General features: G+C 47.1%; 1 protein-coding gene across 1 annotated transcript; it reads left to right on the forward strand.

The window, feature by feature from the left end:
* Window positions 1-17,122: 17,122 nt before the first annotated feature.
* Window positions 17,123-74,508, forward strand: LOC147115036 (uncharacterized). Its single transcript, XM_085993973.1, has 6 exons — window positions 17,123-17,141; window positions 18,180-18,308; window positions 39,144-39,248; window positions 47,050-47,194; window positions 73,425-73,542; window positions 74,299-74,508. Exons 1-6 carry the CDS (start codon window positions 17,123-17,125, stop codon window positions 74,437-74,439), a joined length of 657 nt encoding a protein of 218 aa, XP_085850099.1. The 3' UTR covers window positions 74,440-74,508.
* Window positions 74,509-144,179: the final 69,671 nt, after the last annotated feature.

Consider the following 144,179-nt stretch of genomic DNA (forward strand, 5'->3'; position numbering starts at 1 on the left):
GCCATTCAGTTGTACCAATTCAATTCAATTCAATTCAATTTTATTTGTCATATATGCAGCAGATGTGTGTACTGCACAATGAAATGTTGATTTTTACGAGTCCTCCCAACATTGGAATAAATATGGCATAACAATGATAAAAATACTAATAGAAATACTAATAGAAAGACAGTAATAATAAATAAAACAACAGTAATAAATAATAATAAATTAATCGTTCATGAGTCTTATGGCCTGGGGGTAGAAGCTGTTTCGAAACCTGTTGGTACAAGACCGTATGCTTCGGTATCTCTTACCGGACGGGAGCAGGGCGAAGAGGTTGTGACTGGGGTGACTCACGTCTTTAATGATTCTCAGGGCCTTCCCCGGCACCTCTCGGGGTAGATATCCTGCACAGCACGTAGTTTCATTCCTATAGTGTGTTGTGCAGCTTTCACTACCATCTGTAGAGCCTTGCGGTCTGTGGCGGTGCAGTTGCCATACCAGGTAGTGATGCAGCTGGACAGGATACTCTCGATGGTGCACCGGTAGAAGTTGGTGAGAATCTGGGGGGCCATTTCCAAATCCATACCAAACTGCTACAAAAAACAATCCCCACCTGGGATGAGAGGGCTGTCCTATGATGAGAGATTGTGTAGAATGGGCCTATACTCTCTGGAGTTTAGAAGAATGAGAGGTGATCTCATTGAAACATACAAGATTCTGAAGGGGATTGACAGGGTAGATGCTGAGAGGTTGTTTCCCCTGGCTGGAGTGTCTAGAACTAGGGCGCATAGTCTCAGGATAAGGGGTCGGCCATTTAAGACTGAGATGAGGAGGAATTTCTTTACTCAGAGGGTTGTAGATCTTTGGAATTCTCTGCCCCAGAGGGCTGTGCATGCTGAGTCTTTGAGTATATTCAAGGCTGATATAAATAGATTTTTGAACTCTAGAGGAATCAAGGGATATGGAGATCAGGCGGGAAAGTGGAGTTGAGGTCGATGATCAGCCATGATCTTATTGAATGGTGGAGTAGGCTCGAGGGACCGCATGGCCTACTCCTGCTCTTATTTCTTTTGTTCTTAAACCGGATCCTGGACTACCTGGCATCGACCTAGGCTTCAGACACGACAATGGCTCACTAACATCTGCCAAAATTAGGAGAACAGACTAGTCAAGCAACAGTCTGACATAGTCATACTCACAGAATCATACCTTTCAGCCAATTACCCAGGCTCCCACCAGCAGGACAAACCCACCAGAGGCAGCGGCATACTGGTATACAGTCGGGAGGGTGTGTCAACATTGACACTACTTGGAAGAAGCACTGAGGGAAGCAAGGGCACAGAATGTACTCTGGGTGGGGGACTTCAATGTCCATCACCAAGAGTGGCCCAGTAACACCACTACAGACCAAGCTGGCGGGTGGGAGGATTCAGGAAAGAGTAAATTTCAAAGCAGCAAGAGAAATGTCAAGGCTCTAGAGCAGAGTAGAGTTTTGTGTAAAAATAAGCAGAGTGGGACAGGAAGGGACAGAGAGAATAATAAAGATAATAAGTGACTAAGGTGACATCAGGGAAAAATTGAAATAAGTCAAAGCTATAGGCACTATATCTGAATGCGCAAAGCATTCGCAACAAAATAGATGAATTAATAGTGCAGATAGAAATTAACAGGTTTGATCTAATAGCCATAACGGAAACATGGTTGCAAAGTGGCCATGGTTGGGAACTAAATACTCCAGGATACTTAACGCTTAGAAGAGATAGGCAAAATGGAAAAGGAGGAGGTGTAGCCCTGATAATAAATGATGGAATAAAGATAGTAGAGAGAAAGGATCTTAGCTCCGAAAATCAAGAAGTAGAATCAGTTTGGTTGGAGCTAAGAAACAGCAAGGGGCAGAAAACATTGGTGGGAGTTGTTTATATGCCCCCAAACTGTAGTTGTAATGTAGGGCAGAGTATAAATCAGGAAATTAGAGGCGCATGTAACAAGGGTAATACAGTAATCATAAAGAAAGAAATACTTGCATTTATATAGCGCCTTTCATGACCACCGGACATCTCAAAGTGCTTTACAGCCAATGAACTCCTTTTGAAGTGGAGTCACTGTTGTAATGTTGTAACTATGGGGGACCTTAATCTACATACAGACTGGAAAAACCAAATTTGCAGTAATAGTGTGGAGGACAAATTCATGGAATGTATACAAGATAGTTTTCTAGATCAGTATATTGAGGAACCAACTAGGGAACAGGCTATTTTAGATCTAGTATTGTGCGATGAGAAAGGGTTAATTAATAACCTTGTAGTAAAGGGGCCTTTAGGGAAGAGTGACCATAATATGATAGAATTTTATAATGAGTTTGAAAGTGATTTAGTTAAATCTGAGACTTATAATGTTGCCAGAAAGAGTAGTAAGCCTGAGGATTGGGAGGATTTTAGAATTAATCAAAGAAGGACTAAGACATTGATAAAGAAAGGGAAAATAGAATATGAGAGTAAACTAGCGAGAGACATAAAAAACAGATTGTAAAAGCTTCCATAGGTATGTAAAAAGGAAAAGGTTAGCGAAAGTAAATGTGGGTCCCTTACAGGCTGAGACACTATTTAAGAAAGGAGGGAGAGAGAAAACGGGGAACTACAGACCAGTTAGCCTGACATCAGTACTCGGGAAAATGCTAGAATATTATTAAGGACGTGGTAACAGGGCACTTAGAAAATAATAATAGGTTTGGGCAGAGTCAACATGGATTTATGAAAGGGAAATCATGCTTGACAAATCTGTAAGAATCTTTTGAGGTTGTAACTAGAAAAATAGATAAGGGGGAACCAGTGGATGTGGTGTATTTTGATTTTCAGAAGGCATTCGATAAGGTGTCACACAAGAGGTTATTAAAAAAAATTAGGGCTCAGGAATTGGGGGTAATATTCTAGCATGGATTGAGGATTGGTTAACGGACAGAAAATAGAGAGTAGGAATAAATGGGTCATTTTCGGGTTGGCAGGCTGTAAATAGTCGGGTACCGCAAAGATCAGTGTTTGGGCCTCAGCTATTCACAATCGACACCAATGATTTGGATGAGGGGACCAAATGTAATATATCCAAGTTTGCTGATGATATAAAGCTGGGTGGGAATGTAAGTTGTGAGGATGATGCAAGAAGGCTTCAAGGGGATATAGACAGGCTAAATGAGTGGGCAAGAACATGGCAAATGGAACATAATGTGGAGAAATGTGAAGTTATCCACTTTGGTAGGAAAAATAGAAAAGCAGAGTATTTTTTAAATGGTGAGAGATTGGGAAATGTTCAGAGGGACCTGGGTGTCCTTGTACACATATCACTGATAGTTAACATGCAGGTACAGCAAACAATTAGGAAAGCAAATGGTATGTTGGCCTTTATTACAAGAGGATTTGAGTATAAGAGTAAAGATGTCTTACTGCAATTATATAGGGCCCCGGTGAGACCACACCTGGAGTATTGTGTACAGTTTTGGTCTCCTTTACCTAAGGAAGTGTAAGATTCGAAATTTTCAGGAATTCAATCACGCAACAAAACAGGGTTGATAAGACAGTTTATTGACCAAGAGAAAGCTTGTACAGAAAAACCTTTGATAAAAAGGGGCATACAAAATGGCCGCCGGACCTCGTGATCAGCTTCTGGGACCATTTGATTTCTGTTACTGCAAGCCAGACAGGCTTGTGGATTGAGGACAGTAAGCCTGCGAAAGCCAGTATCAGGAGACCGAGGCTCAGGGAGCTGAGCATACATGTTGATTGGATTCTAAGTACAAGACAGTTTCAGGTAACAGGATGGGGCCCATCAAGAAATGGGCGGACAATTGAATGAACACTTAAACCCATTTACTGTACAAAGGAAAGACCGTTTAACAGCCATCAAGGGCAATCTCCAGACCGATCAATATGCGAACCGAGTTACGGTGACAAAGTAAAAGACATTATCGGCCAGGAAGGCCAGTTAAGCTATCACCGGCTCCCATTACAAGACAAAGCGCCCCTGCAGAGATTTCTGCCCGCCAAAAATATTACAAAGACTGGACTATGATTTGGCGGGAGATAAGACTGTCCCAAAAGGGTATAACTATGGATTGAAAAGTCCATCAGGACGCTTCGCTTCATGATCCAGGCTTCACGCTTGGGGAACACGATTCAGCAATTGCGATTCAAAAATTCGGGATGGACTCTCCGGTTAAGCACTTCGGTTTCGGAACGTGGCCAGTGTTCGGCCAGGCAAGGCTCGGCTACGCCGGGAAGACGCAGGAGGGTGGCCCGGGTGCTTTTGTCGGGAGATCATCGACAACCCAGGCCGAAGAAGAAGACACCCTCAGGAAAACCGACGATCCAGGCCGGAGAAAAAGGACATTCCGGGCCTAGCCCTCCAGGGCCTCAACATACCATTCGACCAGGGATCGGTGACTGAGTCCCCCATGGACATCCGGTTCTTCAACAACTTTTTAACGGATTCAGTCATGACGAGCGCTCATCGAGGCTGTGTCCGCTGCCTCATCGCCTGAGAGAGAGAAAAACAAGCTGCGCCAGAAGTTTCCAAATCCACGTGACGACGGAAAGCTGTGCCAAAGGGGCTGCGAACCCTCTCTTTTGCGAATCTGAAAGTGGTGAGCATGATTCCGAGTTCCTCAAGTCGAAACTTAGTCTAGGTCTAGGGGAGGGGGTAAGGGTAATCGTAATGTGTTTCCCCTTTTACGATGTGCCGTGCGTTCCCCATTTCCATAGAGTTAAGTTTATAGATATGTGTATGCTTGTAGTTACATTAATCTGTGCTTATGACATGTATTTTTTAATGCTGCAAACTGTTTAATAATAAAAGCATCCATTTCGTGCTATTCAACCTGGTCTATTGAGTTTTTCTCTGCACTACAGTTCCCTGCACCTAAGTCCAAGGTCTAGAACCGTAGGGGAGAGTGGGTCAAACCACTCAAGGGTAATTATTGCACGAAGCCTGGTAGGAGACCAGAACGAGCAAGAGAAACCCCCTACAGAAGGATATACTTGCCATAGAGGGAGTGCAACGAAGGTTCACCAGACTGGTTCCTGGAATGGGGGGATTGTCCTATGAGGAGAGATTGAGTAGACTAGGCCTATATTCTCTAGAGTTTTGAAGAATGAGAGGTGATCTCATTGAAAAATACAAAATTCTTATAGGGCTTGACAGGGTAGATGCAGGGAGGATGTTTCCCCTGGCTGGGGGATCATAGTCTCAGCATAAGGTGTCGGCCGTTTAGGACTGAGATGAGGAGAAATGTCTTCACTCAGAGGGTGGTGAAGCTTTGGAATTCTCCCCCAGAGGGCTGTGGCGGGTCAGTCGTTGAGTATATTCAAGACAGAGATCAATAGATTTTTGAATATTAAGGGAATCAAGGGATATGGGGATAGTGCAGGAAAGTGGAGATGAGGTAGAAGATCAGCCATGAGCTTATTTAATGGCAGAGCAGGCTCGAAGGGCCAAACGGCCTGTTCCTGCTCCTAATTCTTATGTTCTTATGTTGTGTTCTTATGAGTACTGAAGGACATAGCTGCCAGACTGGGCCTGCGGCAGGTCGTGAGAGAACCAACATAAGGGAAAAAGCTACTTGACCTCGTCCTCACCAATCTACCTGTCGCAGATGCATCTGTCCATGACAGCATTGGTAGCAGTGACCACCGCACAGTCCTTGTGGAGACGATGTCCCATCTTCACACTGAGGACACCCTCCAACATGTTGTGTGGCACTACTACCGTACTACATGGGATAGATTCAGAACAGATCTAGCAGCTCAAAACTGGGCATCCATGAGGTATAGTGGGCCATCAGCAGCAGCAGAATTGTATTCCACCACAATCTGTAACCTCATGACCCAGCATATTCCTCATTCTACCATTAACATCAAGCCCGGAGACCAAACTTGGTTCAATGAGGGGTGCAGAGGAGCATGCCAGGAGCAGCACCAGGCATATCTAAAAATAAGGTGCCAACCAGGGGAAGCTGCAACACAGGACTACATGCATGCCGAACAGCAGAAGCAGCATGCTATAGACAGAGCTAAGCGATCCCACAATCAACAGATCAGATCAAAGCACTGCATTCCTGCCACATCCAGTCGTGAATGGTGTTGGGCAATTAAACAACAAATGGGAGGAGGAGGCTCCATGAATATCCTCAATGATGTGCAAAAGAAAAGGCTGAAGCGTTTGCAACCATCTTCAGCCAGAAGTGCCAAGTGGATGATCCATATCGGCTTCCTCCTGCGGCCAGTCTTTAGCCAATTCGATTCACTCCACGTGATATCAAGGAATGGCTGAGCGCACAGGATACAGCAAAGGCTATGGGCCCCGACAACATCCTGGCAGTCGTGCTGAAGGCTTGTGCTCCAGAACTAGCCGCATCTGTAGCCAAGCTGTTCCAGTACAGCTACAACACTGGCATCTACCTGACAATGTGAAAAATTGCCCAGGTATGTCCTGTCCACAAAAAACAGGACAAATCCAATCCGGCCAATTACCACCCCATCAGTCTACTCTCAATCATCAGCAAAGTGATGGAAGGTGTCGTTGACAGTGCTATCAAGTGGCACTTACTCACCAATTTTTTTATTCATTGATGGGATGTGGGCGTCGCTGGCTGGCTAGGCCTGCATTTAGTGCCCATCCCTAATTGCCCTCGAGAAGATGGTGGTGAGCCGCCTTCTTGAACTGCTGCAGTCCATATGGTGTAGGTACACCCACAATGCTGTTAGGAAGGGAGTTCCAGGATTTTGGCCCAGCGACAGTGAAGGAACGGCGATACAGGTCCAAGTCAGGATGGTGTGTGGCTTGGAGGGGAACTTGTAGGTGGTGATGTTCCCATGTGTCTGCTGCCCTTGTCCTTCTAAGTTGTAGAGGTCGCGGGTTTGGAAGGTGCTGTTGAAGGAGCTTTGGCGAGTTGCTGCAGTGCATCTTGTAGATGGTACACACTGCAGCCACTGTGTGCCGGTGGTGGAGGGAGTGAAGTTGAAGGTGGATGGAGTGCCAATCAAGCGGGCTGCTTTATCCTGAATGGTGTCGAGCTTCTTGAGTGTTGTTGGAGCTGCACTCATCCAATAACCTGCTCACCGATGCTCCGTTTGGGTTCCGCCAAGACCACTCAGCTCCAGACCTCTGAGAGTGACTGCCCTTGACATCAAGGTAGCATTTGACTGAGTTTGGCATCAAGGAGTCCTAGTAAAATTGAAGTCAATGGGAATCAGGGGGAGAACACTCCATTGGCTGGAGTCATACCTCACACAAAGGAAGATGGTTGTTGGAGGTCAATCATCTCAGCCCCAGGACATCGCTGCAGGAGTTCCTCAGGGCAGTGTCCTAGGCCCAACCATCTTCAGCTGCTTCATCAATGACTTTCCTCCATCATAAGGTCAGAAATGGGGATGTTCGCTAATGATTGCACAGTGTTCAGTTCCATTCACAACTCCTCAGATAATGAAGCAGTCCATGCCCACATGCAGCAAGACCTGGACAACATTCAGGCTTGGGCAGATAAGTGGCAAGTAACATTTGCGCCACACAAGTGCCAGGCAATGACTATCTCCAACAAGCAAGAGTCTGACCACCGCCCCTTGACATTCAACGGCATTACCATCGCCGAATCCCCCAACATCAACATCCTGGGGGTCACCATTGACCAAAAATTTAACTGGACCAGCTACATAAATACTGTGACAACAAGAGCAGGTCAGAGGCTGGGTATTCTGCGGTGAGTGTCTCGCCTCCTTACTCCCCAAAGCCTTTCCACCATCTACAAGGCATAAATCAGAAGTGTGATGGAATACTCTCCACTTGCCTGGATGAGTGCAGCTCCAACAACACTCGAGAAGCTCGACACCATCCAGGACAAAGCAGCCTGCTTGATTGTCACCCCATCCACCACCTTAAACATTCACTCCCTCCACCACTGGCTGCAGTGTGTACCATCTACCAGACGCATTGCAGCAACTCGCCAAGGCTTCTTCGGCAGCACATCCCAAACCCACAAACTCTACCACCTAGAAGGACAAGAGCAGCAGGTGCATGGGAACATCATCACCTGCAAGTTCCCCTCCAAGTTACGCACCATCCTGACTTGGAAATATATTGCCGTTCCTTCATCGTTGCTGAGTCAAAATCCTGGAACTCCCTTCCTAACACACTATGGGAGTACCTTCACTACATGGACTGCAGCAGTTCAAGAAAGCAGCTCACCGCCACCTTCTCAAGGGCAATTAGGGATAGGCAACAAATACTGGTCTTGCCAGCAATGCCCACATCCCATGAACGGAAGGAAAAATATCTCCATTCAGTCATAATGAACAGAACTGGACACAGTACTTAAGTGGTCTGTACAGTTTAAGCGTGACTTCCTTCAATGTGTTTTTGCTATATATTTCAGCATTATATTTGGTTTATTGATTGCTGTTCTAGTGTTTGGACATGTTGGGCTATAAATTTGTTTTGGGCAGTTGTGAAAAATGGGCGATAGCGAATCGGCAGCCCATTTTGCACGCAGCCTGATTTTTTCCGTTGACTTCAATGCTGTGTAATGGAGTGTAAAACGAGCTGCCGATTCACTATCACTTGCTTTGCACTACAGCCCAAAACAAATTTATATCCCGTTAAGTGCCGAGTCTACTAATAGCCCTAGATTTCATCCAACTTCACTTTTAGCTATTTATACTAACTGCTTTTTTAAAATTTCCATACCCTCTAGAACAGAGGTTCTCAACCTTTTTGCTTCTGAGGCTTCCCTCCCATGTTATAAAAATTCCACGGACCTCCTGTGACACACACATATTTTCCGTCTAAAAATTCTCTCAGCACCGCTTCCACTCACCATGTTACTGCTGCTGCTGCTGCTATCCCGGCACTGCAGACAACACTGATCCCCACGTCCATTCCACTCCCTCTCTCCCTCCACACAAGCCCCAGTCACCTGATCCCCAGTCTCCCTCTTTCCCCCGCAACCCCGACTCCCTCACCGACTGTTCCCGGCACATCAGCCGTTCCCGGTTCTCTGCTTGATTGTCAGTCAAACAGCCTTTTCTCCCCAATCGCCAATACAGTATTTTTATAACTAAAACAAAAGTGTACAATGAAAATGAAAAAACACAATTTTTTAAAGTCCCGAATGAATTTTCTCCCAAATTGCTCACAGCAGTGTTCAGATTAATCTTTTATTCCTGGCAACTCCAGGACAATCCTGGAAGATAGATTATGAAAGTAAACTAGCAAAAAATATAAAAACAGATAGCAAGAGTTTCTACAGTTATATAAAAAGAAAAAGGGTGGCTAAAGTGAATGTTGGTCCCTTAGAAGACGAGACCGGGAAATTAGTAGTGGGGAACATGGAGATGGCAAAAACGCTGAACAAATATTTTGTATCAGTCTTTACAGTAGAGGACACTAAAAATATCCCAACACTGGACAAACAGGGGGCTATAGGGGGGGAGGAGCTAAACACGATTAAAATCACTAAGGAGACGGTACTCAGTAAGATAATGGGACTTAAGGCGGATAAATCCCCTGGACCTGATGGCTTACATCCTAGGGTCTTGAGAGAAGTAGCGGTAGGGATTATGGATGCATTGAAGGTAATTTTCCAAAACTCCCTGGATTCAGGAAAGGTCCCAGCAGATTGGAAAACTGCTAATGTAACGCCCTTATTTAAAAAGGGAGGTAGACAAAAGGCTGGAAACTATAGACCAGTTAGCCTAACATCTGTGGTTGGTAAAATGTTGCAGTCAATTATTAAGGAAGCAGTAACAGGACATTTGGATAGCATAATTTAATCGGACAGAGTCAGCATGGTTTTATGAAGGGGAAGTCATGTTTGACAAATTTGCTCGAATTCTTTGAGGATGTAACAAACAGGGTGGATAAAGGGGAACCAGTGTATGTGGTGTATTTGGACTTCCAAAAGGCATTTGACAAGGTGCCACACAAAATATTACTGCACAAGATAAAAAATCATGGGATTGGGGGTAATATACTGGCATGGGTGGAAGATTGGCTATCTAACAGAAAATAGAGAGTTGGGATAAATAGTTCATTCTCGGGTTGGCAATCAGTAACTAGTGGTGTTCCGCAGGGGTCAGTGCTGGGACCCCAACTCTTTACAATCTATGTTAACGATTTGGAGGAGGGGACCAAGTGCAACATATCCAAGTTTGCCGATGATACAAAGATGGGAGGGAAAGGAGGACATAAAAAACCTGCAAAAGGACATAGACAGGCTAAGTGAGTGGGCAGAAATTTGGCAGATGGAATATAATGTTGGAAAGTGTGAGGTTATGCACTTTGGCAGAAAAAATCAAAGAGCAAGTTATTATCTAAATGGAGAGAAACTGCAAAGTGCTACAGTACAAAGGGATCTGGGGGTCCTGGTGCATGAAACACAGAAGGTTAGTATGCAGGTACAGCAGGTGATCAGGAAGGCCAATGGAATCTTGGCTTTTATTGCAAGGGGGATGGAGTATAAAAGCAGGGAAGTCTTGCTTCAGTTATACAGGGTACTGGTGAGGCCACACCTGGAATATTGCGTACAGTTTTGGTTTCCATATTTAAGAAAAGATATACTTGCTTTCGAGGCAGTTCAGAGAAGGTTCACTCGGTTGATTCCGGAGATGAGGGGGTTGACTTATGAGGAAAGGTTGAGTAGTTTGGGCCTCTACTCATTGGAATTCAGAAGAATGAGAGGCGATCTTATCGAAACATATAAGATTGTGAGGGGGCTTGATTGGGTGGATGCGGGGAGGATGTTTCCACTGATGGGTGAGACTAGAACTAGGGGGCATAATCTTAGAATAAGGGGTTGCCGTTTCAAAACTGAGATGAGGAGAAACTTCTTCACTCAGAGGGTAGTAAATCTATGGAATTTGCTACTCAGAGAGCTGTGGAAGCTGCAACATTCAATAAATTTAAAACGGAGATAGACAGTTTCCTAGCTGATAAGGGAATTAGGGGTTACGGGGAGCGGGCAGGGAAGTGGACATGAGTCTAGGTTCGGATCAGCCATGATCCTATTGAATGGCGGAGCAGGCCCGAGGGGGCCGTATGGCCTACTCCTGCTCCTACTTCTTATGTTCTTATTATCCTGGAAGGTTGAAATCCGAGCTGGAGGCCAACATTGGGTGCGAACAATCTGGTCTGCCTGTGATGTTGTCCTTCATAGAGCAAGACAGCTAACACTTAAGGTATAGGCTCACAGGTAAAGAATGAATGAGGTTAGGCCCCAAAGGGCAGTCAGCACCTTTGTAACTACAGTGTGAGTCAACACGTTGAAGACAGGAAGAGAGTAAAGTTGTGTGGGGGGTGGGGGGTGGTGGAAATTAGACAGTGCAGAATATTTACATGAGTTTCCAAACTGCTTCAGTTTTGCTGGTAATAAGTGTCCTAATATTGACATATTCCGCTCTTCTTTCTGCACGAAGACAGCATTAACTGGTCCAGGCAGTGGGTGTTTGAGGGGGTCGCTCGGCCTGACTGCCTGCCTCTCTTCCGTGGCCATGTTCGTGCCCGGGTGGCCCTGGAGATGGAGCACGCGGTGTCCGCCGGCTCACTTGAGGCCTTCCGCGACCGGTGGGCGCTGCGGGGACTGGAGTGCATCATCACCCCGGCCAACAATATTTTAATTTAAATTGTTAAGTTTTATTTAATGTTTAATTAGTTACAGTTTATTTGGTTTAGGGTGCATCCAGAAGAGTACACGAAGACAGTGACTCAATGTTTGACCCCGGCAGTTCCTTTCCTCCTTGCAGCTGCCACCTATTTCCTTGCCCCTTCTCCATGTGATTGACAACCGCGACCGCGCGAATAACAAAAATAGGACAAAAAAAAAATCAAATCTGAAATGGAACCGACGAACGTGCACCTGGTGAGAGGAGAGTGGAGGATGGAGAGCTCGAGCCGGGGGGATCTGTGCTCAGTGACCAGTGACGCCGTCCTCACACAGACGTTCAGGAGGGGGGAAACAGAGCTTCAAGTCGGGGCCGGAGCTGCCAGTTTGCTCAGCTCAATCCCACCTTTACACGATGGTGTATTTTTCTTGTTTCTTTTTTTAAATCCCAGACCCCTTGAAATCTTTTCAGGGACCCCTAGGGGACCGCAGACCTCTGGTTGAGAACCCCTGTTCTAGAATATTCCCCTCAAAGAATAACAAAAGTAATAGAAGAGAACACCTTAGAGTGTAATTGTTACAATGTGCATACTCCTATTAGGGGGCCTTCTAAAGTTCAAATAATATATGGAAGTATCAAATGCATCAGTCCCGGCCTATTTATTGCCCTTCTGCCACAATCCTAATGGAGCTACGGTGCTGGAAGGACTGAGGATTTTTAGCTCTGTTAGGATATATGCATTTGTTACAGAATAGGATAATATAATTGACTGGAACTTACTTTAATTACAGTAAGCAAAGCAGCACAGAACAGGAACCGATACATATAAAATAGAAATGAAAACTGCAAATGCTTGAAATCCAAAGTTTAAAAGTACTGGAAATACATAGTAGGCCAGCCAGCATCTATGAGATTTAATTTGTTTGTTTGCTTTACAGGAAATGGAGCATGTTTCATTACAAAACAACAAACTTTTAGAAATGAAAATGATGCCTGACAGTACACTGCTACAGTGTGGTCGGGAGTGGATAGGGAGTAGTCTCTAATGTTCCATTAAGTGCAAAGGATTGGCATAAGCATTTTGGCTTGCAAAATATACAATTAGCTGAGCACAATAGATGGAGCAGATTGACTCTCTAGTCAGCCTATTCACCACAATGGATGTGAAATTGGCAGTCCTCCTCTGCAAAATTCTGGGACATGTGTCTCGAAGACCTTTCAGCAGCATTTTTGGAGCCAGCAACCAATTCTTCTGTGGCTGAGATGGTCCCTCGTCTGGAGTATCGTCTTGTCGAGGATCCATCAGTAATGCATCCTCCCGAAGCATCGAAGCTTTAGTAAATCTAAGAAGAGATCAAACTTACCTACTTTTAGAACCCAGGTTATGTTAAGTAACCATGCATTGGTTAAGTAACACTCTTGTTAACTAATTCTTTTACTGTTGAGTATATTGGTCCAGAAATCTCTTGGGGCCGTGATCCTCTAGCTGGAGTATGTGAGCTCAGTGGGAGTCACCTCATTTAAATATCAATGGCAGCCCCCATGCCACTACGGATGCATCGCAAGCACTCGCTTGCCCCAGATGCAGCCTTGATGCCCACGCCAGTTCCCCGGAAACATTTAGATTCGCCCCGAGCTGTCCCCTTTGTAAGTTTCTCCATCTTCAGAAAAAAAAGTTACCTAACCATAAATCTTCAAGCTCCTCGTCTACTACCCAGCCACAATGGTTTATAGTTCTTCCACCCCGTTTCTTTTGAGGACTCCATTCCTTGATGCTGCCACCTTCGACACCAGTGATTCTGAATTGTCCTCCTTTTAGCTCAGCCAAGAATTGCCCTACGCCATGGTGGACAGGACCATCGATTAGATCCATCCCATTTCCTGTGCTTCAGCTATCACCCCTTTTGCCCCCTCCTCAAAATTGTGATAAGGTTCCCTTTGTCCTCACATCCCATCCCACCAGCCTCCACATTCAGCAAATCAACCTCCACTATTTCCACCACCTTCAACATGATTTCAACATCAAATCATCTTCCCCTCTCCCCTCTGTTCACCCTTTCTCTATCTGTTGTCCTTCCCCTAGCACCTTCCTATGCAGGCACAGGAGATTCAACAGCTATCCATCCATTCATCACCTTGCATGGTGGATGCTCCACTGAGTAGGCCATAAAAATGACCTTGAGAACCTATCTACAGAATAGGATCTTGATCAGCATAAATTCATGAAGCTCTTGCCTGAGTCAGGCAGGCACCTCAGCTGCTCGGCTTTAAGATAGTCACGGCACGAAAAAAGAGTGCTTAAGTGGGCTGCTTTAAAGGAATAGGAGTAGGCCACTCAGTCCCTCAAGCCTGTTCCGCCATTCAATTAGGCTGATCTGTACCTCAACTCCATTTGCCTGCCTTTGCTCCATATCCCTTGATATTCTTATCTTACAAAATCTCAGTCTTGAAAATTTCAATTGACCCAACATCCACAGACTTTTGGGGGAGAGAGTTCCAGATTTCCACCACCCTTTGTGTGAAAAAATGCTTTCTGATTTCACTCCTAAATGGTCTAGCTCTAATTTTGAGATTACGCCCTCTTTTCTGGATTCTCCCTACATTGGAAAATGCATATTAACATTTAAACTGTCTTAGTCTTAAGAACTGAGCTGTAATTTTTCAAATAAAGAAAATTCAACATTAAAAAATCTGACAGTTTGAAAAGATATTTTTACTCCACTCTGATCCCGTGGAGACGGGCTGGAATTTACATGACTACACTTAATAGTGCATCAGGTGTACAATTAGAATGAAACTGAATCATAACACATTTAATCATAAACCGGGTGATAGTTTTCAGAGATGTTTACAAAAGTAAATTGGAACAAAGAGTTATGCCATGAGCATAGTACATGTTGGTATTCAATATATATTACAATGGGGGAAATAAAACTAACTTTATATATTTCATTTTAAAAAGAGGCGCTAATTCAGCTATTAAAGGGATAAGCTCTGAGGTTTGTTGATGTATAATTTGTATAGAATGGCTATGGGTATGATTTATTTCAGTACTCATTAGGTAAAGGTGCTGGTGCAAATTTGCAATACAAAATATATTGACCTAGAAATTGCATTGCACAGCACCCGTTTCTTGGGCGTTGCGTGAACGCCTAAGGTCTCAAAATGGCGGTCAGGAAGCACGTGCACACTTCCAGTTGGAAGTGTGCCTGCCGCCCACCATATTAGGTAAGGACAAACAAGAGGTGCGCCTGAATTTCTAGGCCATTATGTCTCATAAAGACACAGGGTTAGAGTTTTCGCTTTGGCCGCAATTGCCGATTCCTGTGCAAACTGCGCCCAAAATTGCGCCCATTTTGAAGTGTTTTTCCCCCAGAGCTTCTGCTGAAACTCATTTGAATATTGCCAAACACAAACTCAGCCATGAACCAGCATAATCTAAAAATGTAATTTAAAAAAAAAATTTGTTTTGAAAAATTTTCCTTCCTACATTTAAAAGTGGAAACTTAGTGTATTTTGATTAAAACAGCTGAAAATGGGTTTATCACAAAAAATAAGCATTTTTAATCACATTGTCAATCCACCACCTCTGACTAACCTGATTTTAAATTACTGAAATTCACTTTAAAAAAATGTAAGACTATTTTTGAGTTATATTGGGGTACATTAGTCAGTTTTTTTTAGTAAATTAAAACAAAAATCACATTTAAAAGCTTTTAAAACATACCTTTTAGTTTCCTTGCAGCCAAAAGAACCAGCTTAATTTTTAAAGCCTCCTTGAAGGCCTTCAAACGAATGCAATTAGCAGAAACTCCCAATGGGGATTAATACACCTTGGGGACGTGGCCAATTTTGTGGGTGGGGTTGGCTTCTAGCGCGATGTTTTTAAAACTAGTGCAAAAGATCGCGGAAACTCGAGTTGTGCTGAAAGCAAATTCCGCTTAAAATTCTGCGATCTTTTGCACCGTTTACACCAATTTTGGCTGAATTGCACTGACAAAAACAGCTGTAAAATATCATGATCCATCACATAAGCTACCGTTAAACAATACCAGTGTATTTTTTAATAAATACAATATTTTACTTAAAATCTTGTCCACAGATTTTATGAGGTCCTAGCAGGTAAAGACACCACCCACAGTTCTTGGTCATACAGTCCAGAAGACCCTAGGTTAAACCTTGGACCATGCTCAGCATCCCTGGTTAGTGCAGCGATTAATCAGTCAGGTCCTGCTTCTGATCACCAATATGACCCTGTCCAAACTTACTTCATGCAAGATTTTTACAGTTGAAAGAGCGCAAACTTTCACCCCAGGTCCCAGGTCACTGCCTATAGGATCCTGCTTTTACTTTATAGGGAATATCCTTGCGCCAGAAATTGCATTTTTTTTATCCGTTTATAGGATTCGCAAAATTTCCACATTTCCCCAAGGTTGTTAATAAAAGGGACCCTATGGACAATTTAAAAAGGGTACCCAAAGATGGCGTCTGCACCTCGTGACCAAAAGCCTGTAAGATTTTACAAGCTTGGACTCTGCAGCACAGAACAAGCAGCTTTGGGAAATCGAAACTTAAAATGCATTTCTGTGAAAAGGACTTTTGTGTTTGAAGGGCCAGACAGCTAAGCAAACATTGAATATGCATTTCGTCAAATTGGAACAGATCAACCCAGTTAGGCCTAAGCATGAGACCATTAGTTTGCCCGTATAAATAATCAGAAACAACTTAAGGAAGCCATCAAGGCTGGACAGGCCGATTAAAATGCATTAATGACAATACAACTCGGACATCAGGCCATTAGGTGCGATAAACGGCCATCTAAAGCTAGTTAGTTTAGATTGGTACAATCATTTAACACAGCACGCCAAAAGTTAAACAATGGACTGACCTGATTTGGCGCGCAGGTAGGCGATGAAGGAACGGGTATAATTATAGGCCCTCAGTAGCAATCTCTCTCTCTTGCCCCTTACTCATGCTCTGCTCTCGTGGCTCCGGCCTCTTGGGCTGCTGCCGCTCGTATTCGTGCCCTGGCCTCGTGGCAGGTTTTCTTCTCGCTCCCGCATTAAGTTGCAACCAAGGACATCCACACCAAGCGCGGAGAGGGGAACGAGACCTGAGTCCAAAGTTATACAGGACACACGGGCCACCAAAAGGGGCAGACGAAATGAGACGAGATAAGGCAAGACGAAGAAGAAGGTAAATACCCGACAAGAGCAGAGAAGGGCAGCAGAAATCGCATTAATTAAGACCGAGCGCCTAGTTATAAGCTGGCACTTGGGGGAAGAAAATATATGGACAGTGAGACTAAGTTGGCTAGTTGAACACTGCAAATAAGCTGGCGTTAAACGCAGGTGTCCACGCCATAACGAATATACCGGCGTTCCAAGAATGGGTAGGAAAATCTAAGCAGTGAAAACTGCCAACCGTCTCGCTGATGCAACATTACCGCCGACGACCGCCCGAGGGAGAAGAAGAGAACCCATCACGACGAGCCAATGATGGTAGCTGAGAAGAAAGGTGTGTCGCAGCAACAGCTCCAGCACCGCGCCCTGAGACCACGTGGTGACGGAGTATCCCAAAGAACAGGAGACCAGACCTCAAAACTCATAATTGTTAAAACAACACGCTTTGCTTGGGATTGGTAAGCATGAATTCCTGCCCCTCATAGCTTAATCTAGTTAGGCATAGGGGTGGGATAAGGATAAGGGGATTGTTAAAGTAGTTGTTTTTCCCTCGATGTGCCGTGTGTTCCCCATTCCCTGTATAAGTGTAATTATTGTTATATGCCTGTAATTTTTTTCTACCAGTAATTTCTCATAAGACTGTGTTTTCGTTTCTGTTTTAATAAAGTCTTGGTTTTCTTACACCAAACCACTTGTCTACTCAAGTTTTCTGTATCACCGCCTGTACCTAAGTCCGGTGTCTAGAACCCAGGGGTGTGGGAGCGATTCGAACCGCTCACAGGCAGTCAGGGGCATAGCTGACCGGGCGCACGCGCCGCACGCCACCCCCTACACCGTTTCATGATTACATTGTATTTACAGCACAGAAACAGGCCACACGGCCCAAAGGTCCATGCCAGTGTCTATGCTCCACATGAGCTTCCTTCCACCCTTCTTCATTTAACCCCATCAGCATTCCCTTCCATTCCGTTCTCCCTCATGTGTTTATATAGCTTCCCCTTAAATGCATCCATGCTATTCGCCTCAAATACTCCTTCTGGTCGTGAGTTCCACATTATCTGGGTGAAGAAGTTTCTCCTGAATTCCTTGTTGGATTTATTAGTGACTATCATATATTTATGCCCCCTAATGATGTTAGCCAAAGGAAGCATATTACAGCATTACAAATTCCAATCTAGTTATGAATAGTTTTTAGATGCACAAACTAGAACTTATAATGCCATTTTCCTAGTAACTGCATTGTTAACTAACTAATAATCATAACTGACACTTTTTGTAGACTTTTTCCTCATCACTTTTTAGATGAAAAAATAAGTTTGAGGTATTAAGTTATTATTCGGTTTAATAAATACTGTATGTTTTTATTTTTTAGCAGATATGAGTGTGTCTGAAATGCATTTGAAAGTGTCGCACCAGAAATTGGAAGTGAACATTGGTGTCTCCGTCAAGTCATATAACTACAAGAGCCATGACAACTATGACAACTTGCATTTATATAGAGGCAAGCCAATTGAAAGAAGCACAGACTAGGAGGGGTGGCTAAAGCTTTATCAAAGCTATGGGTTTTAAGGAAGATCTTAAAGGAGAAGAGGGAGGAGGTGAAGACAGTGGAGTTTAGGGAGGGAATTCCAGAGCATGGGGGCTAGGTAGCTGAAGGGACAGTGCCAAGACCACTACATGTATTGTGAGATGGTGCTTTGGTCATGTAGTTGATGCTGCTTGTAGGTGTTTCTGTAGTAACGGTAAGAGGTTTTTAATAGGTTTTTTTTAGTGAATGATGGAAAGGGAATAAGATTCGGAAAGCTGTCTTCTTTCGTATGGTAGTAGCAAATCAAATGTCAATATCTAAGTCAGATATTCAGGCCAAAGCTTCTGGTGTAACAGTGTGGATATCTGGTAGGCTGCCTGCAAATTTCCTCTGAGGGCCGTGCTCAATGATGTGCTCCAGGGTCTGATTAGGAGCTCCATAGTCGCATGATGGGGATGCTTTAATCTTCCATCTATGGAGAAGGTGGCAGCATCTACCATGACCGGTTCTGAGGCAGTTGATGGTTGTCCACTGTTTGAGGAAGGTTTGATCCTTCAGGCTGTGATTTGTGCTTGTGGTCATGAGCTGACAGCTGTATGCATCAGCTAATGTGTCACAAAGTTCCACTGTTTCAAATGTGGTAAGTTAAATAAAATATCATCAGTTATAAACCACTGGCTTATGTTTCATATATAAATTAACCAAACACATCTTTCTGCACTATTCTGTTTCTTATCTTTTCTAACTCAAGAGAAATACATACAGGTGATTCACCAACCATAGAATATTGTTTAAAGAGTTTAGTAAAATGATATTGGTTAGACTGGATTTGAATTACCCAAATTTCTGGAGCAGTTAATTTTTTTGGCAATCTCAACAGGCTTTTAGAATTTGTATTCAAAAAATATTATTGATAGATTTATTTTCCCCTATTTTTAATTTCTTTATTTTATTTTATTGGTAGTTATTTTCCACCATATTCATGACATATCTTGATTGGTTTGTTGGTGTATTACAAATGATTCAAGAGCATTATGTACTCAAAAAGATTCTGCTGACAGCCTTCTATAATACTTCCTGGTAGATTGTTTATTATACACTTCTTCAGCTCAATGAAAATTAGCTTAACTCCACCCATGACCTGTGGTATAAGGGGCATAGCTCTATAAAATGTGGGATATACTAGATACATAGAACTGGGAGATCAGTATCACAGAACAAGAGATCCAGGATTTATGATAACAACATGAGTTTCTTCTCAGGTAAAATTATGATTTACATTTCCCTTCTTTATAGTGATTAGCAGACATTGAAAATGAGAAAATGTTCAAATGAATCTTCAGTCTGATGTTTGAAAGCTGAATGTTGCATTTTTTTGCTTCACTATGTGCAGTTTATGTGTGTCTATGAAGGTTATGAGAAGATGTAATCCACAGTATAACACTGAACCAAAATAAATTGGTATTTTTGTTGTTTTTGCTAAGAGTACCTAAAGTGAGATAGATTACCATGTTGCTTAAAAGTTTCAAGATTAATACCTGAGGTTCATTCATGTAGAGACAATGTTAAAGTTAATTATGCAGAAGATATCAGTGAAGTCTATCTATTAAATATAGGCTTTTATACAAGGGAGTATAGAGAAACACCGGCTGAAAGATTCTGCAGCAATTTTGTAGGTGTGTAATGTGTTTACATATTTGTTTTATACAAGCAGTAGGCCAGGCTTGCACATGTTCTGTGCCCAAAGGGGTCAATCTGATTGTGAAGATTCTCTGGAAAATTCATAGGCATTTATTTTGCCATTGTTTTTAATAAAGCGGGTGCTTACCCCAGGTAGACCATATTTTATAAATAAGATGAATAAAGCTTGGTCATCTGATCAACATAACATTGCAATGTTTGGCTCCTAAATTGGCAACCTGAGTTTGAATCCCAGCCTTGATGACATTCATCATAATGCTCCCCCACAATGTTTTGCCAGGCATTTTGAGTGACGAGAAGGTCATTTTAACTTTTGGCAATAGTATTAAATGGCCAATATTGGTTCCGATCAGTCGTCCTTTACATATGCATAGCACCCATTATACATAGCTCCCGATTTCCAATTCCCTTGGCCATTTTACATTAAAAGTTAAAATGACGCCCTTTTTCCATACTGATCAAGCAAGTGTTGGCTGGTCAACCAACATGACAGCAGCAACATTGAAGAAACCAGCTGGCTGGCTGATCCTGCTCTTACATCCAACTAGGATAGCATGGATATGGGGAAGGGATAGGATGGATATAGGCAAAAACAAAAAATAAAGAACATTGGTAATGACTTCATTATGGTGAATTTACTGCTACAGTTCTTTAAACACTATTGCCATCTCACGACCCGTGTTTCCACAATCTTTCACACAAACTAGGCTGTTGACAGTCATGACTGTAGCTGGGAATTTCCTCGGAACTGCATCCACTCCACCGCTGTAACTACATCGGAAGTGCAGCGGAAACCCCGTTTAAGTGAGTAAGGAGATTCCTGGCCCTTATCCCCCATATGCACAGCCCTAAGAAAGTAAAAGCCTGACCAGCAACCTGTTCTTTTTGTAATAAAGTCAAGTTTTTTGTACAATTAATTACTCCACTGAAGGACAAAATATAAGTTTTAATCATGCTGATCTGTATCAAAGAGCAGAATTCTGGGTGTCACAGATTTAATGTACATAGTAATGGGAAAGTTAAACATAACAACTTGCATTTATATAGTGCCTTCTATAGAAAAATTCCCGATACACAGGGAAAATCCTGAGCAATTGCAACAGAAGCATCTGCTTAAATAATCATTAGCACACTTGCCTGTGAGTCAGAAGGCTGTTCATTCAAGTTCCACACCAGGGCGCCTCACATAGCGAAGCTGATATTTCAGTCCAGTACGAAGGGAGTGCTACATTGTTAGATGCATCATCGTTTTGATGAACTGTTAAACCAAGGCCCCACCTGTGGATATTGCTGATTCCACGGCATTATATGAAGAATAGCAGGGAGTTCCCCAGTGTTCCTCAGACTAACATTGCTCCCTTAACCAAGATCACCAAAATAAATTAATGGGCTGTTCACCTCATCACTGTTTGTGGAGTCTTACATTTGTAAAAAATGGCTGTTGCATTTGCTGACAAAACAGATGTTTTATAGATACATAAAGAGCAAGAGGATAACTAAAGAAAGAGTAGGGCCTATTGGAGACCAAAAAGGAAGCTTGTGTGTGGAGGCAGAAGGTGTGGGTATGGTTCTTAATGAATACTTTGCATCTGTCTTCACAAAAGAGAGGGACATTGCAGACATTGTAGTTAATGAGGAGGAGTGTGAAATATTAGATAAGATAAACATAGTGAGAGAGGTAGTATTAAGGGGTTTAGCATCTTTGAAAGTAGATAAATTGCCAGGCCCGGATAAAATATATCCCAGGCTGTTAATGGTCTGGTCAGGTGTGCAGAAAAGTGGCAAATGGAATTCTATCCGAAGAAGTGTGAGGTAATGCATTTGGGGAGGGCTAACAAGGCAAGGGAATACACAATAAATGGTAGGATACTGAGAAGTGTAGAGGAACAGAGGGACATTGGAGTGCATGTCCGCAGATCCCTGAAGGTAGCAGGACAGGTAGATAAGGCGGTTAAGAAAGCATACGGGATACTTTCCTTTATTAGCTGAGGCATAGAGCATAAGAGCAGGGAGGTTATGCTTGAACTGTATAAAACATTAGTTAGGCCACAGCTAGAGTACTGTGTACAGCTCTGGTCACCACATTACAGGAAAGTTGTGATTGCACTAGAGAGGGTACAGAGGAGATGTTGCCAGGACTGGAGAATTTTAGCTCCGAGGAAAGATTGGATAGGCTGGGGTTGTTTTCTTTGGAACGGAGGAGGCTGAGGGGAGACTTGATTGTGGTGTATAAAATTATGAGGGGCCTAGATAGAGTGGATAGGAAGGACTTATTTCCCCTAACAAAGAGGTCAATAACCAGCGGCATAGTTTTAAAGTAATTGGTAGAAGTATCAGAGGGGAGTTGAGGAGAACTTTTTCACCCAGAGGGTGGTGAGGGTCTGGAACTCACTGCCTGAAAGGGTGGTAGAGGCAGAAACCCTCATCGCATTTAAAAAGTACTTGGATATGCACTTGAAGTGCCGTAACCTACAACACTACGGATCAAGAGCCGGAAAGTGGGATTAGGCTGGATAGCTCTTCTTTGGCTGGCACAGACACGATGGGCCGAATTACCTCTTTCTGTGCTGTAAATTTCTATGATTCTATGAACAATCAGCATTTCAAAGTAATTTATTTGGGCAATATAATAAGTTGATATATAAATGCATTCACCTTTTAAATTAAAAAATCCAGTAATCTTTAAACTATAAAGTCAGAGAGGAAATCCACATGAGCCAGAACTGTAATCCACAACATTGGAGAGAAAGTTGGGGTTATATATGAATAACACAGTATTTAAAAAAAAAAAAATATTCTGGGCTCAATCACAGGTCCCTGTCAGAAGTTGGGCTCAGTAAGCCTGATGGAGGCAAAAATTCTGGTGGGACCTGGAAACAGCTCTTCACCACAAGTCTATTGGTCAGTCAATTCTAAGTGAGGCCTAGGGCAAGCAAGACCTCTGTCTGCTTCAAACATGTCCCATGGATGCTAGAGGGGATGGGGGCCAAGGGGAAAGATTTCCCACACTAGACATTTCCTTGGCCTCTGCTTCCTTGACCTGGACTTTGGGATAAACTCAGTGTACAGTTGCCCAGGATGTGTCCATAGTGGCCCGGGCACTGGCCAGTGACATTTAAATTAGGTGATCTCCCCCTACCTCAGATAGTTCAGCGGGGTCATAGACATAGGCCTACGATGGGTGCTCCATGGCACTTATGCCTGTTGAGCGGTCCTGTGGATTTTTGGGGTTAGTTTCTTTAGCCCCAATTTCAACTCGGGGCAGGAGGTGAGACAGGTGGAAAATTGTCCTGAACTCAGCAGTATGAGGCCCAGAAGATTTTAACTCCTGGGAGTTTTTAACTCCCGGGCATCAACTTCATAGGCTCAGTTAGTCTCCTGCCCAAAACTGGTGGGGAGCAGCAGCTAATTAGAGGCTGCGATCACAATGTGTGATGGCAGGGTGGAGTCCCCTGAACTCAGGTAAGTCATGAGGAAGGGGTTCAGGATGGCATCGCGCTCGAAGGTGGGGAGGGGAGCCTGGGGCAGGGGAGGCCTATACTTTCCTTGTGCAGCCCAGAGGAGCACTCCTGTTAATCCTAACCCCACAATTTAAGTCAAAAAATGTAAAAGGACTTCCCTTTTTGGGCCTCTTCTGACCACGGCTCCTCTTCCCATGCAGGCTTCTTGTTAAAATAGCAGTTGAACCCTGATGACATAATCGGAGCCCAATCTGCATATTTAAAGAAGAAACCTGACAGTTTTCAGGCAGGCAGCCCTCTCGGCTGTTCAGAAGAGCAGGTTAAAATCAGAACCTGCAGGATTGGTGTGGGAAGTCATCGAGTTCATCCCACAGGCAATTTGAACTGCCTGCTTGCCCGGTTTTCACCAAGTGGGCAGGGTTAAAATCACCCCTTTTATGTCTTTTGCAAGCCTAACCAATAGTTAGCACCTGTTACCTTTGATGGCTCCACTCTTCCCTCTTCATTTAACATTTTTGGCTTCACTATCGACTCTTTTGCGCTAATTTTAGTGCCCCGAAAAAGTTAGCGCCCCTCTGCCGTAATTCAGTAGTAGCGCCCCAAGCAGGAGGTGGGGTGCTACTGGAAAGCGCTCCACCTCCTGCTGGAGGCGCTACTACTCAATGTCACCTTGCTATGTGCAGCAGCGCCACGCAAGGCGACATGTAGTGCCACGTCATTGCAGGCCTCCTCCCCTGATTAAAGGGGAGGGGCCTAGCACCATGCCGAACCTGCGGGGAGCGGGGTGCTGTGAAAACTCCTCACGAGGAGGGCTGGGCTGAGGGATCGCGGCCAGCACCGTGCATACAAAAGTGAAATGGGGCAGGTGCTGGCAGTCAGCCAAAATAAAGATGGCCGCACAACACCTGCTCCTTTAACTTGCGCGCTGCCGCTGCAAAAGCACCCCCTGATCCTGTCGGACATAATGTCTGGCGATAGGTCAAGGGGCGCAAGGGTAGTTTGCGGCCGGGGCGCAAGCGGGGCGCTGCGCACGGCTATGACATCATCGGCGGCGGCAAAGTGCCACAGGGCGCTACCGGCTACCTCCGCCGTTAACCTCCCACTGAATTTCGCGGGAGGTGTTAGCGGCGCCACCCCCAGGCACTAGGGGATTTGCCCAATTTTTCCCCCAAAACTCTTATTCCTCCTGTACTGTGCTATGTGCTTTCCCTGCTCCCCGCATCCTTATTGCTTTGAAATTCAGACTTAATGTACTGTCTTTAACTTTACCGCATTCTTTAAAGGACCTCAAAACTTACCTCCCTCAGTCTTACCTTCTAGCTAAAATCTGCAGGTTTCTAAAACCTAAGCTACGCATCACTGGTTCCTGATTTACCGCGTCTCTTATTCATGTAAACCTGGGCTGTGACCCACATATGTGCTTTAGTCCTTCACCTTGGTCACTTCATTTATAAAGCTGGAGAGAAACATCAAAGTAATCATGGAAAAAGTAGCTTCATGTGATTTTGGCACATTAAAGAGACTTTGCTCAAAGAAGTGACAGTAAAAGAAAAACGTCAAGCTCCCGGCTCACAGCTTCAGGTGCTGGCTAATGAATATTGGGGTTTTGGACAGATAGATGAAAGATCCAGGATGGGAATACTGACTTCCCTGCCTCAATTTCTGATGTATGCTCCCAGCACATGAAGCTCCATGCCAGGGGTGCAAATTCCTAAAATTGAGCCTTAAAAGTTCACCTAAAAGGTAGGAAGGAGAAACATTGCATGGAAGGAGTGAGTGGAGGAGGCGGTAGTGCAAGCTCAGCAATCCTTTTAAAGAAAAAAAAATTATGGGGGTAAATTTGACTTTTGGGCGACTGACTAGCGGAGTGCGCTGCTCAGCCTCCTGTTCCACCAGTGAAGAGGTCCCCATAATTTTGAGGCCCTGGCCTCATTTAAATTTGGCAGGTGAGCTGTGGAGCGCCAAGCAGGTGTCCCGATGAAGCTCGCTGAATTGAGGCTTCCAAGATGGTGCCGGAGCAGACGCCCACAAGGAACGTTGCAGGGAGGGAGTCATGATTGTGGAGTGTGGGGGTCCTGGGCGGCAGCGGCCCAGGGTATTTTTGTGGTCTCCGGAGGTGTGCTCTTGTTCCTGTGGGGCCCACAAACATAATTCGACACTTACCTTGGGAGGACCTCTTCGGTTGCATCGCCCATGGAACTGGTTGGTATGTGCACGGCGCAGGCTGCGACCAATTCCGACCTAAAGTTGCAAACGGGGGTCCTACTTACGCCATAGGATTCCGATTTCCTTATTAAAAGGAGCCTATCGCCTGAAACAGACGGGCGCTTTAGACACCCACACTAGGCAATGCAAATTAGATACATTTCAGAAAGTAACATTTTGGGATACAGTATATGAGTAATTTGAGACATGACATGTGGTAAGTGTAGCATGCTTGGGAGGAAAAGGTGAACCTGGCCCTATGGTTCTCAAACCTCTCCAACACTGGGGTTTTTCTCATGTCATGTCTGGGTCTGTTGTAGACTAATTGAAAAAGATTGGTTGGTCACGATTAGTCAACAACTCCATTATCACTGTACCATGCAACTCCCAGGATGGTAGAAGGTGAACTAGATGGACCATGGTCTTTTTTCATCTAGCAATTCCTATGTTCCTATGTAGACCCCTTCCAAAATGGAGCCGGTCGCATCACCACTATTAATGGGGCGGTAAGGCTACCGACCCCATTTGGAGATTGTTAACGGCAGGCGAAGGTAGTGAAAATCGACCCTTTGTAGTGCTTGATCCAGTTAAATAAAGAGAAGGAATGATCAGTAACTTTCAGCCATATCTGATGTGGGAATAAACAAATTCTTCAAAAGGAAAGTGTCAAAAAGAACATCATACCTTTACTCCAGCAGGGAATCTGCAGTAACCACAGATTAGCACTAGGCATACTTGAGTGAGGGAAGTATGCCAGGAGATGAACACTGACATGAGTGCAACCACCGACATAATTATGATAGGGATACTTAATGACCATCCACATACATGGCCCTCCCACATTCCTGGATGGTGTACCCACCCCTTTAACTTTTCATTAACCTCATTATTGCCCAGACAATCAAATGACGGTCTGCGTTGCAGACTCTTTCAACAGAATTGTGTTTGTAACAGTCTGTACTGTAGAGTTTGAAACAAAAATAGAAAATGCTGGAAATATACAGCAGGTCCATCAGCATTTGTAAAGAAAAAAGGCAGGTTAATGTTTTGAGCATAACCTTCTGTCAGAGCTAATTAAATTCATGTTTTCTTGGTGGCCAGTCTTAACAAATCAGGAGCTATTGGCTTGGATTTTACGGTCAGCGGCGAACGAACGGTGCTAGCCGTTCATTGCACTTACACTTGCCCACAGACTTTCGATGGGCTTTTACGCTGCGTCTTGCTCTGATTGGAAAGCCATTTCAGCGCGGCGCCCTCTACAGGGGATCTGGGACCTATGTGAACAGGGAAAGCAACGGTATGCTTCCTCAACCAATCAGATTGAAGAATCCTTACTGAGGCATGCAGGAAGTGTAAGTTAGAATATTTAATTCAATGTCAAATCATGTACAGAAAGTAAAATAAAGGGGGAAATTTTAACCCCAAAAAATGGATGGGTTGGGGTAGGGTGGGAAGTTAAAGTGTTAAAAATCTGAATCCCAACCAGAACCCGCCTCCAACCCACCCACTTCCGGTTTTAACGGGGGCGGGACGGGGGGCGGGCAGCCAACCTGCTTCCAGGAGGCGGGTCACATATTTAAATATTATAATGAGGCTGGCTTGCCTCAGATTTTATGACCATTTTAAATTTAACAGTGGCTGGTCGGGTTTTGCAGGCCGCATGAAACCCACCAGCTACTGGAAGACGAAGACTGCTGGATCCAGGAGGTAAATGCCCTGCCTAACCCACTGCCACAATCGGAGACCCCCACACGAGAACTCTGATCCCCCCAGGCCTACGATCCCCCCCGCACAAGGCCTCCCCCTCCATGCTCCTCTGGCCCCCACGCGATGAGTCACAGGTCCCCAATCAGCCACTCCTGGCCCCTCCGATGATCTCCCTGCCCACCTCCCCTGCTCCTCCGGCCCCCCTTGATAATCTCCCGCACCAATCCTCCCTGCTCCTCCGGCCCCCCTTGATAATCTCCCGCACCAATCCTCCCTGCTCCTCCAGCCCCCCTTGATGATCTCCCGCACCAATCCTCCCTGCTCCTCCAGCCCCCCTTGATGATCTCCCGCACCAATCCTCCCTGCTCCTCCGGCCCCCCTTGATAATCTCCCGCACCAATCCTCCCTGCTCCTCCAGCCCCCCTTGATGATCTCCCGCACCAATCCTCCCTGCTCCTCTGGCCCCCCTTGATGATCTCCCGCACCAATCCTCCCTGCTCCTCTGGCCCCCCTTGATGATCTCCCGCACCAATCCTCCCTGCTCCTCTGGCCCCCCTTGATGATCTCCCGCACCAATCCTCCCTGCTCCTCTGGCCCCCCTTGATAATCTCCCGCACCAATCCTCCCTGCTCCTCTGGCCCCCCTTGATGATCTCCCGCACCAATCCTCCCTGCTCCTCTGGCCCCCCTTGATGATCTCCCGCACCAATCCTCCCTGCTCCTTCGGCCCTCCGATGTTCTCCCGCACCATGCCTCCCTGCTCCTCCAGCCCTCCGATGTTCTCCCGCACCATGCCTCCCTGCTCCTCCAGCCCTCCGATGTTCTCCCGCACCATGCCTCCCTGCTCCTCCAGCCCTCCAATGATCTCCCGCACCATGCCTCCCTGCTCCTCCAGCCCTCCGATGTTCTCCCGCACCATGCCTCCCTGCTCCTCCAGCCCTCCAATGATCTCCCGCACCATGCCTCCCTGCTCCTCCAGCCCTCCGATGTTCTCCCGCACCATGCCTCCCTGCTCCTCCAGCCCTCCAATGATCTCCCGCACCATGCCTCCCTGCTCCTTCAGCCCTCCGAAGTTCTCCTGCACCATGCCTCCCTGCTCCTTCGGCCCTCCGATGATCTCCTGGCCCCGCTCCCCTCCCCCCACTCCTCTGGCCTCTGGTCCTCCAGCCGCCCCCCCCACCCCACCCCCAATCGCTCTCCTGGCCCTCCGATGTGCTGCTCCGGCTCCCCTGACCACCCCCCGGCTCCCACCTGATCCCTCCCTCCCTCCTCTCTGCGGCCTGGTGCTGCAGCCCTACCCGCCCGCAGCCAGTCGGCCTCTTCATCTGGGTGGCTGCAGGTGGGAAACAGAGGTTTCCCATGCAAATCAGGCCCTGCTGTTAAATTCGGCAGGGCCTGCGGGAAACCTGATCTCCTCTGCTGCCAAAGTCTTAGAATTCAGGCCAAAGATGGGATTAAGAGATAGATAAAAGAGACAGAAAGAAAAAGTTTTTAAAAAATTATTTTAATTTTAATTTAAAAAAAAATCTCCAACAATAATTAAAATCTGAATTGAATTTCCCGACCAGTTTTAAAATTGCCTTTCACTAGTTTGAACCTGTACCCCTGGTTCTATTCCCACAGTTTAATTTAAAGTAATATTTGAGGTTAACTTTTTCTACACACATAAGAATCTGATATTATTTATATCTCTCTATAAGAGCACCTCTAGATGCTTCCTTTCTAGGCTGAAAACCCCACGACCAAGAAAAACCCGACAGAAATTCTACCCCGATATCTTATCCAATTCATTCTATAACTTCTGAGCAGCTTCTTCTAATTTTGCTGCCCCTCCTAGTTTGGTATCATCTGCAAATTTGACCTCATTGCATTGAATTTCTGAGCCCAGGTCATTTCTGGATGTACACGGCAGGTCCATTGGCATCTATGAAGAGAAAAGACAGGTTAATACTTAGGATGTATAGTCTTCACTAAAAATGGAAAGTAGAAAGTATGTGAGCCTCTTTATACGACTGATCAAAAGGTTATTGATCACAAAACATTAACCTGTCTTTTCTCTTTATGTGTGCTGATGGATCTGCTGTGTTTTCAAGCATTTTCTGTTTTTGCTGCAAAGAAGCAATTAATGGGTTTAATACCTTATGAATCAGTCTACCCCAATTCCTAGCACTGTGAATTTCCATCATTTCGCCACATCTCTTTCTCGAATTTAGCCCCTGCTTCTCTCTCCCTGTAATTCACTGTCTCCTTCACACTTTACCTCAGTAGCTAACCATAGAATGAACAAGAAAAGCCCCCCTCCTCTTCCCCCCAACCCCCGGCTCCCTAGCTATCTGTCAGCTAGTTGTGCCAACAGTCACTGTGAGCTGTACTTCCCTTGGTGGAGTACACTGTTTGTTTCATTCAAAACACAGATTATTAAAAAAGTAGGTGAGTTACATTAAAAACATAGCTAAACTTTGCAGTTAATTACAGTGTTCATTTTGACAGACAGAAACAATACTTCGTCCTTATGGAGACTGATTACTGCACAGATGAACCTTCACCCGAAGTAAACACAAATCTGGAAGAAAATTGCATGCACTTGGTCTCTGTGATGCTTTTTTTTAATGAATTCTGTACCCACTTGTTCTGAACTATTTTTATGATTACACGTGTGAATTGCTGTGTTTGTGTTTTCTCTCCTCATTAAATTGGTTCTGTTTGCAAACTGTTGGAAGATACACGCACTTGTCTCCCGTTAGGAAAACCTCCAGCATTCAGTTTCAGAGCCTGATGACTTTCTGATGAATTGCTTTCTTTCAAGGAGAAACTCCCCTAAATTATACAGGATCCTGACTGCAGATTAGCATTCTCTGTGCCTGCCCCACAGTCTTTTGGTGTTAGTCCAGAGGGTTCATGCTGTCGCAGTCAGAGTCCCTGTGTGTCTGAAAAAGAGAGGAGCAGTGTTACAACATCATCATTTGCAGACTGTCTGTTCTGGCTGTAAAGAAGTTAAATCTAGACCTGTGTTTTTAAAGCTATTCTTTATTCCTAAAATACACGCTGCTATGATGTGGCTTTTGGGTGTTGGTAAAAATGCACTCAGTCCCCCCCATAATTGGGCCTTTGTCCCGTCTCTGGAAGGCAATTTACAGCAGTTCTAACCCCACCTTAGTCGGGACAGAGCACCAATTAATTTATTCCCCATGATGATATTAAAAACAGGTAGTGAGCCCAGAGCTGCGAGCTACCACCTGGAACAGCTCCCAGTGTAATCCTATTAGTGGCACTGTGGTCTCTATTCCAAGTAAGGTGTCAGCCATGGCTCAGTTGGTAGAACTCTCATCTCTGAGTCAGAAGGTTGTGGCTTCATAGTCCCACTCCAGAGACTTGAGCACAAAATCCAGGCTGACACTCCAGTGCAGTACTGAGGGAATACTGAGGGAGTGCTGTACTGTCGGAGGTGCTGTCCTTCAGATGAGATGTTAAACTGAGGCCCCATCTCCGGCGGATGTAAAAAGATCCCATGGCACTATTTTGAAGAAGAGCAGGGGAGTTCTCCCAGGTGTTCCTGGCCAATATTTATCGCCCTTACAACATCACTAAAAAAAGAGATTACCTGGGCATTATCCCATTGCTGTTTGTGGAAGCTTACTGTGCGCACATTGGCTGCCATGTTTCTGACATTATAACAGTGATTACACTTCAAAAGTATTTTATTGGCTATGAAGTGACTTGGGACATCCTGAGGTTGTAAAAGACACAATATAAATACAAGTCTTTCTTTTTATCTTTTTTACATTTGGAATTTCTTCCCATTTCTTCCTCTTCAAGGATGAATATGTATTGTGGGTTTGTTTACCACCTTGGTTTGTGGCTCCTTCAGCTCAGAGCAAATAACTCTCTGTCACTAAACATTCTGGCCAATCAGATCTGTCATAATGACCCAATCACACCGTTTGGAAGGCACGCTCTTTTCTATTGGACATCTGTGATCGATTGGTACAGGGAAATTGACTTTGAAAGAAATGTTGGGTCTCACCTCTACCAGAATTTAGTTCTAGCAGCGGGCAGGATTTAGGACACATGGCAGCATTGCTCCAGTCCTGCCTCTTCCAGTGTTGCCATCATAGAATGGGACAGGGGGGGATGTCCTGCAGAACTTTTGGCAGATGTAAAAAGTGGCAGAAGCCCAATTGATCTGGGTCCCACTCTATTTTGCTCACCCCACTTCCCTACCCAAATTGTGTGAAAATTGCATTAAAAATTCAAAGGAATTTAAGAGCCATCTAAGCCAGAATCATGTACCATACCTATCCCAATACAATGTTGCAAGACTTGTCAGTTTCAGGCTACAGAGAGGAATAATTCAAACTCAGACAATGCTATATGATTAATTCAATTTGTGTATGACTGACAGCTCCTTTTTAAACTTGCGTGGTGAGATAATCAAAATCCAGGAAGTTCCAGTAACTCTCTGTTATAAGAACATAAGAAATAGGAGCAGGTGTAAGCCATATGGCCCCTTGAGCCTGCTCTGCTATGGCTGATCTTTGACCTCAACACCACTTTCCTGCCCTATCCCCATATCCCTTGATTCCCATAGTATCCATAAATCTATCGACCTCAGTCTTGAATATACTCAACAACTGAGCATCCAAAGCCTTCTGGGGTAGAGAAGTCCAAAGATTCACAACCCTGGCAATTTAAATATTTTAATGAGGCAGGCAGCCTCTGATTTACCCTGCTTTGCAGGTTTAACAGGGTCTGGCTGGGTTTCCCAGGCCTCGGGAAACCCGGCAGCTGAAGGGAGGTGAGGACAGCTTCAAGGAGGAAGTAAGTGCCTTTACAGTACTACTTGTGGACCAGGAGGAGCAGGAGTGCTTCCCCCGGCCTCCCAAGCTCCTCTTCCATCAGACCCCACCCTCCATACAAAGACCTCTGGGGTTGGGGATCAAACCCTCCCCCCCCCCCCCCGGGGTCAGTGGTTGGACGTACCTACTCTTGCGGCCTGTTCTAGAATCCTCCCCACCTAACTGGAAGCCAGCATGTGGGGTAACCAAACTTCCGGGTTTCCCATCCGAAACTCTGCACCTTCACCTACGCAACCCGCCTCTGTTAATAGCCCCTAGTTCTAGACTCTCCAGCCAGAGGAAACATCCTCTCAGCATCTACCCTGTCAAATCCTCTAAGAATTTTGTACGTTTTAATGAGATCATCTCTCATTCTTCTAAACTCCAGAGAATATAGGCCCATTCTACTCAATCTTCCCTCATAGGACAACCCTCTGATATAAAAGGCCCATTCTGTTTTATATCACAGAGGCTGTTTAATTAGATGCACACAAAGCTGTTGAAAGAAGTTAGAGAGAAGATAGCAGAGGCTTTGGCCACAATTTTTTAATTCTTCTTAAAATTGCAAATTTTGCAATCAGACTGGAGAATGGCCAATGTAACACCATTGATCAAGAAAGGACAGAAGAGTGGTAGGGATCTGGAACTCACTGCCTGAAAGGGTGGGAGAGGCAGAAATCCTCATCGTATTTAAAAAGTACTTGGACGTTGACTTGAAGTGCTGTAACTTACAGGGCTCCGGACCAAGAGCTGGAAAGTGGGATTAGGCTGGATAGTTCTTTTCCGGCCGGCACAGATATGATGGGCCAAATGGCCTCCTTCTGTGCCGTAAACTTCTATGATTCTATGAAAACTGGGTAACTGTAGATAGTTAATTTAATATCATTTGCAGGCAAACTCTTAGGGGGTCATTTTAACCCCCAAGAACGGGTGGGTTCGGGTTTGGAAATTTTAAACCCGATCCCAACCTAAGCCCAACCCGCCCACTTCTGGTTTTAATAGGCGACCAATCCACTCTCAGGAAGTGGGTCAGTCGGTAAAAGCTTTTAAGGAGACTGCATGCCTTCACTTTTACATGCTTTTCATATTTAACCCATTTCGGCCGGGGTTTCCAGGCCTTGGGAAACCCGGCAGTTAAAAAGGAGGTGAGAAGGGCCGTATCCATGAGGTAAGTGCATTTACAGCACTGCTTGTGGGCCAGGAGGAGCAGGGGGATGGGGGATCTTAGCTACAAGGACAGGTTGGAGAAGCTGGATTTGTTTTCATTAGAGCAAAGGAGGTTGAGGGGTGATTTGATAGAGGTGTACAAGATTATGACGAGTGTGGATAGGCTAGATGGGGAAAAGCTGTTCCCACAGTTGATGGTACAAGGACTAGGGGACACAGATTTAAGGTTTTGGGCCAGCCATATAAATACTGTGGCTACAAGAGCAGGCCAGAGGCTGGGAATTCTGCGGCGAGTGTCTCACCTCCTGACTCCCCAAAGCCTTTCCACCATCTACAAGGCACAAGTCAGGAGTGTGATGGAATACTCTCCACTTGCCTGGATGAGTGCAGCTCCAACAACACTCAAGAAGCTCGACACCATTCAGGATAAAGCAGCCCACTTGATTGGCACTCCATCCACCTTCAACATTCACTCCCTCCACCACCGGCGCACTGTGGCTGCAGTGTGTACCATCTACAAGATGCACTGCAGCAACTCGCCAAAGCTCCTTCAACAGCACCTTCCAAACCCGCGACCTCTACCACTTAGAAGGACAAGGGCAGCAGACGCATGGGAACATTACCACCTACAAGTTCCTCTCCAAGCCACACACCATCCTGACTTGGACCTGTATCACCGTTCCTTCACTGTCGCTGGGCCAAAATCCTGGAACTCCCTTCCGAACAGCATTGTGGGTGTACCTACACCATATGGACTGCAGCGGTTCAAGAAGGCGGCTCCCCACCATCTTCTCAAGGGCAACTAGGGATGGGCACTAAATGCAGGCCTGGCCAGCCAGCGACGCCCACATCCCATCAATGAATACATTTTTTTTTTTTAAATACAGGGTGGACGTGAGGAAAAACCTTTTTAAGCAGTGAGTGGTGAGGACCTGGAACTCGCTGCCGACGGAAGTGGTGGAAGCGGAGACCATCAAGGGGAGACTGGATAGGCACTTGAGGGAAATAAATTTGCAGGGCTACGGGGATAGAGCGGGGAAATGGGACTGACTGGATCGCTCCACAGAGAGCTGGCACAGACTCGATGGGCTGAATGGCCTCCTTCTGTGCCATTATGACGCTATGACTCTATATGACTATGGCTGATTCCTCCAGGCCGAATAAGTTTACCTACTTCCCTCCCCCCGCTCTTCCCCCCCCCCCCGCGATCTCCCCCACCCCCATCACGATCTCTTCCTCACCATGAGCTGCCCCCCGACCACAATCTATCCCACCTGCCCACGAGCCCCCCCGTCCCCGACCACGATCTGCCACCCGATCACGATCACCCCCTCCCTGTGATCTCTCCCTCCCTCCCTACGTGCTCTCTCCTCCTCAGCTGCGGCCTTGTACAGACAGCTTGTCAATCACGCTGGCTGTCGGATGGGAAACCTGAGGAAAGAATGTAAAATCCAGGAAATCCATACTTCTGGGTTTCCTGTCCAAACTCGTCCTCATCTCCCACACCCAACCTCCCACCCCCACGGCCCCCCCTCTCCCCGTTCCCTCCCCGCAAATATTGAGGCCTTATAATCCATAATTAGAGATAAAATTAGTGACCATTTTGAAATATATGTGCTAATTAAGGGCAGCCAGCATGGATTTTTATAGCAGCAAGTTGTGTTTTACAAATTTTATAGAGCTTTAGGAAGAGATGACTGATTGGATAGATAAAAGGGATGCAGTATATGTAATGTATATTGATTTTCAGAACATGTTTGATAAGGCATCTCACAAGAGGTTTATTAGAAAAACCCAGGTGTATAGTATAAGAGGAAATGCAGTCCTATGGATAGAAAATTGGTTAACAGACAGGAAACAGAGTTAGGATGAATGGGATTTGCTCAATTAGAGAAAAGTTGGTGAGTGCTTTTGTTCTCAGTATACTTACATGATTTGGATTTGTAGATGGGGGCACAGTCTCAAACTTTGCTGATGACACAAAAATAGGGGGCTTGTAAACAGTGCGGACTTCAGGAAGACATAGTCAGGTTATGGAATGGGCAGGCAGGTGGGAAATGCAATTTATGTGGATAAATGTGAGGTTATACAGGATGGAAGAAAAACAAAGAATGGGGGTAAACACTCAATGAAAAGATGCTGATGGGTGTGAATGAATAGAGAAACCTTAGGATTCAATTACATAATTCCCTAAAAGCATGAATGTAGGTAGATAAAGCCATATAAAAGATCAACAGCATTTTCATTTTATGAATATGTGCATAGATTACAAGAGTAGAGATGTAATGATAAATTTGTACAAAAATTGGTTAGGCCACAGTTAGAGTACTGTGCACGCTTATAGGGACCCCGTTACAGAAAGAACATTAAAGCCATAAAGAGTGTGCAGCATAGAATCACCAGGTTGACGGCAGAGATGGGAATCAGTATAGTATTGAGGAGGGACTTGAGATACTGGGACTATTTCCATTGGAGCAGAGAAGGCTCAGAGGAGACTTTTACTTACTGATTTTTAAAATTATGAACATTTTTGATTGAGTGACTAGGGAAGGACTATTTCCTTTGGTTGAGGAGTCAGTCATGCTGGCTCATCAATTTCAAATTGCCATTAAAAGAGTGAGGAGAGAGGTTAAGACATTTCTTTACACCATAGGTTGATGAGACATGGAATGCTTTGCCACAAGGAGTGATTGAGGCAGAGACTGTTGCATCTATTAAGGGGAAAAATGGATAAATATTGAAAGAAAAGGAGAATGCAAGGCTATGGGGAGAAAGCAGGGCCATGGGATTAGTTTTGAAATGCTCCAGCAAAGAGTTCGCACAGACATGATGGGTTGAATGATCTCTTCCTGTACTGTAAAGTTCTATAGTTCAAAGAAACTCATCAATTTGAAACACTTGAAATCATAAAATCAAATTGAATTTCCAAGAAACAGTTTAGAATAATTAGGCTCCCATGATTATAAGAACTTTTAGGAAAATAAATACTGTGTATTATTTAAAAGTTATTTACAAAGGCTTAGCTTAGTTCTTTTTATTATTTTGTTCACTTGAGGAGTTAACTGGAAGTATGCCTACCACAAATATATAACTAAGACTGTTACTTATCTGCTTGTTTATTTTTTTTGTAAAATTAATTTACTTGATACTTTTAATTTAAAACAAGGTCTGATGTGATGCTCTACTACTTTCAAAGACTGGTGTGAGATCCTATGGAGACAGGATAAGTCATATACTGTAGCTAAAAGCAATTACCAGACTGGTTTACCCGTTCATATCCTGGGCACATTGTCAAAAGCTTACCTAGATCTCAAGGCAAGGATAGACAGAGTTGGAGGTATGGGGAGTTGGGATTTGCTCATGAGAGTGATTTAAAATATGAGATTGAAATAGTCAACAGTAAGAATGTTACAAAATACACAAAAAGATAACAACCACCTTATATCTTTCAGAAACATCTCAAAGCACTTCAAATAGTATGAAATGCAGTGACTTTTGTTATATACACAAAGTTGGCAGCCAATTAATACACAGCAAGGTCCCAAAACACAATTGAAACGAATGCCCAGTGAACAACTTGCATTTATATAGCACCTTTAATGTAAAGAATTTCCTGAGGCACGAGTCATATCTCAAATTGCTAGAATGAAAACAGACGACTAGCTAGGAAGAGATTAGGAAGGGTGACCAATAGCTAGGTTGAAGAGATGAATATTATGGAGGTTTTTAGAGGTGCAGAGGCAGAGAGTTTTAGGAAGGGAGTTCCAAAGAGTACGACTGAGGCAACTCAAGGGGCTCCAACCAGTGGTGGGGCAACGTGAGGTCTGATACACAGAGCAGTACAATGATATTGTAGGTCTGTCTGGTTTCTTTTCTTTCCAAAACTGAGAAATGGACAAATTGTTGCATTACTGAGGTTTTTCTTCAACTAAGCTACAAGTGAACATTTTAGAATCATGGAATCATAGAAATGTACAGCACAGAAAGAGGCCATTAATTTTAGCATGCTTTTTAGTAATAGCAAAGCTCTACATTATAACACTCAAACTCATAGGTTACATTTTGTGAAATCCTACTCATATAAAAGTTGTATCATACTGAGACCTATTAAAATATGGAATAAAAGTAAAACATACCTTGTATATGTATGGTGACTTACATGTGGATATCAAAGCTGCAGCAGGTGAATTTACTTTCCGATGCAAGCCCATTCTTGAAACTATCATGCAGTATGTGTGTGTTTTTTTTTGTATTGCTAATGGCCAAATCAACCTATAGTTTCAAACAATTTACTCTCAATATTCTGAAAAAATGGAACATGTTTGCATTATGGAATGTTTTATGATTTTAATAGTTTTCTCCACCCATGTTTATTAAAATAATTTAAATATTATCCATTATAGAGGGATTCTTCCATAGTGAAGTTTTAATTACATAGTACTATCATTAGCTTATGATTAGGGCAAGTGATTTGTTTCGTTGTCACTCAGATCTGCTCACAAAGCAGCATTTTCACTGTCTCCAAGATGGAAAAATTGAGTTGCGCCCCCTTTGGGGCGCTAACTTCGCCGGGGCACTACTTTTAGCGGCCTGAAAAAATTAGCACCCCCGTAGCCGAAACTCATCAGTAGCGCCCCAAGAGGGAAGCTACTGGGGCGCCTCTCTCTTGGGGCGCTGCGAGGGAATATCGTGGTGCTATGTCGCGCCGCGGTACTGCCGGCTTTCCTCCCCTTCTTAAAGGGGAGGGGCCTAGTGCAGCGCGACCTGGGGCCCAGCTGGGCCACTGGGATCAGAGTGCCGGCAAAAGAGCCCGGCACTCAAGAGAAGTGCCGGGCTCACGGAGCGCAGTGGGGGGGCAGGTCAGGAGGCCGGGGACAGCAACGGGGGCAGGTGCTGGCAGGCGGCCAGCAACAAAAATGGCCGTCCGGCACCTCGCCTTTAATTAGCGCCGCCCCAGATGCAGGTAGGTCCCCCTGACCCCGTCGGACATAGCGTCCGGTGGTAAGTCAGGGGGCAATATCAAGGATCGCGGCCAGGGCGCGAGTGAGGTGCTGTGCATGGCGATGATGTCATCGCTGGCGGCGCACCGCCGCGGGGCACTAACGGATACTGCCGCCGCTAACCTCCTGCTGAATTTCACGGGAGGCGTTGGTGGCGCCGCGCCCGGGCGCTAGTTGCTTTGCTCTTAGGGCGCTAACGGGAGGCGCAAAGCAACCAAATTTCCCCCCCCAAGACTTTTAATGCAAAATTGTGCTACTCAGGAAGCAAATCACGCTACACACGGTAAGTGTGGAATTTGCTGTAGGATTGCAACAAATCCGTAAACCTAGTCCAGAGACACTGGTGGTGTTACATTGCCCAAGAGAGCACAGCCATTATATGAATGGAACTATGTAACAGGTATTTTCAATAAAACAGAAATCTTAAGAGTGGAGGGTGGGAAGTCTACACATGTAGGAGCGTATTTATCATAAAACAGCATTCAGCAGATTGAGAGGAAATTTGTGCACCTGTACCTCTTGTGGAAGATTTTGTGTTACATCTGAAAGTGCTTCAAATCTCCTCAATGAGGAGCATCTACCTATGTCCAAATAATTACATTACAAATACTGATAACATGTTACATTTTTATTTTTAAAAGGAAAATTCTTTATGACCATTAGCATTGGATAACAGCAACTCATTATAATCTTAATTCTTTATAATCTTTTGCTTCGTTTTGTTTCTTACCAGGTTTTTGCAGCTCCATGCTCCTTGTGTTCCTGGTTGTGTTTTTTTCCGATGGTGTCATTACTCGTAGCATCCGGAAGCACCGACGTGGTAATAGAGAAGTAAATAGTGAGTATTGAAGCAGTTATGCACTTACTTGAACTAGTCAGAAGCTTTTAGTACGGTTATATCCAACTAACATGACCATTTAAAATGATCTTTTCAATGCATTCACTATTTAACAAGTAAAAATTACTAAGTTGGTTAAAATAATAAACCAAATATGTGAATCAGCAATAAAACTAGTTAATTGAAGTAAAGCACTTTAAAGAAACTAGATGAACTTGGAGTAAATTGCAACGGTTCTACTTTAATTAGCTAGACAACTGCACGCTGATGTGGTGGGAATGCTTGCGGCTCCTCTGACTCTGAGAGCTATGCTGGTGGGAGTATAACTCCTGGTGGGGTCACACAGTAGGAGCCAGACTAAAGTCAGTCCACTGGTCTTCCTGGTCAGGCTAACAACCTGTCCACATAAAAGTGCCTTTTGTTACGCAATCAACCAGAAACAAGACCATCTGTTACAGACCTGCACATATGAACATCAACTGTGGATACCACAATCTGCTAGATGTAAGGCAAGATGATATGCTGACAGAGTCAAGTACCTTTCTCTGGACAGACAGCAGTAGAAGACTATGGGGGAGAAATTCAGTTGTTTGCGCCACCCGTTAGCGCCTTAAGAGGGCGATAAGTGGGCGCGAGGCGGCTAGCGCCCGGGCGCGGCGAGACCTGCGCCTCTCGCGAAATTGAGCAGACATTTAACGGCGGCGCTAAACCGCAACACCCGCTCAGCTGCGCGTGCAGATCCTGACGTCATTTCATGGTGCAACGCTCTTGGGGCGCCCCGAACCGGAAATTCAGTGGCGCCCCCCTCCTTTCTGCCTGTCGCTCCCAGCGGCTGGTTGACTGGAACGGTCCCCAGTCGCTGGGGGGGGGGGGGCGCTATTTAAAGGAGGCTCTTCCTGGCTTCTTTGTGGTAGCCATTTTTGGACCACTCCTTCTGTGAGAGAGAGAGAGATTTGCAGAGAGACAAAGGGAGAGAGCTTTCTGCATTGAGTCAGCGCTCGCAGAGGTACTTTTGGCTTCTGACCAGGACTTTGTAGTTGGTTTGCTTTTTCACTGGCATAACCTTGAGTGGCCACATACTATGGGGGCTGCAATGGGTGGGAACATTGGGCTTCTCCATTACATTGAGAGGGCACAGAGACACCGAGAGAGAGTGCCAATCATGGCCAGACGGAGGAGGGCCAACAGACGTCGGCACACGAGACCTTACCCTCCCAGGGTTTTCCGCCAACAGTTCTCATGCCTCAACATGTCTGAGGAGCAGTGTTTTCGGAGGCTGCGATTCAGCAGGGAAGTGGTCACTGAGCTCTGCCACCTGCTTCAGCCAGATCTGTAGCCTCAACTGAGGAGCAGGACGTCTCTGTCGGTGGCAGTGAAGGTCACAGTGGCTCTCAACTTCTATGCCACCAGCTCCTTTCAATCCGCTACTGGGGACATTGCCAATATCTCCCAGTTGGCGGTGCATTGCTGCATCCGTCAAGTCACGAATGCCCTCTTTAAAAGGAGATGTCAGTACATTTCCTTCCCCATGACCCCGGACAAGCAGCAAGAGCACGCAATGGGATTTGCAAGAATAGCGGGCTTCCCCATGGTCCAGGGCACCATTGACTGCACACATGTGGCTTTGCGGACACCGCAAGAGAATGCCGAGGATTACGGCAACCGGAAGGGGTTCCATTCGTTGAACGTCCAGTTGGTATGTGACCACAGACAGCTGATAGTCGCTGTCAATGCCCGTTTTCCAGGCAGCAGCCAAGACGCCTTCATCCTGCGCCAGACTTCTGTGGCAGACCTTTTCGAGGCCCCGGCTCACCTAGGAGGCTGGCTCTCGGGGACAAGGGCTATCCTCTGTGCACCTGGCTGATGACCCCGCTCCATTCGTCCAGCATCCCTGCTGAAGAACGATGCAATGAGAGCCATCAAGCGACCAGGAACATCATTGAGCACACAATCGGCGTGCTCAAGCAACGGTTCCGCTGTCTGGACCATTCCGGAGGAGCCCTTCAGTACTCACCTGAGTGAGTCTCCCATTTTGTTGTTGTGTGCTGCATGCTGCATAACCTGGCAATCCTCAGGACTCAGCCACTGCCACCAGACATTGGAGCACCAGCAGAGGAGGAGGAGGAAGAGGAGGAGGAGCAGCACCAAGACGTGAGGGAGACACAAAGTGCAAGGGCCGTCCATCAGCGGCTTATAGCAAGTTGCTTCTAGACGCCCTCTGAGGGAATGCCTTCTGCCATTCAAAGAACATGAATGGAACCGTGCCGCAACCCCTAAGCCAGTCAAGGCAACAAATACTTCAAAGAGCAAACATGCACATTCTGAATAAAGACACTTCTTTATTTAACAAACTGTGTGTCCTTCCCGCATGACAAAGTAATAGAAAGAAACCCCCAAAAAAGCAACCAGTCACATAACTGGCTCTCACAACCTGGAGACAATGAACAAAACAGTAACCAAAAATTGACCACGATCCTCGGCCTTCAATAAAACATTTAACAGCATTTTGCCACACCTCCTACTTTTTGCCCTTTGAGGGTGATCTGCTTCGCTTGCGAGATTCGCCCCTTCCCACCCTGCAGCTCCTCCGCAATGGGACCCCAGTGGCTGCAGCAAGGCTGGGGGAAGGCTGCTGAGTGTCAGAAACTGAGACTGCAGATGCCCCTGAGGGATGGCCTGGAGCAGCTCTGGGCCTGGAGGGCCCGGCTGCTGACTGCTCCAACTCTACATGGGTGACAGCAGTCTGCCCTACAGGTGGTGGCAGCTGCAGTGGAGAAGTGACAGTGTTGGCAGCAGGAATGCTGTCATCCTGACAGAGGACAGCAACTCCCTGGTCGGACGACACACTGGTACTCCCAGGGGGCTGCACTGCAGCATGCGGAGCAATCTGCTGAAGCACAGACTGCTGGCCTGCTGCGGTGCGGCGAGGGCCCCGGCGATTCGTGCCCGATCCAGCGAGGGTGGCAGCAGTCAGTGCTCGTGTGGCCTCAATCTGCGTCTGCATGAGACCAGCCACTGACTGCATTGCAGCACTAAGCACTTGTGTGGCAGCTGCCTGTGCTGCGCCGAAGTCCTGGAGACTCCTTGCCTGTGCTGCGCCGACGTCCTGGACACTCCTTGCCTGTGCTGCGCCGAAGTCCTGGACACTCCTTGCTAGTGACTCAATGGATTCGGGCATCCTTGCCATTGCAGCCATGAGCTCAGTGTGCCTGTGCTCCGCCTGGGCGCTTATTTCAGCGAGGAGCCGCACCTCTTCTGCGCTCACTGTAGCAGGACTCGAGGCCAGGCTCTCCCTCTGGGGAGAAGGCCGCCAAGCTTCCCTATCCCCCCTGCATTGCTGCAGCCCACCCCGGAGCTTCACCCTCCTCAGACCATTCCCCCCTGCTCCCCTCCAGGGAAGGCATGTCCCCATTATGGCCATGGGCTGCCTCGGCTGAGGGTGGCACTGATGATCCGGCTTCCTCCTCGTCGTCGCCTGCAGAGTCACTCACAGTGGCAGCTTGAGGGCCCGCCTCCTCACCTGGCGAATCAGCATCTGAAAGCAGGGAGGTACAAGAGTGGCTTTAGCGTGAGGACAGGGTGGCAGCGAGGGAGGCATGAGTGCTGCAATGTACTGTATTGGTTCGATAGTGGCAAAGGATGCTGGTGTGAGGCACAAGTAGAAGGAGAGAGGTCAAAAAGGTGATGGCCTTACCATTGCTGTCCAGAACGGGGTCGGCATCTCCAGTGGCGACGGGGCCAATCATCCGACCTGCCATAATCCGCTGGACTCGCTGCTCCCGATCGGTGAGGGCTTGAAGGTGAGGCCGGCCTCCCCCGGTCCATTGCTGCTGCCTCCTGTTATGGGCCAGCTTGCCCTGCAAGAGAAAGGACGGGCTCTGAGTGCAGTGTGAAGCCCTGATCTTGGCTGCACTGCCTCCCATGGTGGAATAGCCCTTACAGTGTGAAGCCCTGTTCTTGGCTGCACTGCCACCCATGGTGGAATAGCCCTTACAGTGTGAAGCCCTGATCTTGGCTGCACTGCCTCCCATGGTGGAATAGCTCTTACAGTCTGAAGCCCTGATCTTGGCTGCACTGCCTCCCATGGTGGAATAGCCCTTACAGTGTGAAGCCCTGATCTTGGCTGCACTGCCTCCCATGGTGGAATAGCCCTTACAGTGTGAAGCCCTGATCTTGGCTGCACTGCCTCCCATGGTCGATTAGCCCTTAGTGTGTAAAGTGCTGAATGTGCATGTGAGTTTCATGAAAGGCCCATAGGTGTTGGACGAGGGCTGGGCATTGGGGCTTTCAGGACCCTTTGGCCATAAAGTGAGGTCGACATGCAGGGATGAAGAGGATTCTGAAAAGGTTACTCACCCTGACGACCCGAGTGAGGTCGTTGAACTTCTTCCTGCATTGCACAGGGGTCCTAGGCACCATACTGCTGGAGGTCACTCGGTGAGCCACCTCTCTCCAAGCTTTGCGATAGTCATTGGGCAGCGGCCTCCTGCCACTGTCTGGGAACAGGATAGATCGCCTGCGCTCCACCGTGCCAACCAGAACTTGCAAGGCCCCCTCGCTGAACCGCTGCGCTCACTCCCTGGCCCTCTCCATGGTCCTAGGCGTAAGAATGTGGCAGCAGGTCTGTCCAGGCCGAGAATCAGGGCTCCGATGCGCAGGGTGTGGCTGCAATCCAAGATCGAACCTCCCCTTTAAGAGCTGACCAGCGCCAGCGTGTCTGCGTTCAATCGCTAACTGGCCGCACCTGCGCTGCGCCCGCCCTCGGTGGTAGCGCCTCGCTTCTCGAGCTTAGCGCCTTAAGACAGTCGTGCAGCGCCTGTTTTAGCGCTCCAAGCACCTCCTGGGGCGAAGCAGGTCAATTTACCAGTAGGTGGCGATAATTTGCGCCAGGCGCAAAATTTCACGCCCGGTCGATACTTACGCCCCAAACGGGGCGATACTGAATTTCTCCCCCTATATCTTCTGTTTGGGGAGTCAGTGAAAAGGAGTTAATTTTAAATTGCCACTAAGAAAATGATGAGAGCTTAAGAAAAAAATATGGAGGCAGTGATCAATACATCTTTTAAGAGCTAAATGGATAAATATTTGAGGAAGAGAAAGATAAAGGTCGATGGGGAGAGTGCATGGCCATAGGATTAGTTTTGGATTGATGTAGCAACGTGTAGCAAAGACAAGATGGGCTGAATGGCCTCATTTTGTGCTGTAAACTTCTATGGTTCTATGATGCTCGGTGGATCAGTGAGTCTTAAAGCTTTATCCATCCTAGTGTTTTATGCCTTTTTACAGGATATAGTGCAAAAGGTAGCAGAATTGCCTTGTTTGATGGGCTGGCAATATCCCATAGGCAAAACTTGGAATTAAATATCTTCAAAGTACTTTTACAGAACTACTTTGTAAAGTGAGGGTGTTGTTTTGGTTACAATTTACTATTATCTGCTGGTGATCCTATATTTACAGAATTTGCTCTACCTCTAGTCATACCATTCTCCTGATTAGCTACTTCAGTTATCGTATTGGGGAAACTTTTTGAGGTTCCAGTCACAACACAGAGTATTGTTTGCAAAGGACAACATATTCATGGAAATGAGGCACCACCTCGATAGGGTACAGACCCTTTCCCAAATGGTAGTGTTCCCAATAATGCAGGCCATTGTAGATGCTAACCATGCACTTTACAGAACATTAAGCCTGGCCACATCCTCCTGATAGACATGGTGCTTGTTATCCTCTGGGGAGGGTACCCTAGAATGCAAATTGGGTAGCACTCTTGCACCTCCTTATTTAGCAACATGTCCACTTTACCAGTCATCAAATAGGGGACCAGGTGAAGTGCTTTTCCATCATTTGTCCACAGACTCTATTTAGTTCCTCCACATTGGGTTTCTTTTCATATCATTTTTGCCTAGCATATCTTTTCCCCTGCCTTAGTAAAGGCTGGAAAATATCTAAAATCCATATTGAACCTTCATAATGGCTGAAATAATATTCTCCCCCATACATGGCCACTTACCTTTAAGTGGGCAAATCTCGTTCAATTTGAGCTGCTGGCCAGATTTCAGCTCCTGTCACAAGGCCAAAGCTGTGCTGGGAGCCCATGCTCATTATTCAAATAAGCTGACTCAAGTAAATTACGGCAGTGTGGTTTTGGACAACTTTGCGTTAGCAGCTACTCAGTCTTATAGTCCACTCAACCAAAATCGCAAAATTGGCCTGCTTCAATTGGGTACATTGTCACCTCTAAGTCAGAAAGTATGAGTTTAAGGCTGACATTCCAGTACAGTGAATCTGACAGTGGTGCCATCTTTTAGATTTGTCATTAAATCGATCCCCCCCCCACACCTTTGTCTATTCAGGTGGCTTTTAAAGATTCCATGGGATTATTACAAAGAAGAAGAAGTTCTCAGGATATATTGGCCAACATTCCTCCCTCACCTAACATCACCAAAAGAACATATTAACCAATCATTCATCTTGCTGCTGTCTGTATGATCTTACTGTGTGAAAAATAACAACAACAATGTCTGCACTTTATAGTAACTCATGTGAAGCATTTCTCAGAACCACGATAAGGTGCCACATAAATGCAAGTTTTTCTTTTTTTTAAGCAAGTTAGTGAGGAAGCAAAAAACAGATTCTTGCAGTGCTGCACTCTGTGGTTGCTGATAGCTTCTTCTAATTGGTTCACTTTTCAACTATAATTAATTCCTATTTAGATCTAGCACTGCCAAAACCCCTGAACACACATACTCTTAGCACTAGGGGTTTACTGGAAGAACTGAAAAAAATCCTGCTTTTATAATGGAAATCTATTTTGTTGATAATATCATGGGTCCGCTAATGGAAGTACAGCACAGTGGGACTACCGTTCATCTGCTGTCTAAACCCGTAGTCCCCAAAGAGCAGAGATGGGGTAATTTCCAGAATCGAGGCAGGCAGTGCACACCTGTATAGGTGGAACAGAGGTCCCTGTTCCGACAGACCTAGGGAAATGATAACAGAACCAGAGGACATTAAAGGGCTGAAGGAAAATTGCCAACATTTTTATTTCATTCCTGAATGTCAAAAATTGTGAATCATTTAAAGTAATCGACTCTTTCTGAGATCAACTACCGTTGCCGGTGGTCCTTTTGCGGCCTTTTCGAAGGCTCTCAGCTGGTGTAGGTCCCACTAAGCTTACACTAAGAGTAAGGGGCTGACGCACAGACATGCCCCAAAGTTGTCAGCGGATTTAGGAAGGGTGGATGGCAGACTCGCTGACCAGAATTTGGGCCAGAAGACGCATGGGGTGGAAAGCCAGCTGATCCACGTTCTGCTCCGAATGGCAGTCCCTCACCCCCTCTCCACGGGTGATCACTACCTTTCCTGCTCTTCCTCTCTACCAGAATTTTGGTCATCATAAAGTTCGTATCACTCCCAATGAACACTATTTAATTTGATGACCAGGTCAAGTCCCTGTAATAAATTAACTTTGTTAATTTGGCTGATCAGCATTTCTGGAAATTTGTCTCAAAAATCATATTGTGTTAAAAGTAATCCTAGAATTTTACAGGATTGCAACCAGTCATTATATTGTTAAATTGCTGCGCTTTTTTTTAAAGAATATTACATTTCTGACTCTTTTCATCTCAGCCAATTAAGATTTAATTTAAGCCACACAGTGTAATCTGATAAAACATAATTCCAGTGAATAAAGCTTTCCAGAACTGGCAATTCTGTTGTTTTATTGCTGCATGATTTACTGTTTCTGCCACTTTAGAAAGACAATGAATATGTTCTAATAATTATATTTGTAATTGTATAGGTCGCCACCTCCCCACTTATTTTCAATCAGTACCTCAATGCAGTACAATGTACAATCAGTATGTGATAAAAGCAGAAAAAGTTGTGAGGCCTTTGAAGTATCTTCCTTGGATAATGATGGGACCTTTGAAACACTCAGGAGTAAGGTAAACTAAATATTTATAATTTTCATTCACTAATTTCCTCCACTGTGACTCGATTTGGAAAGAGGCTGTGAGAATATGTTGGGTCTTACCCACATTTGGGAGATCCTGCCTGCCCTTGTTAGTGGTGGAGCCTTTGCCCGCCTCTTACCAGGCCTCCCATGTAAGACAGGGTGGGGACTCCCTACACTGGTTGTTCCTGATTCCTTGGCCCATAAGGGACCCAGTGTAAGGCTGGAGGCCAGTACACTGAGTCAGATAATGCATACCAGCTTCCAGAAGGGTGCAAGTGGGTCCCCTCAGGGTGGGAGAGGTGGGTCTGGCCAGGGAAGTGGCCTGAACTCCCAAAGATGGTTAAAGTTTTAAAAATAAGTTTTGAATATTGGCCTGATAACACACTGGGCCAAAGGGGCCAGAGAATGGACCTCCGGTAGACAGGGTCTGAGCATCCCGCCCCCCTATAAACTGGAGTGCAAGTTCCTGACAGCATGTGGCAGGCAGGTGGTCAAGATACACCCATAATGCCGTGTGCACCCACTGGCTCAGCAAACTCCAGTGGGGTCAGTGCTGTAGGGGCACTGACAAATGTGATGTCAATGTCAAATTGCTGTCCACAGATCTTTCGCCCCATCAACGCTACATAAATTGCCATGTGATTTAGGCAAACAATACTATAAATTTCTAAAGAAAGCAGCTATTTCCCTTGCATTCTGGATGTGGTATATATTTCAGTCTTCAACAATGCAACTGTTGTTAAATATTTTATAGGGCTTTTAAAGTAAATGAAAATAACCTACAAGATCTTACTTTGAATAATTATACCATTCATTTATTTGAATAACTATGGAATAAATGTATTTATATTTGTTGAATTCCCATAGAATAACATTAAGGTCAGTGCAACTTTGATCTCTTCCTATAGCTGTCTTGTTGCCATGTTTTAAAACCTTTGTGCTTTGCAGTAGAGAATGTGAACTAAAAATTACTGTTGATGATATTAGCGGACAAACACTTACCAGGTCCATAAGCCAATACTCTGCTACTTTAATGGAGGTGTTAACCGATTTAAATTGGTTAACAATCCCATTAAAATAGTGAACAGAGCAATATCAGAGGGATGTGTTCAGCATTCATTGGAAGCAGCCATTTTTAGCCTTATTTTTTATATAAGTGGTTTGAGCTAATTAATGTTTTTCAGCTCTAGTAGCTCTAATATTCTGCAATGTCCTGATTTTTATAAAGTACAGTTACATTTAGGGTTCAACATGTCACAGTTCAGAGATTTTTAATATAGTGGCCAACCCCTGCACAGGGAAAAAAGCTTTAAAATGTGCTAAATTTTCCAGCCTGTTATTGTAGGCTCAATGCACTGTGAACTTTGCACTTTCACATATTCGGAACAGCTATCCTTGTTGGACCTTCTGGGTTTGGCCTAATTATATATTCAATGCAAACCCTTGGCCTGGGATTGGGCCTCCCACTGGTAGTTCACTCACTGGTAGGGCGAGTGTAACATCTGGTGCAGCTGCAACTCTTAAAGGACTGCAGTTGCAAATTAAAGGTGAGTTGATTTCTTTCTGCAGGAAGAAGATATAGGGCAGAAGATTGTTCCAGTAGCTGAAAAATGGTTCAGCAGCTACAAAAAACCCTCCATCCACTGATGCAGCAGGGAAGCTGCTTCTTCAGGAAGTGGGTGAAAGGAGGATTGCCCTACTTGTCACTAAAAGGCACCCTCCTCACGAGAAAGTGAAGCAGACCACATGGAAAGAGATGGCAGGAAAGGTGAATGCTGTGACGAACACCCAGAGAACCTAAGTGCAGATAAGAAAGTTTGCCAATATCAGAAAATCCGCTAAAGCAAGCATCCTCAGCATTTTCTTATAGTAGATGGGCAAAGTATGCATGCTACAAAGTATTTCTTCTCATCCTGTTGTGCCTAGACGACGACCATGTGAAAAACATTCTAAACAACCTTACAATTGTTTCACAGCTTAGCATGTATGTTTTGATTTCTTTTTGGGTTCAATAAAGACTCATTTCTGAAAGAGAATGTTGTTTAATCTAAAGTCTTGTTCAAGACTTTCTACAGCTTTTTACAGAACACACTATGCTGTGATGCATCTAGAATGAAACTGAAAGTAAAACTCCTCTGGACTGCTTGTCTCTCACATGACCTCTGCTGGTCAGGCACAAGTAATCAAAAACACAGACAAATATGCTGTAAGGCATAAGTAATCAATCACAGACAAATATCATCACTATTTGCTGATATCATTACATCTCCCTTTCTTAAAACAAAAGTATTTTACTTTTAACTAACAACATTTAATGAACTTACATTATCATTATCATGATCAAGGTTTTTTACCCTTGCTTTGTGTGTTCACATGAAATATGTCAATACACTAGAACTTGAAGAAAGAATAAGATAACATTACTTCCTTCTTTAACAATAGTCCTTAAATTTGCTCAATGAGTCTCTCAGGAGGCTTCACGTGTCTTGAGGATTTTCTGATTGATTGTCCTTGAATCTGAGTTGTTGTCTCAGATGATTGGTTCTCAGCTGTGTGATCAGGTTGTTCACCAGTATCAGTCTCTTGACCTGCTGTGGCTGGTCCCATGAGAAGATCTCGACGATTTCTTCTCAGAACAGCACCCTCATCTGTCTGAATGGTGTATGATCTTGGTTGAACTTCACTCAGGACAGTTCCCTTCTGAGTCCATGTGTTTGTTTTGTCTTTCAACCTTACTTGGTCACCAGTGTGGAGTTCAGGTAGGTTTTGTGTTCTTCTGTCATAGTAGTACTTTTGCTTTTCTTTCTGTTGCTCTTTGAACTTCCTCCCCCTCTTTTGTTTTCAGGAGGTTTTCCGGGATGGGTAGGTTTGACCTTAGCCGACGTCCCATCAGGAGTTGGGCTGGTGACATACCACACTCGAGCGGCGTTGTGCGGTATACAAGCATGCTTTGGTAGAAGTCAGTTCCACTGTCTTTTGCCTTGTACATCAATCTTTTCACTGTCTGGACCGATTTTTCCACTAGTCCATTGGACTGTGGATAGTGAGGACTTGACGCTGTGTGGACAAAGTCCCACTCTTTGGCAAAGTGTCGGAAATTTGCATTGTTAAACTGGGGTCCGTTGTCTGTGAAGACCTCGCTTGCCACGCCATGTCTGGAGAATATGGCTTTCATACTTCTTATCACAGCTTCTGCAGTGGTGGTGTACAGTCTACAAACCTCTGGATACAGGGAGTAATAGTCTGTGACGACAAGATAGTCCTTCCCTTGACATACGAATAGGTCAGCGCCTACCTTCTGGTAAGGTCTGTCTGGTGCTGGGTGTGGCTTTAGTGGTTCTACCGGATTGCTTGCTCGATATTTCAGGCATATTGTGCAGTTTGACACCTCATTTGTCACATCTTGGTTGATTCGTGGCCAGTACATCACCTCTCGTGCTCTTTTCTTACACTTTTCGATTCCCAGATGTCCTCCATGGATCTTTTTTAGCATCTCTCTTCTCAGACTCTTTGGGATAACTATTTTACTTCCTTTGTAGATGATGTCTTCGACCACTGATAGTTCCGCCCTGCAGTTCCAGTACTCTGCTATATCAGGTGAGCAGTCTTGCTTCATGTTGGGCCATCCATCCAAGATGCTTTTTCTCAGTCGTCTCATTGTTTCATCTTTGTTTGTCTCAGTCTTTATGAGCTCCATTTTTGCATCTGCTATGGGCAGTGCACTTGTGATCATGTCCACGTAGGCGTTCACTTTTTCATCCATTGTGGTGTTTGCGGGCTCACTTGGGTCAACAGCTCTGGACAACGTGTCTGCTGTATACATCAGCTTACCCGGTGTGTACGCAACATTCAGTTCATCATAGACTGTCTCTCTTTCACTTTCCACAACGAGGACTCTCTTTACCAGGTTCAGTCTCTCACAGGCTTTTAAACCTAGTATGGCTTGCACATCCTTTGGCACCACGATTAATGCTAGCGTGTGCTCTCTGTCCTTCTGTGTTACTTTGACAATGCATTTTCCTTTCACTAGTATATCAGTACCTGAGTATCCGGTCACTTTCACTTGTATTCCATGTAACTTTGGTCTGGGTCTAATTCTCTTAAAATCGGTCTCTGATATCACATTAACTTGTGCTCCAGTATCCAATTTAAATGGAATGTGTATGTCGTTCACTTTTAGTGTCAACATCCAGTCTCTTCTCTTTTGTTTTCAGACACAACATCTACATAGAATTCCTCTATGTCGTTTTCATCTACTGCATGGACCTTGCTTTGTTGCACTTGGTTCTTGCAGCAACGGGCATAATGGTTGTTCTTGTTGCATCTATTGCATGTTTTACCATATGCTGGACACTTTCTTGGTGGATGCTGTATACCGCATCGAATACATGACTTCCGATTGTCTCTTTCATTTTTGTTTGCTGGCCACGTCTCTTTTTTCACATTGGCGCTCTCTTTGTTAAACGGTTTGTATCCGTTCTTTCTCACTGCATCCACGTTGCAGCTACTGGCACTGAACAGCTCCTTTGCCTGCAACTTCACAGTCTCTGTAGCCCTACACAGTGCTATGGCTTTTCCCAGGTCTAGATCTTGCTCTCTTAGCAGTCTTTCCCTTAGACCATTATCTCGAATACCACACACCAGTCTGTCTTTTATCAGTGAGTCTGTGAGTCCCCCAAATTCACACGATTTGCTCCGGTTTCTCAGTTCAGTCACATACTGATCAATAGTCTCGCCGATTTTCTGTACACATGTGAAAAATTTGTGCCTCTCAAAGGTCACGTTGCATTTAGGTATGCAGTAGGCCTCAAACTGTTCCATTATTTTATCTAGCTTCATCTTGTCTCCATCAACAGCAAATATGAAATTATTATATACCTCCAGCGCTGCATCACCCACGACATGTAAGAACACGGACGATTTTTGTTTATCACTTTTCTCGTCAGCTCCGATTGCTGCTAAATACAACTCTAAACGTTGTTTGAACCTTCTCCAATTTTCAGCCACATTACCTGTCAATTGAAGCGTCGCCGGTGGGAGTAAACCTTCCATTTTTTCACTTCGTTAGCTATTCTCTAATGGTAAGCAACGATGTTCTCTTCTGGCTTGCTAATATGTGGAGAGCTGATTTCGCTTACTTGCCACAACTGCTTTCACTGTCCCATCAAGTTGCTAACTTCAGATTTTTTCTCTTTCAGCCACTTCTGACATCATGTTTTGATTTCTTTTTGGGTTCAATAAAGACTCATTTCTGAAAGAGAATGTTGTTTAATCTAAAGTCTTGTTCAAGACTTTCTGCAGCTTTTTACAGAACACACTATGCTGTGATGCATCTAGAATGAAACTGAAAGTAAAACTCCTCTGGACTGCTTGTCTCTCACATGACCTCTGCTGGTCAGGCACAAGTAATCAAAAACACAGACAAATATGCTGTAAGGCATAAGTAATCAATCACAGACAAATATCATCACTATTTGCTGATATCATTACAATGTATACCCCTACAGTAGGGGGAATTATGTCCACTCCAGTTTTAAGTGCCATCTAGAAAATAACAGGAGCAAACTTTCTAGATGGCACTTAAAACTGGAGAGGATATAATTTCCTGCTGGGTAGGAGCAGCACACCGGAGGGCAGCCAGTCCTAGCACAGGCCAACTACCTCTCCATCCTGTTTCTGTGTGTTGGGCCTCCAAGATCAAGTCTTTCTGGCTGTTGATGGAGATCAGTAGCCAGAAAGCTACAATTACATCCAAAAATTCTGTAGGGGTGGGGCTAATAGTAAAAAAGTGATTCCCAAATTTCTTTGGCCTGCCTCTGGGACCTGCACAAACCAGAGGGACAATAAGGGTTCCCAGGACAGCGTTAAGTCTCATGCAGGCCCAGTTCTACACTCGTTCCCCCGCCCCCGCCACCCCGCATCACCAGGAAGGTCCAAAAATCCCAGGGCAACGTTAAGAAGTGTGGAGACCTGGAAAACCAGGTCTGTACCTCTTTTTTCTGACCTTAGCACTTGACGAAATGTGTGTTACCTTGGTGTAAGAATCAGGAAAATCAGTCCTGAGGTATTGTCATATTTGCATTTGTAAAGATGAGCCCACAAAGCAATCTTGCCACAAAAACTAGCTGCATTGTTTACGATCATTTACTCACACATATGCTGGAATGCAGGGTGGGCACTTGGGTGTCACTGTATTTGCTCTTCAAACTTTCATTATCTCGTAATACTTTCTGTTTGCAGCACGAAGTGGCACATAACAGGATGTGGAAACGGCATAGGCATGGGTCCCTATAAATAAATGCTTCTGAAGAGGCCATCTTTGCAAATCCTGGGCTGGAGAAGGAGTGGAGGAGGGTGAAACAGGAACCCTCTGCCAAGCTCAGGGCTAGTACCATCCTTTTCCTGTTATTCCTTCTTCACTCAGTGCTTCACTAACTCACTCACATGCATACAAAACAGCACACCACCATGATATACATAGCCATGAAAGCACTATTTGAAGGGATGTCATGCAGCCAGCATTTTAACAGCATTCTTCTGTCTTTATAGAAAGAAACAGCCTGATTTGCTATAAGAACAAGTTAGCACCTCACAGCACCCAGCATCAATCACTCCATCCACTGCAAGCACCGGCACAGGTACACTTACCAGAGGTGGGTGTACCTTTAGTTAGTTCACTTGAGGATGATGCACTAGGTAATCAAATAGCATAAGTAACAGCTTTTGATGCTGACAAAGGAGGAGCAGCAACCCGTTGGCTGGAGGGTCCACTCATGTCCTTCTTAGTTGCATAGCCCTGAAATTTAGATTGCATTGGGCCTTAGATTGCACCAACCCTTTATTTAAAAGAAAGCTGCTATCTAAGCACAAAATATTTTATATAGTCATCCGAGTGTGTGCAAAACACTCTAGAAGGTCTGGCAGCAACTGAAGAGAAGTCCTTTACCCACATCTGTGTGGTTGTGAATGACTAGGCTAGGCTCTAGGAGACATAAATCATACACAGCTACCAAGTAGAAGCATGAGGTTAAACACTTTGGTTGATACACTCATCACTCTAAGTATATTACATTTATTTGAATGTAATTTTAGCCGCGTCCAGGGAGTTTTGCTCTGAAAATGCAGAATACGGTATCCGCAGAGCAAAGGATGGGCTTCCATGCTAGTTAAGGTAATGCAGAGAACAATGTTGGGCCACAGCATTGTGCACATGTGGATGGGATCTTTACTGCATTAGACAGATCAACAACAACAAATTTCAATGGGAATCAGGGGGAAAACTCGCCATTGGCTGGAGTCATACCAAGCACAACGGAAGATGGTTGTGGTTGTTGGAGGCCAATCATCTCAGTCCCAAGACATTGCTGTAGGAGTTCCTCAGGGCAGTGTCCTAGGCACAACCATCTTCAGCTGCTTCATCAATGACCATCCCTCTATCATAAGGTCAGAAGTGGGGTTGTTCGCTGATGATTGCACAATGTTCAGTTCCATTCGCAACTCCTCAGATTATGAAGCAATCAGTGCCCTCATGCAACAAGATCTGGACAACATTCAGGATTGGGCTGATAAGTGGCAAGTAACATTCATGCCACACAAGTGCCAGGCAATGACCATCTCCAATGAGACAGAGTCTAACCACCGCCCCTTGACATTCAACATGATTACCATCGCCGAATCCCCCACCATCAATATCCTGGGAGGGTCACCATTGACCAGAAACTTAACTGGACCAGCCACATAAATACTGGGGCTACAAGAGCAGGTAAGAGGCTAAGTATTCTGTGGTGAGTGATTCACCTCCTGACTCCCCAAAACCTTTCCACCATCTACAAAGCTCCAACACCACTCAAGAAGCTCGACATCATCCAGGACAAAGCAGCCCGCTTGATTGGCATCCCATCCAACACTATAAAAATTTCCTCCCTCCACCACCGGTGCACCGTGGCTGCAGTTTGTACCATCTAAAAGATGCACTGCAGCAACTCGCCAAGGTTTTTTCAACAACACCTCCCAAACCCACAGAAGGACAAGGGCAGTAGGTGCAGGGGAACACCACCACCTGCAAGTTTCCCTCCAAGTCACACACCATCCTGACTTGGAAATATATCGTTAACCCTTCATCATCGCTGGGTTAAAATCCTGGAACTCCCTCCCTAACAGCCCTATGGGAGTATCTTCACCTCACGGACTGCAGCAGTTCAAGAAGGTGGCTCACCACCACCTTCTCATGGACAATTAGGGATGGGCAATAAATGCTGGCCTTGCCAGCGCCACCCACATCCCATGAATGAATAAAAAACCTTGCATTTATATAGCACATTTAACATAGATAATCTGTTTCAGTGATGTTGATTGAGGGATAAATATTGGATCTCTAGTCTCTCATTGGATGTAAAAGATCCCATGGCACTATTTCAAAGAAGAGCAGGGGAACTATCCCTGGTGTCCTGGCCAATATTTATCCCTCAATAAACATCACTAAAACAGATTATCTGGTCATTATCACATTGCTTTTGGTGTGAGCTGCTGTGCGCAAATTGGCTGCCACGTTTCCTACATTACAACAGCGACTACACTTCAAAAGCACTTCATTGGCTGTAAAGTGCTTTGGGATGTCCAGTGTTCCTGAAAGGCGCTATATAAATGCAAGTTTTTCTTTTCTTTAAAAAAATGTTCCCTCATATCGCCTCTGGTTCTTTTACCAATCACCTTAAATCTGTGTCCTCTGGTTACCGACTCTTCTGCCACTGGAAACAGTTTCTCCTTATTTACTCTATCAAAACCTCCCATGATTTTGAACACCTCTATCAAATCTCTTAACCTTCTCTGCTCTAAGGAGAACAACATCAGCTTCTCCAGTCTCTCCACATAACTGAAGTCCCTCATCCCTGGTACTATTCTAGTATATTTCTTCTGCACACTCTCTAAGGCCTTGACATCCTTCCTAAAGTGTGATGCCCAGAATTGAATGCAGTATTCCAGCTGAGGCCTAATCATGCTTAGCATAACGTCCTTGCTTTTGTACACTATGGGCTCAATTTTGCCAGGCCCGAGGAGGCGGGATTGGAGGCGTGTGAGGTGTTAAAATCGCAAAAACTGACGGGCAGGCCCGATCCTTCCTCCATCCCATCTCCGAGCAATTTTCCCACATGCGGGTTTTCTGACCCCGTCTCCATCCCGCCTCCAAGAGGCGGGATAGGTCCTTAAGGCCCTTAACAACCAGTTAAGTGCCTCTATAATCCCATTTTGAGAGGCCTTTCTGATTTTAACAGTTTTCCCACGTGCTGCACGTCTCCTCTGGAACACGCCAGTGAAACCTGGTGGCAGCACAAGTGGATTGCTTACTAACAGCTGCAGCTCCACCATTAAAAAGGAGTTTTCACCAATCATCATTTGCAGGTGGCAGAACTTTGTTGTCTCAGGTCTGGGGGAACTTTTAACAGGCCTACTCATTGTTGTGGAAGTTTGGAGCCTGACACCCATCTCCAATGTGACCTCCTGGGAGCCCCTCTCCCCACCTTGAATGAGCGCTTCCTCTGTAGTGTCCGAGGATCAATAATACTCAGACTGCAGGAGAACAATAAAACAGGTATTTACTGAACAGAGAGTAATTCAAGACTGAAATACAGAAGCCTGCTATGGCTTTATATACAGGGGTGGTCACTGCCGGTACTGCAGTATAGAATCAGTTCTTCTCTTAAAGGTACATACACAACAATTCCTCCCCTTTTAGATAAAAAGTACATAACATTCATTTAACAACTAAATAATAACTAATTACAATTACAATTTTCTCTGTACTATATACATCAACTGAAATAATCATTTATAAGTTCAGTCTTTGAGGAGGCTTCCTGATCCTGACTGGATAGCGCCTTTCTTGAGTATCCTGTTCTTGCGGCGGAGTTGATTCTGGCTCATTGTCATTGGTTGGTTCGTCAGCTTCCAATACCACTGCTTCTGAGGTAGACACAATCTGTACTTCGGGTTGATTACCAGGTGCACCTGCTCGTGGTATGGGTTTGGCTTGTTCCTGTGACTCTAGAATCTGGTCAGCATGGCATCTCACGATGCTCTCTCTAACGTCCACTGTGTACATTAGTGGTCCCTGCTGTGTGCATATCGTTCCTGGCTGCCATTTTTCTGTTCGGTAGTCGCGGGCCAAGACTGGTTGCCCTATCTTGAAGCTCCTGGTTGGCTTCTCATTTATGTGCTGGAATTGCTTATCCTCAACATCTCGTCTTATGTTTCGTTTGAGCAAATCCAGGCGACATCTTAGCCTTCGGTTGAAGAACATTATGGCTGGAGCTTGGTTGGTGACTGCATGTGTCGCATGTAAGCAAACAAGAAATTATCCACCTTGTGTTGTAGTGGTATGTCGTCATTATGCATTGCCTTTATGGCCTTTTTAAAGGTCTGAACAAACCTCTCAGCCAATCCATTTGTAGCTGGATGATATGGGGCAGATGTGTAATGCTTCACCCCATTATTCCTCAGAAACCTCCGGAAATCCTCTGACACAAACTGTGGGCCATTGTCGGAGCAAATCTGTTCTGGCAAGCCATTCCTGGCGAAGATGGTCCGTAGGACTGCACTAGTTTTCTCCGTGGTGTTGGAGGACATTTTGATGACCTCTGGCCATTTCGAATGGGCGTCCACAGCGATTAGGAACATTGAGTCCATAAATGGACCAGCAAAATCAATGTGTACCCGTTGCCATGGAGATGAGGGCCACTCCCATGGATGTAGCGGGGCCTGTGGTGGAGCGTTTTGGACCTTCTGGCATCCTGTGCATCTCTTGGTCATATCCTCGATTTCTTTATCGATTCCCGGCCACCACACAAACGCCCTGGCTAGGCTCTTCATTTTTACCCCTCCCAGATGACCCTCATGAAGCTCATTGAGCACTCTATCTCTCAACTTGGGTGGAATTACCACTCGGGATCCACACATCAAGGTCCCCCGGCACACTGACAGCTGTTCTCTCCTTGGCGAGAATGCTGGCAACAGTGAGTCGCCATGTGCTGGCCATCCCTTCACCGTCAAATCATAGACCCGAGAGAGTGTCGGATCATTTCGGGTTTCCTTCTCTATACTTGAGTTTGTAACAGGTAGACATTCGACTATGGTCGCATGGAATATCTCAACAGGGTCCACTGCAGGTGCTTCCTCTGTAGGCGTGACAGCCCATCAGCGTTTCCATGCTGTTTCGTATCCTTGTACTCTATGTCGTACTGATGTGCCCCTAGAAAAAGTGACCATCTTTGCAGCCGTTGCGCCATCATCACCGGAATGCCCTTCTTTGGGTTAAAAATGGAGACCAGGGGCTGATGATCAGTCAGTAGGGTGAATTTCTGCCCGTGCAGATAGTGATTGAACTTCTTCACCCCCCACACCAGGCTGAGGGCCTCCCTGTCAATCTGGGCGTAGTTACGCTCGGCTGAGGTTAACGAGCGCGACGCAAAGGCTATTGGCCTCTCTGAACCGTCAGGGAATTTGTGTGACAGCACCGCTCCGATGCCGTAGGGAGACGCATCACATGCTAACCGAATCGGTAGTGTTGGATTGTAGTGGGCCAATACTTCTTTTGAAGTGATTAGGCATTTACATTTCTGAAAGGCACGCTTACACTCATCACTCCATTTCCATGTTACTCCAGTTTGCAGTAGGGCGTTCAGTGGGTGCAGAATTGTAGATAATTCGGCAAGAACTTATGGTAGTAGTTCACCGACCCGAGGAACGACCTCAGTTGCGACACATTTTCCGGTGCTGGAGCCTTGACTACAGCCTCAATCTTGTCCGGCAACTTATGCAACCCTTCCTCATCAATCATGTGGCCACAATACGAGATTTGTCTCCTGAAGAACTCGCATTTGGGGCGGTTGGCTTGTAGCCCATATTTCTGTAATCTCGTGAGCACCTGCTCCAGGTTGGCAAGGTGTTCACTGTCATTTTCGCCCGTCACCAGGATGTCGTCCAAATAACACTGGGTCCCCGGGATCCCTTGCAGGACTTGTTCCATCACCCTCTGCCAAATAGCCGAGGCTGATGCTACCCCGAATACCAGTCGATTGTACTGGTAAAGGACTTTGTGAGTGTTTATCGTGAGGTATTTCCTAGACGCTTCTTCCACCTCCATTGGTAGATACGCTTGGGCCAGATCAATCTTTGTAAAGCGTTTCCCTCCAGATAGTGAGGCGAAAATATCTTCTATCCGTGGAACTGGATATTGTACTGTGTGCAGGACTGGGTTCACAGTTACCTTGAAGTCCCCACAGATGCGAACCTTCTTCGGTTCCCCAGGCGTGCTGCTCAATGATTTCTTCATTACAGGAACGATGGGTGTGGCCCACTCGCTCCAGTCCACCTTGGACAGCACACCTGAATGCTCCAGCCTCTCCAGCTCTGCTTCAATGGCTGGGCGGATCGCGTAAGGTACCGGTCTGGCCTTAAAAAATTTTGGGTTTGCGTTATCTTCGATTTTTATCATTGCCGTTACTCCTTTTAGAGTCCCAAGTCCTTGTTGGAGCACCTCTTTCGCGTCAGTTGGAATTTTTGACAGTCGTCCAGGTGTGATGTCATCATCCTTTTTATCAGTCACAGTTAGCGCCTGAATGGAATGCCAATCCAATTGTATTTTTCGGATCCATTCACGTCCCAATAATGGTGGTCCTCCATCTGGTAGTATATATAGATACAGTTTCTGTGTTTCCTTGCCATTGTATTCAACTGGCACCCTTATTTTTCCTCTGGGGTAGACTTTTTGCCCCGTGTATGTCTTCAATACAATGGACGTGTCCTTCAAGGGTATGTGTGAGAATAGCCGCTCATAGTCTCATCGATTCATGACAGTTAGGGCTGATCCAGTGTCCAATTTCATCTTTACTGGGGACCCTGCTATCATGAGGGTGACCCAAATGGTTCGGTGATCCTCCTTTGCGATCACGTTGTGTAACTTTAGACAACTTAGTCTCCTACTCCCAGAGTCCTTATCACTCTCCTGATCTTCCGAACTACTGTCTGTCAATTTCTTTACTTTCTTGTACTTTTCCTTAGTAGTTCTTGTAGTGTTGGTTTTCTTTCCCGACCTGCAGACTCTTGCTATGTGTCCCATTTTCCCACATTGCTTGCATACTTTGTCCCAGTCCTTCTGATCATGGGTTGTTCTGCCGCAGCGATAGCACTTTTCTGCTCCATATGCCATTTCGTTAGCGCTGTATTCCTGTGGTTTCTGTTGTATTTCCGCAGCTCCCCGTGCTGCTGCTTCATAGGATACTGCCACGCTGAAAGCCTGTTCTAGCGTCAGGTCCTTTTCCGAAACTCTGTGGGGGAGTAAAGGAAAGAGTCAGAGATGTGAGGCCAAGGTTACATGCACATTGAATATTGCAGATGATCAAAAGTCAATCTGTTAGAGCATCAGAATCATTATCAGTGACTCATGCAATGTCAATGAGAGAGATGATAAACTATTCTGTCACCAGCTTGCTCTGATGCACCCCTCTGTCCGTCCCCCACTTGCGCATCCTCCTCCACTCCCACGATCTCCAGGGCTGCCTCCTCCCAGGGGTTGAGCTGGGCTACTGAGGGTGGCCCTCCTGTCCTCGCTCTTTCCCTCTTATTGTGAGCTCTCTTTTCCTGCAATGAGGGAGACAAGTGGAGTTTGAGTGAGAATGAAGGAGTGAGTGTAGAGAATCCATATCATTGATGGTTAGAAGGAGACAAAGATGGAGTGAGGTGGCAAGACCAAGGGCCCTCCCTGTGTGTTGTAAGTTGTTTTCATAGCATCACAGCAATAGGGAGTGTGAGGGCTGCATAGTTGAATAGCTAGGTGAATGTGACCATAGAGAGAAAGGGAATGGTTAAGGGTGCAGGGATGTCAGTGTCAAGTGGGATGTGGAGGAAGAGGTTGTCAAAGCTGAGTGCTGATGAGGAGAGGCAATGGGGATCAGATTGAGGGTGATGGGAAAGTCATACTCACTTTTCCAGTGCGCAGAAGGTCATGAAACCTCTTCCTGCACTGCAGCCAGGTTCTGTGACACATAGACAAAGAGTTGACCTCCTGGGCCACTTGCATCCACACAGCTTTCTGTTGCGTTTGCAAAGATAATCCAGAGGCCGTAAGCAGAGTTTAGTTCATGTTGCTTTTTTAATGGCCGCTCCACACACACACTCCCAGGCAAAAGCAATCGAATACCTATACACAATACAATGATAACAGCACTATCAAACTCCATGTGCTCAGGCCAAGGCAATCGAGTACCTATCACCAATATCAGACATAACATTTCCTCCCCCCTCACAGAATTTCAAACATGAAATGTAGTGTCAAAGTCCTGTAGGTGGCCAGGGCGAGAACGTGTACGAACAGGCCGAGGTGCGGACTGGTGAAGAGCAGGCCGAAGTGGGGACTGGTGAGGAGCAGGCTGAGGCACAATATCTGCTTGAGGGTTGGCTGGCTGAGCCACATGTGCATCCCGCCACTCTGGGGGCAAGGCTTGGGGATTAGGTCCGTATAATCCCGCATCAGGGGGTGCTGGCACCTTCCGAAGGCGGCTGGCATGCCACCGAGAGCCGTCAGTGAGGCAGAATGTGGCTGGTCCAAGTTGGTGGCTGATTTGGAGAGGGGAGGACCAGAATGACGCCATCTCATTGTTGCGGTGAGGCCTGCGGACTCTGACCCAATCGGAGACTGAGATGTTGGGCGCCTTGGCCCTCTTCGACTGGTCAAAACGGAGTTTCATCTTCTCCTGCTGTCTAGCGACTGTGGCTTGAGCCGGTGGAGCAGGGCTCTGAGCTAGTGAGGGGCGGAGCCTGCCAAGGGGCAGCATGAGCTCACGGCCTAGCATGAGGGATGTGGGTGAGACCCCTGTAGTGGAATGCTGGGAGGCTCTGAAGTGCAGCAGTGTGTGGAGGAGGGCCTTGTCAAATGCACACCCCTGGGATAGGTGTGCTCTGAGGCCATTTTTCAGTGTCTGGTTAAAACGCTCCACCCCCCCATTTGACTCGGGGTGGTAGTACGCTGTGACGGATGCCCTTGCTCTCAAGGTAAGAGGAGAGTTCCGAAGAGACCATTTGGGGGCCATTGTCTGTGGTGATGGCCTTTGGATGCCCCAGCGGGAGAAGAGGGACTCAAGGATATCAATGATGACCCGAGAGGTGACGGAGCCCACGGCAGTGACCTCTGGCCATTTTGAGTTCAGGTCATAGGTCACCACTAGGAACCGTTGATGGTGGGGGACACCATGGATCTCCCCGCAGACGTCCAGCTGCAGGTGCTCCCAGGGCTGAGAGGGCCAGGCAAGGGGTTGCAGGGGTGGAGGAGCTGGGTGGCCAGTCTTGCCACTTACAAGACAGGCTGCACAGTCCTTGACCAGGGCCTCGATTTCCCTGTCGATACCCGGCCACCACACTAGGTCTCGGCATCGTTGTTTGAGCTTCACTATGCCCAAGTGGCCCTCATGCGCCATGGATAAAACACGCGCATGAAGGGCACTTGGGACCACAGTGCAGAGCCCACGTGCAACACAGGAGTCATTCCAGCAGGAGAGCTCCTCTTTAACTCTGGAGTAGGCAGGCAGTTCCTCAGGCACCTTGCGAGGCCAGCCATCTCTGATGAAGGTGCACAGCTGGGAGAGGGCCGGATCCTGTTCAGAGGCCTCTTTGAGCTCCTGGAGAGAGACTGTGGTTTGGAGAGGCATGTGCAGCATCTGGACGATATCCTGTTCCACTTGTTCAGACCCGACGAGTGGGGCTGGGGCAGAGACAGTGCGGGAGAGCAGATCTGCAACAACATTGTCACGTCCTGGTGTGAACTGGAGATTGAAATTGTATTGGCGGAGGCGGTCAGACCAGCGGTGTAGACGCAGTGGTCTGTGGCCCGTGCCGGATGTCGACAGCAGGGCAGTGAGAGCCTGGTGATCGGTTCGCAGGGTGAAGGCACGGCCATACGTGTACAGGTGCCACCGCTCACATGCCCAGACGCACGCCAGCGCCTCACGCTCGCCTACTGAGTACTTCTGTTCGGTGGGGCTAAGGGCTCGTGAGGCAAAGGCGATTGGTTTCTCCACTCCATTCTGTATCTGCGATAGCACCGCCCCCACAGCTGCAGCGGACGCGTCGCAGGTGACGAGGGTGGGGCTGGCGACGTCAAAGTGAGCCAACACTGGAGGCGACGTGAGCTGCGATTTGAGGAGGTGAACAGCTTCCGTACAGGCTTGTGACCACACCCAGGGCTCATCCTTTCACAGGAGCTGGTGCAGTGGGGCTGTGGTGGCTGAGTACTGGGGCAAAAACTTCAGGTAGTACCCAGTCATGCCAAGGAAGGAGGCAACCTGTGCTGCACAGCTGGGTTCTGGGATGCTGTGAATGGCATCCACGTTTGACTGGAGTGGGAGTATACCATCAGCCGACAACTGAAACCCCACAAATTCGATTTCTGAAACAGCAAAGACACACTTTTCGCCATTCAGTGTGAGCTTGTGTTTTGCTAGAGCTGTGAAAACTCTGTGAAGGCGTTCGTCGTGAGTGGAGGTCGAGGGTCCATGCACGACGATGTCATCCAGGTAGATGGCCACCCCAGGAATGCCCGCGAGCATAGAGGCCATCACCTTTTGGAAGCAGCTGGGTGCAGAGCTAAGTCCAAATGGCATCCTGGTGTACCGAAAGACGCTAGCATGTGTCACAAAAGCAGTGAGGTCCCTGCTGCTGGGGTGGAGGGGAAGCTGTAGATAGCCCTGTCGAAGGTCCAGTTTCGAGAACAGGATGGAACCATAGAACTGCGCTGTGAGTTCCTCTGACATGGGCAGTGGATATTTGTCAGGGATTACGGCCTTATTCACTGCTCGAAGATCGACACAGACGCGTAGACCACCTGACTTTTTCGTTGTGACCACCAGGTTGGAGACCCATGGGGAGGCATCAACTGGTTCGATGATGCCGGCTTCCAGTAGCTGCTTTAGTTCAGCTGTGACCCCGTCATGGAGAGCAAGTGGGATGTGGCGCAGTGGCTGAATGATGGGGGTAACGGTGGAGTCAACCATGGGCTGGTGGGTGAAGGCAGTCAGGCAGCCCAGACCCTCGAAGAGTGCTGGCCATGTTTGGCGCCACGGTGAGGCAACGTGCAGAATCGCAGACCCGCCGGTGTCCAAGAGAGAAAAACCCAGGTCAGTGAAAAGATCCAGTCCCATCAGGTTAGCTCCTTGGCGTGCCACATGAAAACAAAAATCTGGCAAAACTTTTGTTCCATAGCGTACAGTGAGGTTGACTGAGCCCACTAGTCCAATTTTCGAATTACCATACCCGCAAAGGGCAGTGGAGGGCACAGAGAGTGGCAGGTGTAAAGTCTGTAAGTTGTGCAGTAAATAACTTCAGAGACTTTAGGAGTACAAACAAAACAGGTCTTTACTATTCAGAGGTCTGGGCGATTTCTGCCCTAGTTAACGTATTCCAACCCTTATATACTGGTGTGGTCACTATCGGTATTACAGTATACATGAGCCAATAAATAGTGCCACCCTGAGTCGTGCTCTTAAAGGCGAACGGTTACATTCTATAGTTCCCTTAAAGGTAAACGGTTACATACACAACACTCCTCCCTTTCTAGCTTATTACTTACAGAATCCCATTAAACATACAATCTTCAACTTATATAGACAGTTTGCAGATATACTCTCGATGGAGTCAACGTCATATAACTTCATGTTTAACATAACATAATAACATATATAACTTCATGTCAAAACAGATCACAGATTCAGTCTCCGTAGGAACAGTTGCAACATACTCTTAGTGGAAACAGTTTACAGGTTCAGTCTCTTTGGAGGTTTCCGGATTCTGTCCGGATAACGCCGCAGTGGTGTCGTCATTCCCAGCGGTCCAGTAGGTGTCTCTGGTAAAGTCGATTCAGCTGGAACAACAGTGTCAGGTTTATCTGATTCTAGTATTACTAGATCAGAAGTAGGTGTTCTGGGTACTTCAGTTTCAACATTACTCGGGTAAGGTGGTGAAGTCGACTGTTCATTTGTGGCGGACCCTATGATCTGGTCAACGTGGCGCCTTATTACCTTGTCCCCAATGTCCACCGTGTACATCAACGGTCCTAGCCTTTTTTTAATAGTTCCAGGCTGCCATTTCTCCGTACGGTAGTCCCGGGCCAAAACTTGTTGCCCCATCTGGAAAGATCTGGTGGCCCTTTCATTCATGCCCTGGAATTGCCGGTTCTCTACGTCCCTTCTTACGTTTGGTTTGAGCAAATCCAGCCGGCATCTTAGGCGTCTATTGTAAAACATCATTGCGGGAGTTTGATTCGTGACCGCATGTGTTGCATTTCGATAGGCCAACAAAAAGCTATCCACCTTATGCTGTAAACTTATGTCTTCATTACTCATGGCCTTTATGGCCTTCTTGAAGGTCTGGACAAATCTTTCAGCCAGTCCATTGGAGGCGGGATGGTATGGGGCTGATGTGTAATGTTTAACCCCATTGCTTTTTAGAAATTTCTTAAATTCCTCAGACACAAATTGCGGCCCATTATCGGAACAGACCTGTTCTGGCAGACCATTCCGCGCAAACATTGTCCTTAGCACCGTAATGGTTTTTTCCGTCGTGGTGGTGGTCATCTTAATTACTTCCGGCCACTTGGAGTGGGCATCTACCGCTATTAAGAACATCGAGTCCATGAAAGGCCCCGCAAAGTCGATGTGTACTCTTTGCCAGGGAGATGAGGGCCACTCCCATGGGTGCAGAGGAGCCTGTGGTGGCGCGTTCTGAACCCTCTGACATCCTAGGCAATTCTTCGTTATCTCCTCTATGTCCCCATCGATGCCTGGCCACCACACAAATGCCCTAGCTAGGTTCTTCATCTTTACGCCCCCCAGGTGTCCTTCGTGCAGCTCCTTGAGTATTTTCTTTTGGAGTTTGGGTGGAATCACCACTCTAGACCCACACATCAGGGTTCCTCGACACACAGACAGTTGTGCTTTCCTCTGTGCGAATGCTTGCAGTGTTGGTTCGCACTGCGCTGGCCATCCCTCCACCGTTAAGTCATAGACTCGTGAAAGAGTCGGGTCATTCCTTGTCTCATTTTCGATCATTGAGTTCGTGATCGGCAAACACTCCACTATTGATGAGTGGAACAACTCTACTGGGTCTACTGTCCTCGCTTCTTCTACCATTGGCAATGGTAAGCGTGATAGCCCATCAGCGTTTCCATGTTGCTTGGACCGTTTGTATTCAATATCATACTGGTGTGCCCCAAGTAAGACTGACCATCTTTGTAGCCTTTGTGCTGTCATGTTGGACACGGCCTTGTTCGGGTTAAATATGGACACCAACGGCTGGTGGTCTGTCAGCAATGTGAACCTCTTACGTTGCAAGTAATGGTTGAATTTCTTCACGCCCCACACAAGACTGAGGGCCTCCCTGTCTATCTGGGCGTAATTTCGCTCCGCGGGTGTCAAAGATCGGGACGCAAAAGCCACTGGCCTTTCCGAGCCATTTGGTAGCCTGTGCGAAAGTACTGCTCCAATTCCGTATGGTGAAGCATCACACGCCAGCCGAAGGGGTAATGCTGGGTTGAAATGAGCCAACACTTCTTCAGAGGTAATCAACTCCTTGCTTCTGCGAAAAGCCTTTTTGCACTCCTCACTCCACTTCCATGGTGTCTCCTTTCGCAACAGCTCATTCAGTGGATGCAGCACCGTGGACAAATTTGGTAGGAACTTGTGGTAGTAATTGATTAACCCCAAGAATGATCGTAACTGTGACACGTTCCCTGGAGCGGGAGCCTTCACGACTGCTTCTATCTTCTCCGGTGATTTATGTAGTCCCTCGCGGTCAATGATATGACCGCAGTATGAGATTCGTTTTTGGAAAAACTCACACTTATTGCGGTTAACCCTAAGGCCATACTCCTTTAACCTGGTGAGTACCAGTTTCAAATTCGTGAGGTGTTCCTCTTCATCCATTCCCGTGATTAGGATATCATCCAAATAGCACTGCGTGCTTGGAATTCCTTGTAACACCTGTTCCATGGCCCTCTGCCAAATTGCTGGTGCCGAAGCCACTCCAAAGACCAGTCTGTTATAACGGTACAACCCTCTGTGGGTATTGATAGTTAGGTATTGGCGTGACTCTTCCTCAACCTCCATCTGTAAATATGCCTGAGCTAGGTCTATCTTCGTGAAGTGTTTTCCTCCAGCCAACGAAGCGAAAATATCTTCAATCCTTGGCAGCGGGTATTGTACCGACTGAAGCACCGGGTTCACTGTGATCTTGAAATCCCCGCAGATACGGACCTTCCCCGGTCCCCCTGGCTTACTACTTGGTGAGGATTTCATGACGGGTACAATGGCCGTGGCCCACTCACTGTGGTCTACTTTTGACAGAACCCCTGATCGTTCAAGTTCTTCTAGTTCTGCCTCCACTGCTGGTCGTATTGCATACGGTACCGACCTGGCCTTACAAAACTTTGGGCTTGCATGTTCTGCAATCTTGACCTTTGCTTTAATACCTCGTAGCTTTCCCAGTCCTTGCTGGAATACCTCTTTAGCTTCGTCTAATATTCTGGCCAACCGTTCAGGTTTGACGTCCTCTTTTTCGGGCTCCACCGTCATGGTGTTTAGTGCATGCCAATCCATCTTTATTTTCCGGATCCACTCCCGTCCCAGAAGTGGTGGGCCTCCCTCAGACAACACATACAGCTCCAACCGGTGGTGAACTTTATCTTTGTATTTCACCTTGACCTCTATCTTCCCGATGGGGAATACTTTTTGCCCCGTGTATGTCTTCAGTATCAGATCTGCATCCCGTAGTGGAATATGCTTGAAAAACTTTTGATAATCATGCTTATTCATGACCGTCAACGCCGATCCGGTGTCCACTTCCATTTTTACTGGGACCTTTTCAATCGGTAGCGTTATCCAAATAGTTTGACGGTCGGCTTCATTGCTCACGTTGTGAATTCTTAGACCGTCCAGTCCTCTGCCTTTGGCGTGTGTGTCCGACTTCTGTTCCTTCAGACTCTTCCTATTTGCGTCATGTACCTTTCTGTCCCATTTTTGTGAGGACTCATTATTGTTGCACGTCGTTCCTGACCGGCACACTTTAGCTATGTGCCCGATCTTGCCACATTTCCAGCATTCCTGGTTTTTACCCCAGCATTGCTTTTGGTCGTGTGTTGACTTCCCACAACGATAGCATTTGGTGATATTACCTCGTTTAGGCATCTTCTCTTCTCGAGAACAACACAAGTATTTCTTTACTTATTACTTTTCTGAAATTCTTAATAATTTCCAAGATGGCGGTTTCCCGCTTCTTCCTTCTTCTTCAGCGGTTTTTCCCGAAAAATGGCGGCTTTCCCGCGCTTCTCGCTCTCCCCGCCCACTTCAATGGCGGTTTTCCCGCGCTTCTCGGCTCTCCCCGCCCACTTTAATGGCGGTTTTCCCCGCGCTTTTCTGTTCTCCCCGCCCACGGCAATGGCGGTTTCCCGCTTCTTCCCCTGGCGGGAGGGGTACACTTTCCCCCGCGGGCGACGGCCGCTGGCTACCGGTCCCCAGCCTGTGCGTCGGCTTCAGCGCTCTCCGCTGGCTTTCAGACCCCCAGCCCGCGCGTCGGCTTCAGCGCTCTCCGCTGGTTTTCAGATCCCCAGCCCGCGCGTCGGCTTCAGCGCTCTCCGCTGGCTTTCAGATCCCCAGCCCGCGCGTCGGCTTCAGCGCTCTCCTTCCCGCGGCAGGCAACCGGCTCCGGGTACCCCCGATGACGGCGGACAGTTACAGCCTCTGAACTGGCTCTCGGCCAATTCCCGATTTCTCGGCTCTGTCTCACCCGGCCTGCTCCCGGTCTCAGCGCCTCTGGACCCGACTTTGTCTGGCTCCTTTCCCCCTCGACCGTGGTCGAGTGTACCGCCCTTATCCTCTGGTTTTACTCCTTCCTTATTTTCATTTACTGTTCCCTTACTCACAGTCCGTGGCAGCCTTGCCTCTCTTGTCGATCGGCTCGCTCCTCACTGTGGCAGAAGGGACCGTCAGTGCCTGTTGCAGATGGAAGTTTTCAATGCCAAAATCTTCCTCTTTGCTATCGCTGCAGCCTCGAGTTTTCACCCAGCAGAACGACGAGGGCGGGTGCCTCACTTCGACGCTCCTTAGTTGCTTAGGAACTACTGTTGCCGCAGGGTACGATCGGCCTCGTCGCCATTGTAAAGTCTGTAAGTTGTGCAGTAAATAACTTCAGAGACTTTAGGAGTACAAACAAAACAGGTCTTTACTATTCAGAGGTCTGGGCGATTTCTGCCCTAGTTAACGTATTCCAACCCTTATATACTGGTGTGGTCACTATCGGTATTACAGTATACATGAGCCAATAAATAGTGCCACCCTGAGTCGTGCTCTTAAAGGCGAACGGTTACATTCTATAGTTCCCTTAAAGGTAAACGGTTACATACACAACAGCAGGGAGCTGAAAAAGCATTTGAATGTGTCCACATTCAGCAGTGAGACGCTGGCACCGGTATCCAACAACAGCGGAATGCACACATCATTCAGGTTAATTGTGCATGACTTGAAAGCCACTACTGGCCCAGAGCTCACGTTGTGACTGATAGTGCTTGAGGACTGACAGTGTTCATTTGTAGCAACCGGGGCAGAGCGGCAGACATTGGCAAAGTGATTTTGTTTTCCACAATTGCAACAGGATTGGCCGCGCGCGGGGCAATTCTGCGCTCTGGTAGCATGTGAACGAGATCCGCAGTTTCCACATTGTTGCCGCGGTAGTGCGCGTTGCTACCGTTGCGCGAGCATTACCGTGTCAGAGCTGTCGGGGCCGAGGGCGCTGTCACTGGGTGTGTGTGCTAGTTTCGCTGCACATTCGGCTGCAGACTCCACTTGAAAGGCAATGTTGACTGCCTGTGACAACGACAGATCGTCGGACTCGAGTAACAGTCTTTCACGCACTCTCACGTTGTTGGTGTGCTCTATTAGTTGATCACGCACCATCTCATCTTGTAGTGCACTGAACTTGCACGAGCTAGCTAACCCCCTCAAATTAGCCACGTATTGATGCACAGACTCGCCGGGGAGTTGGTGACGCTGTCTAAAAATGAATCACCGCAGGAGGGCACTTTGTGGGGCAGAGAAGTGTGTGCTTAACAGAGCCACAGCCTCATCATATATTTGAATTGAGTCTGCTGTGCATAATGTCCCAAGAACACGCTGGCCCTCCGCTCCCAAGCAATGGGATAACAGTGCCTTTTTCCGTGATGTACTCACATTTTCTAGTCCAAGAGCAATGAGATAGGTTTCAAAGGACTGTAACCAGCGAACCCATGGGATCAGCGGCTCACCGGGTAGTGCAAGGCAGGGAGGAGGTGGTGGAAGAGAGATTTCAGCCATCCTCGTCGCCAAATGTTGCGTTTGCAAAGATAATCCAGAGGCCGTAACAGAGTTCAGTTCATGTTGCTTTTTTAATGGCTGCTCCACACACACACTCCCAGGCAAAAGCAATCGAATACCTATACACAATACAATGATAACAGCACTATCAAACTCCATGTGCTCAGGCCAAGGCAATCGAGTACCTATCACCAATGTCAGACATAACACTTTCGTCTGCTGGGGAGGCTTCTTCCTCCCTGAGGAAGGGAAGAGCACCTTCTTATTTGCTCTGGCTCCCTCCACCAGAGCTTGCAGGGCAGCGCATCGAACCTCGGTGCAGACTTTGGCCTACTGCTGGACATATTGGCTGGAGGAATCTATCACAGCAAAGGGCATAAGGTTTGCAGTCGCAGAAGAAGCAAGGCTGCTTGCAGGCCTTAAATCCAGCAGCACTGATGACGTCATGGGAGGCGACTTTCAGGATGGAAAGACTAAGTGGGCCAGGGGTTCTCATACGCTGGAAATCAATTGCCCAATTAGGGGAACATTGCATATTTTTCCCACATCAAATTGGAGTTGGGTGGCTAACACGAAAAGCGTCTGACACGCCCCCAGCCTGCCCCATGGCAAAATCGAGACCTATGCCTCTATTTATAAAGCCAAGGATCCCGTATGTTTTTTTTAACAGCCTTCTCAACTTGTCCAGCCACCTTCAATTTTATGGTCCGAATGGTTTACCAATGAGCTTTTGGAGAAAGATGCTGCAGTTTTCTACTGGAAGAAATTAAAATGATCAGATATGAATTAGTCCACCAGCTGAGCTGGAGTTAACTCAATGATGGAACAGTTAAACACTTTGCAGAGTATTTGTTCAACACAGAGTTTGCTGAAACTGTTATCTTGACTGTAGGCTCTAGCAGAGATGAAGTACCCATCCCATCAACTACCATTGAGCTTTTAAATGCCAGTGCCTCTGAATAAGCTGACAGTAATTTGCTCAAGGACTCTGTAAACAGATTTACCATGTTTTCTAAATCTTGTCAAACACAAAAATTAGTGAATTTATTGGTACGAAATCCAAAAAAGCTTGGAGCAAAATAGAACATAAGGGCCAATTTTATGAATGTGGATGAACCCTCCCACATCAGGAGCACATATTGGGAAATCACAGGCATGATTCCTGCGATTTTCCAATTTACACTCCCAGCAGGTGAGATGTTGTGTGGAAGAATTTGCACTTTGGCTTTGGTTCCTATTCTCTGCCATTTACTGTCACCACTATACAATGTCATATTTATCTGAATAGGTCAAGTACCTTGTTTCCTCTCACTGAGGCAGAAAATTAAAGTTATGTCAACTAACAACCTATTAGAGCGCAACATAAGATGCTGTTTCCTGGAATATTGGCTTTACTGCCTGAGCAGTGTTTGTCCACTAACCGTTACGTAAATGTCCAAAATGCCTTAATGCCTGGCAATCAAAAAACAGCTCCTTCATTTTTGATATATATATAAAATAATGAATGTCTTTGTCATAGGTGTTTCCCTACCTTGCTGAAGAAGTAATTTTGGTCACAGCTTAAGTTGGCTGTTTGCTGAAGCTCCACTTACAGCATGAGAAGACATAACAGCATGCCACACGTCTTCTGGCACTGGGCCAGCTTGCTCTTAATGATACTTTACTCAGTAGTTGTCTGTCTGTCTGTAATGCAAAGTTGTTACCAAACCAAGGTTAAATGATTTGAACTGCGTCTCCTAAAATGAAGGATTTTCCGTGTTCTCCAACAATTAAAATTTTAATGAAATGAACAAGCAAGTGCTTAAGAAAAGAAAATAGGGGTTTCTGGTTGCAAGAACCAGAGATATATAATACATTTGGAAGGAAGCCAAAATCAACTTAAGAAATATTTCATTCAAGTGTAGTGACTGACTTGAGATTTGACAGTCCAGTTTTGAGCAGACTGTCCAGAATTTGACTCTATCACCAATTTCTAAAGTGTGAATTGAACATCAAAAATCATTTTTTTAAATAGATACCCACTTCCGTGGCTGATCACATGCGGACACTGAGGATAAAATTCAACTTTGGTAGGGACATAAGGCAGATGGAAGTCTATGGAAAGGAAAATCAGGCAGGGCGTATAATGGACGGCCAAAGTGCTACTGCCCGATAATGCTCCTGCGAAGCGCCTTGGGACATTTTACTACGTTAAAGGTGCTATATTAATGCAAGTTGTTGTTGCCTGTTTTGCATCTCCACTGAAGTTGAATTTTTACCCCCATTAAATCTTAATCAGCAGTCATACAAACTTAAAAACTCAAGTTAAGATCCCACTCATGCCCCTCACCTGAAATGCCTGTCTGGTTTTGGACTTGATAAAAAGGTGGCAACCTTATTCAGTCCAACTCTTTTCCTCTCCTGACTCTTTGTTGGGGTACAGCTCCACAGTCACCAGTTGCCCTCCCGTATCTCATCCAAAATGCCTATTGTGTGTGAGCCTTGATGTGAGATGTCAGCAGGATAATTGACCAAGGGGTTGAAATTACAGGCATGGCTGAATCTGTCCTTACCTGATGTCACTAGATAATGATCAGGAGTGGGAATGCTGACTGATTGTCCCTTGTCTAAGCCAGGTCTCATGACTCAGTTGTAGTAACACCATCGCTGCTCAACTGGGATCAGCTAACTTGAAAATCCAATTTTAACAAGTGAAACAAGAAACTGAAATGAGCTGTTAAATGCTGCTGGTTTTAATGTTGAGAATAATCTTGACATTCACAAATTTTCTTTAATACATAAATGTCATGATCCTTTTATGAGCCTCTGCAAACTAAAGCTGTCTACATTTTCTAGGGTTACCACAGCAGGTGGACAAAAATGTCTTATTCACAAGGGAGTGGAAATACTTGCCAGGATTGGGAAATCTAAGACCGTGGTTGAGGACGCCAAACATTTGGCAAACGCCTGGAAGGTATAGATCAACACTTTTGCCGAGCTCCTATCAAACTAAACTCCATGGCCTAGAAATTCAGCCAAGGAGTGCCCGTTTTTTGGGCGTTAGCCGGCTTATTAAGCTCCCAATATGACGGGCAGGAAGTGCGCCACCCACCATATTGGATGCGCTGGCAGCGGTAATGGATGTCGGGAACATTTAAAGTCCAGAATAACTTATTCAAATTCGGATTCTGCACGTCTTGCAGGACCTGTTTTCGATTTTTAAATGCTCCAGCGCTTCACTCGGCACGAGCTGAACTCGCCCAGCGCAACGTGGCACTAACTGGCAGGAAGGCCCCCATACTTACTTGAATGAATGTGGAGCTGAGAGGAACAGGGGTGCTCCTGCTGACCCCATGCTAAAAGATCGCGGGCCACCCCACCTCTATTACATTCACCCTCTCCCCCCCAGCCGCAGCTACCTCCTGGCCCGATTGCCCACCCTTCCTCACTTCCCTGAGGGCTGCTGCGATGCCAGCAGTGTCCCAATCTTCAGTTACACTCCGCCGGCAACTCTGCACAGCTCGCTAGCTCCATGGAAATGAGGCCCGAGGCCCAATAGCAGGGACACCTCGGGCCTCACCATTCAGGTGCAGGGATTATATGCTGCACCTCCTCCCCGCACTCTCAGAAACGGGCGTGCCTGAAATTCTAGGCCCATGAGTTCAAGCTTCATGAAAACTTTGATTGAATTTTTTTTTTGGTAACCCATTATTTTTGTTTTATGCTGTAGGTAGAGGAAGAAAGACCAGCGTATAAAAGAAAAATGCTTGAATTTATTCGTGCATGCGGTGAAGATTATGACGTTTTAATGGACAACTGTCATGATTGCACAGAGAGAATGATGGAACTCACTAACATGTCTTACTTTTAGGCTGTGATCTTTTTAAATCCAATTTCTGAATTACTTGGCGGTCAGGTCACACCAAACTGATGTGTGGATTTTTGGTCATATTTTAAAAACTATATATTTTTTCATAAATATTATACTTTATCAACCTAATTTTCTTGTCCTATCTATTTCTTGCTTATTGTTATAGACATATTTTAAATTGAACGTATATGTGAGTTAATATATAACAATAATATTTCAAATCCTAGCAGCTATAAAGTGAACATTTACGACAAATATGACTTACTGATTTGTCAAAATTCATTATTTTCACAAAATCGGTTTGATCTGTGATGCAGAATATGGAGAGCAGGATTCTATTAATTCTGCAACAGAGAACTAATAAATCCCTGAACCAAATAACATAAACCCTAGAAATACTGAAGGAGACTAGGGAGGAACTTTTCATACATTTCCTATAATCATGAAAGTATCATTGGGTACTGGTAGAGTTCCACAGGATTGGAAGCAAGCAAATATAGTAATATATTTAAAAAGCGGGGAACAAATCTGACCCAGGCAATTACAGGTTCAATAGCCTAACATACGTATAAATCAATAGCTTAATAAGAAATGGCCAGCATGGATTGGCAAGGGGACGATCTTGCTTGACCTTGAGTACGTCACAAATAAAGCAATAGTGACTCCCTGTGGTATATTTATTTGGATTTTCACAAAGCTTCTGACAAGGTTCCGCATGAAGGATTTGTAATAAAACTAAAATCTAGTGTAGAACATAAATAGCTGGAAAAAAAAGGAAACAGAACGAGTCATGAGGGGTATAGTGTCAGACTTGTGGGGGGTGGGGTGGGGGGAGTTGTTAAGTGGAGCACCTGAAAGGTCAGTGCTTAGATGCCTACTGTTTCTTATCTAATAAATGATTTAAGTGCAGAAACCAAATATAAACTTTTAAAATTTACAGATAACACTAATATTGGGAGAATGGTTGGGACAGGAGATACAGTTAACAATTTACATAAGAAATTAGGTCAGTTAGACAACTGAACAGATAAATGACAAATGGAATTTAATATTGACAAGTGTAAAGTATTGTACATTGGGTGAAAATGGTCAATATAGGTTAACAATGAAGGGAATATAATTAGCACAGAGAGCCCTAGAAAGCCCTAGGAAGCAATTAAAACAAACAGAATGTTGGGATACATAGCCATTATAGTGAAGCATAAGTGTGCAGAGTTATGTTGTGGCTTTATAAAGCACTAGGCAAACTACATTTGGAGCACCGTGTACAGGTTTACTCACGGTGCTTCAAAAGAGACCTTAATGCTTTGGAAAGGAAGTAAATAAGAGTAACCAGAATGATACAGATTGTAAAGAAAATGTGCTATAAGGAAAGACTATAATCTAAAGAGAAGCTTAAAGAAGTGGAACTAATGTCAGCACATAAAGTATTAAATGGTATAAGTAAGCTGAAGCCAGAACATTACTTCAAAATAAATAAAGTCAATAGGACCAGAGGATATAAATTTAAATGAATAAAAAGTAAGGTTACAATAGTTTTTTAGGGAAAAAGATATTTAATCAAAGGGCAACAAACATTTGGAATATTCTACCAACAAAGGTAATAGAGTCAATAACATTAGAGTATTCAAAATGCAGTTGGATGCAAGGTTTGGATGAGTTTAGATAGGATGAATGGTCTTTTTACGTCCTTAACTTTTCCTAATTCTCTCATAACATGCGCGATCACGTACAGGGTCAGCAACTGCACAGACACTAAGGGCTGGATTTTTCCAACCTCAGCGGGTCCAGGGTGGGTGACGTCAGTGGCGTGTGTCGATCCCGGCCTCCAACAAGATATTCCGATGATGAGGCTTGTTAAACCCGCCCTACGAGGTTCCCAGCCAATTAATAGGAAGCGGGTCTGATGATGTCATTGGATGACGCGTCATCAGCCGGTTTCCTTAAAGGGGCCATGTCCAAATTGATTTTGACAGTTGTGCTGTCAGTGTTCTGCAGCACTGAGGTGATGCAAACACTGACAAGCACTGCACAAAGGTGCACGGCTGCACCCAGGCTCTCCCATGACTCACAGTACGCAGGGAGGTTCTTTCCTTTCCAATGGGTGGAAGACACCTCCCCAGGACACCAGCGCAGCCTGGCTGCACATTGCACAGGAGGACACAAGCAGGGATGTCGTCAGGACGACTAGGCTGCAGTGGTACAAACCTTTCAATGATCTCAGTAGATCACGAAACGTTACTGCAAAGCCACACTCAACCTTATTCTGCTGTGTCACTCATCACATCCCCATTACTCTGCCTTCCCTACCCTACTCCTGCACATCTTTACTCACACCAACTTACCTTGCACCTCCACCCATCCCTCTCTATCTACATTATCACTTCCCCATCTCACTAGCCACCCCTCACACTCACGCTCATCCTAGTCCAATCATACCAACTAACAACACACAAAGGTAGGCACTTGGGTGGTTTAGCCAATGTTCATGTAAAGTTTCTGGTAATGTGCTGTCAAACATTGAAATCTTTATTTTTAACACTTTGCGTTCTTGGACAGATTTGATGTGCACCTTTGAAAGTGAGTTGCAGTGAATGGTGAGACATAACGTCCCCCCACAATGGTGATGAGTGTGAAAGGAATGGCTTCAACATTGTAGGGATGCTTTAAGGTGCTGGTGTGGGGTGGTGCCAACCTGGTGCATCATGTGGCAGCCATGGTGTACAATGTTAAGTGAAGCTAATCTGGACATGGTGAGTCCATCGCTGGCGTCCCGGGCAGCAATGTGCATGGGTGATGATGCCCTGTGTCTAGTGCAGCATCAGTTGATTACAGAGAAGGTTGGTGTTGATGTTGGTGCTGCTGGTGTGCCCGGTGATGCTGGTGTTGGGGCTGATCGTGCTGGGATTCTGAGGACCAAGGTGAGATTTTTTCAAGGGCACTGATGCTGATGGAATAGATGGCAGGTAAGATTGAGATGACAGAAGTAATCTGTCAGTGTTGAGATAGGTTGTTCCAAGGAAGTGACAGTGGATAGAGAGATTACTCCAAACACTTCAAAAGTGCATAAAGCTCAAAAGTGGGTTCCAAGTACTGAAGGCTGAAGCTTCTGAGATTGGAAAGTGACCAGCTGTAAAATGGTAGCTTTTATACCACTTTTGTAGCTGTCACTTAATGAAAGAAATGGAGAGTTGTTCAGAACCCGACATACTTATCTGACGTGATCCCCGAGCGATCGGAATCTCGAGGAAAACTTGGGAAAATGCTTTGTACCTGGTAAAATGGTGATTCAATTGCTTTAACTATCCTGCTAATGAGCAGAATTGCCTGACCCGCTGCTTAGTACCGGGCCTGCAACGCGCAGGCAGAGCCGGCACTAGGGAAACTCACAAGGAGGCGGGTTCAGAGCGGGATACCGCCCCCTGCCAATCTTTTTGATTTTGACAGCAGACCCGCCTCCGAACCCGCCCCCTGAATGCTGGCAAAATCCAGCCCTAAGAATAAATACTAAACTGGACTCATTGCTATCTGATCAGACATATTTTAAGATTGCCTGCTTGTTCTGTCTAAGGAATAATAAAATCCAGTAGCAACAAATATGAAGAGAATCAGAGAACTCTGATATTTTGGTTACTATTCTTTCAAGTAAACTGACAGTATCCTAGTACCTCCAAATCATAAATGGAATAAGATGTAAAATGTTGTCATGCTATCCATGTTAAATATTTTTAAACAAATGGTTATAGAAATTGTTGTACCATATATACTATTAAATCCTCACGGTTATTACCTGTTGTCATATTTTCTTCTTCAGCTAATGGTGAAGGTGATGACCTGTGCTACCTAATCTCTCTTCTTCTTAAGCAGTCCCTCGGAACTGCGGATGACTTGCTTCCACATTAAAAATGAGTTCTCAGGTGACTGATGAGTCCAATGCAGGACCTACAGTCTCTGTCACAGGTGGGCCAGATGGTGGTTGAAGGGGCGGGTTGGTGGGGTGCTTGGGTTGATGTGCACTCCTTGCGCTGCCTACGCTTGGCTTCCGCTTGCTCCCGGCGAAGAGACTCGAGGTGTTTGGCACCTTCCCAGATGCGTTTCCTCCACTTTGTGCGGTCTTGGGCCAGGGATTCCCAGGTGTCGGTGGGGATGTTACACTTTTTCAAGGCGGCTTTGAGGGTGTACTTGAAGCGTTTCCTCTGCCCACCTGGGGCTCTCTTGCCGTGCCGGAGCTCCGAGTAGAGTGCTTGTTTTGGGAGTCTTGTATCGGGCATGCGGACAATGTGACCCGTCCATCGGAGCTGATCGAGCGTGGTCAAAGCTTCGATGATGGGGATGTTGGCCTGAGCACGGTAGCATAGTGGTTAGCACTGTTGCCTCACAGCGCCAGAGACCCGGGTTCGAATCTGGCCTCGGGCGACTGTCTGTGTGGAGTTTGCACATTCTCCCCGTGTTTGCGTGGGTTTTCTCCGGGTGCTCCGGTTTCCTCCCACAGTCCAAAGATGTGCGGGTTAGGTTGATTGGCTATGATAAATTGACCCTTAGTGTTAGGGGGATTAAATAGGTGGGGTTACAGGGATAGGGTGGGATATGTGTTGGGGTTACGGGGATTGGGTGGGATATGTGTCGGTGCAGGCTCGATGGGCCGAAATGGCCTCCATCTGCACTGTGGGGTTTCTGTGATTTCTGTGAAGAACACTGACGTTGGTGCGCCTATCCTGCCAATGGATTTGCAGGATCTTGTGGAGGCAGCGTTGGTGCTACCTCTCCAGTGCATTGAGGTGCCTGATGTACATGGTCCATGTCTCTGAGGCATACAGCAGGGTGGGTATCACTGCTGCTCTGTAGACCATGAGCTTAGTGCCAGGTTTGAGGTCCTGGTCTTCAAACACTCTCTTCCTCAGGCGACCAAAGGCTGCACTGGCACACTGATCCTGACCAACGGTTCCAACACAGACCCAATTCACGTACGAACCGGGGTCAAGCAAGGCTGTGCCATTGCACCAACGCTCTTCTCGATCTTCCTTGCTGCAATGTTCCATCTCACCCTCAGTAAGCTCCCCACTGGAGTGGAGCTAATTTACAGAACAAATGGGAAACTGTTCAACCTCTGTTGCCTCCAGTCCAGATCCAAGGTCGTCCCATTCTCTGTCATCGAATTACAGTATGCAGACGATGCTTGCGTCTGCGCTCACTTGGAGGTCGAACTCCAAACCATCGTCAACACCTTCACTGAAGCGTACGAGAGCATGGGCCTTACACTAAACATCCGTAAGACAAAGGTCCTCTACCAACCTGCCCCCGCCACACAGTACTGCCCCCCGATTATCAAAATCCATGACAAGGCCTTGGACAATGTGGACCACTTTCCATACCTCGGGAGCCTACTGTCAACAAGGGCAGACGTCGATGACGAAGTCCAACACCGCCTTCAGTATGCCAGTACCTAATTTCTACACCTACTTTCAATGCCAGTTCTTAAACAGCTGACTGAAGGCCTTTTCCTGTGCAGATCTGGTCTTGTTAACTTTTCATTCCACAAGATCAACACTCCAGCACTGCAATATGCTCCCACTAGTGATTAGTTCAAAATTGCCTGAACCTCATTCACTGGCTAGCATTGAAAATGGATTCAGTCCGAATGGGAATTCAATTTTCCTCCTTTTAAAATAAGCAGAAAGGATTAACAAGCTAAAATATTATTCTATCTGATGGATCAACTTATTATTCAATATCAATGCCCATGCTGCTTGTATATTGTATGTAGTTTCAACAAGTATAAGTGACATTTGTTTTCAGCTTATGTAAACAACCACAGGGCTCAGCAGGATAGTATTTTCTACCATTAGTCAGCATTTTCCCCGTGTACTCGGGATCCAAAATACAAGGGCCTAGAAATTCAGTTGCCTTAGCGCCGCTTTTGAGGCGCTAGAGGGACTAGCGCCAGAGTTATGGCCAGTTTTAAAATTCCCTGGGGCCCTAAATCGGCGTTGCACCGGTAGCGCTGCGCCGGCACCGATGACGTCATTGGTGTGCGCAGCGTCCCGGTTGCCATGCCGACGGGCCCTAGCGCCGAAATTCAGTTGCGGCCGCCTCGCCCGTGGCAGCCGCAACTAAGACTCTGGCAACAGAGTCCAACATGTGTTTGCGCCGGCGCATTAAAGGCCCCGCGGCGGCCGGCCGCTTTCCCGCCGGCCGCCTGCCCGCAGCTCCCTCCCCGGACTTCTCCCCCCCCCCCCGGAACAGATGCAAGCCCGGCACTTGTCCGAGGTGCCGGGCTCATTTTTGAAGAGATTTGCGCGGGCCGCGGCCGGGTGCAGGCAGCTCCTCCTTAACGGAAGGAGGAGGCCTGCACTTCCCGAGCCTGCCGCACCGCATCGGGTGCCGCAGCGCCGGAATTGCGGCGCAAAACGTCAGTTAGCGCCGATTTACCGCCGCAAAGACCCTTAAGTAGCGCCGGCAGCCGTTTGGGCGCGGCCCTGCTGAATTTTTGGCGCGCGCAGGGGGACTTAGCGCCGGCACTAACTTCCGGCGCTAAAGCCCTGGCTAAGCCAAAACCCAATTTCTAGGCCTTAGTCTTTTAGAAATTGTCCTGCACTCTAAAACACAAGCTTGAAATGAAGGATAGATTGTTAGGAGACGACAAGGTATAAGTTTAGTCAGATCTGTTGTTGCATAATTATTGTGGGCTGAAATCATTATGGCGAATAATTTGCAAGTGGAAGCTCTTTTATTCTGTACTTGCTGAAGTGCCCGGCGGTGCCGAGGGATTTTTGAGGGCATGTTGTTGTTGGAAGAGAGAGAGAGAGAGCGCGACTGGGGGGAAGAGAGAGCGTGACTGGGGGGAAGAGAGAGAGCGACTGGGGGGAAGAGAGAGAGCGACTGGGGGGAAGAGAGAGCGCAACTGGGGGGAAGAGAGAGCGCGACTGGGGGGAAGAGAGAGCGCGACTGGGGGGAAGGGGGGGAGAGAGAGCGCGACTGGGGGGAAGGGAGGGGGAGGAAGGGGCGGGGGGGAGGGGGAGGAAGGAAGGGGAGGGGAGGAAGGGGAGGGGGAGGAACGGGAGGGGGAGGGGCAGGAAGGGGGAGGGGAGGAAGGGGAGGGGGAGGAAGGGGAGGGGGAGGAAGGGGAGGGGGAGGAAGGGGAGGGGGAGGAAGGGGAGGGGGAGGGGGAAGGGGAGGGGGAGGGGGGGAGGAAGGGGGGAGAGGAAGGGGGGAGAGGAGGGGGAGGGGGGGAGGGAAGGGGAGGGGAGGGGGGAGGGGGAGGGGAGGGGAGGGGGAAAGGGAGGGAGGGGGAGGGGTGGGGTGGGGGAAGGGAGGGGTGGGGGAAGGAGGGGGGAGAAAGGGAGGGGGGGAGTCAGCAGACCCTCTCCCCTCTGCCGGCGATGGCTCTGCTGAGCTCCGTGCCGCCCCACGCACTGACATGCCGAGCGCAGCGCCCCGGTGAGCCCGAGCCCCGCCCTCCCGAGGCCGGGCCTGAGGCGGCTTGAGACGGTCGATTGCGGCTGGCCGGGCCCGGTTGCCTTGGTAACCCTCCTCCCCTCTCCGCCTCCCGATCTCCGGGACCGGGCCTGGGCCTGAGCGGCTTGAGACGGCCGATTGCGGCTGGCAAGCCCGGTTGCCGGGGTAACTCTCTCCACTCCCCCTCCCCTCCCGAGACCCGCCCCCCCCCGCTAACTTGCTCACTTCCCTCTGGCCGCGCTCTGTGTGGAGGTGCGCGTGCGCCATGCAGCGCGAGCGCAAGTGAAGCGCGAGGAACTTGCAGTGAGCCCAGCCAGCCTTTTCCAAGATGGCTGGCCGCTGGTTCGGAATCGGGCCCAGCGGGATGGCCGGTGCGTAGCTCGGGCGTGGCTGGGCAGCAGACGCCCAGGCTTCGAGGCCTGCCTGCAAAAACGGTGAAAGGTAGGAAAATTATAGAGGTTAGAAAAAAGATTTACAAATGAATTAACTTTTTTAAAAACAATTTGTGTTTTAAAAGCAACTTTTTTTTGGTGGAAATGTAGATTTGAAAAGAAACACGCAGAAAGCGGGAAAAAGAAATGAAAAGTTTGGAATTAAGATGGCGGTGACTCACCTTGGTTCAGAACGATAAGGCCCGCCCACACACGTACCGATTGGTCGACCGCCAGGTCACCGAAGCGTAGGATTGGTCAATCGCCTGTCACTCGACTCTAGGAGGGCCCGCCCGCACGCGTCAGGAACCCGCCCCCGCCATGCAGCGATTGGTCGACCGTCGGGTCACTCGACCGTACGATTGGTTGACCTCGACATCACTCAATGCTAATGAGCAGATAATGAGCGGAATTTTGAACATTTTTTGGATACCGCGGGCGCAATTTTTGTCTCACCGAAACGTAAATACGCTTACGACCGTTCTGGAATCATAAGCTTTCTTTTGATGTAACACACGTGTAGGTACGCTCTATAACTTTTGATTGTATAGCCGGACAGAGAGATAGAAAGACAGACAGAGAGACATACCGTTTTATATGTATAGATACTGTAATTTATTTGCAATCTTGTTTTCTGGAACATTATAGCCACCACAAAGAGTTATTTAACAGCTGGCAACATTTAACGATTTAAAATAAAATGGTGGTAACGCAGACATGAAATTCATAATTTTGAGATATGAATAATTTATGGTAATATAAAAGGTCATCAATAAGTAAATAATTTAAAAGAATGTACAAAATGGCATTTGTGTTATTTTTCAGTTCTCAGTATATCTTTATTAGAAAAGCCACCAATTTCCACAGACCATGAATGAACATATCACATGTATCTCAGTCTGAGGCAGTATATTTCCATTTGTCTCTTTTACCTTGTTCACCTTCATTGCTATCCCTTTTCCATCTTATTTATGATCATTTATTTGCTTTTTCCTCCTCCCCTTCCCTTGTTGTATTCCTTTTTAAATGTTGTCTATCTGTGATATCCTTCAATTCTGATGAAGGATCCAAACCGAAAACATCAACTCCTCTGAGAATACTCTCCACAGATGCTGCCTGACCTGCTGATTGAAACAAAAACAGAAAATGCTGGAAACAGATTCCCAGCATATGCAGATCTTTTGCTTTATGTCAAAAATAGCCCGGAATTTGCAGTTGTAATGACAGCGAAACTGTCAGCGTTCGCCGTCATTACTGTGTAAAACTCACAGCAACTTCTGGCGTCCGCAGATGGGCAGTTAAATGCGGAAATCGGAAGTTGTCAGTGATACGCTACTCCTGCACAGGGTGCAATGTTGCAGTCTTCGCAGATGCAATCAACACAGAATCACTGATTTGACATGAACTTCAAGTTTTTATACACTATTCTCATTGTAAAAACCAATGAAAATATTAAACCTTGTTCAGTCAGGAGTTTTTAATGGCATATTTAAGTCATAATTACTGCTGAACAACCTCTGTAGCCCTGAAAAACTCATTTTACAAGTGTGGAGTCTCATTCCCTCAGAATAACATTTAATATTGCCACAATTTTTCAAATATTAAAAACTAATTTTTATTTTATTTTTAAAAGTTTGTTTATGATATTTTGGGCTGGATTTTCTCAATGGAGATGAGTTGGAGGCAGGACTGCTGCTTGTCATTTCAATGTCCCACCTCCATCCTCGTCTGACCAACCAGAGGGATTTTCCCCTGATTAACCTTGTTAAGCCCGCTCTGCAGGCTCAGCAGGCCAATTAGGGAGGAAGTCACTGACAGAGCACGTCAATGTCAGACGTGCTATCTGTCAAGACTTCTTGGAAGAAGAAATGTCAGCGTTTGACAGCTCTGTGAAGCTGTCAAACACTGACATTCTCTGTAGTTTCATGAGCCCTTGTGTTCAGGACTCATCAAACCTTTCAAATTTGTCAATTTCTGATGGCTGTTGGTTCGGAGGATCCAACAGCCAGTCTGTGAAATCGACAACAAAGATATCGTGTCTCCCGATCCAGAGAGGATGAAGGCTGTAGGAAGAAAACAAGGTAAGTGAACATTTTTTTACACTTATCACTCACCTTACATACTTACCACTCCACACTTGCACCCATCACTCACCTCTACATCTTAATTTCAGGTGCCTCCGACTGCCACAGACCTCCTTCACGTCTCCTCCAACCCAACGGGGTTCTCATCGTTCTGTTAACAGGCAGTTAAAAGTATTTAATGCCTTTCCCGTCTCCAGGAGACAGGACCCGAAGCAGCACATCTTCCTGCCTCCTGGCAAAAGGGAATGGAGGCAGGATGGGGGCGGGTTTGCCATCCACCCCCACTTTTTGCTATTTTACCAGCAGTCCTTCCTCCATGCCCGCCTCATCGGGGCTTGGAAAATCTAGCCCTTCATCTTCTATCTTAATCCCATGTGTACGCCCCAATCTTTAATTCGTTTTCTGTAAAATTATTAAAGGGTGAATTATAATCTGTGCTTTTTACTTCCTAGAATCTTAGAATCATAGAATGGTTACAGCACAGAAGGAGGTCATTCAGTCCGTCAAGCCCATGCCGGCTCTCTGCAAGAGCACTTCAGCTAGTCCCACTCCCCCGCCCTTTCCCCGTAGCCCTGCAAATTTTTTCCTTCGGGTATTTATCTAATTCCCTTTTGAAAAACACAACTAAATCTGCCTCCACCACCCTTTCAGGCAGTGCATTCCAGATCCTAACCACTCGTTGCCTAAAAAAGATTTTCCTCATGTCGCCTTTGGTTCTTCTGCCAATCACCTTGAATCTGTATCCTCTGGTTCTCGACCCTTCCACCAATGGGAATAGTTTCCCTCTAGCTACTCTGTCTAGACCCCCGATGATTCTGAACACCTCTATCAAATCTCCTCTCATCCTTCTCTGCTCTAAGGAGAACAACCCCAGCTTCTCCAGTCTATCCACACAACTGAAATTCCTCATCCCTGGAACCATTCTTGTAGATCTTTTCTGCATGCTCTCTAAGGCCTTCACATCCTTCCTAAAGTGCGGTGCCCAGAATTGGACACAATACTCCAGTTGAGGCTGAACCAGTGTTTTATAAAGGCTCATCATAACTTCCTTGCTTTTGTACTCTATGCCTCTATATATGAAGCCCAGGATCCCGTATGCTTTTTTAACCGCTTTCTCAACCTGCCCTGCCACCTTCAACAATTTGTGCACATATACCCTCAGGTCTCTCTGTTCATGCACCCCCTTTAGAATTGTACCCTTTAGTTTAGAATGCCTCTCCTCGTTCTTCCTACCAAAATGTATCACTCCGCACTTTTCTGTGTTAAATTTCATCTGCCACGCATCCGCCCATGCCACCAGCCTGACTATGTCTTCTTGAAGTCTATCACTATCCTCCTCACTTTGTGTCATCTGCAAATTTTGAAATTGTGCCCTGTACACCCAAATCTAAGTCATTAATATATATCAAGAAAAGCAGTGGTTGTAGTACTGACCCCTGGGGAATGCCACTGTATACCTTCCTCCAGTCTGAAAAACAACTGTTCACCACTACTCTCTGTTTCCTGTCACTTAGCCAATTTTGTATCCATGCTGCCACTGTCCCTTTTATTCCATGGGCTTCAACTTTGCTGAAGTCCATGTACACCATGTCAACCGCATTGCCCTCATCAAACCTTTCTGTTAACTCATCAAAAAAATCAATCAAGTTAGTTAACCACAATTTGCCTTTAACAAATCTGTGCTGGCTTGCCTTAATTAATCCATACTTGTCCAAGTGACTGTTAATTTTGTCCCGGATTATCATTTCTAAAAGCTTCCCACTACCGATGTTAATTTGACTGGCCTGTAGTTGCTGGGTTTATCCTTCCTGGTTTGCTACCTGAAGGTATAATTGGCTGATCAGCCTGCCTGTTGCTGGACGCCACAGATCCCCTATGGATTGCGCCAGATTCATAGTCATACGGAATATAGGAATCTTTTGTGGGCAGCTTTTTTCAAGGTCAGCAGCGAACGCCGTCCCTACGCCGCTGACCACAAAATCTGGGCCATTATGTTTGCTTTGTTTCACAATATAATATTTTTATAGACTTATTAAATAATAACTACTGTTCCAACAACAACAACTTGCATTTATATAGCGCCTTTAACGTAGTAAAACATCCCAAGGCGCTGCACAGAAGCTTTATCAGACAAAATTTGACACTGAGACACATAAGGAGATATTAGGACAGCTGACCAATGTGAAGGAATAAGCCATAGAACCTGTTCAGAAAAAGACACCACTCTGTGAAAGAATTCTGGCCTTATTAAAACATGACAAACTGGGTCTGGAAATCTAGAAACCGAACAATGAAAAAGCTGTGAAAGTATTCTGGCTATAGAGATAAGATAGTTGTTGACACTGAATCAATAACCTTATTGAAACAGAAGGTTAAAGGCTCCAGTAGGCTGAACCTTTCGGAATGAAACAATGGTTCACCCTGGACAAGGTGTTCTAATTTACACTTCATAAAGAAGCACGTAAAAGTAAGAAACATCTGCCTGCGTAAAAATGACATCAAGTAAAAAACACACCTGCCGTAACGCCGTTTTTTATGGTAAACTTAGAACACCTCGAAAAGAGACATAATTCTGTAATTCTACCAGCTGAGGTGACTGTAAGAATTGCAGGGGTCAGCAGAAAAATGACTAGAGATAATTAGCTTACATCAGCAGAAAACCTTAAAGGAAATACCACTGGAAAAGGGTATAAATATTGAACTCTCAAATGGGATAACAGGCTCGCTTTAAAGTGGCAAAGCGATTCTCGGCTTCAGGGGCGGCTCTGTAAGTCTCCAACTCTTTGTATCTCGGGGATCAAAGGTATTTGATTTTGGTGGATATCCTGAATAGAGCTTTAAGAACGGTAAAACTGTAGCGAAGTTAAGATTTGAGAGTAAGGTCCTCTGATAATAGGATTGTAAGCTTTCTCTTTTTGGAACTGTTAATGTTGCGATTGACTCACCAACTGTAAACTGCATGTCGGTTCTTTAATAAATCTATATATTTTTAGAATTGTCTCACATAAGACTTCTGTATCAAACTCACAAACTCAATTTCTGTACACTCTTTGGTGAGGAGTTGCAGAATTCTGGGGAAGTTTTGCAGACCCTCATAATATCCAGAATGTTACAGTCTAGCTAAACTTATTAAAAGTGCTACCTGGAGGACGGTAACATTTTCAGGTTGTTCCTTTCCTTTAGGGAGAGATAGTCCAGACCTTTAGACCCAATTAAGCGTCTTTAGTATTCGGCTACCTCAAACTTTAGTTGAAAGTGAACGTCTGAGGAATACACCTGATCCGGGGTAGCCCTAAAGGGGCTAGGACTAGTAATTATCCCTTCATCAAAAGCTTAGTCAAAAAGATTTTTCTTATGCGCATCTTAAAGGTGGAGAGAGAGGAAGAGACAGAGAGGTTTAGGGAGGGACTTCCAGAGCTTAGGGCCTAGACAATTGAAGGCACAGCCACCAATGGAGGGGCGAAGGAAGTTCGGAATTCTCAAGAGGCCAGAATTGGGGAACGCAGAATTCTCGGAGGGTTGGAGGAGGTTACAAAGATAAGACTTGATTTGACCACAAGGATGAGATTTTTACAATCGAGACTTTGCTGGAACAGGAGCCAACGTAGGTCAGCAAGCACTGGGGTGATGGTTGAAGGGGACGAGACAGGATACGGGCAGCAGAGTTTTGGATGAGCTCAAGTTTATGGATGGTGGAAGATGGAAGGCCGGCCAGGAGAGGATTTGAATAATCAAGTCTGGAGGTAACAAAAGCATGGATGAAGGTTTCAGCAGCAGATGGGCTGAGGCAGGGTGGCGATGTGGGATATTACGGAGGTGGAAGTAGGTGGTCCTCATGATGGAGAGGTTATGGGATCTGAAGCTCAGCTCAGGGTCAACTAGGACGCCACGGTTGCGACAGTCTGGTTTAGCCTCAGACAGTGGCTAGGGAGTGGTTGGAATTGGTAGGAAGGGGGATGGAATCAATGTCTAGGGAATGGAGCTTCTGGCAGGGGCTGAAGACAATGGCTTTGGTCTTCCCAATATTTAATTGGAGAAAATTTCTGCTCATCCAGTACTGGAAGTCAGACAAGCAGCGTGACATATCGGATGCAGTGGAGGGGTCGAGGGAGGTGGTGGTGAGGTAGAGATGTGTATTGTCAGCATAGTGGAATCTGATGTTGAGTTTTCGGATGACGTTACTGAGGGGCAGCATGTTAATGAGAAATAGGTGTGGGCGAAGGATAGATCCTTGAGGGTCTCCAGAGATAACAGTTTGGGAACAGAAAGTGAAGCCATTTCAGGAGATTCTCTGGCTACGACCAGGTTGTAACATCTGTTCAAAGAAGGATTTCTGGTTTTCATTTACAGAAAAAGTGCATTTTATCTGATTACATCAAAAGTTAAATTGGTAATTCTTTTTACAGGTTTTAAAAAGACAAAGCCAATTGTTTACCATTACATGATTATACTAGCCCAGGAGTGTTCTGATATGGCCCATGAACCCTGGCAATCCAGTCCACAAAGTCTTGGCAAATCAGTCTATTTCCACCATGAAAGTCAACGGGCTATGCATTATTCCATTCATTAAAATGAATGGAAAGACAATTCCGATATGAACTCCCGACAGGCGAAACTTTATGCTGGAAGCACAAATTTGTAAACTTTATCTACATTCCTTACTTGCAGCAGCAGCACTTAAAGGGCCCGTTCAGTGGTCATGTACTTTTCATTGCATTATCAGCCCCATTTTGTAGCTAGTTTTTCCTATCTCCTTTGGCAAAACATATTAATCAGTGGGGTTATAGGAATATGTCAATGGCACTCTTAAACCGCTTACTAAGAGGCCTGTAAAAACAATTGGAGTGAATTTCCTTACCGTTTCAAGAACTTTACTGGCATTGGAATGACGTTATGATATTAAACATAAGAACATCTAGAAACCAAAACCATAGTATTGAATAGTCAGCATGGATTTCAAAAGGGAAAGTCTTGCTTGACCAACCTCATTGAATTTTTTGAAGAGGTAACAGGGAAAGTAGACAATGATAATTCAGTAGATGTAATTTATCTAGATTTTCAAAAGGCCTTCGATAAGTTACTCCATAATAGACAGATGAACAAGGTCAGAGAATGCAGAGTGAGGGAACAAGCAGCAGAATGGATAGCTAGCTGGCTTCAAGGCAGAAAGCACAGAGTAGGAGTAAAGGTTGGCACAGTGGCAGAAGGTGAGTAGTGGTGTTCCACAAGGATCAGTGCTGGGGTCACTATTGTTCACAATTTATATTAACGATTTAGACTTTGGAATCAAAAACACAATTTCTAAATTTGCGGATGGCATCAAATTGGGGGGTGGATAGTCAATACTGAGGAGGACTGCAACAAATTACAGGAGGACATTAATAAACTTGCAGAATGGGCATATAATTGGCAAAGGAAGTTCAACACAAATAAATGTGAGGTATTACATTTTGGTAGGAAGAATAGGGAGGTCACTTATTACTTGGAGAGTGCGAGTCTAGGTGGGGTGGAGGAACAAAGGGATCTCGGAGTACAAATACACAAATCACTAAAAGTTGCGACACAAGTTAGCAAGGTCATAAAAAAAGCAAACCAAGAACTAGGGTTTATTTCTAGAGGTATAGAATTGAAAAGTAGGGAAGCTATGCTAAACCTGTATCGAACCTTGGTTAGACTACACTTAGAGTAATGTGTACAGTTCTGGTCGCCATATTATAAAAAGGATATAGAGGCACTGGAGAGGGTGCAGAGAAGATTTACTAGGATGATACCAGAAATGCGAGGGTATACATATCAGGAAAGGATGAACAGGCTGGGTTTCTTTTCACTTGAAAAAAGGTTGAGGGGTGAGCTAATAGAGGTCTTTAAAATTATGAAAGGTTTTGATAGAGTGGATACAGAGAGAATGGCCTAGAAATTCAGTGGGCCTTGCGCCCACTTAGCGCCTAAAGAGGTCTTTTGCGCCGGCGGGGTGCTAGCGCAGAAATTGAGTGCAGCGGTATTGGCGGCGGTAGCCGTTAGCGCTGCGCCGGGACCGATGACATCATCGGTGTGCGCGGTGGCCCGTAACGCCCCGAAACCGCGCCGATCCCCATATTTATTTGCGCCTGCCTCCTCCGAAGCGGGCGCAAACAGCGAACAGAAAACGGGGCCGTCCTGCTGCCGTAGTGGGGCGCTTTAAAGCTGAAGGTGCGGCCGGCCGCTTTTTTGGCAGCCGCCTGCCCGCACCTCCTTCCCCGGCCTCCTCCACCCCCCCCCGCGGCATTGCCGGCTGGTTTCCGTGGAGCCCGGCACTTCTCCGTTGTGCCGGCCTCTTTTGCCGGCACTCGCGATCGGGGCTCCGGCTGTTGCAGGCACCTCCCCCTTAAGAGAAGGAGGAGGCCTGCAGTACCGCAGCCTGCCGCACCGCATCGGGTGGCGCTGCGGCAACTAGCGCGCCGATATTCAGTTGCAGCGCCCCAAACGGAGGCGGGCACACCCTGGTATAGCGCCCGCTTCCGAATTGGGGCGCAGAAGACGAATATACGGCATGCGCTAATGCCTCCCCGCCCAGCGCTAACTTTTGGGCGCGAGCGAGCTGCCCGCGCCCAAGTGAATTTCTAGGCCAATGTTTCCACTTGTGGAGAAGAGCATAACTAACGTCCATCAATATAAGATAGTCAGCAAGAAATCTAATAGGGAATTCAGAAGAAACTTCTTTACCCAAAGAGTGGTGCGAATGTGGAACTCGCTACCACAGAGAGTGGTTGAAATGAATAGTATAGATGCATTTAAGCGGAGGCTGGACAAGCATATGAGGGAGAAGGGAATAGAGGGTTACGCTGATAGATTTAGATGAGGAAAGACGGGAGGAAGCTCGAGTGGAGCATAAACTCTGGCATAGACTGGTTGGGCTGAATGGCCTGTTTCAGTGCTGTATATCTTATGTAATGTAAATTGTGGATGTTAATTAGCTTTAACCAATAAGGATCATAATAAGTTTGTCTCACCAGATGGGAGAGAACTCGGACTGCTCCTACATCCCTGTGGTTCCAAGGCTTGGCTCAATAACCGATGATTCAATTATTTGCCTATTTTGAGTAGTTTATCCAATTACCTTTCCAATTGTTCCAACATAAGACAGCCTTTCTAAGTCTGGCATTACTTCACATCAGGTGTTCACTTTCAATTTTATTGACACTTGTTCCAGCATCCACTATTTCATTACTTTAAAATGATCAGAGTAAAGGTAAGCAGCTTTACCAATGCTATTTGAGCCCAGCTGATAAAAAGGGGATGAAGTCAAATTAGTTTTTCTTGGCAACTCTCCCTATTGAACTGACCATGATCAAGAACTTATCATATAAGGAATCACAGACACGAGCTTTATCCTATCACTGTGGTTCAGTTTATTGTCTAGTAATAGAACCTCACAGGGAAAGTAATAAACAATAAAATTCCTAATAGCCAGCATGACAAATTTTCCATTGTACTCAAAGTTGATGCAACAATAACTTAATCACAAATTCATGTTGCCTACAGATGATAAACTAAGGATATTATCAGAAAAAGTACATACACTAGCTTAACAGGATCTCCACTTATTCAAAGTACCATGTATCAATGTATATCCTTCCAGTAGAGGAATTTATACCAGGAAGGCAGATATAATAAAGAAGTGTCACCCACATTACACAGTTACCTGCGTTTGGTGGTTAAGTTAGTAGCTTGTAGCATGGCATTGTGTATGGCTGATTCAGTCTCCAAGGTATAACTGACAATATTGCCTTTTCAAGGAGAGAAAAACTATTTCGACTTGATCTGGGAAAAGCCTTGAAAAATGTATTGAAATAAAGAAGAACACTGTGCTTTAAAATACACCTATTAATGATGCCCAAAATGCAGTTGGACACTTGGCTGGATGAGTTAGGGCACCAGAGGTACAAGCTTCAATGGAGTGAGAGATTGTCTTTTGCCGTTGATTGCTTTTGTTTTAAACTGAAAAGAAAGGTTTTCTTTCCCAAAGTAGCAACTCTTTGTCCTTTTGATGGAAGAGCTCTTTCAAGATAGATTTTTGGAATCAAGGGATATTGGGATCGGGCAGGAAGGTGGAGTTGAGGTCCAAGATCAGCCATGATCTTACTGAATGGCAGAGCAGGCTCGAAGGGCCGTATGATCTACACCTGCTCCTAATTCTTATGTTCTTAAGTGCACCATGTTTTCTAGCATTCAAAAAACAGAGGCCCATGAGCTTATGCTCAGAGGAGATTGCTATGAAAGAGCCTATAATAGTAACACCATCACTAAATTTTCAAGACTGTTTTCGGTGTTCGTTGTTTTTTGTGCTTGTGGGTGTGTTAGGATGTTAGTGTTGGGGAAGGGAACACTAAACATTTATAGCAGCTATGGGATAATTTTACAAGTTTGCTCTGCTGGCATGCAACGTCACATGTCAGCAGTATAAACGGATAAAATTATCCCTCCAGTGTCAGCATCAAGCATTCCCAGGTCAGCAATGGTTAAAGGCAGAGTAAAACTGTGTGCTCCAGTCCCAGGTCAGCAATGGTTAAAGGCAGAGTAAAACTGTGTGCTCCAGTCCCAACCATTGAAGAGCAATCCATACTGCAAGAGTGTGACATTTGCCCTACCAATCAATCTGTGGCCCTCCATGAGTGAGTTCTGTCTTATGGGAACTGAACTCAGAATGTCCGAACACATTTCATTTGGGGCCTTGATAGGCAGAAGTGACTGAGTTGGATCTGAACTCATATCTCAGAGATGAAAGACCAGTCTCTAATCCATTGCGCTACCCAATCCATTTCCAATAAGTTTAAAAGGTTTTTCAGAGTCAATCAAGCATTAATCTAGGTCTCATTAAATAATCCAATCTCAGACAATGCTTTAAAGGGAGACATATGTTGAATTCATTGAGATTAGTTCATAAATTACAATGGTCACCAGGTTATAAACACAGTTGAGAACCACTTCTGCAAACAGATTGCTTTCGCTCCTGAGGAAGAAGCATTTTATAGAGAAATGAAGAGCTTTGTGCCTCTTTCAAGCCTAGAATCTATTGTTTCTAGCTGAATTATGCATCCCTACAAGATGGACACTCCCTGACAAATTTAATAGACTTCATAAAATTAACTTTCAGATTTCAGGGGTAGTCCTTGGAGGTGGGATGATAATATTTTTTGCAGCTTTTTGTTAGAAGAATTACATCGATGGGAACAGCTAACATTAATTTATAGTATTAATTCTTTGTGACATTCACTTTATGAATGCTTTTAGCGTAAGTGAAACAATCATACAAACAATTAGGAGGATTTTGAACTGTTTTGTTACCTCATATTTGTTTAGCTTTAAACATTCACCAGTTATGTTAATATTTTAGAGTTTTCCAGGCTAGATTGTTTACTTATTTGAAATAGTCAATGTTTTTTTTCAGTGAAATAAATGTAGTTACATGGCACAGCCTCCCAGTAAAGCCAGCTGATACAGTATGAGCTAACTACTTGAACTGGGTAAATATTTGGTTAGTACCAGTAATTGAGCAAGCTTAGACTAAATACACCACAAAACAGAATAGCTGTTGTGCTGTTGCGTGGGTGGGTGATTGTGAATATCTATTAAAGGTTGTTGGCAAAGGTTGATTAGTGGAGCTGAAGAAATATTTTGGAGTTTGCTTGATTACCGTAAGAATCAGGGAGGATTTAAGCAGGAGATTCCCTCTGGAAATGAATTAAATGTTGTGAAGTCCATAATAGACATAGGTCTAGAAATGCAGGGGTTTAGTGCCACCCGGTACCGGCAGTTTCGAGCAAAACAATGGCTGCGGCTGCTCTTCCACCCACTGCTGGCGGGTCCCACAGTGGCCGTCATTTTGCGATGGCCGGCAGCGATGTCGATGACTGCACTCGCTAGGGATGTGTAGATTATGCAGATTGTGACATCAGTGAGTGTTAAAGGCTCACTTGACACCCTATTTGCGAGTTTGGATTTTGCTGCTCCACTTACCAGCATGCTGTAAGTGCGACGAGCTGAGCAAGCATTGACAAGCAAGAAGGAGGCTCCAGCAGTGGCATTTAAAGGAATCATCAATAACAACTTGCAGCTGACGTGTTTCTGGAGTTTGACTGGCGTTGTGCAACTTTCTGCAACTCCAGCAGCTTTATTAACTTATTGCAAGGTTCTAAGGTAACAGGGAGTGTTGGGGCAAGTGGAGAACACCTTCATTCTTATTTAAAGGCTTCTGCTCACACTTGCTGACAGTCATGGGGGCTCTACTGGCAGTCTCCCTCACCCTTGAGTATCCTTGGGAGAGGGAACGGAGGCAGCGAAGAAGAGGAGAAGATGCACGCATGGTGAGGAGGAGGAGGGGCCAGGAGGCTCTCCACAGGAAGCCTTACCCACCTGGGTATATTTAAGCGAGGAGCAGTGTATTCGGAGGCTCCACTTCAGCAAGGAGATGATCACAGAACCCTGCCACCTCCTGCAACCAGACCTGCAGCCTGCAGTGAACATGGCTCTCCCAGTACCAGTCAAAGTCACCGTGGCCCTCAATTTCTTTGCTAGCAGATCCTTCCAGTCTGCAGCAGGAGACATAGCTAACATCTCCCAGTTCACCATCCATCGCTGCAACTGGGAGGTCACAGGGGCTCTCAACACCAGGAGAAGGGACTACGTTTTCTTCTCTCTGAGCAGAGAGAAGCAGAATGAGTGCACATGTGGCTTTGCCAGGATAGCGGGCTTCCCCATGTTGCAAGGCGCTATCAACTGCGCATGCGTGGCTTTGCAGGCGCCGTATAACAATCCTGAGATCTTTCATAACCACAAAGGCTACCATTCACTTAATGTGCAATTGGTGTGCGACCACGGCCAGTGTTTCCTGATGGTCAATGCCCACTATCCTGGCAGCTGCCATGATACCTTCATCCTGCGTCAGTCCGATGTGCCAGCAATCTTCCAGCCACCACATAAAACTCAAGGGTAACTGCTCGGAGACAAGGGTTTTCCGCTCTCCACATGGCTCATGATTCCCCTCCATAACCCCAACACTCATGCCCAGTACTCATATAATGAGAGCCATGTTGCCACCAGGAACATCATCGAGCAGACCATCGGGCTGCTGAAGCAATGGTTCCGCTGCTTTGACCGCTCGGGAGGAGCCCTCCAGTACTCGGCAGAGCGGGTGTCCCATTTCGTGGTTGTCTGCTGCATGCTGAAGAGATCGCAAAGTCTCAGTTTGAAGAATGGACTCAGTCGAGAATATTTAGTGGACTTTATGGGATTTTTCTGAGGGTACTTTCTCTGTGATGGGATCGCCCTGTGCAGATACGTGAAAAACTGGTATGTTAAAACTCCAGAGAATGCATGGCAGTTGGCTGTGACAAAAGAACTGTCAGTCATCCAGAATGTATGGGTTCGCCCGACAGTCCTGGAAAAAGGGGGGCCATTGACGAAGGGGCTGAGGACCCTGAGGCACCCATTAAACTTGAATCTATTAGAAAGCCACTCTAATATGCAAAAGTACTTCTCACCTCCATCTCAGAAGAGAAGCAGAACAATGAACCCACTAGTCTAGCCAGCCGAAGAGGAGCCAGTCTTTCCCAACACAAAGACCGAAATATGTCCCAGACTTAGGGCCATTCGTCCAATCATGGAATACTCATGGGTCTGATGATGGCCCATCACTGATTAAGCACCAGAGTGCTTAGAAACCAAAGGATTTTAAAGATTGGCGTGAAAGATAGAGGTAGCAAGACTCCTATAAAGATAGATCCTTTTCCACCATTCTCTCTCTCTCTCGCTCTCACTCCACCAAGATCGACCTGACAAGAAGAAGTACCAGAGGAAGAAGCCGCTGAGACTGAGAACCGCACACCCCTCACAGGGAACGGCCTCCGGGCAGTGACTTCCCATAGCTAAGCGGAACGATCGAGACCGACTGTGTGTGGTGGTAAGCATGGTCTTGAGCGTCCCAAGCCGGTAACCAGATATCCCAGGCAAGCTGGGTGAGGTGTAAGGGCTCAGGGTTTTTCTCAGAAGTGAAGTTTTTGGGCTATTCTGGGGTGGAAGCTTCGTTTGGTTCAGCCAGGCGAAGGGACTTATGCGACTGGGTAATTCGTTGGTAGGGGTGGAATTAGAGTCCACCATAGCAACAAGGGAATTACTGCATGTTATAGTCCCCAGTTGTGTACTGTATGTATGTTGTTTGTAACCTGGATCTTATTCTCCACAGAGACAGTGGGCTCGATTTTGCCAGGCCCGAGGAGGCGGGATTGGAGGTGTGTGAGGTGGTAAAATCGCAAAAAATGGCATGCGGGCCCGATCCCGCCTCCATCCCACCTCCGAGCAATTTTCCCACATGTGAGTTTCCTGACCCCGTTTCCATCCCGCCTCCAAGAGGCGGGATAGGCCCTTAAGGCTCTTAACAACCACTTAATTGCCTTTATAATCCCATTTTGAGAGGCCTTTCTGATTTTCCCACTTTTCCCACGTGCTGCACGCTTCCTCTGGAACACGCCAGTGAAACCTGGTGGCCACACAAGTGGATTGCTTACTAACAGCTGCAGCTCCACCATTAAAAAGGAGTTTTCACCAATCATCATTTGCAGGTGGCAGAACTTTGTTGTCTCAGGTCTGGGGGAACTTTTAGCAGGCATACTCATTATTGTGGAAGTTTGGAGCCTGACACCCATCTCCAGTGTGACCTCCTGGGAAACCCCTCTCCCCATCTTGAATGAGCGCTTCCTCAACTGAGGTATGTGTACCAGAAGAATGGGAAGTATTTATTTCCTTTCCTCCTGGACATCAGATTCGGATGAAGACCAGCCGCGGCAGCAGCAGAACCCTGACCAACAGCTCACCCACCTGAAGTTGCACAGGCCAGAAGGCGCCAGCGCATGGAAGCACGTCGGCGCAGGAGATACCCCCAAAACAGGGTCTACAGACAGAATATCAGCTACCTCAACATGACTGAGCAGCAGTGCCAAAGGAGGCTCCAACTTTTGCGAGAGGTAGTGGGTGACATCTGCGCAATGTTGCAGCAAGACCTGCTGCCCAGAGGACCAGGTGGACAAGCATTACCAGTGGCTATCAAAGTCACCATCGCACTCAACTTTTTTGCTCCAGGCTGATTCCAGGGATCAGCAACAGACATCAGCGGTGTCTCCCAGGCGGCCGCACACACTTGCATCACGCAGGTAACCGATGCCCTCTTTGCCATCGTGCACAATTACATCAATTTCTCCAAGGATCAAGCCAGTGTACCTGCGCATGCGGTTGGGTTCGACAATCTGGCAGGCTTTCCAAGGGTGCAGGACATCGTTGACTGCACACATGTGGCCCTTAAGGCACCCCATCACAATCCAGGTATTTTTGTCAACCGCAAGGGCTTCCACTCCCTCAACATATAGCTGGTGTGTGACCACAAGAAGGAAATTTTGCATGTTTGTGCCAAGTACCCTGGCAGTTGCCATGACTCCTTCATCCTGTGCCAGTCTAGTGTGCCTCTGCTCTTCAGTCCGCCAGACCAACTTTTCGGATGGCTACTTGGAGACAAGGGCTATCCCCTGAAGACGTGGCTAATGATGCCGTTGAGGAGCCCATCCACCGAAGCTGAGGAGCACTACAACTCCAGCCACATTTCCACCAGATCCATAATCGAGCAAACCATCGGCTTGCTGAAGATGCGCTTCAGATGCCTTGATAGATCAGGTGGAGCCCTGCAGTACTCAGCAGCCAGGGTCTCCAGAATGGTCGTGGTTTGCTGTGCACTTCACAACATGGCACAGCATCGTGGCTTGCAGATGCCTGAGGACCAAGTGGCTCATCACATAGCCTCCTCAGATGAGGAGGAGGAGAGCGACAATGAACAGCTTGCAGAGGCGCATCAACCAGCGGCAGCAGCATGCGAGCACATTGCTGCCCGGGATGCAAGGCACGCACTCATCTTGGCCAGATTTGCTTAGCCTGCACAATCAAACACTTTTGCCTTGCACCTTCTTATCAGACCATCGACAATGGCCAAGAACCTGCGGATTCCTATCACTCTGACCACCATACTGACAATTGCAAGTCATCCTAAGCCCTCAATGTGAAAGTCCCATTAGCGAAATGACAAATGCCACAACTGCAACAGTTTGCCATCAAAATTTTTAATGACAATAACCAACTGATGGCTTTTCAAAATTAAACATAACATTACACCCTTGCGACTACTTGTGCAGTACCTTCCTCTTACGCGTGCTCCTATGTGGTGCTTCCCCTGTGGTTCCAGCAGATGTGGAGGCCCCTTGCTCACTTTCTTGCTGCTTCTGTCTTGACAGCTTTGGCGGGCGTCCTCTGGGGTTGCAAACCTGTGAGGGCTCGGCAACAGTCTGCTGCTGCTGCGGCTGTGCAGGGGTTGAGACGCTGCTCTCAGTTGGGTGGGGACACTGGTGGGGCTCTGACCGAGGGCTTTGCAGTGGCATGATCGTGTGAGCGCTTGGAGAGGAGCCCCCACTTACTTGTTGTCTGCCACCAACATCTCTCTCACCTTGCTACACTTCAGGGGGACCATGAGGACCCGTTTCTGTACTGGAAGTCCTACTCCCGAGGACTTGCATGAAGGTCTGGTTTGTTTGCTCAATAGCTGACCATTGCTCATCAAGAGATGTCAGTCTATTCTGAACAACTACCATGTTTTCCATAACCTAGGGACTAAGCTCCTCCATGGACGTAGCCATCTTCTCCTCTATCGTAGCCTTCCTCTCCTCTATGGTAGCCAGCCTTACCATGGAGGTAGCCATCCTTTCCACGGAGGTTGCCATCCTTTCCGTGGTGCTGTGTTCATGCACCAACGCCTCCACAAAGGCTCTGCTCATGTTAGCAATGGACTCTTCCATTCGCTCCACACTCGCAGCGACCCTGGAGACAAAACCTGCCAGAGACTCCTGCACCTGTTCCTGGAGTTCCAGCACCGCTCTCCTTCTGGATGGACCCGGAGGCACAGGGTCGACATGCAGCGGAGCCGAGCTGGGAGCATCCTGCGCCCTCCGACGAGGACTCTCCACTGCTGTCCCTGTCTCCACCATCTGCTGATGCTCACTTGTGAGCTGTGTTACACCAGGTGACAACTCTACTCTATGTCCCGAAGGTCACACCGAGGTGTGAGTGTCTGCGCTGGTGATGTGTGCACTTAATTCTACTGACGCAGCACCCTCAGAGGTTGCAGCTTCCTCTGAGGAGTCTGGAAGCTCAGGCTCTTCCTCCTGGACAGTGGGGATGGGGGCTGTCAATGGTCCTGTGGGGGAGTAAAGGAAAGAGTTAGAGATGTGAGGTCAAGGTTACATGCACATTGAACAGTGCAAGTCAATCTGTTAGAGCATCAGATTCATTATCAGTCACTCATGCAATGTCAATGAGAGAGATGCCAAACTATTCTGTCATCAGCTTGCTGTGATGCGCCTGCCTGTCCGTCCCCAACTTGGGAATCCTCCTCGATCCTGGCAATTTCAAGGCCCGCCTCCTCTGAGGTGGTGAGCTGGGCTACTGAGGGTGGCCCTCCTCCTGTCCTTGCTCTTTCCCTCTTATTGTGGGCTCTCTTCTCCTGCAATGAGGGACACAAGTGGAGTTTGAGTGGGAATGAAGGAGTGAGTGTAGAGATTCCATAGCATAGATGCTTAGAAGGAGACAAAGGGCCCTCCCTCCCTGTGTGTTGTAAGTTGTCACTGCATCACAGTGATAGAGAGAGTGAGGGCTGCATGGTCGAATAGTTAAGTGAATGTGACCATAGAGAGAGAGGGAATGGGTAAGGGTGCAGGGATGTTAGTGTCAAGTGGGATGTGGAGGAAGAGGTTGGCAAAGCAGAGTGCTGGTAAGGAGAGGCGATGGGGATGAGATTGAGGGTGATGGGAAAGTCATACTCACTTTTCCAGTGCACAGAAGGTCATGAAACCTCTTCCTGCACTGCAGCCAGGTTCTGCGGCACATAGACATAGAGTTGACCTCCTGGGCCACTTGCATCCACACAGCTTTAGTCTGCTGGGGAGGCTTTTTCCTCCCTGAGGAAGGGAAGAGCACCTCCTTATTTGCTCTTGCCCCTCCACCAGAGCTTGCAGGGCGGCGTGATTGAAACGTGGAGCACACTTTGGCCTACTGCTGGACATAGTTGCTGAATGAAGCGATCACAGCAATGGGCATAAAGTTTGCAGTCTCCAGAAGAAGCAAGGCTGCTTGCAGGCCTTAAATCCAGCAGCATTGATGATGTCATCGGAGGCGACTTTCAGGATGGAAAGACTAATTGTGCCAGGGGTTCCCACACGCTGGAAATCAATTGCCCAATTAAGGGAAAATCGCACTTTTTTCCCACATCACACTGGAGTCAGGTTCAGGACTCGAAAAACACCTGACACGCCCCCAGCCCGCTCCAATGGCAAAATCGAGCCCAGTGATTTTGTTTAGTAGTGCATGTTTTAGCCAGTGTATGTTAGACCAAATAAATATAAGTATGATTTTTCACTGAAGCATTCCTGTCTGTGATTTATTCCATTTACACCCTGAATAATAATTCCCGGGTATAGAACTTTCGTAAGGTGGGGGCGATTTGAACCGTCCGTCTAGCAATTGGGCTAGGATCAAAACCGCTTACATCTCTTGGCGACCAGCGGCAGGATCTGGGTTAAAGAAGTGTAAATCAGTCATGGACAGCGCTTCTGGCGAAAGATCCCAAATGGAGGAAAGGATTTCTTCATATGTGTTTAAGAAGGTTAACGTCACTAAGAAGTGGGTGCTAGGCTTGTTGCGTGCTGAGTGTCCGGTGGACGCAGCGGCAGAATGGACGGAGGGCAAGGAGCATAGGCGCAGCATTGAAAAGGCAATATGGCTCGTCTGTCTACAAAGACAAGTCCAACTGCTAGATAAGCAGGTTGCGAAGTTAGAGGCAGAGCTCAGGGAGTCTGAGGCACAGTCAGACGCAGGGGCTGTAGTAGGGAGCAGGTTATGCACGGAGCTAAGGGATGAGAAGCAGGGAAGAATAAGCCAGGAGGAAACCTTCCACAACCATAAGGAGTTCCTGCAATGCCAGGTAACTGAGGCAAAGGGGAACTAAAGGGTGGTTAGGGAGGAGAACGCTCGCTTGTCGAGTGAGGTAAAAGTGCTGGGAGAGCAGTTGAAGGATATTCAGGTGGCATACAGTGTCACCAGCACTGGAGGGTTTGATACGGGTAATCATGGTCCTTGCCAGGAGCAGATTCGGAATTTGATGGATGCTCTATCTAAGGCCAAAGGGATGGTCTGCTTGGTAGCTCCGGGAATGAGGAAGAGCAGCAGGGAGATAAGGAGGACTGTGAGGCAGAGGAGGACGCTCGACCACCGCCCGAGGTGCCGGGACCAGCACCCATGTGCCCTGTCTGGCAGCGGAAATACGGTGCGCCCGTAGATGGTCAAGAGCAAGGACCACTGCAGAGTGACTTCATGGTCCCGTATACGACCCCCCAGCTGCAGGCAATGGTCTCTAACCTGACCAAACTGACCAGCAAAGGGACCCATTTGCCCATTTTACGGATGTGGAGCAGGTGGGGGGGGATCAATAATTGTAACGAAGCTGAGACAGCCAAATTATTTTTATTTTCCCTGGATAGTAGGTTGTACCAGTCGCTCTCAGCGGGTAGCAAGAGGGGGCAGGGTACATTAGAGGGGATAAAGAATGACATCCTAGAGGCTATGGGCCTCAATGATGGAAGTCCCTTCTCCCGAGTGGAAAGGGCACTGCAGTCAGCTGGGGAGGCACCGCAGGCTTTCGCGGACAGGCTTTGGCCCGTTTACCGGAGTGCCTGTGCGGGGGTGCCCGACCAGGCGCAGCTGCAGGGGGAGCCTAGGGCTCATTGGCTGAGGACCCCGGTGGCGAACAGCCTGCCCAGAATCAAGGCCAAAGCAGAGGGGTGGTTCGATTCCAGGGATCCCCAGACCACAGAAGAGAGTGTGTTCCAGCAGTTAACTCTCTTTTAAAAATGGCAGGGGTGAGGATGACAAACCAAAGGGCAGAGTACACGAGTTAAAGCCTAGTGGAGGCAACGTTAGAAGAGAGTGGCGCCAGGAAGGGGGTAGCTCAGAGAAGAAGCAGGGTTGTTATGGGTGCGGGAGTAAAGGGCACTGGAGGAAAGACTAACTAGTCTCTGACAAAAGGAGCGGGAAAGGGGAACCTCCAGCGCCAGTGCAGAAAGCCGCAGCTGTGGCAGGAAGCAGCACTGATCCGTTCGGGGTATTAGTGGCTGCTCTCCGCGCAGTCTTTCCGGTAGGGCAGGGTAGGGTGGACGCGGCAGTGGGCAGAGTACTCCCATCTGCCCCGAACAATCCCGACCCATGACTAGGGGCTTCTCAGCCCGTTTACCTGTGCCCACTAAGTTATGATGCTTGGAAGAGACCGTGCATGAAGATGGGGGTGGAGAAGGTACAAGGGACCTATCTGCTGGACACTGGAGCTTCAAGCACCATTGTCTACGCAGATAACCCGACCACATCACCTCTATCGAGCGGGGTCCCATATAACTTAGTAGGGTTCACCGGGAACGAACAGGCTGGGTCTTTCTCCATCCCGCTAGCCATCGATCTGGGTACACTCCATACGGAGTGGAAATGTGTCCTGATGTGGTGGGAGCGGGAGGAAATAGGCATTTTGGGGGCAGACTTCATGCTGGCCGGATTTCCAGAATCACTGTCTTTGGGGGGCAGTATGCACGGGAAGGGAGAAGGAGGTGGTAGTTATACCAAGGAAGCAAGGCAAGGGAGCCATGTGTACGATAAAGCCCAAGGGTAGTTATAACCTTGAACTTTTGGTCACTTCTACCCTGGTGGAGTACATAGCGGATGTGCAAGCCAACCTCGCGGCATTCGCTACACACAAGCACGACTGTGGGAGGGTAATAGGGGTGGAGGTCAGAGTAGAAGGGGACCCCATGGCCTGACCACAGAAACAGTACAACTTCCCCAGAGAGGCAGAGGCGGATTTAGAGACGGCTTTGGGTTCACTGGTTGAGCAGGGTGTGTTGAGACCCATAGCGACCCATGTGAACTCTCCGATTTGGCCGGTTAGGAAACCGGACAATTCGTGGAGAGCCACTGTGGACTATCGGGTTCTTAACAAGAACATCCCAGCCTGTGTCCCCACCATCGCAGCCATAGCTGACCTGATCGGGAGTATCCCAGCATCCGCGAAAACATTCATGGTGCTAGACATTTCGAACGGATTCTGGTCTATCCCTCTCAAAAGGGAGGACCAGTATAAGTTCGCATTCACTTTCAAGGGTCAGCAGTACACAAGGACCTGCCTTCCCCAAGGGTTTCCTAACAGTCCTTCTATTTTCCACCAATGTATGGCCAACTGTTTAAAAGGGTTCAGCAGACCGCAGCGGCTTGTGCAGTACGTGGACAACCTGCTTTTGCTCTCCAATGAGGGGGAGGAGCATGACCCACTGCTGGCTGAGCTGCTGAGTCTGTTAAAGGAAGTTGGGTTCAAGGTTAATCCCAAGAAAGTACAGATCGGCCAGCAGGAAGTAAAATTCCTCAGGCTGACCGTGCATGCTGGGGAGAGGGCCGTCGATGATGTGAAGAGGAAGGCGGTACAGGAGCTACCTGCCCTGACCATGGTAACGGGGGTAAGATCCTTCCTGGGATTCACAGGGTACTGCAGAGATTTCATAGAGGACTATGCCGCTATGGAACTCCTCTACTCCGGCTCCTCCACAATGGAGTGGGCTGGGAGTGGGATGAGGACTGCATGGCAGCTTTTAGTCATCTGAAGAGAGATCTGCAGACCGCACCGGCTTTAGGAGTGATTGATGGGGGAAAGGAGTTCTTTTTGAAGGCAGCTGCCACAGGGGACAGTTTGAGTGCAGTGCTGCACCAGGAGCGACATGGCAAGCTGAGGCCTGTGGTATACTCATCAAGAATCCTCACAGATGTAGAGAGGGGGTACTCCAATTGTGAGAGACACCTGCTTGCCACACATTGGGCCGTGAGGAGATCACAAATCTTCACGGGGGCGTCCCCGGTAACTCTCTTAACCCATCATACGCCCACTCAGATGCTTCTGGATGGAAGGATAAAGGGCGGCATGGTGAACAGTGCATGCATTGCTCGCTGGACTTTATTGCTCTCTCAGATGAATTTGAGTGTGAAAGGCCTCTGTGAGCCCAAGCTCGCCGCAAATTTGATCTACCCAGGGGTGGCCCACAAATGTTCTGTTGAAGGGGTATGGGACATAGACATAGGGTTTCGGGCTGGGATCCATCCCATGGGCCGCGAGATCTATGTAGATGGATCCAGTACAGTGGTGGCCGGGGAGCGACTCACTGGATGTGGGATTTTTGACCCAAAGGCAGGCATTGCCAAGGCCATTAAACTCCTGAGCACCATGAGCGCCCAGCACGCTGAACTGTCGGCGGTGGTGTATGCAGTTACCCACCCCGAAGAGTTCCCTACAACCTACATGATTTGCTCGGACAGCATGTTCACTTGCAATTTGTGTACAGAATATTTAACCATTTGGTCTCGTCGCGGGTTCACATCTGCAGACGGGAAACCCCTAGCAACCAAGCCATTGTTGCGACAGATCATAACATCGATAGGAACAAGGGGGATTTCTATATCCACAGTCAAGGCCCATTCTAAGATAGAACCCCGTGTGGAGGGCAATCAGCAGGCCGACGTGCTGGCCAAAGAGGGTGCTCGAATGGGCACGTTTTGGGATTCATATGTGTCGAGTCTGGTAGCAGCGATCAGAGACAGAGGTGGGACCCAAGGGAGTGCAGGGGTAGCATTAGCCCCGGACCTAAAGATGGTCCAGGCACGGGATCCCACCCTAAAGACTGTTCTGGAGATGCTGGCAACAGGTGGAACAGGCAGGGTGGTGGCCGCAACTGAGGGAGGACGTCCGCGACTTCTGTGCGGATTGCTTGGTGTGTGCTGCAAACAACCCTGACCCCCAGAAAAGGAAGGTATCCATGGGACACACTAGGAGAGTGGAGGGACGATGGCAGTCCATACAGGTCGATTATATCGGACCGCTGCCCACCGCACAGGGGGGTTACAAGTACTGCCTGGTCCTGGTGGATGTGTTTTCTAAATGGGTAGAAGCCTTCCCATGCCGAACAGCCACAGCCTTGGGGACCGCAAGGATTCTAGTGAGAGAAATGTTCTCTAGGTGGGGGCTACCACAGTAGGTGGAGTCTGATCAGGGGAGTCACTTCACAGGGGCAGTCATGCAGGCGACTCTGAAGATGCTAGGTGTAGAGGGTAAATGGCATGTCGCACACAACCCGCAGTCATCGGGGATTGTGGAGCGGATGAATAGGACCATCAAGGAAAGGTTACGGAAGGAGACGGGAGACTCACCTAGAAAATGGGCGGAGGTCTTGCCGTTAGTTCTGATGGGGGTCTGAGCTAGCCCGTCTAGAAGCACAGGGTATTCCCCGCATGAGCTCGTGACTGGCAGGGTCATGAGAACGCCCAGCCATGTACTGGCCCCGGTTCTCACGGAAGGTCAGTTGAGAGAGATGAACCGGGACAGGTTTGTTAAGAATTTGCTTGAGTATCTCAGACAGATCCATTGGCAGGCTGCCAGTAACATGTGGCAGTAACATCGTAGAAATCGTTTATTGTTTGAGCCTCAGAGGCACCACGAGTGGAAGGTCGGAGATCAAGTAATGGTTAGAAACTTCGCCAGGGTAGGGACTTTTGAACCGCTATATATGGGACCGTACAGTATCGTGGATATGGCAAGTCCGATGGTATATGCGGTCAAAATGCCCTGACACACTAAGTGGTTCCATATGGGCATGGACGACAGCAGTCTGGGCTGGTTGGCTGACAGGCAGCAGCAAGGGTGATGTGGCAGTGGTGGGAACAGGAATGCTGTCATCCTGAGAGAGGACAGCAGGTTCCTGCTCCACTGACTCACTGCCAGTCCCCAGGGTGGCGCCTCAGCATTCCTAGCAATCTGGGCTGCTGCGACACCCTGCAAGCCCCGGTCAACACTGGTAAACTCAGCCACGATGGCAGCAGTCTGAGCTTGGGTGGCATCATTCTGAGCCTGCATGAGAGCGGTCTGTGCTTCTGCTGCAGCACTAAGACATTGGGTCGCTTCTGCCTGTGCTGCAATGGCAGCGCAACATCGCCCATCACATGTAGCATCATGTCTGGGTCGACATGGTCCCTTTGGGCATTTTCCATCATTTCCAGCCTGGAAATCCTGGGCTCCAAGCTCTGCACAAAACCCCGTGCAATGCTGGAGGCAGACTCCTCGATGTTTCTTGACATTGCCAAGAGGATCTCTGCCAGGTTTGCCAGTACACCTATTAATTTGGTGTGCATATCCATCACCCTTCTTCTGAAGGTCGCCCCAACGAGGTCCTCATCTGAGTCCTGTGCAGCAGATCTCGGCACAAACTCACCCTCCGGGGAGCTGGCCCCCGAGCTACCCTTTCCGTTGGCCTTGCTGCAGCCCACTCATGCCTGGTGCCTCACCCTGTGCAGATCCAGCCTCTATACTAGCCTCTAGTGTACGCGCAGTGCCAGTTTCTGAGCTGGTGTCTGCGAGTGACAGATGCAGTGATGCTGTGTCTTCTTCTTCTGCTCCCCCCTTGCTCTCCTGCATCGCCTCGGGGCCAGGCTGCTCGGGTGCTTGTTCTTGATTAGCTGAAAGCAAAAGGGCATAAGAGTCGGGTTATGGTGAGGGGAGTGGGGAGGTGGGGTGCGGGAATCAATATATGCATGCATACAACATCTGCAGCTTGAAAGTGAGAAGAGATGGTGGGATGAGGGGGAAGTGGGATGTGAGAAGAAGGATTAGAAATGAGCATACCATTGATGTTCTCAAGGCATTCAACTTCGCCGGTTGCCACGGCCTCCATTATCTGCCACCCAATGATCTCTAGCACTCTCTCCTTCAGCTGGCTGAGGTGCTGGATGGCAGCTTTCCCCCCGCCTGTCTGTTACTACTCTCTCCGATTATGCGGCTCCTTGGCCTGCAAGAGAAAGAGAAGTGTGTGAGTGAGTGTGGTGCAATGTGTTTGCGTGATGTGTCTGCCATGGTTGAATAGTGTGTGAGGCTTGTGGTGCAGATAATGGGATATGGCATTTTATGAAGCTTTCACTCACCTTGACCACCTGAGTGAGGTCATTAAACTTTTTTCGGCACTGGATGGCTGACCTTGGGACCACAGTGCTGGCAGTTCCATAGGCGGCTATTTCCTGCCAAAGCCTTTGAGAGTTGTGTGACGAAGGCTTCCTGCCAGTGTGCGAGAAGAGGACAGCCCGCCTCCTCTCCATGGCCACTACCAGTGCCTCAAGAGCTGCGTCAGAGAATCTGCGGGCGCTCCCTGTACTGAGGCTCTGCCATATGTTTCCCCTGCCATCTTCTTCCAGCTGAAGTTGAAAGTGACTTGAATGAGGTGCTGTTGCATCAATGCACTTCCCCTTTATGTACTGAATAAAGCCTGTGCCACACATGACTGGGAATTAGATTGGACCTGATATTGGCCTACCTGTTGAGCAGTAAGCTAGTGAGCAGCGGTTTTAGTGCTGAGATTAAGACTACAATCATGTTAATGAGGACTGAGCACGAATTTTGTGTGCTACCTAGACTATTTTGACCTGGTGTAGCTTAACATCGTTGAGCCTTAACACTTGCCCATTTCATGTCCACATCCAATTTCTAGGCCATAGTCTATGGAAGAAGTGGATTTGATGGGGTTACTTGTCTTTTCTTGTTCCGTACTTTCTTAGATTATTATTCATGGATTTTAAAGCATAAACTGACTGACTCCGCTCTCCCAGTGGGAGACATGCTCAAGGGGAGTGTAGGTCACAGATACGGCTGCACTACTCTAATCTGCACTTCCTTTAAGCATCACACCCAGCTCAGAGTGCAGCATTGGGTAATTTACTCAGATTTTATGAATACTGAATATGTTTCTTGCTTTCTGTGACTGATTATCATATGTTACCCATCTTATCTACATAAAAACAGAGACTGCACTTCAAAAGTACAGCACTGATTGTAAAGTACTTTGGGGTTTCCTAAGGATGTGATAAGGTGCTATGTAAATGGAAGTTTAGACTTTCTTTAGAATTTAAAGATTAACGGATGCTCTGTGGTATACCTCTACCAGGACAGAGGGCAGAGTAGAGTCCATAACATGCATTATACAGGTCAGGGCCAAGGCAGCAGACAGGGAGGTTATAAGGGCAAAGACCAAAATTAGGTGTGTAAAAAATGACTGCTCAAAATATTCAAAATAAGTGGTGGAACTGCTGCTACTGGTGACAGTGATAGGTACAGTGTCATTGAAATTAGAGACATAATTGACCTGGGTCAATGGAGGTGAATATAACTTACAAGGGTTCAAGGTGTTAGGGAAGGGTGGGCTGAGGAGTGGAACAGGAAAAGTAAAGGATGTTACAATTCGGGATTCTTCCCAATGGTTTTTAGTCATGTTCATTGCAAAAATGTCAGCTTCCATAGATAAACCCACATTTCCCATGCGCCAATACTTGACCTTATGTTTGAAATATATGAAAGAGCAAATCCCAGGGTGGACAATGAAGTTTACTACTATTGAGGTATGCACCAGAATTATGTAGAAGTAACATTATACAGATGGACAAACAAATCAGATTAAATAGCAATACATTTTTTCACTTAGCTTTATACATTCTGTGCCAAAACAATAAAAGATCTGTTTCCTCAGTTCTCTACAGTAACTTACAACAAAAGTCTGTGATGAAACATTTTACATAAAAGTGAAACTTATCTGTAACTTGTGTAGTGACACAGCAAAATAGGAAACTGAAGAATATGGGGCAGCAGCCTGGTCATAGGTTTTTCTTTTCTTTAACGTCTAATCTGGCATAAGAAGATGGAAAAAGTATCCTTCTCAAATAATTAAAAGTGGCCCATGTTGAAATACTGTCTGTAGTGGCAGGCTAGAAGCAAAACAGATACAAACATTGTAAAGAACTTCAACCAGCACGGAAGCTCACCAGACAAGATTTAGCTTAATTAGATTTGGATCTCTTGTTTGTGTGTTTGTCACTTATGACTCAGAAGCCAAACAGTTCATTTTGCAATTAACAGGGCCAATTTAAATTAGTCATTAATATGCTCCAGACTGAGGTGCATATTTTGTTTTACCTGCCAGCTCTGAAGTCATTACAAAATAATTCTTCACAATGACAACAACCACGGTGTTAGATCCGTGATTCTGAGAGTATGATGTTTTTCAATAACTGCACGGATGCTGTAACTTAACAATCAACAGGTACTTACTGGAGTAGGGTAGTCTCAAGACTGGGGTCCAGAGGCATGCTCAAGGCTTATATACAGGTGTGGTCACTGCCGGTACTACAGTATACAGGAGCTGTAAAAGTAGTTCTCTCTTAAAGGTACATACACCACAATTCCTCCCCTTTTAGATTAGTAGTACCCATAATATTCAAATAACAATTAACACTTTAACATGTACATTAAACAACAATAGTCCATTTATAGATTCAGTCTTTGGGGCGGCTTCCTGATCCTTTCGGGATAGCGCCTTTCCTGAGGTTCTTGTTCCTGGTGCGGAGGCGATTCTGGCCCCTTTTCATCGGTTAGTTCATCGGGTTCCACTGCTACTGGTTCGGAGGTATGTCGGGTTCATCCCCAGGTACGCAAGACATGGGGTTGACTCGTTCCTGTGATGCTAAGATCTGATCAACGTGGCATCTCACAATGTTCTCCCCGACATCCACTGTGTACATTAATGGCCCCTGCCGTGTGCATATCGTTCCGGGTTGCCATTTCTCTGTTCGGTAGTCACGGGCCAAGACTGGTTGTCCTACATTGAAGCTCCTTGTCGGCTTCTCATTGATGTGCTGGAATTGTTTATCCTCAACATTTCTTCGCACATTTGGTCTAAGCAAGTCCAGACGAGATTGCAACCTTCGGTTAAAGAACATCATGGCCGGGGTCTGGTTGGTAACTGCATGTGTCACGTTTCGGTAGGCTAATAAGAAATTGTCCACCTTATGCTGTAGTGGAATTTCATCGTCGCACATGGCCTTTATCGCCTTCTTAAAGGTTTGTACGAACCTCTCAGCCAATCCATTTGTGGCTGGATGATACGGGGCGGATGTGTAATGCCTTACCCCATTCCTTTTCATAAATCTTCGAAACTCTTCGGACACAAACTGTGGTCCGTTTTCAGAGCAAATCTCCTCTGGCAAGTCGTTCCTGGCAAATATGGTCCGTAGGACTGCAATAGTTTTCTCCGTGGTGGTGGAGGACATTTTGATCACCTCAGGCCATTTCGAGTGCGCATCCACGGCTATTAAAAACATTGAGTCCATGAATGGACCAGCAAAATCAATATGCACCCGTTGCCATAAGAACATAAGAACATAAGAAATAGGAGCAGGAGTAGGCCAATCGGCCCCTCGAGCCTGCTCCGCCATTCAATAAGATCATGGCTGATCTGATCCTAACCGCCAATCCACTATGACAGGACTATCTCCTGAATCTAACAGCATTAGACACACGAAAACAGGAGCAGGATCAGGCTACATGGCCCCTGGGCCCGCTCCGCTACCCACAGGGCCATGACCTATCCGAACCTAGACTCATGTCCAAATTCCTGCCCGCTCCCCGTAACCCTTAATTCCCTTTTCTACTAGGAAACTGTCTATTTCTGTTTTAAATTTATGTAATGATGTAGCTTCGACAGCTTTTTGGGGCAGCATATTCCATGGACCTACCACCCTCTGAGTGAAGTAGTTCCTCCTCATCTCAGTTTTGAAAGAGCAGCCCCTTATTCTAAGACTATGCCCCCTAGTTCTAGTTTCACCCATCATCTGGAACATCCTCCCTGCATCCACCCGATCCAACCCCTTCATAATCTTATATGTTTCAATAAGATCGCCTCTCATTCTTCTGAACTCCAATGAGTAGAGTCCCAATCTACTCAACCTCTCCTCATATGTCCATCCCCTCATCCCCGGGATTAATCGAGTGAACCTTCTTTGCACTGACTCGAGAGCAAGTATGTCCTTTCTTAAGTATGGACACCAAAACTGTATGCAGTATTCCAGGTGCGGTCTCACCAATACCTTGTACAACTGAAGCAATACCTCCCTATTTTTATATTCTATCCCCCTAGCAATGAAAGCCAACATTCCATTGGCCTTCTTAATCACTTGCTGCACCTGCATACTAACCTTTTGAGTTTCGTGCACCAGGACCCCCAGATCCCTTTGTACTTCAGTACTTTCAAGTTTCTTGCCATTAAGATAATAACTTGCTCTACGATTTTTCCTGCCAAAGTGCATAACCTCACACTTTCCAGTATTGTATTCCATCTGCCAAATCTCTGCCCACTTACTTAGCCTGTCTATGTCCCCTTGCAGGTTTTTTATGTCCTCCTCACTCACTACTTTCCCTCCCATCTTAGTATCATCTGCAAACTTTGATGTGTTACACTCGGTCCCCTCCTCCAAATCGTTAATATAGATTGTAAAGAGTTGGGGACCCAGCACTGACCCCTGCGGAACACCACTGGTTACTGATTGCCAGTCTGAATATGAACCATTTATCCCAACTCTCTGCCTTCTGTTAGATAGCCAATCCTCTATCCATGCCAGAATATTACCCCCAATCCCGTGATTTTTTATCTTAAGCAATAATCTTTTGTGTGGCACCTTGTCAAATGCCTTTTGGAAGTCTAAATACACTACGTCCACTGGTTCACCTTTATCCACCCTATATGTTACTTCCTCAAAGAACTCCAGCAAATTTGTCAAACATGACTTCCCCTTCATAAAACCATGCTGACTTTGTCTTATTAAATTATGATTATCCAAATGTCCTGTTACTGTCTCCTTAATAATGGACTCCAAAATTTTACCTACCACAGATGTTAGGCTAACCGGTCTATAGTTTCCAGCCTTCTGTCTACTGCCCTTTTTAAATAAGGGTGTTACATTAGCAGTTTTCCAGTCTGCCGGGACCTTTGCTGAGTCCAGGGAGTTTTGGAAGATTATTACCAATGCATCCACAATCCCTACCGCCACTTCCCTCAAAACCCTGGGATGTAAGCCATCAGGTCCAGGTGATTTATCCGCCTTGAGTCCCATTATTTTACCAAGTACTACTTCCTTAGTGATTTTAATCGTATTTAGCTCCTCCCCCCCTATAGCCCCCTGCTTGTCAAGTGTTGGGATATTCTTGGTGTCCTCTACTGTAAAGACTGATACAAAATATTCATTCAGTGTTTTTGCCATCTCCATATTTCCCACCATTAATTTCCCGGTCTCATCCTCTAAGGGACCAACATTTACTTTAGCCACCCTTTTTCTTTTTATATAACTATAAAAACTCTTACTATCTGTCTTTATATTTTTTGCTAATTTACTTTCATAATCTATCTTCCCTTTCTTAATCAATCTTTTTGTTATTTTTTGCTGTCTTTTAAAGTTTTCCCAATCCTCTATCCTCCCACTAGATTTGGCTACCTTATATGCCCTTGTTTTTAGTCGAATACTATCCTTAATTTCTTTACTTAGCCACGGATGGCTGTCTTTTCTTTTACACCCTTTTTTTCTCAGTGGAATATACTTTTTGTGGAATTTGTAAAATAACTCCTTAAATGTACACCACTGATCATGTATCGTGGGCCACTCCCATGGGTGTAGAGGGGCATGTGGTGGTGCATTTTGGACCTTCTGGCATCCTGAGCAGCTCTTGGTTAGGTCTTCGATTTGTTGATCGATTCCCGGCCACCACACATAAGCCCTAGCAAGGCTTTTCATTTTCACTCCCCCCAGATGACCTTCATGTAGCTCATTTAGCACTCTCTCCCTTAACTTGGGTGGAATCACCACTCTGGATCCACACATCACTGTCCCCTGGCATACTGACAGCTGTTCTCTTCTGGATGAGAATGCTGGCAACAGTGAGTCGCCATGTGTTGGCCATCCCCTCACCATCAAATCATATACCCGAGACAGCGTCGGATCATTGCGGGTCTCCTCTATATCCGTGTTCGTTACTGGCAATCGTTCAATTACTGATGAATAAAATATCTCGATAGGGTCCACTGCTGGTGCTTCCTCCACAGTAGGCAGTGGCAGGCGCGATAGCCCATCAGCGTTTCCATGCTGTTTCGTGCCTTTATATTCTATTTCATATTGATTCGCCCCTAGAAACAAGGACCATCTTTGTAACCGTTGTGCCGTCATCACTGGAACGCCCTTCTTAGGATTAAAGATGGAGACAAGTGGTTGGTGGTCAGTCAGCAAGGTGAACTTCTGCCCATGCAGATAGTGGTTGAATTTTTTTACGCCCCATACTAGGCTGAGGGCCTCCCTGTCAATCTGGGCATAGTTGCGCTCGGCTGAGGTTAGTGACCGAGACGCAAAGGCTACTGGCCTCTCCAACCCGTCTGGGAATTTGTGCGACAGCGCCGCTCCAATACCATAGGGTGATGCATCACATGCCAAACGAATTGATAGTGCTGGGTTGAAATGGGCCAACACCTCTTTTGATGTGATCAATTCTTTACACTTCTGGAAAGCTCGTCTACGTTCGTCATTCCACTTCCATGGTACCCCTGTTTGCAGTAGGGTGTTCAGTGGGTCTAATACCATGGACAAATTTGGTAAGAACTTATGGTAGTAGTTTACCAGCCCGAGGAACGACCTCAGTTGTGACACATTTTCCGGTGCTGGAGCCTTGACTACTGCCTCAATCTTTTCAGGGGACTTATGTAACCCCTCTTCATCGATGACATGGCCACAATACGAGATCTGCTTCTGGAAAAACTCGCACTTGTGGCGATTAGCTCGTAGCCCATATTCCTTTAATCTGGTGAGCACCTTCTCCAAGTTGGCGAGGTGCTCACTGTCATTTTCGCCCGTGACCAGGATGTCGTCCAAATAACACTGGGTCCCTGGAATCCCTTGCAGGACTTGATCCATCGCACTTTGCCAAATAGCCGGAGCCAATGCTACCCCGAACACCAGCCGGTTGTATTGATAAAGACCTTCTTTGGTTCCCCAGGCGTATTACTCAACGACCTCTTCATTACAGGAACGATGGGTGTAGCCCACTCGCTCCAGTCTACTTTGGACAGTACTCCTGAACGTTCCAACCCTTCCAGCTCTGCTTCGACAGCTGGTCTGATCGCATAAGGCACTGGTCTGGCCTTAAGAAACTTTGGGCTTGCATTTTCCTCTATTTTAATCGTTGCTGTTATGCCTTTTAGTGTTCCGAGTCCCTCCTGGAACACTTCTTTTGCGTCAGTTAGCATTTTTGACAGTTGACCAGGTGTGACGTCGTCATCCTTTTTGGCCTCAACCTTCAGTGCCTGTATGGAATGCCAATCTAATTGTATCTTCCGGATCCATTCACGTCCTAGCAGTGGTGGTCCTCCATCTGGCAATACATATATATCCATTTTAGGTTTTTCCTGGCCTTTATATATCACTTTCACCCTTATTTTTCCTTTGGGGTAGACTTTTTGCCCCGTGTACGTCTTCAAGACAATCTCTGTAGCTTTGAAGGGTATATGTGAAAATAGCCGCTTGTAGTCCCTTTGGTTTATGACTGTTAGGGCTGATCCTGTGTCCAATTCCATTTTCACTTGGACTCCATCTATCTTGAGTGTAACCCAGATAGTCTGGTGATCCTCCATTTTGGTTACCTTATGTAGTTTCAGACAACCCAGCTCCTTGCTTCCGGAGTCTGTGTCACTTTTCTGTTCGTCTGAACTACTGTCCATCACCTGGTGTACCTTTTTGTACTTCTCCTGTGGAGATTTCTTACTGTTGGTTTTCTTCCCAGACCTGCAGACTCTTGCTATGTGCCCTGCTTTTCCACACTGTCTGCACACTTGGTCCTTGAACCAACAATCCTTCTGGTCATGTGTTGTTCTGCCGCAGCGATAGCACTTCCCTGTTCCATAGGACATTTCATTGGTGCCATATTCTTGCGGTCTCCGTTGTATCTCTGCAGCGCCCCTTGCGGCTGCTTTGTGTGATACTGCCATACTGAAAGCCTTGTCCAGCGTAAGATCCTTTTCTGATAGAAGCCGTTTCTGGGTTCCTTCACTTTGCAGCCCACACACAAACTTGTCCCTTAACGTATCTGCTAGTCCCGCTCCAAACTGGCAGTTTTTCGATAGCTTGCGCAGTTCCGTTAGGTACTCAGCATTGCTTTCGTCTTTGTGTTGGTTCCTTTTATGGAACTTAAATCTTTCTGCTATCAGCAGCGGTGTGGGGTTTAAGTGGTCCTGTAGGATTTCTACTATGCTTTCGAAATTCTTGTTCACAGGCTTCTCTGGGGTTATTAGGTTTCGCAGTAACCCATAAGTTTTTGCACCCATGGAATTTAACAAAACCAGTGCTTTCTTAGCATCTGGCACTTCATTCGCCCTGCAGTACACCTCAATACGTTCCACATATGTCGCCCAATCTTCGACTTCATTGTCGAACGTAGAGATACTGCCACTCTTCGGCATCCCTGGGTGTGATTTAACTGTCAAAAATGGTGTCTCCCGCGCTTCCCCTTCTTCTCCGCTGGCACAAAATGGCGTCTCCTGCGCTTTCCTTCCTTCCCGCACTCGCCCTTCTTCTCCACTGCGGCTTCTAAAAATGGCGTCTCCCGCGCTCTTCCTTCTTCTCCGCAGCTCAATGGCGTCTCCCGCTCTCTCCCTTCTTCTCCCCGCGGGCACTGTTCAGCCCTTGAGCCCTGGCTGTGCTCTGCGCGTTCTTTTTGTGCGCCTTTCCCGTTTCCGCCGCTCGGTCCTGCACCCGGCTGTTGCTTTACCCTCTCTCTCTCCGTTTTGTTTTTCCTCGACGCCGCTCGGTTTTCAACCCCCGGCTGCGCCCTGTGCGCTTCACCCTCTGTCTTACCCCATCGACGCTGCTCGGCTTTCTCTCCGCCGTCGGTCGGCTCCAGCCGCCGCTGTCCGGGAAGGGTCTGCGCTGTACCTGTCGTCAGTCTATTGCTGATCGTCGTGGCTGGGGAACCAAGCCCGGCTCTCCACAGCCTCCCCTGCGATGTTCACTCTCTGCCGGACGACTGGGCGGTTGCTCGTGGTCGATGCCCGTGTTTCTGGCCTCGACTTTCTTCCACCGCCCTCCCGGAGCGAATCCTCGAAGGGAAATGCAGAGTTGCAGGTAGATTCAAATCAACACTCGTTGCCACTGTTAGATCCGTGATTCTGAGAGTATGATGTTTTTCAATAACCACACGGATGCTGTAACTTAACAATCAACAGATACTTACTGAAGTAGGGTAGTCTCAAGACTGGGGTCCAGAGGCATGCTCAAGGCTTATATACAGGTGTGGTCACTGCCGGTACTACAGTATACAGGAGCTGTAAAAGTAGTTCTCTCTTAAAGGTACATACACCACACACGGCTTCTACTTTAAACATTCTAGCGCCTAGGACATGCTAGACATTCATATAAAAAGATAAAATACAGAGGCCTAGAAATTATATATGGCCCGAAAATGGGCGGTGTCATAACCCAGCGCTATTTAACTGCGCCGAGTCAATGTGGTCTAGGTAGCACTCAAAATTCATGCTCAGTGCTCATTAACTTGATTATACTGCTGACCTCAGCACTAAAACCACTGCTCATTGGCTTACTGCTCAACAGGTGGGCCAATATCGGGTGCAGTCTAATTCCAAGTCATGTTTGGCTTTGGCTTTCTTCACTACTTAAAGGGAAGGTGCATTGATGCAACAGCACCTCGTACTCATTCCACTTGGAGCTCCGCTTGGAAGCACAAGCAACTACGAAGAGATGGCTGAGCGTCAGCAGAGGGAGAGAGCAAGACGCTTCTCAGAAGCAGCTCTGGGGTCACTGGTGGTGGTCGTGCCAAGGAAGCGAGTTGTCCTCTTCCCGCAAGCCGCCAGGAAGCCACTGGCTCATACGTGTGGCAGGCTCTGGAAGGAGATATTTGATTATGCCAAGTGCTGAGTGGATGATCCATATCAGCCTCCTCCTGAGGTCCCCACCATCACAGAAGCCAGTCTTCAGCCAATTCAATTCTATCCTTGTGATATCAAGAAACGGCTGAGCGCACTGGATACAGCCAAGGCTATGAGCTCCGACAACATTCCGGCTATCGTGCTGAAGACTTGTGCTCCAGGGCTAGCCGCGCCTCTAGCCAAGCTGTTCCAGTATAGCTACCACACTGGCATCTACCCGACAATGTGGAAAACTGCCCAAGTATGTCCTGTTCACAAAAAGCAGGACAAATGCAATCCGGCCAATTACCGCCCCATCAGTCAACTCTCAATCATCAGCAAAGTAATGGAAGGTGTCATCGACAGTGCTATCAAGCCTCACTTACTCACCAATAACCTGCTCACTGATGCCCAGTTTGGGATCCGGCAGAACCACTCGGCTCTGGACTTCATTACAGCCTTGGTCCAAACATGGACAAAAGAGCTGAATTTCAAAGATGAGGTGAGAGTAACTGCCCTTGACATTAAGTTAGCATTTGACCGAGTGTGGCATCAAGGAGCCCTATTAAATTGAAGTCAATGGGAATCAGGGGGAGAACTCGTCACTGGCTGGAGTCATACAAAGCGCAAAGGAAGATGGTTGTGGTTATTGAATGTCAATCATCACAGCCCCAGGACATTGCTGCAGAAGTTCCTCAGGGCAGTGTCCTAGGCACAACCATGTTCAGCAGCTTCATCAATGGCCTTCCCTCCATCATAAGGTCAGAAGTGGGGATGTTCAGTTTGTAGTGTATGTACCTTTAAGGGGAGAACTACTTTTTACAGCTCCTGTATACTATAGTACCAGCAGTGACCACACCTGTATATAAACCCTGACTAGGGATCTGTACAGTTAGTTTTAGAGTAACCCTCATCCAGTAAACACCTGTTGATTGTTCCCTGCAGTCTCTTGTCTAGTTATTGAAGGACACACAACATCAAGATACACGGATCTAACATTGGCGACGAGAAGATTCAAACCTACCTGCAACTCTGCATCACCTCCCAGGGATTCGCTCCTGGAGAACAGTGAAAGAAGAAGGCCGAGTCCAGAAGCACGGGCGTCGACCATCCAGTGGAGACTTGAGCATCGCAGGGGAGGCTGTTGAGAGCTGGGCTTGGTTCTCCAGTCACGGTGGTCCAGCGAAACAGGCTGGCAACAGGACCCTTCCCGGACAGCGGTGGCTAGAGCCGACCGATGGCACAGAAAAAGGCCGAGCAGCGTCGACGGGAGAAGAGAGAGGGTAGAGCGCACAGGGCGCAGCCGGTGTTCAGGACTGAGCGGCGTCGACGGGAGAAGAGAGAGGGTAGAGCGCACAGGGCGCAGCCGGTGTTCAGGACCGAGCGGCGTCAATGAGAGCTCACAGGGCGCAGCCGGTGTTCAGGACCGAGCGGCGTCAACGAGAAAGGAAAACGCGCAGAGCGCAGCTGGTGTTCAAGGGCCGAGCAGCGTCAGCAGGGAACAAAGGAAAGCGCGGGAGACGCCATTTTGAGCCGCAGCGGAGAAGAAGGGAGAGCGCGGGAGACGCCATTTTGAGCCGCAGTGGAGAAGGGAGAGCACGGGAGACGCCATTTTGAGCCACAGCGGAGAAGAAGGGAGAGCGCGGGAGATGCCATTTTGAGCCAGTCTAACCACACCCAGGGATGCCGAAGAGTGGCAGTGTCACAGCGTTCGACAATGAAGTCGAAGATTGGACGACATATGTCGAACGCATAGAAGTGTACTGCAAGGCGAATGAAGTGCCAGATGACAGGAAAGCGCTGGTATTGTTGAATTCAATGGGTGCAAAAACGTATGGCTTACTGCGAAATCTAGTAACCCCAGAGAAGCCAGTGGAAAAAGATTTTGAAAACACAGTGTCAATCCTACAGGGCCACTTAAACCCCACACCGCTGCTGATAGCAGAAAGATTTAAGTTTCACAAAAGGAACCAGCATAAAGATGAAAGTAATGCTGAGTATTTAACGGAACTGCGCAAGCTATCGAAACACTGCCAGTTTGGAACGGGACTAGCAGATACTTTAAGGGACAAGTTTGTGTGTGGGCTTCAAAGTGAAGGAACCCAGAAACGGCTTCTATCAGAAAAGGATCTTACGCTGGACAAGGCTTTCAGCATGGCAGTATCACACGAAGCAGCCACACGGGGTGCTGCAGAGATACAACAGAGACTGCAAGAATATGGCACAAATGAAATGTCATACGGAACAGTGAAGTGCTATCGCTGCGGCAGAACAACACACGACCATAATGATTGCTGGTTCAAGGACAAAGTGTGCAGACAGTGTGGAAAAGTAGGACACATAGCAAGAGTCTGCAGGTTGGGAAAGAAAACCAGCCGCAAGAGATCTCCACAGGAGAAGTATAAGAAGGTACATAAGGTGACGGAGAGTAGTTCAGACGAACAGAAAAGTGATACAGACTCCAGAAGCAAGGAGCTGGGTTGTCTGAAACTACATAATGCGATCAAAATGGAGGATCACCAAACTATCTGGGTCACGCTCAAGATAGCCGGAGTCCAAGTGAAAATGGAATTGGACACAGGATCAGCCCTAACAATCATAAACCGAAGGGACTACAAGCGGCTATTCTCACATATACCCTTGAGAGATACAGAGATTGTCTTGAAGACATACACGGGGCAAAAAGTCTACCCCAAAGGAAAAATAAGGGTGAACGTTATATATAACGGCAAGGAAACACCAAAAATGGACCTATAGGTATTGCCAGATGGAGGACCACCACTACTAGGACGTGACTGGATCCAGAAGATACAGCTAGATTGGCATTCCATACAAGCACTGACTGTAGATGCCAAAAAGGATGACGACGTCACATCTGGACGACTGTCAAAAATGCTAACTGACGCACAAGACGTGTTACAGGAGGGACTTGGAACACTAAAAGGCATGACAGCGATGATCAAAATAGAGGAAAATGCAAGCCCAAAGTTTTTTAAGGCCAGACCGGTGCCTTATGCGATCCGTCCAGCCGTCGAAGCAGAGCTGGAAGGTTTGGAACGTTCAGGAGTACTGTCCAAAGTGGACTGGAGCGAGTTGGCTACACCCATCGTTCCTGTAATGAAGAGGTCGTTGAGTAATACGCCTGGGGAACCAAAGAAGGTTCGCATCTGTGGGGACTTTAAGGTGACAGTAAACCCAGTCCTTCACATGGTACAATATCCACTTCCGCGGATTGAAGATATTTTCGCCTCGCTATCTGGAGGGAAACGCTTCACTAAGATTGATCTGGCCCAGGCGTACCTGCAAATGGAGGTAGAAGAAGCCTCGAAACAGTACCTCACGATCAACACTCATAAAGGTCTCTACCAATACAACCGGCTGGTGTTCGGGGTAGCATCAGCTCCGGCTATTTGGCAAAGGGCAATGGATCAAGTCCTGCAAGGGATTCCAGGGACCCAGTGTTATTTGGACAACATCCTGGTCACGGGCGAAAATGACAGTGATCACCTCGCCAACCTGGAGCAGATATAGAGGAGACCCGAAATGACCCGACACTTGACGGTGAAGGGACGGCCAACACATGGCGACTCACTGTTGCCAGCATTCTCATCCAGAAGAGAACAGCTGCCAGTATGCCAGGGGACCTTGATGTGTGGATCCCGAGTGGTAATTCCACCCAAGTTAAGGGAGAGAGTGCTCAATGAGCTTCACAAAGGCCATCTGGGAGGGGTGAAAATGAAAAGCCTTGCTAGGGCTTATGTGTGGTGGCCGGGGATCGATCAGCAAATCGAGGACCTGACAAAGAGCTGCTCAGGATGCCAGAAGGTCCAAAATGCACCACCACATGCCTCTCTACACCCATGGGAGTGGCCCTCATCTCCATGGCAATGGGTGCATATTGATTTTGCTGGTCCATTCATGGACTCAATGTTTTTAATAGCCGTGGATGCGCACTCGAAATGGCCTGAGGTGATCAAAATGTCCTCCACCACCACGGAGAAAACTATTGCAGTCCTACGGACCATATTTGCCAGGAACGACTTGCCAGAGGAGATTTGCTCTGAAAACGGACCACAGTTTGTGTCCGAAGAGTTTCGAAGATTTATGAAAAGGAATGGGGTAAGGCATTACACATCCGCCCCGTATCATCCAGCCACAAATGGATTGGCTGAGAGGTTCATACAAACCTTTAAAAAAGCAGTAAGGGCCATGTGCGATGACGACATTCCACTGCAGCATAAGGTGGACAATTTCCTGTTAGCCTACAGAAATGCGACACATGCAGTCACCAACCAGACCCCGGCCATGATGTTCTTTAACCGAAGGTTGAGATCTCGTCTGGATTTGCTCAGACCAAATGTACGAAGAGATGTTGAGAATAAGCAATTCCAGCACATCAATGAGAAGCCGACAAGGAGCTTCAATGTAGGGCAATCAGTCTTGGCCCGCGACTACTGAACAGAGAAATGGCAACCAGGAACGATATGCACACGGCAGGGGCCACTAATGTACACAGTGGATGTTGGAGAGAACATTATGAGACGCCATGTCGACCAGATCCTAGAGTCACAGGAACGAGTCAACCCCATGTCTCGCGTACCTGGTGATGAACCCGACATACAGGTAGCATCTACCCCAGAAACAGTAGCATCGGAAGCTGATGAACCAACCGGCGACAGGGGGCCAGAATCGCCTCCGCACCAAGAGCAAGACACTCAGGAAAGGCGCTATCCAGAAAGGATCAGGAAGCCGCCCCAAAGACTGAATTTATAAATAGACTATTTTCAGTTAATGTTGCATGTTAAAAGTGTTAATTGTAATTAGTTGATATTTAATTGTTAAATGAATGTTATGGTACTGTTAATCTAAAAGGGGAGGAATTGTAGTGTATGTACCTTTAAGGGGAGAACTACTTTTTACAGCTCCTGTATACTGTAGTACCGGCAGTGACCACACCTGTATATAAACCCTGAGTAGGGATCTGTACAGTTAGTTTTAGAGTAACCCTCATCCAGTGACCACCTGTTGATTGTTCCCTGCAGTCTCTTGTCTAGTTATTGAAGGACACACAACATCAAGATACACGGATCTAACACAGTTCCATTCACAACTCCTCAGATAGTGAAGCAGTCTGCGCCTGCATACAGCAAGGCCTGGACAACATTCAAGCTTCGGCGGACAAATGGCAAGAAACATTCGCGCCACAGGAGTGCCAGGCAATAACTATCTCCAACAAGTGAGAGTCTAACCACTGCCCCTTGACATTCAACGGCATTACCACTGCTGAATCCCCCAACATCAACAACCTGGGGGTCACCATTGACCAGAAACTTAACTGGACCAGCCACATAAATAATGCCACAAGAGCAGGTCAAAGGCTGGGTATTCTGCGGTGAGTATCTCACTTCCTGACTCCCCAAAGCTTTTCCACTATCTACAAGGCACAAATCAGGATTGTGATGGAACACTCTCCACTTGCCTGGATGAGTGCAGCTCCAACAACACTCAACATGCTCAACACCATCCAGGACAAAACAGCCTGCTTGATTGTCACCCCATCCACCACCTTAAACATTTACTCCCTCCACCACCGGCGCACTGTGGTTGCAGTGTGTACCATCTACAAGATGCACTGCAGTAACTTGCCAAGGCTTCTTGAACAGCACCTCCCAAACTTGCGACCTCTACCACCTAGAAGGACAAGAGCAGCAGGCTCATGGGAACACCACCACCTCCAAGTTCTCTTCCAAGTTACACACAACAACAACAACTTGTATTTATATAGTACCTTTAACGTCGTAAAACGTCCCAAGATGCTGCACAGGAGTACTTTAAGACAAAAAATTTGACACCGATCCGCATAAGGATAAATTAGGGCAGGTGGTCAAAGAGGTAGGTTTTAAGGAGCATCTTAAAGGAGGAAAGAGAAGTAGCAAGGCAGACAGGTTTAGGCAGGGAATTCCAGAGCTTAGGGCCTAGGCAACTGAAGGCACGGCCACCAAAGGTTGAGCGATTATAATCAGGGATCCTCAAGAGGGCAGAATTAGAGGCGCTCAGATATCTCGGGGGTTGTGGGGCTGAAGGAGATTACAGAGATAGGAAGGGGTGAGGCCATGGAGGGATTTGAAAACAAGGATGAGAATTTTGAAATCGAGGTGCTGCTTAACCGGGAGCCAATGTAGGTCAGCGAGAACAGGGGTGATGGGCGAACGGGACTTGGTGCGAGTTAGGACAAGGGCAGCCAAATTTTGGATGACCTCAAGTTTACATAGGGTGTGTTATGTTCATAAATAAATAGACATTTTCATTATGAACAGCTAGCTTGAGCTAGTCATTTATTCAGCCATGTGGACTAGTGTACAGGCATCCATGTTGACTACTGCCTTGTGGGTAGCCCACTACTAAACATACAGCTCCACCTAGTGTACCATTCTAGAATGACATGTTACTGATCATTACATCCCCCTTCCTTAGAGGTTAAACAAAATCAATATCAATCAATATCAATCAATCATAACGACATAAACATCTTCACAACAGTCAACACATTTTCAAAGCTTTACTTTATGAACTCTAAGCTTTTCATTCTTTTATTATAGTTTCCTTTGTCTTCAAAGATTAAGTCTATCAGGCTTTTTTACTTCACGTGTGGATCTTCTCAGCACAGGTAAGTCTGATGTGTTTGCATGAGAGCCTGTATGTGTGTTTGTGTTAGATTGTTCTGGTGGTGAGTGACAAGATTCAGTTGCGGCATTGTCATCGATTTGCTCTTGGATAGTTTCTTGTGTTTTCAGGAGGGAACGGCGGTTCCTCCTGAGAATCTGTCCTTCCTCAGTTCTAACAGTGTATGACCTTGGTCCTACTTCCTCAAGAACTGTAGCTTTCCTGTTCCATGCATCTGGATCCTCAATCCTGACAACACCATCCCTTGTCAATGGTTTCAGAGTTTTGGATGACTTGTCATAGTGTGATTTCTGTTTCAGCTTTACAGTTGAAGTCTCTGTCTCAGTTCCTTACTCTGCTTTTCTTTTGCACAGCAGGGTAGCGTGGTGCGCAACTTGCGACCCATTAGGAGCTCAGCAGGTGAAGAACCACAGTCTAAAGGGAAGGCTCGGTAGCTCAGCAGGGCGAGATAAGGATCAGACTTGCTTTCTGTTGCTTTCTTCAGTAGCTGTTTGAGAACTTGAACACCTGATGTGATAGTACTTTGGACAGGAACCTTTTGGCCAACCATGATGAATGTTCTCTATTACTGTTTGTAACACTCTTTTACTGTTTCTTCTGCTATTTGCTTTGATTTTGTGTCTGACACGGGCAGCGCAGCAGTGACCATACTCACATGAACATCCACGTTTTCCTCAGTAGAGCTCACATGACTCATTGTGGGTGCTCGGGATAGTGCATCTGCTAACACTATGTGTTTGCCTGGTGTGTAGATCAGTTCAAAGTCATATCTTTGCAGCTTCATCATGAGTCGTTGAATCCTTGGAGACATCTCATTCAGATTTTTTTTTATGATGGCAACCAGTGGGCTGTGGTCTGTCTCAACTGTGAAGGTGGGAAGTCCATATATGTAGCCATGGAAGGCCAGCCAGGAGTGCATTGGAATAGACAAGTCTAGAGGTAACAAAGGCATGGGTTAGGGTTTCAGCAGCGGATGAGCTGAGGCAAGGGCGGAGACGGGCGATGTTACGGAGGTGGAAGTAGGCGGTCTTTGTTATGCTGTGGATATGTGGTCGGAAGCTCATTTCAGGGTCAAATATGACACTGTCCTGACTTGGAAATACATCGCCGTACATTCATTGTCACTGGGTCAAAATCCTGGAACTTCCACCCTAAAAGTACTATGGGAGTACCTTCACCACATGGACTACGGCGGTTCAAGATGGCAACTCACCACCACCTTCTCAAAGGCAATTAGGGATGGACAATAAATGCTGGCCTCACATGCGACACTAGGAGCGAATTTTAGAAAATGTGACGGCCAACAGCGTGGTCCCCAGGTACTCCATCCAATGCGGCAAGAAGTTTAATGGTGTGACACGGCAGGTCAAGGTGACTGAATACTTCAGCAAATGTCACATCCCACCATCTGCACCACAAGCCTCACACACTGCTCAATGCACCCACCCCATCACTCATCTACCAACAATCTCTATCTATCACCACTCAGGCCTCACAATCAGAGCTTCACTTCACCCTCACACACTTACCACTGCTGCAACACTCACACCCACACCTCACACCTTGCACACACTGCCAGCTATTCAACTATGGCAGGCACATCACCCAAACACATTGCACCACACTCACTCACACACTTCCCTTTCTCTTGCAGGCCAAGGTGGCACACAATCGCTGGGAGCAGTGGCAGACAGGCGAGGGCAAGCTTCAATACAGGCCTTGAGCCATTTGGAGGAAAGAGTGCTGGACAGCATTGGAGGGGAAGTCACAGAGGCCGTGGCAATGGACGAAGTTGAAGCCCTTGAGGACAACAACGGTATGTGCATTCCTAATCCTTCTCAAATCCCACTTCCCCCTCGTCCCACAATCTCTTCTCACTTATAAGCTATGATGATGATGCTGTATGCATGCATATCTTGCTTCCTCCCACCCCCCTCACCATAACCCAACTCTTGTGCCTTTCTGCTTTCAGATAACCAAGAACAAGCAACAGCACAGCCTGTCCCCGAAATGATGCAGGAGAGCAAGGGGGTGGGAGATGAAGAAGACACAGCGTCACTGCATCTGACACTCGCAGACACCAGTTCAGAAACTGGCACTGCCTGTAATTTAGAGGGTAGTGTAGATGCGGGACCTGCACCTGGTGAGGCATCAGGCACAAGAGAGCTGCAGCAAGGCCAGGGGATAGGGTAGCTTGGGGGATAGCTCTCCGGAGGGTGAGTTCATGCGTGAGCTCTGCTGCACAGGACTCAGATGAGGACTTCGATGGGGTGGCCTTCAGAAGAAGGGTGATGGGCATGCACACTGAATTGCTAGGTGCAATGGCAAGCCTGGCAGAGAGCCTCTTGTCAATGTCAAGGAGCATGAGGAGTACACCTCCAACATATGTGGCCGGGCTTTGCGCAGAGCTTGGAGCCCATGATTTCCAGGCTGGAAATGATAGAAAACTCCAGGAGAGACCTTGTCGACCCAAACATGTTGCTGCATGTGATGGGCGATGGTGCAGCTGCCATTACAGCACAATCGGAAGCGACCCAACGTCTTAGTGCTGCAGCGGAAGCGCAGACCGCTGTCCTGCAGTCTCAGCTTGCTGCCACCCAACCTCAGACTGCTGCCATCGTGGCTGAGTATACCAATGTCGAACGGGCTTGCAGGATGCCGCAGCAGGCCGACAATGTGTCCTCCACCAGATTGCTAGGAATGCTGAGATGCCGCCCCGGGGGAGTGGCAGTGGGTCAGTGGAGCAGGACCTTATCAGACATAACCTACCCTTTACAAATCCATGCTGGCTCCCTCTAATCAGCTCAAATTCTCGAAGTACTCAGCTACTCTGTCCTTAATTATAGATTCCCATGATTTCCCCACGAGAGATGTTAGACTAACTGGTCTATAATTTCCTGGTTACTCTCTCACACGTTTCTTAAATAATGGAGTTACATTTGCAATTTTCCAATCTAAAGGGGCAAATCCTGCATCGAGAGAGCTTTGGAAGATGATGGCTAAAGCATCTGCAATTTCCTCACCTATTTCTTTAAAGCCCTGGGGAGGAAACAATCAGGTCCTGGGGATATGTCAAGTTTTAGTGCAATTATTTTTTCTAATTCTGTTTTCTTGCTTACATTAACTTTAGCGAGTTCCAGTCCTTGAACATTATTAGTTTCCCTGGAATGTCAGGCATATCCTCTTCCTCTACTGTCCTCACCTTCATCTTTGATGCCCTAGTCCCCATTAAAACCCTCTCACCCTGGCCGTTATCTCGGTATGGCCCTCATGTCTGCTCCCTTAAGTCCAAGGGACACAGACTCGAACGGACAACTGGTTTAGCCATTCACCGCCAGATCTCGCTGGACCACATAAAGCAGTATCGGGCCCTGCTCTTGTCTGCCAAAACTGCTCACTATTCCAGGATCATCCTGGAATGTAAAGATAACGTCCGGCTTTTTTTCTCTACTGCAAACCGTCTTCTTAAACCCCTCTCCCCTGTCTCCTCCACCCTCACCCCCAACAACAAATGTGAGGAGCTCATGGACTTTTTAGTCACTAAGATTGAGATCACCCGATTAGTTGCCTCTGCTGCTTCCCTCCCTTTCTCTAGCCCACCGGGCCAAACTTCCCCTAAGGTTCCCCCCCGCCCTAGCCCTGAACTCACATCTTCCTTTAGTTTCTTTCTTATCTCCCCTCATGCCCTCTCCGAGCTCAACTTGTCCATGAGACCCACCTCCTGCTCCCTCGACCTTATTCCCACTAAACTGCTGACCATCCAACTTTCCTGCATGGCTCCTATTTTAGTTGATATTGTTAATGGTTCTCTCGCCTCACGTACAGTGCCCCTCTCCTTCAAATCTGCCTTCATCACCCTCTCCACAAAAAAACAACCCTTGACCCCTCCGTCCTTGCAAACTACCTCCCCATCTCCAAGCTCCCTTTCCTCTCCAAAATCCTTGAATGTGCTGTCACCTCCCAAATCCTTGCCCATGTTTGAATCCCTCCAATCAGGTTTCCACCCCTGCCACAGTGCCAAAACGGCTCTTATCAAAGTCACAAATGGCATCCTATGTGAATGTGACAAAGATAAACTATCCCTCCTTGTCTTAAACTAAAATAAAGCCAAGGTATGAGGGACAAGTTAGCTAAGGTATATTGGGAAATTAAATTAAAAGGTAGATAAGCAATGGAGAACATTTAAATGGAGAAATATTTCATAATTCTCAACGAATATACTTTCCATTGAGAAATAAAAACTTGACCAGAAAAGTGATCCATCTGTGGCTAACTCAAGAAGTTAAGGATAGTATTAGATTAAAAGAAAAGGCTTATAATGTTGTCAATAAGAGTAGTAAGCCTGAGAATTGGGAGAGTTTTAGAAACCAGCAAAATATTACCAAAAAATTGATAAAAAGGGAGAAAATAGAATATGAGAGTAAACTAGCAAGAAATATAAAAACAGATTGTAAGAGATTCTACAAGTTTGTAGAAAGCAATTGAGTGGCGAAAGTAAACGTGGGTCCCTTAGAGGCTGAGACAGGAGAAATTATAATGTGGAATAAGGAAATGGCAGAGATGTTAAACCAATATTTTGTATCTGTCTTCATGTCTTCACAATAATAGACACAAAACACATAGCAGAAATAGTGAGGAACTAAGTGTCTAACGAGAGTGAGGAACTTAAAGTAAATAATATTAGTATAGAAAAAGTACTGGAGAAATTAATGGGACTAAAAGCTGACAAATCCCTGGACCTGATGGCCTACATCCTAGGGTTCTAAAGAGGTGGCTGCAGAGATAGTGGATGCTTTGGTTGCGATCTTCCAAAATTCTCCAAATTCTGGAATGGTCCCAGTGGATTGGAAGGTAGCAACTGCAACACCGCTATTCAAGAAAGAAGGGAGAGAGAAAACAGGGAACTACAGGCCAGCTAGCCTGCTATCAGTTGTCAGGAAAATGCTGCAATCCATTATTAAGGAAATGGTAAAAGAACACTTAGGCCAGGATTTTAACTTGGAGGCAGGTAGGGAGTGGGGAGGGGGGATGGGGGGTGCGGGGGCTGGAGTGCGGACAAATGGGTTTCCCTCAGGCCCTGTCGAATTTAATGGCAGGGCATAATTATTTAAAAAAAAATCTGTTTCTCACCCGCAGATAGCCAGATTGAGAGGCTGTCTGGCTGTTGGGTGGGTAGACCTGAGGAGCAGACTTGGGGGGAGGATTGGAGGCCTCAGGCGGAAGATCAGAGGCCTCGGGGGGCAGAGCAGAGGCTGGGGGGAATCGGAGGAAGATGGGAAGGCTGGGATCATCATCGGAAGGCTGGAATCTTCGGAGGTGGTGGAAGGCCGAGATCATTGGAGGGGGTCAGGGGCTGGGGGCCGGGATCATTGAGGGAGATGGCGCTGAAGGCGATCGGAGGCTAGGGGTGGGGGGATTAGAGGCTGGGAGGAGTGGTATCAGAGGCCTTGGGGAGATCATAGGCCTCGGGGGAGTGGGGGCAGATCGGAGGTCGGGTTAGGGGGATCAGAGGCCTCGGGGGGAAGATCAGAGGCCTCGGGGGGAAGATCGCAAGGGTCAGGGGGTTCCATCGCGGGGGATTGGTGAGGCAGGAACACTGGATCCAGTTAACTCCTGGATCCAGCAGTCCTCGCCTCCCAAGGCCTGGGAAACCTGCCTGCCCACAGTTAAATTTAAAATGGTGGATCACCATGAGGCATGCAACCTCATTATAATATTTAAAGTGCCAACCTGCCTCCTTGGGGTGGGTTGGCCGCCCACCACCGTCCCGCTTCCATTAAAACCGGAAGTGGGTGGGTTGGAGGTGGGTAGGGGTTAGGATTCATTTTTTTAACTTTAATCTCCAACCAGACACAAACCCACCCATTCTTTAGGGTCAACATTCCCCCAAAGAGCCTGCAAAGGGATATGGACGGATTAAGTGAGTAGGCAATAAGGTGGCAAATGGAGTATAGTGTGGGGAAATGTGAGGTTATTCACTCTGGTAGGTAGAATAGAAAAACAGAATATTTTTTAAATGGTGAGAAACTATTAAATGTTGGTGTTCAGAGGGATTTGGGTCTTCTTGTGCAGGAATAGTAAGCAATTAGGAAGGCAAATGCTATGTTAGCCTTTATTGCAAGAGGGTTGGTGTACAAGAGTAAGGAAGTCTTGCTAGAATTGTACAGAGCTTTGGTGAGACTACACCTGGAGTACTGTGCACGGTTTTGGATTCTGTACCTAAGAAAGGATATACTTGCCTTAGAAGGGGTGCAATGAAAGTTCACTAGATTGATTTCTGGGATGAGCAGGTTGTCCCATGAGGAGAGACTGAGTAGATTGGGCCTATACTCTTTGGAGTTTAGAAGAATGAGAGGTGATCTCATTGAAACATGTAACATTCTGAGGGGGATTTTGACAGAATAGATGCTGAGAGGTAGTTTCCCCTGGCTGGAGAGTCCAGAACTACAGAGGCATAGGGCAGGATTTTCATTGGGCCGTGGAGGCGGGATTGGAGGCGCGTGGGGGGTTAAAATCCCGAAATCGAGGGGCACGAACCCATCCCGCCCCAACCCACCTCCATGCCAGTTTCAAAGGAGTCGGGTACCCGACCCGCACTGGGACCCGCCTCCCTGAGGCGGGAAGGGGATTAGTGCCAATTAACAGGTAGTTAACAGGCAGTTTTTAGCCTAATCCCTATTTTCATTGGTGAAATGTGGGATTCCCGAAGGCTCCAAACCACGCCAAGTTAGCGAGGCGGGCCGTCGGGATGAAGGGCTTGGAGGGGTTGAGATGTCCAGTGTTCAGGTGAGTGATGGGTGCATGAGTGCAAAGGTAAGTGTGTTTGGTGTGTGTAAAGTATTTAAAGAAGTTTTACTTACATGAACTTACCTTTACAGCCTTCCTTCCTTCAGGTCTCAGGAGTCCCTCATCTCACCGACAACAGAAAGCAGAATGGCCGCGAGCTGTCAAAAGTTCCAGCATTCAGCTTTCTGTTCCAGGGAGATCTCTAAATCATCATGAGAGGAAGGAATTAACCTGCAGTACAGATTGTCAGTGTTTGACAGCTTCAAACAGCTGTGAAACGCTGATATTTCATCTGTCTAAAGGTCTTGACAGATGAAATATCAATCTGTGACGTCACCTGTTGCCGGGTGGCCCTTAATTGGCCTGCTGAGCCCGCTGGGCGGGCTCAACAAGGTAAATCAAGTCAAAATCGCGTGGGTTGGCTAGAACTCGATGGAGGCAGGACTACAACCCTCCTCAATGAAAATCCAGCCCATAGTCTCAGGATAAGGTGTCGGCCATTTATGACTGAGATGAGGAGAAATCTCTTCACTCAGAGGGTTGTGACTCTTTGGAATTCTCTACCTCAAAGGGCTGTGGATGCTCAGTTGTTGAGTATATTCAAGACTGAGATCAATAGATTTTTGGACTCTAAGAGAATCAAGAGATATCGGGATAGGGCGGGAAAGTGTAGTTGAAGGAGAAATCAGCCATGAGCTTATTGAATAGCGAAGCAGCTTGAATGGCCGTATGGCCTAATCCTGCTCCTATTTCTTATGTTCTTATGTTCTCGACCTGTCTGCAGCCTTTGACACGTTTGACCACACCTCCTCCAATGCCTCTCCACCATCGTCTAGCTGGGTGGGTCTGCACTCGTCTGGCTCCATTCTTTTCTATCCAGTCGTAGCCAGAGAATCACCTGCAATGGCTTCTCTTCCCGCTTTCTCTGGAGTCCCCCAAGGATCTAGCCTTGGCCCCCTCCTATTTTTCATCTACATGCTGCCCCTCGGCGACATCATCCAAAAACACAGCGTCAGTTTCCACATGTATGCTGACGAAACCCAGCCCTACCTCACCACCAAATCTCTCGACCCCTCTACTGTCTCTAAATGGTCAGACTGCTTGTCCGACATCCAGTAATGAATGAGCAGAAAATTTCTCCAACTAAATATTGGGAAGCCCAAAACCATTGTCTTCGGTCTCCGCACAAACTCTGTTCCCTAGGCACGGAATCCATCCCTCTCCCTGGCAACTGTCTGAGGCTGAACTACACTGTTCGCAATATTGGTGTCATTTTGACCCCAAAATGAGCTTCCGACCACATGTCCCACAGCAGAACTAAGACTGCCTATTTCCACCCCTGTAATATCGCCCGTCTCTGCCCCATCTCAGCTCATCTGCTGCTAAAACCCTCATCCATGCCTTTGTTAATTCTAGATTTGACTATTCCAACGCACTCCTGGTCAGCCTCCCACGTTCTACTCTCCATAAACTTGAGGTAATCCAAAACTCTGCTGCCCGTGTCCTTACTCGCACCAAGTCCCGTTCACCCATCTCCCCTGTGCTCGCTGACCTACATTGGCTCCCAGTTAAGCAACGCCTCGATTTTAAAATTCTCATCCTTGTTTTCAAATCCCTCCCTGGCCTCGCCCCTCCCTATCTCTGTAATCTCCTCCAGTCCGACTACCCTCCAAGATATCTGCGCTCCTCTAATTCTGCTCACTTGAGCATCCCCGAATTCCTTGCAAAACCTCTCTGCCACTCTGCCTCACTTTCCTCCTTTAAGACGCTCCTTAAAACCTACCTGTTTCTGCCCTAATATCTCCTTATCTGGCTCGGTGTCAAATTTTGTTTGAAAATGTTCTTGTGAAGCCACTTGGGATGTTTTACTATGTTAAAGGCGTTATATAAATACAAGTTGTTGTTGTGAAGACTGACACAAAGGGCTGGATTTTCCGGGGGGTCAGCGGGAGTGATCGGTGGCAGGTCGGGGGGGAAAGTGTTTTTTTTCCCCAGTGGGTCAGGACCCCGCTGTGAACCCGCCACCACGCCTTTCGCCGATGTCAGGTCTGTCAGCGCTGAGCAGACCCGACACACAGCGGCGGGGGACCCAATTCAGGTCATTATGACTTTGTTTAGAGATGCTAAAGAACACATTTGAACTCATCTTTTGATTTTACGTGCTCGCCCACTGGGTCCTCGCTGCTCGGGGATCATGTCTGTTAAGCTGAGGCAGGAGTTTGTGGCCATTGAATCAACTGTTCAGTTGAAAGCTTCAAATGTAAAGTAAAAGCTCCCACCTTACAGAGATATCTTCCCTCACCCACAAGCTCTTCCTCACTGCATTTCCACAACAGATTCACCATGCTGCAAGTCTTTGCACAAGTCTCCATCCAGTCTGACCTCATTACCTCTCTCACCATTGACAGATCATTTCTGTCATCTCTACTTCACCTGTCATCTATTCCATCAGCATGGGTGCCCTTTATACTGTCTCACCTTGGTCCTCAGAATTCCACCACGATCAGCTCTAACTCCAGAAGCACCAGGCACACCAGCAGCAACAACACCAACCTTCTCCACAATCAACTGATGCTGCATAGGACACATGGCATCAGCACTCGAGCACATTGCTGCCTGGGAGGCCAGGGATGGCCTCACCATGGCCAGATTTACTTCACTTGACGCTGGCTGCCACATTATGCACCAAGTTGGTACCACCCCACACCAATACCATAAAGCATCCCTACAATGCCCAAGCCATTCCTTTCACACTCATCACCATTGCAGTGGGTACTGTTAAGTCTCACCATTCACTGCAACTCACTAAGCTACTTCCAAAGGTGCACACAAATCTGTCCAAGAACACTAAGTGTTGACAATAAAAGTTTCAGGCCTAGAAATTCAGTATAGCCACTTTTGGGGCAGTAAAGTCGGGCGGGCGCTAAAGTTTGCACCCGCCGGAAAGTGGAGGCCACTTCGCCGATATTCAGTAGCTTTGGCCAAGGAGTTTGCTCGAGCGCTAAAACTGGCGTTGCACCCCTATCTTTAGGCGCTAAGCCAGCGGTGCAGACTGATACCGCCGAGGCCGGGCGCAGCGCAGGTGCGGTCATGTTTTGATTGACAGCAGACACCCTGGCGCCGGCCAGCTCTTAAAGGGGGAAGGGTCGACTTGGTCTGCTGCCACGCCCTGGATACTGCAGCCCTCCAGCTAGGCCTAAACACTGCTGCTGGAGAGAAATAGCGCCAGCAACGATGCAGAGGGCCCGTGAGCGAGCGCAGCGCTTCTCTGCCCATGATTTGAAGGTGCTGCTTAGGGGTTCGGAGAAGAGAAGAGATATCTTGTGCCCGGACAGTGGCAAGAAGGCTCCCAAGAGGCTGTACAGGAGAGCCTGGAGGGAAATCGCCCAGAGGGTCACAGCCAACAGCGATGTCCCCAGGACTGGTGACCAATGCCGGAAAAAGTTTAACGACCTCACTCGGTTGGTCAGGGTGAGTACCCTTTCCATTGTCCTCCTCATCCTTGCATGTGCACCTCACATTATGGGCAAAGGGACCTCAAAGGCCTAATGGCCAGCCCTCCTCCAGCAGCTATGGCACTGGCATGAACATCAATAGCACTTTCTGCACTTGACACACTGGCCAAGCTATTCGACCATGGGAGGCAGTGCACACAACAACAGGGCACCACACTGGCCAAGCTATTCCACCATGGGAGGCAGTGCACACAACAACAGGGCACCACACTGGCCAAGCTATTCGACCATGGGAGGCAGTGCACACAACAACAGGGCACCACACTGGCCAAGCTATTTGACCATGGGAGGCAGTGCACACAACAACAGGGCACCACACTGTACTTAGAGGCCGTCCTTTCTCTTGCAGGCCAAGCTGGCCCAGAATCTGAAGAGCCGGACTGTCACCGGGGGAGGCCGTGCCCAGTTCCAGGAGCTCAGTGACCTGGAGGAGCGCGTGGGTCGACTCATGGGTGCCCGGGTGATTGGCCCCGTTGCAATTGGAGATGCCGACCCTGTGCTGGGCCCCAATGGTAAGGACATGAGCGTTTGGACCTCTCTCGTTCCCCTTGCGCTTCAGATCTACATCCTTTGCCACTGTCCGACCAATGCGCATAATGCCACCACTCATGCCTCCCTCGCTGATGCCCTGTCCTCACTCTAAAGCTACTCTTGTGCCTTCCTGCTTTCAGCTGGTGAGGAGGAGGTCCCTGAGGCTGCGAGTGTCAGTCCCTCGGAAGAGGAGGACGACGAGGAGCAAGAGGAAGGCGGCACATCGGGGAAACCCTCATCCGCACCAGGGGATGGCAATGGAGGGGACACGTCTTGCCTGGAGGAGAGCCAGGGGGAAGTGTTGCAGGGGGGTGTAGCTCCTGTGCCCAGTGGCGTCCAGCCACGCGGGAAGGGTCGGGCAGCACGGCTGCCTTCTCCCCAGAGGGGGGAAGTATTGCAGGGGAGTGTAGCTCCTGTGCCCAGTGGCGTCCAGCCACGCGGGAAGGGTCGGGCAGCTCGGCGGCCTTCTCCCCAGAGGGAGAGTCCGGCCTCCAGTCCGGAGACGGTCCTCGCCCAGGAGGTGCGCCTCCTTGATCAAATGTCCGCGGACTCGGATCGTCGGCACACCGAGTTCATGGGGTTGTGGGACGGTTGCCTGAAGCCATTGAGTCCCTGGCTCATAGTGTGGCCGATTTCGGGGCCTCACAGGCCAGGGGTTTAGAAGAACTCGCGGCAGCACAGGCCAGGGGTCATGAACAATTCGGGGCAGCACAGGCCAGGGGTCACGAAGAATTCAGGGCATCACAGGACGCGAGTCGGGCCGATTTCAGGGCAGCACAGGCAGCGAGTGCAGGGTTGATGAGTGGTGCCGTGCAGTCACTGGCTGGTCTGATGCGGGCACAGACCAGGGCAGTACGGGCACTCACTGCTGCCACACTCGCTGTGTCACGCACGCATCGCCAGGGCACCCGCCGCGCTGCTGCAGCACAGCAGTCTGGCCTTCACCAGATTGCTGCGCTTGCTGCAGTGCCAGCCCGGCCGACTGCCAGTGTCTCTGGCGACCAGCGAGCGCCTGGCATCAGCCAGCTTGCCCCCATTGCTGCAGCCGCCACTGCCACTCCCCCAGCAAAGCTGCGACGAGCTGCTGGAGAGACTGATGCTGCCCAGCCACAGCTGCAGCAGTCAGCAGCCGGCCCCTCCAGGGCCGGAGCTCGTCTAGGCCGACCCCCAAAGGCATCTGCCGTCACGCATTGTGCCCCTCAGGAGCCTTCCCCCAGCCTTGCAACACCCACAGGGCCCAGGTTGAGGCGGAGCAGCAGGTCGGCCAGGGGCCGGAAAAGCCTGGACAAGGACTCGCCCTCTCGGCACACAAAGTAGAGTGTGTTGCCAAATGTTTTTTTATATGGGGGTGTTTGTGTTCTATATGGGGGGGGTTTATTTTGGTAAGGCCGAAGATGAAGGTAAATGTTTTTTTATATAGGGGTGTTTGTGTTCTGTATGGGGGGGTTTGTCTTGGTAAGGCCGAGGATGAAGGCCATTTGGATGGACAAGTTTTGTTATTCCTCCCCAGGTTGTGGGAGTGAGATATGTTTTTGACTGTTTTTTGGGGGTCTTGTCTGTTTTTGGGTTTCATGTGGGAAGGGCCCTGAGTTTGTTAAATAAAGCTTTTTATTTATTCAGCTTGTCCATGTGTGATGTTTCAAGTGGTTGTTGCGTTAACCGGCTGAGGGCTTGTGGAGCGGCTGCATTCAGGTGCGTTCATTGCCACAAGCCATTCCCTGACAGGGGGCCTAGAAGTGTCGTTCAATAAGCCGCCGACGGACGGCCCTTGGACCTTGTGGCTCCCTCCTGGGCTGGTACTCCTCCTCCTCCTCCTCCTCCTCCTCATGGTCCTCCTGCTTGTCCTCCTGAGGTGGTGGTCCAACGTGAGGTGGCAGTGCCTGAGTCCTGCGGATAGCCAGGTTGTGCAGCATGCAGCAAACGACGACGAACTGGGAGACTCTATCCGGCAAATACTGTAGAGATCCGCCGGAACGATCCAGGCAGCGGAACCGTTGCTTGAGGACGCCAATCGTTTGTTCTATGATGTTCCTTGTGGCTTGATGGCTTTCGTTGTACGCCTCCTCAGCAGGGGTCCTGGGCGCACGGAGCGGGGTCATGAGCCATGTACACAAAGGATAGCCTTTGTCCCCGATAAGCCATCCCCTTGGGGGAGGCTGTGCCTGGAACATGTCAGCCACAGTTGTCTGGCGCAGGATAAATGCATCGTGGCTGCTTCCTGGAAAGCGGGCATTGACAGCTAGGATGCGCTGCCTGTGGTCACACACCAGCTGTACATTGAGGGAATGGTAGCCCTTCCGGTTGCGGTAATCCTCGGCATTGTCGATAGGTGCCCGCATAGCCACATGCGTGCAGTCAATGGCGCCCTGCACCATGGGGAAGTCGGCGATCCTCGCAAATCCGACTGCACGCTGCTCCTGCCTCTCTAGGGTCATGGGGAAGGAGATGAACTGGTGTCTCCTTGCGAAAAGGGCATCGGTGACCTGCCGGATGCAGCGATGCACGGCGAACTGGGAGATGTTCGCTATGTCCCCAGCAGCGGCTTGGAAGGAGCCGCTTGCATAAAAGTTCAGAGCCACCGTGACCTTCACTTCCACCGACAGAGATGTCCTGCACATCAGCTGTGGACGCAGATCTCTGTGAAGCAGCTGGCAGATCTCTGCAACCACCTCCCTTCTGAAGCGCAGCCTCTTAACACAATGCGCGGCAGTCATGGTGAGATAGGACACCTGCTGCCGGTATTCCCTGAGTGGGTAAGGCCTACGTTGCCGACGCCTGATGGCCCCTCTGCATCTAGGCATGGCTGCCCCTCTCACACAGCGCCTGCGAGCCCTTCGCACATAATGCTGGAACTGAGGGTTGGAACCCCATGCAGCCCCCATAATATACTTGCAAACAGTGAAATCACAATGAGACAAATTTGCAAGCTCTGGCCAGAAGCCAAAAATACCTCTCCTATGTTGGCCCAATTCAGTACGGTCTCTTCCTTGGTCTCTGTCCAGAAATCCGTAGCACTAAAGTCATTGCAGCAAAATGGCTGCCCTTTATAGTTCAGTCTAAGTGCCCTTTAATTAGCGCTCCCCGAGGCCCACAGGGCCTCTGCTGCATTCCACTTCACAGTTCTTAACAGCGCCACGCCCACATTGGGCGGGCGCCACTGAAGTTCCGGTTTGGGGCGCACAAACGGCGTTGCACGACGAAATGACGTCATAAGCTGCGCGCGCAGCTGAGCGCGCGCAAACACTTTGCGCTGGTGCTAAATGTCAACTGAAGTTGGGCGTAGGCGCAGATCGGTCTGCGCCCGGGCGCTAAGTGCCTAGCACTCGAAATCTACCCCTCTTATGGCGCTAACGGCTGGCGAACGCAACTGAATTTCTAGGCCTCAATGTTTAACAGCACATTAACAGAAACTTTACATGAACATTCCATAAAACACCCAAGTGCCTACCCTTGTGTGTTGTTAGTTGGTATGATTGCACTAGGACGGGGGGTGAGAGTGAGGGGTAGCTAGTGAGATGGGGAAGTGATAATGTAGATAGAGAGGGATGGGTGGAGGTGCAAAGTAAGTTGGTGTAAGGATGTGCAGGAGTAGGATAGGGAAGGCAGAGTGATGGGGATGTGATGAGAGGCACAGCAGGATGAGGTTGAGTGCGGTTTTGTACTAACATTTCATGATCTACTGAGATCATTGAAACATTTGCAGCACTGCACCCAGGTCCTCCTGACCACATCCCTGCTTGTGCCCTCCTCTGCAATGTGCAACCAGGCTGTGTTGATCTCCTGGGGAGGTCTCTTCTGCCCACGGGAAGGGAAGAGGACCTCCCTGCGTGCTGTGACTCCCTCCATAAGCATATGGAGGGAGTTATGGGAGAGCCCGGGTGCAGCCGTGCATTTCTGTGCAGTGATTCTCAATGCTGTAGAACACTGACAGCACAAATGTCAAAATAAATTTGGCCATGGTCCCTTTAAGGAAACTGACTGATGATGTGTCATCAAATGACATCACGAGACCTGTTTCCTCTAATTGGCCGGCAAACGCGCTGGGCGGGCTTAACAAGCCCCATCAAGTTAAATTCATTTCAGAGGCCGGGATGGAGACTGCAGCGGGGTCGGGACCCGCCACCGACATCGCCCTCCATGGACCCGCTGAGGTCAGCAAAATCACGGCCAAAGTAATTATTCAACAAGTCTGTCATTTCCTCATTTTCATTTGCAATATTACCCGCATTTGTTTTAAAGGGCCCACATTACCCTTGACTACACTTTTTCTTCTAATATAATTGTAAAAACTTTTTGTGTTAATCTTGATATCCCTCGCAAGTTTCTTTTCGTATTCCTTTTTGCAGCTCTTACTATCTTTTTTGTCTTTCTTTGCTTTTCTTTGCTGTTCTTTATATCTTTCTTTGTATGCTCCTTCAGGGTATATACTCTTCCTATATTAAGCTAAATTCTATTTTGAAAAGCTCGCACTGTTCAGCTGTAGTTTTACCCAATAACAGTTTTGACTTTGTTTCTTGTCGTCAGTCTCTGTTTCATCCCGTTAAAGTTAGCCTTACCAAAATCTAGAATCTTAATAACTGTGTTACGCTTTTCTTTTGAAACCTAACATTGAATTCGATCACATTATGATCACTGTTAGATAAATGTCCTTTTACTGTTATTATTAAGTAAGTCTGGTTCATTACTCATGACCAAATCTAATATGGCCTGCCCCCTTGTTGATTCTAGAACATATTGGACCAGAAAACTATCTTGAATGCACTCAAAAAAATCACTATTTTACTTACCTCTCAACCCAGTTTCTGCCCAATTTGGTATCGGGTTCCTGAAACAACCATTAGGCCCCTGATTATGCTTAGCCTATAAAACTCACCCAATCTTAAATAGCATTTGGGTGCAGACCAGATGTGGGAGATCGCAGGCTGATTTGGTAAGGTTTTCCCTCATTTTACGCCTGAAAAATGGGTGCAACAAGGTTGAATTTCTCTCTTTCTCCCCGCCCCGGTGTCTTTTTAAGAGTTTGCCTAGAGAAGCCAGAAAATTCGTTTTAAAAACAGTCAACCCAACATATATGTAATGCAAATTTGCTGATTATGTTGGCTGGCATTTCATTTATTTGCTACTTTGTATCATTTTAAATCTGAACAGTAGTTCAGTCTCTCTAAAGTGGTCTAGTGGTATGGTGCCTTCTGGCATTCAAAGTGATAGGAGATGTAGTGGATATCTTACATGTTCGCCAGTAAGCAACTTACTGTGATTGAGATTAATGGGTAAATCTGGGCTACGCTAGCCTAAATACAGCAGAGACTAAAGATGCAGGTTTCAGTTTGCTTATGGAGACTGTCTAGCCATTTACATGGGTAAAGGCATTTAGAAAAAAGCCAAACTGTTCAGGGAATTTAGAGGGAGAAAACTTACAAAGCCTGAAGGAAGGGAGTGATCATCATGGGCTAAGTACATTATATAGAAGCTAATACAAAAGCAAAATACTGCGGATGCTGGAAATCTGAAATAAAAACAGAAAATGCTGGAAGTACTCAGCAGGTCAGGCAGCATCTGTAGAGAGAGAAACAGAGTTAACATTTCAGGTCGATGACCCTCATTAAAGGAACTCATGCAAATGGAAGCCAGGGTCCTCTCCTCTCCATTTGATCCAGAACTCAACATCATTGGGCCAGTAATTCCGTTCCCAACGCGTGAGTACGGACAGTGTACTCACGCGTGTGGCCGGAGGAACTGCCGGATTCCAGCATGCACAGCGCATGCGCGGGAAACCGGCCTTCGTTTTGACAGGTTTGCGCGTGTGCAAGGGCCTGGACTTTTTGGAAATGAAAAAAGGAGGCATAAGTAGTGGATTCTTGAAGGTAAGTGGTCTATTCTTTAAAATGATTACATTTTTTCCACAGCTTCATTGTTTTTAAGGACTGTACAGTAAGGTAAGTTTATTTTTAGACCCGAATTCGTAAAAAATTATTTTTACAAAAATTTTATTAATTGTTTTAGTTTTTAAAAGTTATTTATAGTTTATTTAATTATTGGGATGTTTTTTAAAATTTTAATTAATGTTAAACTAGTCTTTTGGGCGCCCGTACTTTTCATGAGTTTGACAGTCTTTACTATTCCCCTCCCCTGATTGGCTGCAGAGTGCTCACCTGATCCCAGCCGGCACATCGCACTGACTACGCCGCTGGATCAGGTAAGCACATCGCGCCGACATCTGAACCGGGCCAGTGACAGGAAATGCAAGCAGGCCCGGGCTTCAGATGTCAGCGCGCAGGGTGAGTGCAGATCGGGGGCTTGCACGCGCGGCAAGCACCCGATCCTAATTTCAGGGCCATTATTGCTACATAATAAGCGTGTTAGCAAAATGATAGCTCATGGGATTAAAGGGACAGTGGCAGCATTGATACAAGATTGGCTAGGGGACAGAGAGCAGTGAGTAGTAGTGAACTGTTGTTTTTCAGATTGGATGGAAGTATGCAGTGGTGTTCCCCAGGGGTCAATATTAGGACCACTGCTCTTTTTGATATAAATAAATGACCTGGACTTGGGTATACAAGGCATAATTTCAAAGTTTAAAGATGACACGAAACTCGGAAATGCAGTAAACAGTGAGGAGGATAGTAACAGGCTTCAGGAGGACATAGACACACTGGTGAAATGGGCAGACACATGGCTGATGAAATTTAACGCAGAGAAGTATGTAGTGATACATTTTGGTAGGTGTTGTGTATGTAATATGTGTGCTACTTTGAACCTATGGACAGGACTGCACTACTTGTAGGGCGTAGTGATACGCAGTACCACTCCTGGCCATAGGGGTATAAATAGTACTGTGGGTACTGATCTCCCCTCAGTTCCCGCCTGTGGGCATGAAGTAAAGACCTACGTATAGTCCCTACCTCCAACCAGTAAAGACCTGTTTTATTGTTACTGATTAAGTCTGAGTATTAATTACTTGAACAACTCACAGATTTAACACTGGCGACGAGTCTGATTCGGACCCTGCGGCAGTCACTCCACGGCAGCTTCGTCCACAGCCAGGACGTTGCAGAGAGGTTTCCACCCTCTCCACCCCACTGGAAGACATCCTGACCTCGGAGCCTCCATCGGCGACCGTCAGCTTCTTCTCCAGCTTGGTGGTGGGTAAGCCGTTGTCTGAGCCGGGCAGCGACGCGACAGGCAGTCGACCGCGTTGGCCGCACGAACGGGGCTGGGGGAGCTGGAGGAATAGGGCGCGAGAGCCGCTTCGAGCGGGAGGCGTTTCAACAGAGCGATCGCATCTCCTGATAAGAGCCGAGAGCCGCTTCGCGATCCAGCGATCGCATCCGCTGATAAGGGCCGCACTCGGGCGATCGCGGCGAAGATAAGGGCCGCACTCGGGGGCTGAAGGGAGACGGCGTTGGGGGACGGGTGAAGACCGCCAAGCGCGGGAAAACCGCCATTTTGTGGGCGGAGGACGACGGCAAGAGCGGGAAGCCGCCATCTTTGATAACAAGTAAAGAAAAGAAAATCTGAGAAATTGCAAATCTACAATGCCTAAACACGGGAATATTAGCACCTTTGATAGTGACCTCGAAGATTGGGCCATATATGTTGAAAGAGTAAAAAATTATTGTAAGGCCAATAAAATTCGTGACCAAGATAAAGCTCTAACATTATTAAATTTAATGGGTGCGAAGACATACGGGCAATTGAAACACCTGTTATCACCAGATGAACCGGCGGATAAGACGTTCGATGAGATTGTTACTGTCCTGAAAGATCATCTAAACCCCACGCCGCTGATGCTAGCGGAACGATTTAAATTTTACAACAGAAGGCAGCTACAGCATGAAAGCAATGCTGAATATTTGCTGGAATTACGTAAATTAGCGAAATATTGCCAGTTTGGAACGGGACTGACAGAGGCACTTCGAGACAAATTTGTGTGTGGTTTATTTAAACAGGATACACAAAAGCGACTGCTCGAGGAGAATGAGCTGACGCTTGAGAAGGCGGTGACTATGGCAGCAGCACACGAAGCCGCAGCGAGAGGCACGGCAGTAATGCAGCTACGGTCACCGGAGCTCAGTGCACACAAATTGGGTGTGAGTTCTGGCAAATGTTATCGTTGTGGAAAGACAACGCATGATCAGAACCAGTGTTGGTTTAAAAACCAAGAATGTAGAACTTGTGGTAGGCTTGGACATATAGCTAGAGTATGCAGGTCAGCGAAGAAGACCAGCAACAAGAAGTCACCGCAAGGAAAATACGCAAAGGTACACAAGGTGACCGAACAGGAGTCCGATTCAGACGCAAGCAGTAATGAACTGGCTAGCTTAAGAGTACTCAACGCTGGTAAGGGTGCAGACCTCCAGACAATTTGGGTCACTCTTCAGATAGAAGGAGTCCAAGTAAAACTGGAATTGGACACTGGATCGGCATTGACGGTCATAAATAAGAAAGATTACGGAAAGTTATTCCAACATATTCCCCTACAGGATACGGGGATTATATTGGAAACATACACGGGGCAAAGAGTGTACCCCATCGGGAAAATAGAGGTTGCAGTGGTCCACAAGGGCGAAGACAGTCAAATAATGGACTTATATGTGATATCTGAAGGAGGTTCTCCACTACTAGGATGGGAGTGGATTAGGAAAATGAATATGGACTGGCATTTCCTACAAACAATAACGAGTGAGAACTCGGTGAAGATAGTCGGCCCAGACTCTGGAACGGATGATGGTAAGCCCAACTCAGGTGCAAAAGACAAAGTTTCAGCACAGAATTCCACTGAGCAACAACAACATAGTTTAACTGTGGATTCTGAGTCTGGCAAGTCTACTGATGTGCCCATTTCTGAGGGACACCGGGCTCGAACTCAACTCCATTTCAAACTACAACAGCAATTAGAACAAATGCTTCGCCGTTTTGAGCAAGAGTTGAATGCAACGAAAGAGTTCTTTGATATAGAGTTGGAGAATCTGGAAAGACAACAGAAGCAGCTGATGGAGAAAATGGAGCAGGAGCACACAAAACGTCTGATGTCAGAGGAGTTAACGGTCAGCCAACTCCTGCATATGCTGAAGGACAGGACTCTGAAATGGGAAAAACTTGAACATGAACTTCAATATTCAAACGAAAGGGGTTCGGAGCTCTCAAAGGTTATTGGAAGAGCTGAGGTGGCAACACAGACTGAGATGACTGCAACAGAGCAGCCCTTGGATGCCAAAAGTACGCTGACTCACGTCAACGTAGAACAACAGACCGCTGAAACAGCTGCTCCGGTAGAGGGATTGC

The sequence above is a fragment of the Somniosus microcephalus genome, chromosome 7 (genome assembly GCF_052327205.1).
Source record: "Somniosus microcephalus isolate GS21.2 chromosome 7, FLI_Smic_1.0, whole genome shotgun sequence".
Classification (NCBI taxonomy): Eukaryota; Metazoa; Chordata; class Chondrichthyes; order Squaliformes; family Somniosidae; genus Somniosus; species Somniosus microcephalus.

Excerpts from the sequence above, each read along its gene's own strand:
- LOC147115036 (XM_085993973.1), top strand. Across the intron at positions 18,309-39,143 it reads CAACTTGCATTTATATAGAG|GTTTTTGCAGCTCCATGCTC; the intron begins GCAAGCCAATTG and ends GTTTCTTACCAG. Across the intron at positions 39,249-47,049 it reads TGGTAATAGAGAAGTAAATA|GTCGCCACCTCCCCACTTAT; the intron begins GTGAGTATTGAA and ends GTAATTGTATAG.